Here is a 144,179-nt window from a genome sequence, read left to right as displayed (position 1 = left end):
AGGTGGAACTGAATAAAACTCAAGTTTCTGGGCAGACTAAACTCAAATTATCCACCTGGATGTTTCCTGAGTCTCTAGCTCTGATCTCAGAATGCCATCTGTAGTTTATCAGAAGTAAAGATTAGCAGGCTGAAACAATGTTAGAACAGCATTAATGAGAACAGAACCATGATTAATATGTATGTAGGGTCTTTGGAGAAGACGGTGAGCAATACACAATTCACTCTGATATGGAGCATTTAAAAAATATTTATCTATTTGAGAGAGAGAAAGAGCACAAGCAGGGGGAGGGGCAGAGGAACAAGCAGGCTCCCTGCTGAGTGAGGAGCTGAACACCTGGGCTCCATCCCAGGACCCTGAGATCATGACCTGAGCTGAGGTCAGATGCTTAACCAACAGCCACCCATGTGCCCCTCTAATATCAAGCTTTAACGAGAAATGATAAAGAGAAGTATAAATTAGTCATGACTCATTTTGTAATCTGGTACAGGCCGCACCCTCTTACGTGAAATACAGCAAGCCCTGTCCCTCTTTTCCGTACACAACTGGTGAGAACAGATGGCTTTGGAGAAATCTGTTTTGTAAGATGAGCTTCTGAACTGTCTAATGTACTTTTTTTACACAAGCCTTACCTCTCTAAACACAAGGCCTTCAAATCCTTTATTTATCACACTGTTAGGAGATGCCAACTCCTCTCATTCTACGCTGACAAATCTCATGCCCTGGCCCTGGTCCATTTCTGCCTAAATTAACAAATGAAAAATGCTAAAACTGGAGCAGGAGTTTGAAGGGAAAAAAAAAAAAGCTCTTGATTGAGAGGTAGGAGATCTGAGTTTATTTTCTTTTTTGGCATTAACTGATGGTGGTTTTGTTTTTGTTTTTTTTTTTTAAAGTAACTTGGCCTCACTGACCTCAGCTTTCTTAGGAAAATAAGTGGGTTTGGCTCAAAGGCTTCCTAGGGATTCTTCCCACCAAACTAGTTATTCAATCACTCAGATCCCTGATAACATTCAGCAGCACCTCTGTTGGGGTTAAAAAGGGTGTGTTGTAGAAAGCAGGTTTGATTTTCACAGCTCAGTTTTTCCCTTGCCTGGTTCTATTTTCTCCCTCTCCTCCACTGATTTCCAATTGTCTTCTCACCACACACATTATCAGCTAACTTTGCTTCAGCTAGTATCCTTAGGCTTTCTGCCCCTTTTACCTTTCATTAGTTCTAAATTCTAATGTCCTCTCCTCATTTCCTCACTGTCTTCTCTCTCTCAGCCCTCAATCTTGTATCCAGGTTATTAGCAATCACTAGAACTGTTGCTTATGTCTTCAGCCTGCCACTTAACTGTTTCTGTTCCTGTACAAGACTTTGAAATATTGTACCTTCATGATTGATTCTAACATCTGCTGAAAATTGACCCTCACTTGTTCTCACTTTAATGAGGGTTGTTTACTAAAATAAATAGAGAAGTATTAATCAAGAAGGTCAAGAACATGAATTAAGATCATTTGGGGACCATTTGCAAAGTTTTGATAGGTAAACTGATGATGTATTTCCTTAGGTCTCTGGGTCAGTAATTTCATTAGGACTTGTTTACATACATAGGGAGTTTTCATCTGCAGATCAATGCTCCTCCTCATCTGCTTTTCTGCTATAAATTTCCTTATTCCCTGCCACTCAGCTTATTTCCTAGGAACAAGCAATAACAATGTAAAAACTCATAGAGCTCCTTGGATTCTGTGGTTCCTGTTTCATTCTATTTATTCTTCTGCTCTGGTGTCATTCACAAGGTATCACTACTTCCTGATAAATACTTTTCCTACAGTAAACATGTTCTAAGGTGTGCACCCAGCAGCTAAGGCATGTCAAGCAACTCTGGCAATAATTCATGAGGAAATGCACGCTTCAGACTTTTGAGATTGCTTCTGGAAGTTTCTGTGATACATGAAGATAGTTCAAGACAATTGATATACATGAAAACTCTCATCTCCCATTACTGCATTCTCCTTATTTTTCTCCTACAACTATATATTTTTTCTTAGAATTGTACCCTTTTCTTTCAAGTCCTGACATCCCTGGTTATTTTTCCAAATGGAAACTACTTTGGTAAATTTTTTTCTCTACTCTCCTCTGAAAATTTCTCTGTGCTTCCTAGGCCATGGCAATTGTCACCTCACCACTGCTCCGTCTCTCAAGCTCTCTAGTGTGCCTTCCAGAATGAGTTTCATTGTTTATAAAACCTGTATCATTTTGACATCTCTTCACCTCATTCAGTTACTCCAAGGATGGCACACATCTGTTGCTTCTTTGTAAACAATCCTCATTCTATCACTTCCTAGGAATGGAGAAAGCAGGGGTTAGTTTCCGTAAGTTTCCCGCTGACGTTCACATGCTTTATTCTTCTACATGCTGCAAGAATGTCTTTTGCCTTGTAATCAGGCAGATCCCCAAACTACTTCTCTGTATTCACATAGGATTTAGCACACATTTCACAGGCTTTCCTCTTTCAAACCCTAATTTTGGCATCATCCCACATGATTACAATGTTCATGTCATCTGATAGAAAACCTTAGCTTTTTTCTCAGTTTCTGGACATTCAGTTGCATTTATCCTCTCTTCTTATGCCATTTCCAGAAATAACTTTAATCTTGACCTGTTTCCATCACTCTAAAATTCCTTGACTTTGAAAAATTTAAAAGTGTTTTGATTTCTTACTTATTTTATAAAAATAATGTTCACTTTGGAAATTCTGAGAAATCACAAATATATAAAGAAAATACAAATTACCAGTAAGTTCATGATATTGGTAATTTGTATATTATATATGGACCTCTCTATCTATCTATCTATCTATCTATCTATCTATCTCCATCATCATCATCATCATCATCATCTATTTCTCTCTCTATCCATCTATCGTCATCTATTTATCATCTATCATATGTATGACATCTGGCTATTTAGCTATCATCTAGCGATCTAGCTATCTAATTATCTATAATTCTTCCTCTTCACACCACAGCCACACACTAGCACATGTATACTAATATATAGGTATATATACATAATTTTGTCTTTGTCTATGTGAAGTGGCATAGAACCCATTCTGACCCAACCTGCCAGGAATAAGCATGTGCTCTGGAAAATGACTGTGTAGATGAATTTTCAAAATTGTAATGATATGATCCAAGCCAATTTGAGCAAAAAGCACAAAACTTTAGACATATTGCTCTCATAGTCTAAATGGAAGACCTCTTTATCTATAGCTCTTGAATAATTGCCACCAGTGAGACCAGCAGCGGTGCAGCAACTGTCCTGCAGGACATCCGAACTACACTGCGTTCTGTGTATCTCCAGGGGACTTGGAGTGTCTGGAGCAGAAAGATTAGGTCCTTAGGCTCACATTGCCATCTTACACATTTGTCTCATTAGGCAGCTCTCTTTGAATGTTTAAGTGTGGTTCCTTCTTATGCCTTTCTCTTCCTGCTATCCAGACATTTTAAAGAAATACATTTTGGAGGGCAACAGATGCCTCCTAAATTGTTTTATATACCTTCCATAAAACTATTTTAACATTCATGCTTTTTTATTAAATTTGAGAGTAATGTTCCATTGCCTTAATTCTGCACATATTTTCATCAATTCCTAGTTGGTTATTTTATCTATATTCAGCTTGGATGGAAAGATATCCTTCCAATTCTGGTGTTTCCTAATATGCATGTTGATGGAACTGCACTGCAGATTGACGGATCCCAACAACCAACATGTTCCTCAAGTCCCTCACCTAGAGCAGGTTACTTTGCTGTTTTTTTCTTGGAGAAGATCCTTTTCATAATGTGTGTATTTATTTACTAGCTGCCAATATTTTTTAGACGTTTCTTTTTTAAAATTATTTTTATTTTTATTAATTAGTTAATTAGTTAATTTATTTAGAGAGTGGAAGAAGGAGCAGAGGGAGAAGGAGAGAGAATCTCAAGCAGACACTGTGCTGAGTGTGGAGCTTGATGTGGGGCTTGATCTCATGACTCTGAGATCACAACCTGAACTGAAATCAGGAGACTGACACCTAACCAACTGAGCCACCCAGGGACCCCTCTTTAGATGTTTCCATACGTGTAACCCCTTATAATCAGTAATTCCAGTGTAATCCACTTATAAATCCTCACATAAGTGGTCAACTACTATTTGGCAAAGGAATCAAGAATACTCATTGGGGAAAGCTTATCTTCTTCAATAACGAGTGTTGTGAAAACTCGATAATTACATGCAGAAGAATGAAGTTGGACCCTTATCTTATACCAGAAACAAAAAAGTTAACTCAAAAAGGATTAAAGACATGTATAAGACCTGAAACCATTAAACTCCTAGAAGAAAACATAGGGAGCAAGCTCATTAACATTGGTCCTGGTGATGACTTTTTGGATGTGACACCAAAAGCACCTTCAACAAAAGCAAAAATAAATAAGTTGGACTACAGCAAACTAAAAAAAAAAAACCTTCTGCATAGCAAAATAAACAATCAACATTGTTGGTTTGTAACCTCCTCAGGAGCTTCCTGGGTCTAATCAGAAAACTGGCCCCCTGGGGCGCCTGGGTGGCACAGCGGTTAAGCGTCTGCCTTCGGCTCAGGGCGTGATCCCGGCGTTATGGGATCGAGCCCCACATCAGGCTCCTCCGCTATGAGCCTGCTTCTTCCTCTCCCACTCCCCCTGCTTGTGTTCCCTCTCTCACTGGCTGTCTCTATCTCTGTCAAATAAATAAATAAAATCTTTAAAAAAAAAAAAAAGAAAGAAAACTGGCCCCTGAACATGGAGGGCAGGGAGAGATCAAAGAAAGAGGCAGGCCTGTCCATGTGGGTAGGTGGTGGCAGTTTTAAGAAGTAAAGGAAACTTGCATGCAAGACTTGTCTGGGGCAGCAGGTAGACAAATGGATCCTTGCACCAGTCCCCTCCAAATCTTAAAAGTCACCTTTCCAATGACCTCCCCCAACATTCCACCTCTTGCGACCAGCTCCTACAATCTCACATGCTCCCCTCATCCTCAATGGGCCCTGCGTGGTCAGCAATGGGTTTCACTAGCACGGAAGTGGCTCTTTTGATGGCCACCTGGTTGCACTGGAGGCAGCTGCTACAGCCACAAATCAGGCACATATAAAAGAAAACATAGATTAGACCGTGATTCCCAAAATCAGTGACAACTTTTTCCATTCAGAGCCCCATGATCTGAACCACTGATTTATCAAGTCCCCCAAACTGAAGGTCAGGTCATTCAGGGTGTTTACTTGTGTCCTCATGTGATTTAATAAAAAGATACATTAGCAGATTCGTCAGGCATGAACACATAACATTCTGTCTGGATAATGGCACAGATGCCTCTTTGAGAGGGAATAATAAAGTCTTAGGCTCTTATGGAAGATAGCTTTTCTCGTGAGAGGCATTTTGTTGTTCTTTAAGGATCGGTTTTATTGGCTATCAGCTAAGGCTTGTTCAGTGAATTTAGTAAAGGCTTCCACGTGTGCTATAATGTCCTCCAGGCCAATCGAGGAGACAAAGATGGCTGCCAAATGATTGTACTAGTGGAGAGTAGTATCCACCTGGCCTGGAAAAGAGGGAGGGAGGTAGTTTTAGGAACCTGACCTGGTTTTACATACCATACATGTTAGCTGGGGGAGGCACCATTTTCAGGCATAAAGAGATCAATCGGCCGGGGGGTAGGCTATGCCAGACCAGGGCCCCCACCTTCCCCCCCCTCTTACAATGGTGCGTGCTCCATTTCAAGTATAACACATTTTAACAGGTCCATCTTGAAGAAGGACAATGGGATCCTAGTGGAGATTGAGTAGTTCCCCTTCAGCCAGAGATGTGAAGTAACTCACCTGTCTCACCAGGACATCCCATTGTAAATTCCAGTGCGCTCTCAGTAGCATAATATGTTGATCTATGGTGAGAATAAGGGGAATGGCTGTTTCCCACAACTTCCATACTTTCACAGTATTGGGTGCCTTGGCAGGGGTCCCCTGTCTGTCATACGGGGAAACAGGATCTACTAGTTGATCATTCAAATGTATTAAAACTTGGGACAATACTTCAGTCTATCTGGCCAAGGTGGTTTTACGTGTTAATAATTTAATCTACTGCTTTAATTTTCCATTTTTCTTTTCTACCAACCCTTTAGTTCGTGGGCTAATAGGGGAGATGAAACCAACATTCAATGTCATGTTCTTTTGCTCAGACTTGCATGCCATGGCTTTTGAAATGTGTTCCCTAAGGACTGTCTTGTCAGTGACGGTATCCATAGATTTTATTTCATTTTTTTAACCACCTAATGGTAGCAGTCTGGTTTGCACAGTAATAAGGAAAGCTTAGGTTAGTCCAGATGCAGTGTCCACACAAACCAAGGCATATTTAGAAACCTTACTCAGAGGGAGGGGGCCAATATAATCAATTTGCCAACCCCTCATTGGTTGGGAATTCGAGATTCTTTTGGTAGTTTCTTTGGGCACTGTTTAAAACACACAAGACATGCTGCTACTGCATTAACCAAGGGCAACTGGCATCCTTGGCAATATGCCATCTTATTTAGACACCATGGTAGTTGCTCCTTTTATGTACCTAATCTACTGTATCTACTGAAGGGTCAATAGCTAGGGCTCATACCCATGTGAAGCATCCGCTTCCTGATTACCAGAGGCTGTCAGTGTCTTATGAGCTGGGACATGAGGAATATTGAGGTCTGGCTGCCTTAGGCTCTTACAGATGGACACCAATGTTTTTCCACATATCTGGCCCCCACAAGGGCTTATTTATGATCATCCACTCCCATTTTCTATTGTCCAAGCCATAAATAGGGTTAATCCCTTTAGAATAGCCCAACTACCAGTGCAAAGGATAAAGGGCTCATGAGTGATCAGTCTCCAGCCAGACAGCTCTGAGCTCAGCCCACTGACTGCTGTGTGAAAGCTTTTAGCTGGGGGAGTTCCACATATACTGCCAAGGTTTCTTCCCCCTTCTAGAGCTTGGACCACAATTCTAGGGACATTTTTCCCTTATAATGTCTACCACAGGGTCTGACCCATACCTTCTAAATTCATAGACACAATTCACTCAAATAGTGGCCCACACTTAGGAAATGTCCAGAACTTTAATCTACTTTACTAGTATTTTTTGCCTTCTCAAAGGCAGCTTGTTGCTCTGATCCTCAGTCCCACACATGCCCTTTCTTTATCAGGCAGCACAAGGGATGGGGGCACTGTGCCAGGTAGGGATTAAAAGTCTTCTGAAACCCCCAAATCCCTACAGAGGCTTGCACCTCTTTCACATTCTTAAGGGTTGGATGGGCTTGTACCTGATCAATCACAACTTCTGGGACAACACCCATCTTATCTGACCAGATGACTCCCAAAACTTTACAGTGGTGCCTGGGCCTTGAATTTTTCACAGGTTTATTGCCTGGCTTCTCCCTCACAGATGTTCCAGTAAAGCCTTCAGGGTGTCCTGCAACAGAGGCAAGTCTTCACTTGTTAACTTTATACTATCAATGTAATGCGCCCATTTTACTGATGTGGGAAAGGAGAACAAGGATGGGCCGCTAGCTGCCATCCCATGACATATTGTGGAGCTCTGCAGGTAGCCTTGAGGGAGCACTTGAAAGATTTATCACTGTCTCTCCCACATGAAGGCAAATTGATCTTAGTTATCAGAAACCTGTACTTGTCAAAGTTGTTTTCATGAATGTCTGAAGATGAAGCACTGTTGGAGGAACACATTTTTTTGCCAAAGCACCAGAGTAAAACCATAGTTGTCTGCAAATGACCAAAGACTCAAAAATGGCCACAATTGAAGATATGGTGTGAGTTTGTTATAATACAATTGACAAACGAATTTGATTATTTCTGCGACATACATACATACATTTTAAAATTATGACTGACATTATACTAGGAAAAATGAAATGGAATGGGTCCAGCTCGAGGGTCAATTTGTGGTCATGTCTTCTCAATGACCTCTTCCAGCACTCGCTAAAAAACAAAAGGATTAAAAACACAGCTTCTAGCCATCCAAGTCTCTTTTGGACCACGTATGTGCATTTGGTATTTAGTTAGCTGTTGTAGCAGAGTGCATTACAATGAATTGGCAAAGGCACTTCTATAAGCAGTCTGTATTGTAAGAGGCCTCTCTCCCCCCTTCGTTTTCTTAAATCTCTGTGGGCAATGTTTTTGTTATATTCTGGGGTGTTTACATTTCAAAGACAAGAAAAGATTTACAACCTTAAAAGACAGAGAAAGAATGCAAGTTTTCTCTTATGAATTTGGGGGTAATTACTATTTTAATGTTTTCCTTTGTATGAGGGTTCAGAAAGCCTGGGCCATTTCAGCTGTTTCCTCATCAATTACAATACCCTCTTCTTCATTTTCTTCACTTTCTCAGAGGGTCCACCTTTTAGCATTTTAATCCAGCATCATCACAAGTGCCTGGAATTTAAATCCAGGCATTTGGGCCCCTCCTAGCTTTACAAAACAGTACGTTAAGAGCTCTAATTCATTATCCTGCCCTCCCACCTTGTCTGTCAGCCTCCAAACTGGCAGGCTTGTGGACACTTATACATCCTTCTCTAACATTAGCTCATCTTCTAACTTTCTGACCTGAGCTTCAGCCCTCAGTTGGGCATTGGTGGCCGGCTGAACTGCCCACAGTTGAGGTCAACCCACTGCAGCTACCATGTGCTTCCCTCTCCTGCCGCAGTGTGCTATGTACGTGTAGTTCCTCCAACAAATGCACGAGGCCAGCTGGTGTTTGGGGAAGTGCCCCTGTACTCATATGGTAATCCACAAGCATCTAATGTACAGGTCACCCCTCCCCACATAGAGATCAATGGCCAATTTGGGATTGCCCCTGAGGATGCCTTATTCCCATTTCTTTCGTCTCCTGGCAGTCTCGGCAGTTGTTGGTTCATAATCTCTTTGGGAGCTTCTGGTAGAATCTGAAACTGGATCCCAAATGAAGAGGGCAGGGAGAGGCCAGAGAAAGAGGCAGGCCACTCTGTGTTGGTTGGTGGCAGTTTTAAGAAGCATAGGAGGTTTGTCTTGGGTGACAGCAAGACAAAAGGATGCACCTGCCTACCAAATCTTAAGGTTCATGAAGAGGCCTTAACTGGGTTCAGTCATGTGTACCATGCAGGTGTTTTCCACACCATATCACTATCTCAAGGCTATATGTCCTTGGATCAGTCTATGGGATCAGGAAAGGCAAGTGTAACCCATATTCCAAGGACAAGGGAGGGGGTTAGGAGCCTCCAAGAGCCTGGGTTCAGTTCACAGATCAAGTGGCCACAATGATGAGGGAAACAAAGGCAAGAGAAATATAGCTTAAATTAAGTCTCCCTATAACTTATAGTCCACAGATAGATAGCTGAAACATGCAGAATGTGACTTTCCTCAAGGAACTTATGGCTGCCTTAGTGCCTTAAAGTTTATGTTTTATTAAAGATTAAAAGTAACCATATCTTAGCAGCTAGGCCCTCGAGGTCCTGAAAGCATTGCTTCCAAATTCCTTAGAGACTTGCTATCCCTAACCCCCACTAATTAAAATGTCTGTAATCAGTCACTCCTCACAATCCAGTGCAGCTCTTTCTGCCCACAGGTCCTATACCTGTGGTATAATAAAATCACCTTTTTGCACCAAAAACGTCTCAAGAATTCTTTCTTAGCCATTCTCTCACAAACCCAAAACTTCCAACTTTCATCAGCATCATTTTGATGACTCCCCTCAACAAAAACAAAAAGGCAACCTATAGGAGGCATCCGGGTGGCTCAGTTGATCAAGCATCTGACTTGATTTTTGGCTCAGGTCATAATCCCAGGTTTGTGAGATTAAGCCCCAGTTGGGCTTCACGCTGGGCATGGAGTCTGCTTAAGATTCTCCCCCTCTGCCCCTCCATTCTCTCTCTCTCTCTACCTCTCTTAAAAAAAAAAAAAGACAACTTAAGAATGGGAGAAAATAATTACAAATCATATAAGGGGTAATAGCCAAAACATAAGGAACTCATACAACTCAGTAGCAAAACCCACACAATATAATTAAAATGGGCAAAGGACCTGAACAGACATTTTTCAAAGAATACAAATGGCCAAAAAGTACATGAAAATGTACTCTGCATCACTAATCATCAGGGAAATGTAAATCAAAAGGACAAGAAGGTATCACCTCACATTTGTTAGAATGACTATCATCAAAAAACAAGAGATAATAAGTACTGGTGAAAACGTGGAGAAAAGGGAGCCCTTGTACAACAGTCGTGGAAATGTGAATTGGTGTAGCCACTAAGGAAAACAGTATGGAGGTTCCTCAGAAAATTAAAAATAGAACTCTTAGGCCATCCTAGCAATCCTACTTCTAGGTATTTATCCAAAGGAATCAAAATCAGAATCTTGAGACACCTGCACTCCCGTGTTTATTGAAACCTTATTCACAATAGCCAATGTGTGGAAACAACCTAAATGTCCCCGATGGATGAATGGACAAAGAAAATTTTGTATATTCATACGATATAGTAATTTTCAGCCTTAAAAAAGAAGGAAATCCTGCTATTTATGACAACATGGATGGACCTGGAGAAGGTTAAGTAAAATAAGTTAGACACAGAAATACAAATACAGTATAATCTCATTTACATGTAGAATCTAAAATAGTCAAACTTATAGAAGCAGAGAGTAGAATGTTGGTACTGGGGTGGGAGGGAGGGGAAACAGGGAGTTGATAGTCAAAGGGTACAAAATTTCAATTATATAAGGTAAATAAATTATAAAATTATACAAGGTAAATAAATTATAAAAAATCTATAAAGACCAGTGCCCACAACCAACAATACAGTATTATATACTTAAAATTTACTAAGAGAATAGATCTTAAGTCTTCTTACATAAAATAATAATAACAATAATGATGCTAATAATAAAAGGGGGACCTTTCGTGGGTGGTGGTGAGAGTGGAGAGTGAGCCCTGAAGGCCTGGAACACACTGCAAGAGTACAAAGTGGTGGGGTGCTGCCTGCCCACCCCCAGATATGGCACTCCGTCCTCTATTGCAGGCGAATCTTTGTACCTCGTCATGTTGTCACCAAGTCCTGGTTCTGGTACTTTGTGTCTCTGCTGAAGAAGATGAAGTCTGCAGGGGGAATTGTCTACTGTGGACAGGTTTTCAAGAAGTCCCCCTTGCGGGTGAAGAACTTCACGTGGCTACGCTCTGACTCCCCCAGGGGCACCCACACATCTACTGGGAGAGCCCGGACCTGACCACTGCAGGCGCTGTCACCTGGTGCTACTGAAACATGGGCATCCTGCACCGCACCAGGGACCCACTAGATCCAGATCATCAAGGTGGAGGCGATTGCAGACACCAAGTGCCGCAGATCAGCCGTCAAGAGGTTCCACGACTCCGAGATCAAGTTCCTCTGCGCCCCTGAATCCCACATTGTCAGCACCAGCCACGCTTCACCACCACGAGTCCCAACACCTTCTTTTACATGAGCCTCCTTGTTCAAATAAACTCCTCGGGGGAAAAACCAAACCAAACCAAAAAACAGTAGTAATAATAATAAAGAGGGTGGGAGGAAATTTTAGGAGGAGTTAGGTATGTCTAGGGCCTGGATAGTGGTGATGATTTCACAGGTGTATACTTATATCCAAATTCATCAACTTGTGTACATTAAATATGTATATCTTTTCTCAAGTCAATCATGCCTCAATTAAGTGCTTTTAAAAAAAGTCTGCTGATTTAGAGGCGCCTGGGTGGCTCCGTTGGTTAAGTGTCTGCCTTCAGCTCAGGTCATGATCTGCGGGTCCCGGGATCGAGAGGCCCACATCAAGCTTTCTGCTCAGTGGGGAGCCTGATTCTCCCTCTCCCTCTGCCTGAAGCTCTGCCTACTTGTGCTCTCTTTCTCTCTCTGTCAAATAAATAAATAAAATTAAAAAGTCTGCTGATTTAAATGTAAGCCTCATCAAATCACCTTCATAGAAACATCCAGAATATTTGACCAAATATGTGGGCATTATGGCAGCCAAGGTGACACAAAAAATTAACCAACAACATACATGTTATATTCTAAATTTTACTTTCTTCAAACACTTTTCTCTCAGTTCCTTGACATTTAGTTACATTTACTTTCTCTCTTCTTAAGCCACTCTCAGATATGGTTTCGTTCTTGACCTGTTAAGCAGATCTCCATCTACTCAATCCAAAATTAATTGAATATATGAATAATTAGATGGTTTTCATTCATATATGTAGTGTATAACTGAGCACATATTGATAAGAGCATGGGTTAACAACTTTGCTTGGTTAAGTTGTGACAGAAATCAGTAAGATTGCCAAGCTTGTCCTATTTTTTAATCCTATCAACCATACTGAGCACTTCTTATAAACCCGGAGGCATGTGACACAGAACAGAATTTGTAAAATGACTTAGTTATACATAGTAAGTTGGTTAAATGTTACTCTTGTCAAACAATGTTCTTCCATCTAGTTTGTCTGAAAGTAAGAACACAACCATTAGCCTCAGGGTTTTTGTTCCTCCTGGCTTACGTGATCCCACCTGGTGAAAAGATGAAAATATGGGTCTGAGAGACTACCCAAAAAGCATTGACTCAGGAATTGCAATCAGCATTTTGATTTTAATTCTAGGTGTTTATAGTTCATTTTTATTACCCTGCCACATCTTCAGGCATTATTGCCCTTTGTAGAATGGGTTCAGGATTTCTAATCCAGAGAAACTGTTCCTCTTTGTCCTACAAAGGATCACTTGGGGGGTCCTTCTTTGGTATGCAAATGCAGGGCACACATTTTTCTAGTATTAGCGGATTCATATATAACAAGGTCTTTTTTTCTCTCTCTCTTTTTTTGATGGTCAAAAAGTTGCAATACTCATTTGGTATGCAGTAGATCTCTATGGAGAAAGTGATAATTTAAATAAAGAGCCCTGGATTTCCTAGGAAGAAAGAGTCAAATCCCAATCTATATGTCCTGTGATGATTAATTGTATGTGTCAACCTGGCTAGGCCATAGTACCCAGATATTGGTCAAACAATATTCTGTTTCTGTGAAGACATTAAATATTTAGATGAGATTAACACTTAAATCAATAGACTTTAGTAAAGCAGATTACTCACCATAATATGTGTGGCCCTCGTCCAATTTGTTAAAGGCCTTCCTAGAAAAAAAAAAAAAAGAACAACAGAGGGCTGAGAGAGAGGGCATTTTACCAGTAGACTGCTTTCAGACTTTCAGACTTGAGCTAACATCAGCTTTTCTGGATCTCCAGCTGGCTGGCATACCCTGAAGATTGTGGACTTGCCAGCCTCTACAATTGGGTGAGGCAACTTCGGGAAGGTTCCAGGCCTCTGAATGAAATAACAAATGGGAAAAGAAAATTTAAGCTGGACTACTGGGCTTTAGACAAAGATATAAGTTTGATTGAAAAGACTAGGTATAAAGCAGTAGAGAGCTGTTATCCCTTTAGATCTAAGCCTCTCTGGAATAAATGAGCCAGTGTGAACAGCAGCAAAGTCAACATGATTTAAGAACCTTAGTACCCTATTTGGGATACCATCATAGCCTAGGGAGGGTGCAAGGCCTCTAAAAGTACTTCCACAGTATGGACCAGTTTCAGTTCAGTAACAATAAAATTGCAATAACAGACCAATCAGAATCCAATCCTCATTCTATGCCTAATATTTTGGAAGGGTATGCCATTCTTTCAACTGTGTAAAACTGTAAGAGTTATTGAATGATTTTTAGGATATGAGAGGAATATGATGGATTTCCTGCTAATAGTGTGTAATGAGGCTCAAATGAATTACTGAAAACTTTTCTAAAGTTAAAAATATATATCAGAATTCTATGTTAATAAATGAAAAAATTCTTACTACAAAAACTTTTTAAAATCCTTAATCTAAATGTACTCATTTAACAAAAATTCACAAATATTTACACAGTTATAAGTGCTCGGGCTAACTTTCTGAACAATTGCATGCCCTTATGGAACTTAAGGTTCAAGTGGGCGAGAGACAGACTGTAAAAATGAATAAATAATTAAACAAATGCATACTGTAGAATGCTAGTGTTTGATAATTGCAATGGAAGAAAATAAAACAGCAAGGGGATAGGTTGTGCTAAAGAAGAGAAAAATGGAAATTACGGTCAGGTTACCTTTCACTGAGAAGGCGACATTAGACCAAATATTTGAACTAGGTGATCATTCAGGCAGATATCTGAGGGAAGCACATTTTAGGAAAAAGTGACAGTCAAAGTAAATGCTGAGGTAGGCATATTCAAGGAATATTCTGACATATTCAAGGAATATGAAATAATCCAGTGTGGCTAGATTAGAACAAGCAAGAAGATAAGGTCAAAGATCAGAAGGGACAGAAGAATGAATGCAGAGCATCGGACTCCGGATCCTACTCAGTCTGAAAGTCATTGCAATGGATGGAGTTGAGTTTAATAGAGATGGTGAAGATTTTTTAATCACTCTGGATTTTCATGTGTAGGCAGACCACGAGTAAACATAAGAAACCTCCTCTATCCCTGATTATAAATAAGAGGAATGAATAAGATTTCCCTAAGGGAGTTTAACTGTAAAATAAAAACATAATTAATCAAAGCAGATATAAACAGAATACTTCTCAAGGCCGAGGACACGTAAATGTTACTGGAGGTATCTGTGTTGGGGTGCTTAATGCTTACTATTTACCCCACCCACGAAGGAGCAATTCCTGCCCTAGTTACGGGGCTGGCTGAACACACATCCCCCTACGCCAGACAGATGAGATCAGCAACAGTTTGTATCACATATACTCACAGCCCAGGGTTGGTTGATGCCCATGCCATGCATGTTACACCCAAACATCTGAGGATTGCAACTGGGAACAGAGTGAACCAGGGACTGTGAGAGGTAGGCCTGTAGTATCAAGGAGATGAGGTACTCCTCGGTTCCCATGGAAACATGTCGATGGCTTGAGTAATTCTTGTGAGTTGTCAAGGAATTGAAGCCTGCTATTCAGGAGGTAAGCAGGAACTGGGCCTGGGCCTGTAATTAAGACTGGTATTTAACTAGGGGCCCTGGTCCATGGAAACATGGAAAGGGAAACTCGTGTTTAGACTAATCTAGGCCCTCTTGTTTTTTCCCAGATGTCAAGGAATACATAATATTGGATCTTAATTTTATTTTCTTATACTAGATGGAGGGTTGGGGAGAGTGTGGGTCAGCAATGGAACACAGAAATTAAAGGATTAGACATAAAGATGGACAATGTCTGTCCTTGTTCTCTCTGGATGATGAAGTGCTCTTCTAAGTCCTTTGTACTGAGTAAGCCCTTGTCTGCTTGTTAAGTAAGTTGATTATGCAAATGGTGAATCAGTTTGTTTGGACCTAATAAATCTCTGCTGATTACCTACTGCCTTTTGATTTAGATTTTGCATGATGAGAGGAAAGACCACTTTGTATTGTAAGCATACCTTGGAGATATTGTGGGTTCAGTTCCAGAATATTGCAATGCAGTGAATATTGCACTAAAAATGAGTCAAATAAATTTGTTGGTTTTTCAGTGAATACAAAAATGATGTTTACGCCGTACTGTAGTCTATTAAGTGTGCAATAGCTGTATGTCTAAAAAAACAAGGTACAGACTTTCATTTAAAAATACTTTATTGCTAAAAAATGCTAACCATCATTTGAGCTTTCAGCCAGGCATAATCACTGATCACAGATCACCATAACAAATATAATAATAATGAAGAAGTTTGAAATACTGAATGAATTACCAAAATGTAACAGAGACAAGAGAAGCAGGTGGTGTTGGAAAAATGGCATCAATAGGTCTGCTGGATGCAAGGTTGGCACAAACCTTCAATTTGTGAAGTGCAATAAATGTGAATAAACATATCTGCAAAAGGAGATACGCCTGTACAAAGAACCTAATGGAATGTAGCAACCCTTAAACACATAGCTAATAATTCAGTGCCATTGGGTTATTGGCTGATTATAATACTAAGATCTAAGCAAGAAACTAGACTCTTAGGTAAATACAGAACCTGAAAGGTGATAACAAAATCTCTTGGCTTTCTTATGTAAAAATGTATTTACTAAGCTTAAAAGCAAATAGCTTTCTTTCATTTGTGTCAGACTATCTACTTACCACAGGTAGGAATATGATAAGTTAGAATAGGGAAACCTAAGGCTTTAGAGTGGTTTTCGTTTTAAAAGACTAATAGCTATTTCTCTCCCTTTTATTCTAAAATTCAGCTGTTCATGGCTTGTGGTTGAGAGACTCCACTTGATTTTTCATGAGTGATCCCTTCCAACCATTAATTCAGCATGCAAACCCATATTTAGTAGCTACTATTTTCAAAGCACTATTTGGGGTCTTGGGGATACAATTCTGACTAAAACATATCCTAAAGGACAGCTCAGTTTAAGGGAGGGAAGGTCTGTCAATAATTTTGGAAAATATTTTTATTTTTTGCTATTTATTACATAATGTTTAAGTTATAAAAAATTATAGTAACCACTACTTAAAAATCAAGAAATGTAGAAAGAAAAGAGATAAAAACCCTCAACTTCCCAGCACATACAGAAAATCTTCTCCAAATATTTGATTTTTTTCTGTTTTTTTGGTTTTCATTCTGAATAGGTTTATGTTTTATTTAGCTATTGCTTTCCTTTTGCTCTAATATTATAATGTAGAGATTTCCCATAATATTAAAATTCATTGCACAGATAATTTTAAACAACGGTTTAATATTTCATTCAATAAGTATGTAATTGATCTCAGAGTCATCTCCTTTTTTTTCTTTCTTATATATTAATGTATTTTACAATGAGCATGTATTATTTAATATGGTGGGAAAATCCATCATAGAGGAAATTAAAAGACATGCAATAAATTGGCTTTTAAGAACATTTTAAAGGATTAAAATCCTCATTAAAAATGGGCAGTGAATATAAGCAATTTTTAGAGGAAATACGAGTTACCAATAAACAACAGATACTCAGCTTCCCAGCTTATTGAATAGTGCAATTTAAAACAATACCGAATTGGGGTGCCTGGGTGGCTCAGTTGAGCATCTGCCTTCCGCTCAGATCATGATCCCAGGGTCCCGAGATCAATCCCTGTGTCTCGCTCCCTACTCAGTGGGGAGCCTGCTTCTCTCCCTCTCCCTCTGCTCCTCCCCCACTCACTTTCACTCTAAAATAAATTTTTTTTATTTTTTAAATTAAAAAAATTTTTTAAATTATATTATGTTAGTCACCATACAGTACATCCCTGGTTTCTGATGTAAAGTTCAATGATTCATAGCAGCATTGTCCACAATAGCTAAATTGTGGAAGGAACTGAGATGCCCTTCAACAGATGACTGGATTAAGAAGTTGTGGTCCATATATAGGTATTGCATGGTGCACTGGGTGTTATAGCTTTTTCCTTTATAAATAATGTAATTAACATCTTGATGTATAAAACCCATTTTATATTTTAGACAATTTTCATAGAGTAATTCTCAGTGGTGGAATTCTTCTTTTAAAATATAAGCAAATATTCAAAAATGTTGAATTTGACAACTAGTCTGTCTTCTCTTGGAGATTATTTTCAAACTCTAAATTTGTGTTTTTGTTTGCTCTGTTACCGTAAGTAAAGGTAGAGATGTGATTAGATAAAATGTCAATGTGTGTACAATGTGTGTACAGAGCAGAGAGAAGGAATGTATCCAGCCATGTTAAACCTGAGCTCCTCTCATGCTCTTCCGCACACCCTTTAATCACTGGAAGCACTGACTCAGTGCCAACTCTGCAGTTCATTTCTGGGTTCAGGGTAAACAGTAGAGGCAGTGCCTCATTATTTAGTCACCTTATAGTCTATCTTTGTGTTGAAGGAGTGGTATGTCTGTGTCTGTTCCAGAAGCAATTGTAACAGCACAGCGGCTTAAAAATGTTTTAATTAAATCAAAATTTATATTAAAGATCCTATCCTCAATGGTACCAAGATTTGTCACACATGCTTAGAAAAGATCAACTGTTTTTGATATTTCAATGCTGCTTCTTTCTCAAGGTGGTAGTAGAGACGGGTCCCTGCTCATGTAAAAAGAGCCTGGCACATTCTAATCACCCTGTAAGGCTTTGCTCCCTTCTTTCTTCCTCTTAAGAAGACTTTGCATCCTTGGCCTAAGTGGGACCAAGTAGGTGGTAACTGAATTATCTTTTTCTCTCAGTTCCAGTACTAACACCATTTGTTCTTTCTACATGACAGTCTTTGAAATAATTAAATAATTAAATTGGAAAGCAGAAAGACAGTGAGGGGTGAAAAGTGAGGAAAGATATAATCTTCCACATGTGCAATTCCTTTTCTGCCCTTAGTAAATAGAATAAATGGGATTAGAGTCATTATTGTCCTGGGGGTGAAAGAGTTACAGTGAGGTCTTCCTGGTGCTTCAGTAATAACCCACCTTGGATAGAATGATCTCTCATTCATAGAATTTGGTGGTTCTAAGTAATTATTTCTGAAGATATTTTGAAGACCTTGAATGAAATATATTTACAGAGAACAGAGCAAAATAATTATGTTTGCTTATTTAATCAGATCCCATCTATGAGTCTCAGGAAACTATCCATAATTGGGTCCTTTTTTCTAATCCTCCTACTCCCAAGTTTTAGGCCCATCCCTCCTGAGAGGCCATCTACCATAAGATAAGGTGTTTTAAACCTTGAACACCTTCCCTCTCCATTTATCTGTATTTGTTTTTTCCAGCACTTTCTTGAGATATGCACCAGAAAGGAGATAGGAGAAGGTATGATATAGGTATCTATATTATACCTTGATGTAGATACTCCGCTCTAAAAATCACCTCACAAAGAACCAATAAAAAGGCAGTGCTCAAGACCAGATCCTCTTTGAGACAGTAATCCTCATTACGTTTTCTGCTTGGTGCTGGAAGATTCCTTTACTATCAGTCTCTCCCCAGTCAGCACCCTTGAAGGATTTTCTCTTTCTAACAATCATTACCCAGTGAGCTGTATCCCCTGAGGGATGGAGCTAGGATCTGGGCAAACCCTGTTGGTGAATGCCACTACCAAACAATCATCAAAAACTACACACTGCTGGTGTCCCTGAGACAACTGCCTAATACATCTGGGCCTCAGTTTCTTCAGATGGAACTTGGAGTTGATGATATTACATTGAAAAGTTTTTATAAGAATTAGGGACACTGAGTACTGATACTTCAAATGGTATCAGACATATATTAAAGGAAAGGGGCTTTCCTGAGATCCATAAAATACAATATAAAGGAACTACACAATTTGGAACACTGGTACAAAGCAGTAATGCTCTTACTGAATCAAAATCAGATTTCATAGCCCATTATTTTTAATCAGATGGTTAAAAGTGGATCACCTTGTTGGGGTGCCTGGGTGGCTCAGTCAGTCAGGTCTTTGGCTCTTGGTTTCAGCTCAGGTCATGATCACAGGGTCATGAGATCCAGCCCCAAGTGGGCTTCACACTCAACTGGGAGTCTGTTCTCCTTCTGCTCCCCCCCTCCCTGCTCGTGCATGCTATAAATAAGTAAATAAGTAAGTAAGTAAGTAAATCTTAAAAAAAATGGATCACCTTGCTAGAATCCTCTTTTTTAGGTGATATTTAACTAAAAGAAGTTTGTGTGGAATAGGAAACAAAATAGACATTTTACAGATGTGTTGGAAAGCAGGGACATAATGCATCCTTCAAAAGACCAAAAAAATGAAGCAGGAGACTTCATACAGTTTATAGAGAGTTTTATTCATATAACTTATTGACGACAGGGGGGATTGGGTGAATTTCACACCATTCTTCCATGATGACCCTACAGCCAGGTACTGGGAGGTGCTTGCATCCTTATGCCAAAGCAGCAATATAAACATCAACATGAGATTATTGTACATATAAGACAAAAGAAAATACTTTGAGCAAGAGTTCTCCCAATGACCTGGTTAAGAGATGAGCTACCTAGTGAAGGCATCAGCAAAAGAGATCTTTTCTACATGATTAATAAGCTTCTGCATATGAAGCATTCAGTTTAGCTTTCTGCAGATGCAGCAGTGGAGAAATTGTGAATTTCAGCACAGGTGGTGACCCATGACAGAGAAAAGTCTTCCTGAGGCAGCAGAGAGGGACATCAGTTGTGTGAAGCTGAAGGAAACTGGATCAGGATTGGAGTAGTGAAACTGCCTTGCATCCAACTGCAGATACTCTCTAGCACTAGGTTGAGCCCTCATCCTTCATAGAGCCATTATTTTGGAACTCTCATGTACAGATATAGAAACCTCTTACTCCATATTTTATCACAAGGTAAGTTAGGTCAGTTCAATTCAATAGTCTTCTCATGTCAGGAGGTGGTCCATCCACGTCTTTGCAAATGGCAAGATTTCATTCTTTTTGATGGCTGAGTAATATTCCATTGTATAAATATACCACCACTTATTTACCCATTCATCAGTCGGTGGATATTTGGGCTTGTTCCATGTTTGGCATTGTCAATAATGCTGCTATTACATTGGGATGCATATACCCCTTTGAATCTGTATTTTTATATACTTCATGTAAATACTTAATAGGGCAATTGCTGGATTGTAGGATAGTTCTATTTTTAACTTTTGGAGGAAGCTCCATACTGTTTTCCAGAGTGGCTTCACCAGTTTGCATTCCCACCAACAGTGCAAGAGGGTTCCACTTTCTCTACATCCTTACCAACATCTGTTGCTTTTTGTGTTACTTTTAGCCACCTGACAGGTGTGAAATGGTATCTCACTGTGTTTTGATTTGTATTTCCCTGATGATGAGTGATGTTGAGCATCTTTTCATGTGTCTCTTAGCCATCTGGATATCTTCTTTGGAAAGTGTCTATTCATGTCTTCTGCCCATCTCTTAACTGGATTATTTGTTTTTTGGGTATTGAGTTTGGTAAGCTCTTTATAGATTTTGGATACTAATCTTTTATGAAATATGTCATTTGCAAATATCTTCTCCCATTGCAAATATCTTCTCCCATTCTGTGGTGCCTTTTAGTTTTGTTGATTGTTTCCTTCGCAGTGCAAAAGCTTTTTATCTTGATGAAGTCCCAATAGTTAATTTTTGCTTGTGTTTCCCTTGCCTCCAGAGATATGTCTAGTAAAAAGTTGCTACAGCTGACATCGAGGAGGTTGCTGCCTGAGTTTACCTCTAGGATTTTGATTGTTTCCTGTCTCACATTTAGGTCTTTCATCCCATTTGAGTTTATCTTTGTGTATGGTGTAAGAGAATGGTCCAGTTTCATTCTTCCACATGTTGCTGTCCAGTTTTCCCAATACCATTTTTTGAAGAGACTTTTTTTTTCCATTGGATATTCTTTCCTGCTTTGTCAAAGATTATTTGACCATATGGTTGTGGGTCCATTTCTGGGTTTTCTATTCTGTTCCATTAATCTATGTGTCTGTTTTTATCCCAGTACCATACTGTCTTGATGACTACAGCTTTATAATATAGGTTGATGTCTGAAATTGTGATGCCTCCCACACTGCTTTTCTTTTTCAAGATTGCTTTGGCTAGGGGAGCCTGGGTGGCTCAGTTTGTTAAGCATCTGCCTTCAGCTCAGGTCATGATCCCGGAGTCTCAGGATTGAGCTCTGCATTGGGCTCCCTGCTCAGTAGGGAGTCCACTTATCTCTCTGACTCTCCCCCTATCTCATGCTCTCTGTCTCTCAAATAAATAAATAAAATCTTAAAAAAAAAGATTGCTTTGGCTATTTGGGGTCTTTTATGGTTCCATACCAATTTTAGGATTGTTTGTTCTAGCTCTGAAAAATACTGGTGGCAATTTGATAAGGATTGCATTAAATGTGTAGATTGTTTTGGATAGTATAGACATTTTAACAATGTTTGTTCTTCTAATCCATGAGCATGGAATGTTTTTACATTTCTGATTTTATATCCTGCAACTTTGCTGGATTTGTGTATTAGTCCTATAATTTTTTAGTGGAGTCTGCCAGGTTTTCTACATAGAGTATCATGTCGACTGCAAATAGTAAAAGCTTGATTTCTTCCTTGCTAATTTGGATGCCATTTATTTCTTTTTATTGTCTGACTGCTGAGGTTAGTACTTCTAGTATTATTTTAAATAACAATGGTGAGAGTGGACATCCTTGTCTTATATTTGACCTGTTTTTTTTTCCCATTGAGAATGGTATTAGCTGTGGGTCTTTCCTATATAGCCTTTATATATAGTGTTGAGGTATGTTCCATCTATCTCTAATTTTTTGAGGGTTTTTATCAAGAATGGATGCTGTATTTTGCCAAATGCTTTTTCTGCATCTATTGAGAAGATCATATGGTTCTTATCCTTTCTTTCATTAATGTGGTGTATCAGTTGACTGATTTGCAAATATTGAATGAGCCCTGTAGCCCAGTAATAAATCCCACTTGACTGTGGTGAATATTTCTCTAAATGTACTGTTGGATTCGATTTGCTAGTATTTAGTTGAGAATTTTGCATCCATGTTCATCAGGGACATTGACCTGTAATTCTTTTTAGCAGGGTATTTGGTTTTGGAATCAAGGTAGTGCTGACCTCGTAGAATGAGTTTGGAAGTTTTCCTTTTTTTTAACAGTTTGAGAAGAATAGGTATTAGCTCTCATTTAAACAATTTATTTTAAAGATTTTATTTATTTATGAGAGAGAGAGAGCATGCGAGTGAGAGAGTGAGAAAGAGCATGAGTAGGGAGGAGGAGCAGACAGAGAAACAGACTCGCCCCAGAGCAGGGAGCCTGACCCAGATGTGGGGCTCAATCCCAGGACACCAGGACCATGACCTGAGTTGAAAGCAGATGCTTAACTGACTGAGCTACCCAGGTGCCATGGTATTAGCTCTTATTTAAATGTCTGGTAGAATTCCCCTGGGAAGCCATCTGGCCCTGGACTTCTGTTTTTTGGGAGATTTTTGATTACTGATTCAATTTCTTTGCTCATTATTGGGTCTGTTTAATATTCTATTTCTTCCTATTTCAGTTTTGGCAGTTTGTATGTTTCTAGGAATTTACCCATTTCTTCCAGATTACCCATCGTGTCAGCATGTAATTTTTCATAATGTTCTCTCATAATTTTTTGTGTTTCTCTGGTTTTGGTTATGATCTCTTCTCTTTCATCCTTTATTTTATTTATTTGGATTGTTTTTCTTTTCTTTTTGATAAGTCTGACCAGGGGTGTATCAGTTTTATTTATTCTTTTAAAGAACCAGCTCTTAGTTTCATTGATCTATTCTACTGTTTTTTGGTTTGTTTATTTGTTTGTTTCTATATCATTTAATTTTGCTGTAATCCCCTTTTCTACTGGCTTCAGACTTTATACTTTATACCCTTTTAGGACCGTCTTTGCTATATCCCAAAGATTTTGGACTGTTGTGTTTTCATTTTCATTTGCTTCCATGTATTTTTTTCCCTCTTGCTTCTTTAATTTCCTGGTTAGTCCATACATTCTTTAATAGGATGTTCTTTAACCTCCATGTATTTGTGGTCTTTCCAAATTTGTTCTTGTGGTTGACTCCAAGTTTCATAGTGTTGTGGTCTGAAAATTCACATGGTATGAACGCAATCTTTTTGTACCTCTTGAGGGCTGATTTGCGAACCAGTATGTGATCTATTCTGGAGAATGTTCCATGTGCACTTGAAAAGAATAACTATTCTGCTTTAGGATGAAATGTTCTGCATTTATCTGTAAGTCAATGCAGTCCAGTGCGTCATTCAAAGCCATTGTTTCCTTGTTGGTTTTCTGCTTAGATGATCTGTCCATTGCTGTAAATGGGGTGTTAAAGTCCCCTACTATTACTGTATTATTATCAATGAGTTTCTTTATGTTTGTTATTAATTGATTTATATATTTGGGTGCTCCCAAGTTGGGGGCATAAATATTTAAAATTGTTAGATATTCTTGTTGGATAGGCCCCTTAATTATGATATAGTGCCCTTGTTCATCTCTTTTTACAGTCTGTGGTTTAAAATCTAGTTTGTCAAGGCTACTCCAGCTTTCTTTTGACATCCATTAACATGATAAATGGCTCTGTAACCCCCTTACTTTCAATCTGCAGGTGTCTTTAGGTCTAAAATGAGTCTTTTGTAGGCTGCATATAAATGTTTTTTTTTTTAATCCATTGTAATCCTATGTCTTTGATTGGTGCATTTAGTCCATTTACATTCAGAGTGATTATTGATAGATATGAATTTGGTGCCATTGTGTTACCTGTAAAGTTGGTGTTTCTGGAGACTTTTTTCTCTTCCTTTCTAGTCTTTGTTGCTTTTGGTCTTTCTTTCCCACTCCAAGAGTCTGTAATATTTCTCATAGGGCTAGTTTAGTGGTCATGACTCCTTTAGTTTTTGTTTGTCTGGGAAACCCTTTATCTTTCCTTCTATTCTGAATGACAGACTTTCTGGATAAAGTATTCTTGGCTGCATATTTTTCCCATTCAGCACACTGAATTTATCATGCCACTTTCTTCTCACCTGCCAGATTTTTGTAGATAGATCTGCTGCAAACCTTCTTTGTCTTCCCTTGCAGGCTGAAGACTTTTTTCCTGTGTTGCTTTTAGAATTCTTTCCTTGTCTGTGTATTTTGCAAATTTGACTATGATATGTCTTGGTGTTTATGGACTTTTGTTGATTTTGGTGGGAATTCTCTGTGACTCTTGGTTTCGATGTCTGTTTCCTTCTGCAGATTAAGGAAGTTTTCAGCTATAATTTGTTCAAATAAATCTTCTGCCCTTTTTTCCCTCTCTTCTCCTTCTGGGATTTCTATAATACAATGTTATTACATCAAGGCAAAGGTCTAAGCCAAGTACTTGTCATCGGATTTGCTTGCAGTACCTATAGATTTGGGTTACTTTGTCTTTTTTTTTGTGGTCCCCAAAATATCTTGAGATTCCTAAGCCTGTCACAAAGTGACCTTCAGTACTTGGTTGTGAAGTCTCCCAGGGATGCTGTTTTAAAGGTACCAGGCCAATTTTTCCAAGGGGCTTCATTGGCTGCATGAAGTCAACCTTAGTTCGTTAATGCTGTTGGGTCACATCTGAGTCTATGTGTGTCTTTCTCAAATATGACATTCCACTTAAAGCCTTGGTAATATAACCAGAGTTTCCTATGGTGTCCTGTTAAAAGAAGAACAGATTCTTGTTGAACTTTCACAACAACTGTAATTGTCATGAAAGAAAGAATAGTCACTGAGAGTTTCTGAATTCTGGAGGGATCAGGTAGGGAGAAAATGATAATTTTTTTTTAAATCTGGTAGAGCAAATATAAGAGTCGGCAATTTTTTTTAAAGATTTTATTTATTTATCTGTTAGAGAAAGAGAGAGAGCACAAGCAGGGGGATTGACAGGCAGAAGCAGAGAGAGAAGCAGGCTCCCCACTGAGCAGGGAGGCGGATGCAGGACTCAATCCCAGGACCCTGGGATCATGACTTCAGCCAAAGGCAGACGGCTAACCCATTGAGCCACCCAGGCAAACTGAGTCAGCAATGTTTTAAACAGGAGTCAGAAAAACTATAATTATCTTCTTTGATTCATTCAGTTCCATGTTAGTAATTCTTGTTCTGTTTGAATGGAGTTTTTCCTTTAGTTCTGGAAATTCTTATTCAGCTCAGTTTTGTGATCTTAAGGGTAGAGAAACCTTTGTTCAGCAAAAGTCCTCCCCATAAATCTTTTTGAAGATAAAACACACTTGTAAGAACATTAGAACAATAGCTGTAAACAACAAGACTCAAAAATGACCATGGTTAAAGATCTGATGAGAGTTCAGTAGCAATAATTAGAATATTACATGTAACGAAGTTATAAGTAAGAAATGTATACATAGACATATGAAACTTCAGAAATTTCATTAATTTCTAGAACAATTGTAGCATTCACTCAGGCAATAGAACCTAAAAAGGTTTATCCTCCCTTTTCTGGCAATGCTTCCGATATAATTTAACATACAAAATAAATAAGCCTAATTAGTCAAAAAGACTTCATTTAGAATTTGAACTTTGAGAATTTTGTTAAAAATATCAGAAGGTTTTAAAGCACATGCCTAAATAGGAAAGGTCATTACAATGACAATACGTCATTACAAAACTTAGAACTTAATTATCTATTTAACCAAGGTGGCAATTAGAGATACTAAAGGCAAATACAGACGTTTACATAGTTGTCAGAATAATTTGGCTCTTTTAATGTTGAGAAAATTTAGCTTTCCTAAGTAATTAAAGACCCAATAAAGACAAAACATAGGAAACTTTTTTTTTCTGAGAAGATAAACACTTTTATTTATAATTTTCTACCAAGAGCAGACCAACAATAAAATAAGAAACAGAAAACAAAACAAAACAAAAAACCTTTGTCACCTTACAGAGAGAAAAAAATAAATTTCAATCTTATGCCATTGTACTTCTGATATTAAAACACATTCATTCCAATCTTAGTTCTGATTATGCATAAAATTCTTTTCCAAAGAGTCTCTTCTCATAAACTTTGTACAACTTTCTTTTTCATTAAGATTTTGTCCTGCTTTCTTTATCTAAATAAGCAATCTCATTTTAGGACAAATTACTTTCTTTTCCCTCAACAAAAATGTATTCCCATTCCTCATACATTTCTTAACAAAACACATACCTTTCTGTCCTTGCATACAGAGTTGTTTTTCTTATTGTTTCCAGTAGTCTTAATGATATTTATTATAATTCTTCATGTTTAGAAAAGTCACATTTGAATGAATACTAAGCAAGTGTGAATTTTCCATTTCATCAGAATTCTCTGGATTGGCAATTTAATGAATACATTTCATAAACTTTAGAAATGTGTTTTTCGGGAGGAGTTAAGATGGCGGAGGAGTGGGGACCCCTTTTTCAGCCGGTCCCCTGAGTCGAGTTGGATAGGTACCAGACCATCCTGAAAATCAGCAAGAGACACAGGAAGATACATCTGGGTCTCTACAAATGAACATCTCCAGCGCTGAGTATTGAGGTACAAAGTGGTGAGCCGTGAAACTGTGCATAGATATCGGAAGATAAATGGAAGGGGGAGGGAGCTGCCGCGTTTGGGTGCCGGGAAGCGGTAGCCACCTGCACGGGGGAGCGGGCGGATCGCAGACCAGCACCTGCAAGAGAGCAGACTGAGACCGTGAGCCAGGGAACGCGCACGACCAGACTGAAATGGAGCTTCCGTGTGCTCATTGGAACCAGACTGAGACCGGGAGCTACAGAGTGCGCGGGGGCGGCTGGTGGCTGGCGGTGTTAGAAACACAAAGGACAGAGATGCGCCAGCCCTGTAGTGAGAGCTGGGATGCCGGTGTGGGGCGCACATCCCAGGACACTGAAGGGTTGAGCAGCACCAACAGAAACAGAGTTAAAGTGGCCAGAACATCAGTGGAGAGTGGTCCACGATCCTTCTGTTCTGAGACAGAGGCTGAGATTTGGCCACTGCTGCTCTGACTCTCAGAAGAGGCACAGCAAACTGCCAGGGAAAGCCGCCAGAGAACAAAAGCCTGGAAATACCAGCTCACAGTGTGCCCATCCCCATCCCCCCTCTCAGGGGACATGGAGACTCTACCCAAACAGGGTTGCCTGAGTATCGGAGCGGCAGGCCCCTCCCCCAGAAGGCAGGATGAAAAATCAAGAAGCCCACATCCCTAAGATCCCTATAAAACAAGGGTGCACGGCCTGGATCCTGGTCAATAATTTGGGCTCTGGACAACCCCGCAAGCTCTTCTCATCAGAATGATGAGAAGAAGAAATCCCCCCCAGCAAAGAAAAGACAATGAGTCTGTGGCCTCTGCCACAGAACTAATGGATATGGATGTAACCAAATTATCAGAAATGGAATTCAGAGTAACAAAGGTCAAGATGATGTGTAGACTTGAAAAAAGTATTAACAAAAATGTTAATGAGAATATAGAATCTCTAAGGGCGGAAATGAGAGCGAATCCGGCAGAAATTAAAAATTCTATGAGCCAAATGCAGTCAAAACTAGAGGCTCTGATGGCCAGGGTGAATGAGGCAGAGGAACGTATCAGTGAATTGGAGAATGGGTTAGTAGAAGAGAAAGCTAAAATAGAAGCTGGACTTAAAAAAGTCCACGCCCACAAATGTAGGTTACGGGAGATTACTGACTCAATGAAACGTTCCAATGTCAGAATCATCGGCATCCCCGATGGGGTGGAGAAAAACAGAGGTCTAGAAGAGATATTTGAACAAATTGTAGCTGAAAACTTCCCTAATCTAGCAAGGGAAACAAAAATTCATGTCCAAGAGGCAGAGAGGACCCCTCCCAAGCTCAACCACGACAAACCTACACCACGTCACGTCATAGTGCTGTTCGCAAATATTAGATCCAAGGATACAGTATTGAAAGCGGTCAGGGCAAAGAAATTTCTCACGTACCAAGGCAAAGGTATCAGAATTACGTCAGACCTATCTACACAGACCTGGAATGAGAGAAAGGGTTGGAGGTGCATTTTTAAAGCTTTTTCAGAGAAAAACATGCAGCCAAGGATCCTTTATCCAGCAAGGCTGTCATTCAGAATTGATGGAGAAATAAAGATCTTCCAGAATTGCCAGTCATTAGCCAATTTCATAACCATGAAACCAGCCCTACAGGAGATATTAAGGGGGGTTCTACAAAAGTAAAAAGGCCCCAAGAGTGATACAGAACAGAAAGTCACAATCTATAGAAACAAAGACTTTACTGGCAACATGGCATCATTAAAATCATATCTCTCAGTACTCAGTCTTAATGTGAATGGTTTGAACCTTCCCATAAATGACACAGGGTTGCAGATTGGATAAAAAGAAATGACCCATCCATTTGCTGTCTACAAGAGACTCATTTTGAACCTAAAGATACATTCAAACTGAAAATAAAGGGATGGAATAGCATCTTTCATGCCAATGGACCTCAAAAGAAAGCTGGGGTAGCAATTCTCATATCACACAGATTGGATTTTAAACTAAAGATTATAGAGACACAGAAGGGCACTATATTATTCTTAAAGGATGTATCCATCAAGTGATAGGACAATTATAAATATATATGCCCCCAAAAGGGGAGCAGCAAGATACACAAGCCAACTCTTAACCAGAATAAAGAGACATATAGATAAAAATATGTTAATAGTAGGGGACCTCAACACTCCACTATCAGTAATAGAGCACCAGAGCAGAAAACCAACATAGAAACAAGAGCTTTGAATGCCATACTCGACGAGTTGGACCTCATAGATATATATAGAACACTACACCCCAGAACCAAAGAATACTCATTCTATTCTAATGCCCATGGAACATTCTCAAGAATAGACCATGTTCTGGGTCATAAAACAGGTCTCAACTGATACCAAAAGACTGAAATTATTCCCTGCATATTCTCAGATCACAAGGCTTTGAAATTGGAACTCAACCACAAGGTAAAATTTGGAAGAAACTCAAACACTTGGAGACTAAGAACCATCCTGCTCAGGAATGATTTGATAAACCAGGAAATCAAAAATCAATTTAAACAATTTATGGAGACCAACGAGAATGAAAACACAACGGTCCAAAACCTATGAGATACTGCAAAGGCAGTCCTAAGGGGGAAATACATAGCCATCCAAGCCTCACTCAAAAGAATAGTAAAATCTAAACCACAGTTTTTATATTCTCACCTCAAGAAGCTGGAACAGCAACAGAGGGACAGACCTAATCCATACACGAGGAAGCAGTTGACCAAGATGAGAGCAGAAACCAATGAATTAGAAACCAGGAGTACGGTAGAGCAGATCAATAGAACTAGAAACTGATTCTTTGAGAGAATCAATAAAGTGGACAGACCGCTGGCAAGGCTTATCTAAAAGAATAGAGAAAGGACCCAAATTAATAAAATTATGAATGAAAAAGGAGAGGTCACAACCAACACCAATGAAATTGGAAAAATTATTAGAAACTTTATCAACAGCTATATGCCAATAAATTAAGCAATCTGGAAGAGATGGAGGCCTTCCTGGAAACCTATAAACTACCAAGACTGAAACAGGAAGAAATTGATTTTTTAAACAGGCCAATTAATTATGAAGAGATTGAGTCAGTGATAAACAATCTTCCAAATAACAAAACTCCAGACCCAGACGGTTTTCCTGGGGAATTCTACCAAACATTCAAAGAAGAAATAATACCTATTCTCCTAAAGCTATTTCAAAAAATAGAAACATAAGGAAAGCTACCAAATTCATTCTATGAGGTCAATATTACCTTGATCCCCAAACCAGGCAAAGACCCCATCAAAAAGGAGAATTACAGACTGATTTCCCTAATGAATATGGGTGCCAAAATCCTCAACAAGATCCTGGCTAATAGAATCCAACAGTACATCAAAAGGATTATCCATCATGACCAAGTGGGATTCATCCCTGGGATGCAAAGGTGGTTCAACATTTGCAAATCAGTCAGTGTCATAGATTTTATCCAGAAGGAAATATTCCAAAATCATATGATTCTCTCAATAGATGCAGAAAAAGCATTTGACAAAATACAGCATCCTTTCCTGATTAAAACCCTTCAGAGTGTAGGGATAGAGGCTACATTCCTCAATCTCATAAAAATCATCTATGAAAAGCCTACAGCAAATATCATTCTCAATGGGGGAAAAGCTGGAAGCCTTTCCCTTAAGATCAGGAACACGACAAGGATGCCCACTCTCGCCACTATTATTCAACATAGTACTAGAAGTCCTTGCAACAGCAATCAGACAACAGAAAGAGATAAAAGGTATCCAAATCGGCAAAGAATTCAAACTGTCTCTCTTCACAGATGACATAATACTCTATATGGAAAACCCAAAAGAATCCACACCCAAACTATTAGAAGTTATAGAGCAATTCAGTAATGTGGCAAGATACAAAATCAATGCTCAGAGATCAGTTACATTTCTATACACGAATAATGAGACTGAAGAAAGAGAAATTAGGGAATCCATCCCATTTACAATGGCACCAAAAACCATACATTACCTTGGAATTAACTTCACCGGAGACGTAAAGGACCTATATTCTAGAAACTATAAATCACTCTTGAAAGACATTAAGGAAGACACAAAAAGATGGAAAAATATTCCATACTCATGGATTGGAAGAATTAACATAGTTAAAATATCCATGCTACCCAGAGCAATCTACACTTTCAATGCCATCCCGATCAAAATACCAATGATATTTTTCAAAGAACTGGAACAAATAGTCCTTAAATTTGTATGGAACCAGAAAAGGCCCCAAATCTCCAAGGAACTGTTGAAAAGGAATAAAAAAGCTGGGGGCATCACAATGCCGGATTTCGAGCTGTACTACGAAGCTGTGATCACAAAGACAGCATGGTACTGGCACAAAAACAGACACATAGACCAATGGAACAGAATAGAGAACCCAGAAACGGACCCTTGGCTCTTTGGGCAACTAATCTTTGATAAAGCAGGAAAAAACATCCAGTGGAAAAGAGAAAGTCTCTTCAATAAATGGTGCTGGGAAAATTGTACAGCTACATGCAAAAGAATGAAACTTGACCACTCTCTCACACCATACACAAAGATAAACTCCAAATGGATGAAAGACCTCAATGTGAGACAGGAATCCATCAAAATCCTAGAGGAGAACATAGGCAGCAACCTCTACGATATTGGCCAAAGCAATCTTTTTCATGACACATCTCCAAAGGCAAGAGAGACAAAAGATAAAATGAACTTGTGGGGCTTCATCAAGATAAAAAGCTTCTGCACAGCCAAGGAAACAGTAAAAAAAACTAACAGGCAGCCCATGGAATGGGATAATATATTTGCAAATGAACTACAGATAAAAAAGTGGTATCCAAGATCTACAAGGAACTTCTCAAACTCAATACACGAGAAACAAATAAACAACTCATAAAATGGGCAGAAGATATGAACAGACACTTTTCCAATGATGACATACAAATGGCTAACAGACACATGAAAAATGTTCAAAACCATTAGCCATCAGGGAAATTCAAATCAAAACCACACTAAGATACCACCTTATTCCAGTTAGAATGGCTAAAATCGACAAGGTAAGGAACAACAATTCCTGGGAGGATGTGGAGAAAGGGGATCCCTCCTACATTGTGGTGGGAATGCAAGTTGGTACAGCCACTCTGGAAAACAGTGTGGAGGTCCCTTAAAAAGTTAAAAATTGAACTACCCTATGACCCAGCCATTGCACTACTGGGTATTTACCCCAAAGATACAGACGTAGTGAGGAGAAGGGCCATATGCACCCCAATGTTCATAGCAGCATTGTCCACAATAGCTAAATCGTGGAAGGAGCCGAGATGCCCTTCAACAGATGACTGGGTTAAGAAGCTGTGGTCCATATATACAGTAGAATATTACTCATATATCAGTAAGAACGAGTTCTCAACATTTGCTTCAACATGGATGGCACTGGAGGAGATAATGCTAAGTGAAATAAATCAAGCAGAGAAAGACAATTATCATATGATTTCTCTCATCTATGGAACATAAGAACTAGGAAGATCGGTAGGGGAAGAAAGGGATAAAGAAAGGGGGGTAATCAGAAGGGGGAGTGAAGCATGGGAGACTATGGACTCTGAGAAACAAACTGAGGACTTCAGAGGGGAGGGGGGTGGGGGAATAGGATAGACTGGTGATGGGTAGTAAGGAGGGCACATATCGCATGGTGCACTGGGTGTTATACGCAACTAATGAATCATCGAAACTTGTATCAGAAACCAGGGATGTACTGTATGGTGACTAACATAATGCAATAAAAAAACATTAAAAAAAAAGAAAGTATATAAAACAGATATTGGTGAAAACAAAAAAAAAGTTGATTATCTGTATTGTACTTGATGCTTATAACTCTAAAAAGCATACCTATATTAATTAAACCAACAAACTTAAACTAGCTTTAATACTGAATATTTTTCACATGATCACATGAACATGAAAAACATTTGACTTAATATTTTGAGTTTTAGAATACCTAATTTTTACAAGTGCTTGCCTTTTAATGAAATTAATTTTAGCAATACCATCTGGAGGGAGAAAATATCACATATAGACAGACTCAATGAAAAACCTTATAGTGAAGATTTGTAATTCTCCTTGGTAATTAACCTTATGGAGGCTGTGGCTAGATTTTGAAGTATTTTTGTTAAAAGACTTCTCTTTCCCCTTTTAAAAATTTTCAGTCTTAGGACTGGAGAATGATCTAAATAAGAGTTCCCAGAAATGTTGAAAAGCCTTGGCTTGTTTCTGGGGCCTCATTTCTAGTTTTTGCAAAGATTTGCAAGATAAGGACAGTTGCTTTCAATCCCTCAAGGAATTGGGTTGCAACCCAAATGACATTATAGGTTGGTCTACCCATCTGGCTCCATTTTATCCTGTCAGTGTTTTTAGAAGCTTCCAAGTTCCAGTCAAAGTATGCATCTCACTCAGCTTGTTTAGTCTACTAGCTGGCTTTCTCAAGTTGGGTGTACATTAGATATTTTTTAGAAGAACCTCATTTAGGCCATTTGAGTGTTAAAATCATCCTTGGTGTAATATTAAATTTTTCTTTTGATCTCCTTCATCTGGGAATTTCTAGGCTCTACGTGAACAGAAGTATTCAGTCTGCCAGTGCATTTACCAAGGGGGCTCTCTTTCTCTCTCTCTTTTTTCAAAGGGGGCTATCTCTTAAAATACTTCTCCAGACAGTTCGTTTTTTCTGCTGCTTGAGATATGGGCAAAGCCCTAAAGTTGATTTGTAGAGTAATTGTCACTCACCTCTCTGAAGGGACTCTCTGATTAAATATCCAGAGTGGCCACTGAGCCTGTTCAACTAGTTGAGGTGCGCAGACCCGATAAGGTGCCAGGAGGGATTCTCCTATGCACCTCTACCATAGGTTCTCCAGCAACACAGATGAGCTGGATCAGGTGAGCTGCTTCTGTCCACTGCATCGCCTGCTAGGAGCTGGGAGAACTTAAAAGGGTCAGGCCAGAGGTCCCACCTGAGTCTCTAAATCTGTAACCGAACTCAAAAGATTCACTGCTTGGAGTGCATTAAATTGAACATTACCTGAGGGAGTGTTGAAAGCAAAGAACCTTATACTACATGTTACAAGCAAAGAGATAGGGAGATAGCTCTCAAAGTGCTCTTTAAAAAAAAAAAAGATTTATTTATTTATTTATTTGAGAGAGAGAGAGAGAGAGAAAGAGTGTAAAGGGAGAGTGAGAAGGAGAAGCAGACTCCCTGTTGAGCAGAGAGCCTACTCTGGGACTTGATTCCAGGACCCTGAGATCATGACCTGAGTCAAAGGCAGACTCTTAACCAACTGAGCCACCCAGGCACCCCTCAAAGTGCTGTCTCTTATGATCCCATTTCCGTGGTGTCTTGTAATGCACAGAACAATGGCCGAACTACTTCTGAAATAGTTTGTTCACTTTCCCTCTTCCATTTCCTTTCCCCCACCATTTCTGATAGGATATCTAATAATACCTTGGGCATTTTTTTTTCCAAGGAATCCTTGTACTCATGTGCTTGTCTAAGGTGCTCAAAAAACCTGGCCAAGTCTCCCCACATAGAGGTGGTTGGCCAGCTTGGGGTTTCTTCCATAGACAATGAGCTTTCCCGAGCAGGACCCCTTCACCCATGCTTGTTTTATTTTTCCATCTCCTGGCTGGCTTGCCAATTGTGAGAAGATGGAGGAGGGGCAGTAGAGTATTCTCCAAACTGATAAGACATTTGGAGACCAAAAACAAAGCAGGACACTCCATACAGTTTACAGAGTTCTATTCAGAGTAACTTACTGATGGGGAAATCTTGTGGTCAACAATCCAGACAGAGACACAGCTATTTCCCACAAAGTCCAAACCTTTGTCTACAGATTTTATAAAGTGAGGAGATATGCAGAAGACATGTGGTGAGGTCAATAAGTCTACATGCACTTACTTGATCGCTAACACTTAACAGACCTTGTGGTGCCATTTGTGCAAAGGAGTAGGGGGGGAAAGATATTATCTCTACTGGTTATCTAAACAACTTTAGGGAAGACCAGAACAAGCCTTCACGAATTTCAGTCAGGGAACACATTAACCTCCAAGGGGCCTGGAACATGTAGCACGGGGGGAGGTCATCTCATGAACATGAACAAGATGGAGGGCTAAATATGGAGTCACTATTGTCAGCACTTACACAGGGGCAAAACCAGACATAAAATCTCTTCCCATTCCTCCAGACTCTTTTCGCTCCGACAGTACTGAAGTATTACCATAAACTAGTATGTTATTACATAAAGTCCTCACTTTTTCTCATAGTTAATTTTTCATTGACCTCATTGTTCCTGCCTCCAGGAAGCCTTCCTTGCCCTCCTAGGGGTAGCCTCTGACCTCCGTGCCTAAATCTTTCCTAGACCTATGCACAGTGTCTCCTAATATACAGGCAACACTCACTTTGCCCATCTTCATGGTAACTGCTCTTGCCCATATCCCTTACCAGCCTGTAAGCATCTCAAAGGGAATGACTACATTTTCAACTGTGATCTCAGTGTCTTACACGTAATAGGTACTAATGAACATGCATAGAGCTAAGGGGAGAAAATCATGTGGCAAAAAGTGGGCATAAGCTTTCTGTTCTCTGAAAAAGACAAAGTGGTAGAATTTGGATTGAAAGAAAAGAAACCTGTGATATTCCTAATCCTGTGGCTGAGATGTTCAGTAACTAGATTTAAACATTCCCTTGTGGTGGTTTAGTTGATGCCTGTATGACATTTTGAGAAACCCCTTTTCATCAAAATCACTCTATTACAAAAATATGCTTCAGAATCCATAGAATAACACATAATTTTAATGGACCAAGAATTGGTGTTGTAGTCATAACCTCAGGATTATCTCATAGAATTTGTATTTTGTAGGAATATATATGTAATTTCTCAGTAGAAATAAGACTGGGTGTATAAATCAGCTATTAGAATGTGTGACTAAGAGCTCAGACAACACTGAGTTTAAACTCCACTCCTGTCACTTACTAGATAAATGACCTTGGGCAAACTGCTTAACCTTACTTACTATAGAAAAGGAAGACAACTGAGTCTTAATCTTTTGAATACTTTATCTTTTATATCTCAGTTTTTTAATCCACAAAATAGGGGTAAGATGGCATTTATCATACAGAAGTGTTGTAAGAATTAATACGATAATAGGTATAAAGGACCTGGAACTTAGTAAAGCAACTCAACCTTAGCTATTTAATTCATTGCACAGTGTGATATCTGGACATGCCGGCTTAGCCTCATTACCACCAATGACAGCTCCTAAAGTTTTTCTGGAAATTACACGTTTGGGTCTTGAAGGCTTTCCCCAACTCCTGGTTGTTAGTGATGATACAAATGCCCTTGGAAATCTGAAAAACCTTGAGCTTGTATTGTTATATATTTTTTCAGGATACTTCAAGCTCCCTGGAGCACCAGCATGTGAGAATAGAATACGAGATAACTGGAAAAAATAATTTTATGTAATAATTGGATTGGATTAGAAATTGCTTCACTGACGTGTATGTGAGGGAAGAATAACATTCACAACAACTTGTTGAGAACATAGCAAATACATATATATTTATATATGTTTATAATATACATAATAAATACACACACTTGCCAAGGTTCATCAAAGCCAGTTATGCCAAGGTAGCTTACTGAGTCATAGTAACATACTGAAAACGTACTCCTTCTGAGTGGGGAATATGGGAAAGCAGGAAAGAGAAACAATGGCTTATGTTAAAGGAGTCCTAGAGCCAGGAGGCGGTCAGAACTTCCGCCCGCTGTGCCATTGTCACAGCACCACAGCTCCAAGGTTGTGCAACACCTTTAGTAAACACTTCCTGAAGCAGAGACAAGAATGAAGCCGGGAGTTTCATTCTGTCTCGCTTGAGAGGAGGAAGGGACAGACCAGCAGTGCTCTCCAAGCGCGAAGGGCAGGCGCTGCGCCCCTGGGCTCCTCCAGCATGTTGCAGGGGCTTCTTCTGACAGCCGCTTTCCTCATTTCGCCAGTTCCAGCAGGTCGGTGTCTAATTCCTTTTCAGGTTCTGGTAACTATGTCAGTGAACTGTGTGCCTTTCATCTTCTCTCCATAGGGTTTTTTTGTTTGTTTGTTTGTTTTTGTTTTTTTTTTAACCAATTTTACTAACCAGTTGGGCTGGTTTTGATCTGTTGTTTTGGGGAGACTGTGACTGATGTAAACTCTCAATGTAAAGGGAAGGCAAGGAGACGTCTTGAATTGATATGTCCGATCTGAGAAAATACAGAAATCAAAGGGAAAACGTCATACAGCTTAATTTAAATAGTGAATATGATCTTCGAGTCAAAAAGTGAAAATCATCAAATCCCACCCTATTTTTAGAGCAGTAAAGATGCAGCGGATTTGACTAGCTATCGCTGTGGAGAAGGCTTTCAAAAGTATCTGCTGTTATTACCCGGACCAGTTTGGCTGGTCCTATTCCTTTTGAGCGCACATTTTTATGTTTAGCCCTTCCATAACTGGTGATAATAAATGTGTCTAATTAGAAATAAACAGTTGACTGATTCCATACTTATAAAGCATTGTTGTATTACTTGGTTAAAACAATTTTGCTGCTAAGCTTAAACTGATAATTCACTTCCATTTTGAATTCAAGAATTCAAAAGTAGAGGAATTTTATTTCTCAATAATAAATCACTTCTAGAATGTCTCTCCGTTTCTGAGAAATTTACTAATTAGATTTTGGTTAAATTAGATTGGGTAACATATTTCCTTAGCTTATTTCTATTTCTAGAATTTATTTAAGTCACCACATTAGCTTTAGTGCCTGGAAATAGCAAACCTTTTCTTGGGTTTTAGGATGCTTGCCGGGACCTAGTAATGGGAACAGATTATCAACAAGAAGTATAAGGTTAGGGAAGGAAAGATTCTCCTCCCCCTGCACTCACTCAGCACTTTGTCATCAAAAGAGATTTCCCCACCCCTGGTTTCTGATTTGTTTTCCAGACCTGTGAAAGTTTACTTAATATCATTAAATATATAACTGTACTAGGTGTTTAAGTTATTGACTCAAAATTTCTACTTTGTGAGTCAAACTTAAAAGAAATCTTTCTCTACACTCTCCAAAAGTGCTATCCCTAAAAATTCTTTGGGATCCTTTATTTAGTCGGTACATAGAATTGCTTGGGAACTAGTTTTATCCAACAGCATAAAGATAAAGCAGGATCAGTAACAGAATCACATAGCTAACCCTGGAGTTCACCCACATGACAGCCTTTTCAGTAAAATTGGGCATATGATGGGGCGCTTGGGTGGCTCAGTTGGTTAAGCATCTGCCTTCAGCTCAGGTCATGATCTAAGGATCTTGGGATCGAATCCTGCATTGGGCTCCCTGCTTGGCAGGGAGCCTGCTTCTCCTTCTCCCTCTCCCACTCCCCCTGCTTGGGCTCTTGTGCACTCTCTCTCTGTCAAAAAATAAAGAAAATCTTAAAAAGAATTTGGGCATATGAGCTGATTGTTCCCCTGTCTTTGCATTCACAACATGGCACCAAGAGACAACTTCCTTAGAAATCATGCCTCAAACCGTAGATCTTCAAGTACTTGGTGGATGGGACAGAGGTTCTGCAGTGTCTTTTGTGAGAACAGAGGGACATACAGACAGGTGTCCCTTATCTTCCATCTTGAACAGACAGCCACTCCTTCTCTTTACCTTCCATCTTGTATTTTCAAATATCTCCTTGGTATTATTCCCACTGATATTATTACCACATGGATTTATTTCCCAGCCAGAATGTAAACAATAAAGCAATTTGCATTTTCCCATCTCTTCCTTTTTGCTTATCTGTCCCCATCATCTAAAGAAAAAAATATTCACCTCAGACTAATGACTTGTGCTCAGTTTCCATATACATGAAATGAAAGAATGAAACATAATTAGGCCAGCTGTTTGCATGCCCTTCGCCATCCCCTGAGAGAAATAACTTATAGGATTTCATCATAGAAAAAAAAAACCCAAATACTTAAAAGAACGTGACAGTTGCTTGGGGTGAGAATGTAAGCGCAATGACAAAAGAGAAAAGTCTTTAATATATTCTAGCAGGATGTCTAAGGGGTACAGTACTTTTTAATTATTTTATTTCAAATTAGCAATTCTTTCTTGTCTTCATAAGGTGACTAGAGACCCTCAAACGTATTTATAATTTAATCTTAATAGCCAAAATGATAGACTTAATGAGGATGTGTTTTCCCTCAATGTTTGTACTCACTTTTACTACACTATATTTAAAATCACCAGATAGTTGAGGGGGGGCAGAGAAGCCCAGATCTGAAGTCAGTATTGAATAAACTCTAATCCAGGTCTTAATGTCATGTGTTTAGTTTGGAAAGACATTCTTTAAACAATTTGGAACAGATCTGAACAAAAATGAAAATGCCAATATTATGTATTATGGGCTAACCTCCAAAATTGCCCCAAACTCATTAAAAAATAAAGTAGCAACCCAGACCAGGGCCTGTTATACTAACCTTGTCAATGAGTTTTAACTTTTCTAAAACTTATAAATAGTAAAATAATTATCTAACCCAATCCAAAATAATAGTTTTATTTTTTCTTGATCTAGTTTTGCTTGTCAGAAGTAATCCAACATGTGAGTTCTGTGGGAGAGAGAAAGCAAGTATTAAAATGAATTAGTAGAAACGTATTGTGTTACATCTCAGATTTGTATAATCCCTGGATGGCAGTTAGTTGTGTTTATTCCACAGGCTTCAAAATAATTAGCCTGATATTCAGCTGGGACGAGGCTGCGTCATTTCCATCAACCTTAAGGATGAATGAGCCAAACAATATTTAGGTCTGTTGCGTTTCTCTAACTGCTGTCTAATTTGTTATAATTCAAGTCTCATTCTTTCAGGGTCCTTCTTGGTTTCATAAAAATAAGAGCCATTAAAAGAAATTCTATCTGTTTCTTTTAGAGAATGTACTCTGTTGCAAGAGTTTGGGAAGAGCTGAAAACCTGATGATTTCAAACTGAAGAAAATGAGAGGGTGCTGGAGGCTTTTTAAAAAAATACTCTGGTTCATTTGTTGATTTATTTTGTTTGTCATTCGGAAGCGCTCAGCTATCAAAGACTTGGGAATAAATTTCTCCACTAATTTATGTATTTGACTCCATATTTAAGTCAATTGGTAATTTCTGATTTCATGAAACATTAAGATTTAGATACTAACTAGAAGGGTGGAGATGAGTGTGTATATTAAGAAAACTTGCTGTGGTTGTATTGGCCTGTTTCCTTCAACACTTCTGAATGGGAAATGTGTGTGGGCTATCATTTTTTGCTTTTATAAAAGAATCAGTTATGATTAGCTATTATTATATGACCCCAGGACAACTTGGACTAATATTTACTCCCAGAATAATGTGTGTAAGATGAAACCATTTTTCATAGAACATTTTTAGAAGAATTACTCTGGTTGCAACATTGGTGAATATATGGCTTCATGAACTCCATATTAATGGGACTAATTGCATTGATTAGACACAATCCACTAAACAGCATGTGGTTGCCTTATGGTATGATTGTTTGGTTTATGGGTTTACAAGAAGCTGCAGGGAATTGTGTCAATACCATCAGTTCTTTTTTGGCAAGAGTAATTTTCTTACCTTGCGGCATCTTATTATTTTGAAATAATTATGGTAATTATAAAAATCTCAATGCAATGTAAAGAAAATAATTGATAATATTCCTCTAGGCTTTTGAATTTCTGTTATAATTTTTTATAAAGCAATGTTATTATTTTCCTTTACCAAAAATTAATTAAATAGAAGTAAAAATGCCCAGTGATTATCTCTGTAATAGCAAGAAGTCATTGAGGTACCTTATGTAGTTCTTGAAGTCTTGACTATGTAATGAGACTTATTTTATCACAACCAATTAAAACCTTAGCCAAATGATCATCACCTCTTCAAAGAGATTATGGGGAGGTCTGTATTTATTTGCATAAAATTATAGACTACTTTAACTGTCCTTAAAGATCATTTAATCTGCCCTGTCTGTTCAAACAATTAAAAAATTAGAACCAAACCCAAAGTTCAAGTATTCTAGGGTTGACTCCATAGTTTTAAAGGGGTTTGAAATGTTTTTAAGAGTAAATCTTGAGGCACATGCACCCCCAGCGTTTATAGCAACAATGTCCACAATAGCCAAAATGTGGAAAGAGCTCAGATGTCCATCAACAGATGAATGAATAAGGAGGATGTGGTATATATACACAATGGAATATTACTCAGCCATCAAAAAAGTGTGAAATCTTGCCATTTGCAGCCACATGGATGGAACTAGAGGGTATTCTGCTAAGTGAAATAAGGCAATCAGAGAAAGACAAATATCATATGATTTCAGTCATATGTGGAATTTAAGAAACAAAACATGAACATAGGGGAAGTAAAGGAAAAATAAGATGAAAACAGAGAGGGAGACAAACCATAAAAACCTATTTATTTATTTATTTATTTATTTATTTGAGAGAGAGAGAACACAAGCAAGGGGAATGGCAGGCAGAGGGAGAAGCAGGCTCCCTGCTGAGCAGGGAGCCCAATGCAGGACTTGATCCCAGGTTCCTGGGATCATGACCTGAGCCAAAGGCAGATGCTTAACTGACTGAGCCACCCAGGTATCACAACCATAAAAGACTCTTACTATAGGAAACAAACTGAGCGTTGCTGGAGGGGGGAGTGGGGGATGGGGTAACTGGGTGATGGGCATTAAGGAGGGCACTTGATGAAGTGAGCACTGGGTATTATATGCACCTGATGAATCACTAAATTCTACCTCTGAACCTAAAAATGCAGTATATGTTAATTAAATTGAATTAAAATGTAAAAAAAAAAAAGAGTAAATCTCAAGCCAGTGAGAGTTATAGCATCCCTTTAATTGTTCATTTTTGACCTAATGAGTTTTTAACCAATTTAATTACTTTTCCTATTCTTCAAATTAGAAGTAAATGGCTCTTGAGTGGTTAAGTCAGCCATCCTAAAATGATATAAAAAAAATTGACATAACTAGGAATTTTTTAAAGATTCTGTTTCAGTTTCTAAAGAAAATTTTTAAAACTAAATATTCTCTGGAGTATCATTGGGATAAGTGTACAAGTCATCCAAGATGGCTAATAACAAAATAGTCATTTTTATTTGTTAAAAGATCAGAGTAATAACATAAATTTATATTACCATAGAATTTAGCTTTGAGTAATTTAATGAGCTGGGATTATCTTTAGAGATCACTCTAGTCATGACACAGAGAACTAAAGACTTTCCAGTCCATAGTGTTAGTAAACTGCTAGGCTGAGCCCATACTTTGGTTCCTACTGCGTCTATATTGTGGGTAGACCAGTAGCCCCCTGAAAAACCAAAGAGCTGGTCTATTGACGTTTCCTTAAACACTGCTCTACCCAGAGGAAGGACTCCATCAAGTGCGCAAATAAAAGAGAAAATAAAAAATCCAGTGTTAGCTTTGCAGAGACTCTGAATTCCTCTTAAAAATAATTTGTAGGGGTGCCTGGGTGGCACAGTGGTTAAGCGTCTGCCTTCAGCTCAGGGTGTGATCCCGGCGTTATGGGATCGAGCCCCACATCAGGCTCCTCCGCTATGAGCCTGCTTCTTCCTCCCCCACTCCCCCTGCTTGTGTTCCCTCTCTCGCTGGCTGTCTCTATCTCTGTCGAATAAATAAATAAAATCTTTAAAAAAAATAATAATTTGTAGGGGGGCACCTGGGTGGTTTAGTCGGTTAAGCATCTGACTCTTGATTTTGGCTCGGGACATGACCTCAGGGTCTTGAGATGGATCCCTGAGTTGGGTTTGCACTGGGCATGGAGTCTGTTTGGGATTCTCTATCCCCTTCTCCTTCTGCCCCTCCTTGTTTGCTCATGCATGCATGCATGTGCTCTCTCTCTCTCTTAAAAAATAAAAGAAAATTAAAACAATAACTTGTAGAAACAATGTTTGTTTTTTTTTTTAATAATGATTTTTTATTATATTATGTTAGTCACTATACAGTACATCCCCGGTTTTCGATGTAAGGCTCGATGATTCATTAGTTGTGTATAACACCCAGTGCACCATGCAATATGTGCCCTCCTTACTACCCATCACCGGACTATCCCATTCCCCCACCCCCCTCCCCTCTGTAGCCCTCAGTTTGTTTCTCATAGTCCATAGTCTCTCATGTTTCATTCCCCCTTCTGATTACCCCCCCTTTCTTTATCCCTTTCTTCCCCTACTGATCATTCTAGTTCTTATGTTCCATAGATGAGAGAAATCATATGATAGTTGTCTTTCTCTGCTTGACTTATTTCACTAAGCATTATCTCCTCCAGTGCCGTCCATGTTGTAGCAAATGTTGAGAACTCATTCTTTCTGATTGCTGAGTAATATTCCATTGTATATATGGACCACAACTTCTTAATCCAGTCATCTGTTGCAGGGCATCTCGGCTCCTTCCACGATTTAGCTATTGTGGACATTGCTGCTATGAACATTGGGGTGCATATGGCCCTTCTCTTCATGTAGAAACAATGTTGACGTGAGAATTCAAAATACATATAGAAGGTTGGAATGAGATAACTATTCAATTCTCTTTCAATATGACTGCAGGCTCAAAAATTTTCCTTCCATACCAGTAAAAGTGTTCTAATTGTTTGCTTCTCTAATTTTCATTATTTTCATGCTTCATATGCAAAAATGAAAGTTTATCTGCATTGCAAAAGCCAATGGAGCCGATATTGGAGCTTTTCTTACTGTGTCTTAGTTTTATTCATTACAATTGGAAAATATAAGAAAAAAATATTACAGTCAGAAGTGGCATACATTAGTTATTTCATTTTTGTAACACTGTAGTTTTCAGACTACTTCTACTCAATTATGCTGACATTGATTAGCATCTTAGAAGATTAGTTTGGCTTTTGCCTTCCTGTACTAGCTTTTGCCTGTACTGCTTGCTACATTCCTCTATAGAGGATTCAAGGTAGCAAAGGAGATAGAAAAATCCAAAAGAAATATTTTCACCAAATAGAGAAACACTTATAAACTTTCATTGGGGAACTGTTTGAAGATATAGGTTCAAGATTTGGGAGGAAGTGTGGACTTCTGATTTTGTCTATCTCTACACTTAAATAAATAACTCTGTGACATAACTCAGTTAAGCTTCTGTGTGTAGCATTATCCATTATTCATCAGAAGTGCAATAAGGCTGATTATTACCAACCAGCTTGCTTATTTGTTCTGCTCCACTAAATCTTCTCCTACCTTTTTTTATTAATAATAATATTTATTATATTATTTTAGTCACCATACAGTACATCCCTAGTTTTTGATGTAAAGTTCTATGATTCATTACTTGCGTATAACACCCAGTGCACTATGCAATACGTGCCCTCCTTAATACCCATCACCAGCCTATCCCATTCCCCCACCCCTGAAGCCCTCAGTTTGTTTCCCAGAGTCCATAGTCTCTCTTGGTTCATTCCCCCTTCTGTTTACCCCCCCTTTCTTCTTCCCCTTCTTCTCCCACCAATCTTCCTACTTCTTATGTTCCATATATGAGTGAAACCATATGATAATTGTCTTTCTCTGCTTGACTTATTTCACTTAGCATTATCTCCTCCAGTCCCATCCATGTTGCCATAAATGTTGAGAAATCATTCTTTTTGATGGCTGAGTAATATTCCATTGTATGTATGGACCACATCTTCTTAATCCAGTCATCTGTTGAAGGGCATCTCGGCTCCTTCCACGATTTAGCTATTGTGGACAATGCTGCTATGAACATTGGGGTGCATAAGTCCCTTCTCTTCACTATGTCTGTATCTTTGGGGTAAATACCCAGTAGTGCAATGGTTGGGTCATAGGGTAGCTCAATTTTTAACTTTTTAAGGGACCTCCACACTGTTTTCCAAAGTGGCTGTACAAACTTGCATTCCCACCAACAATGTAAGAGGGATCCCCTTTCTCCACATCCTCTCCAACCTTTGTTGTTTCCTGCCTTGTCAATTTTTGCCATTCTAACTGGCGAAAGGTGGTATCTCAATGTGGTTTTGATTTGAATTTCCCTGATGGCTAATGATTTTGAACATTTTTTCATGTGTCTCTTAGCCATTTGTATGTCTTCATTGGAAAAGTGTCTGTTCATATCTTCTGCCCATTTTTTGATTTGTTTATTTGTTTCTTGTGTATTGAGTTTGAGAAGTTCTTTGTAGATCTTGGACACCAGTCTTTTATCTGTAGTATCATTCACAAATATCTTCTCCCATTCCGTGGGCTGCCTCTTAGTTTTTTTTTTACTATTTCCTTTGCTGTGCAGAAGCTTTTTATCTTGATGAAGTCCCACAAGTTCATTTTTTCTTTTGTTTCTCTTGCCTTTGGAGATGTGTCATGAAAAAGGTTGCTTTGGCCAATGTCGTAGAGGTTGCTGCCTATGTTCTCCTCTAGGATTTTGATGGATTCCTGTCTCACATTGAGGTCTTTCATCCATTTGGAGTTTATCTTTGTGTATGGTGTGAGAGAGTGATCAAGTTTCATTCTTTTGCATGTAGCTGTCCAATTTTCCCAGCACCATTTATTGAAGAGACTGTCTTTTTTTCTACCGGATGTTTTTTCCTGATTTGTCAAAAATTATTTGCCCAAAGAGCCAAGGGTCCATTTCTGGGTTCTCTATTCTGTTCCATTGGTCTATGTGTCTGTTTTTGTGCCAGTACCATGCTGTCTTTGTGATCACAGCTTTGTAGAATTGCTTGAAATCCGGCATTGTGATGCCCCCAGCTTTTTTATTCCTTTTCGACAATTCCTTGGCGATTCAGGGCCTTTTCTGGTTCCACACAAACTGAAGGGCTGTTTGTTCCATTTCTTTGAAAAATGTCATTGGTATTTTGATCGGGATGGCATTGAAAGTGCAGATTTCTCTGGGTAGCATAGACATTTTAACTATGTTAATTCTTCCGATCCATGAGTATGGAATATTTTTCCATCTTTTTGTGTCTTCTTCAATGTCTTTCAAGAGTGATTTGTAGTTTCTAGAATATAGATCCTTTACGTCTCTGGTTAAGTTAATCTCAGAATTAACTTCTCCTGCCTTTTTCCCCCCTCAGTAAATGCTATCAAAGAATTCCCTGGAGTAAAGAACTATGAAGTGGTTTATCCCAGAAGACTTTATCCACTACATAAAAGAGAGGTCAAGGAGCCAGAGCAACAGGTACAGCTTTTGACTTAACAAAGTATCTTGAAAAAATATGCATAGATATATTTACATATGATATATGTATAGATATAAAACATATATATACATATTTATATATAGACATTTGCATGTTTTTGTTTGACCTATCATATTTTTATTAACTATTATCAACCTCATTTTGAAGATAAAGATTCTGACAGTTGAAATAAACTGCCCAAGGTCACACAGAAAGTAAACTTTAATACTTCTATGGTAATTTATAATACTGTATACTTCCAAAGACATTCAATACAACTTATTTTATTTATTATCTATCGATCAACTATGTATCTATGTACACACATACAAACAAAACCATGAACATTAAAACTGAAGTAGAAAATAAAATATTGTGGGTGAATATCAAGTTAGAATGAATTACTATAGTAAAACATGAAATTTACCTTTGTCTTTTCTAAAGAGAAAGTTATTAAACTTTGTATAGTTCTTATTACTTAATGAAAAAACATTCTCAGCCAAAAGATAAAAGCTAAAACATGATGGTTCATTCAATAATTTTCTAAGAACCTGCACCCAGAAATCTTCTGCTGGGAGCCAGGAAAATATAGATAAATGAGACATAAATAATAACTTGCAGAAATATTGTAAGATGCCACTCCCTGGGAGTACCTACTCCCGCACTGGATAAGGTTCCTGACAGATGATTTCTTCTAAGTCAAATGTTTATGATAGCAGAACCCATAGTAGACCCTGTTTGTCAAAATAATTCTCTTTCAACAAAACATTTCTGTTAAATTTAAAAGAGACCTGCATGCATTGGATTCCTCATCAGTATGGATTCCTTAAATGTTTTCTAGCATTCTCTTAAAAATGCCAGATATCAGGACACCTGGGTGGCTCAGTTGGTTAAGTGTCTGCCTTCGGCTCAGTCATGATCTCAGGGTCCTGGAATGGAGCCCCATGGTGGATTCCTTGCTCAGCAGGGAGCCTGCTTCTCCCTCTCCCTCTGCTGGTAGCTTCCCCTGCTTGTGTTCTCTCTCTCTGACAAATAAGTAAATAAAAAAAAATTTTTAAATACCAGATTCATTTTGTTGCTGAATATTCTGAGGAAAATTTGAATACACATCCAGTATCTTTTATAGTAGTTATAAAGTGATTTCCTTAGAAAACAAATGTAAGCTTTTGAACAATTTATTTTGATGAAAAGCTGTGGAGTAGTTACTGGTACCTGATAGATGATCAATCTTAATTTTTGGAATAGTTGAGTAGATGGATGTAGTTGATGCAATGTGCTTGATATTTATTGCAAATACATTGTTTATCTAGTCCACAACTTGATTAACTGGTTGTATGAACCTTATATTTTCCTAATCCATAGTGAAAGGGTAAAGGATCTGAAATGAAAGGCTTGTTTATATTCACGTCTTAAGTTTGTTAATTTTCTCTGTATAAATTTATATACAAATGAACTTCAAATTCTGCATCTTTAAATTGAGATAATAATAGTAATACTTGTCTTATATGGCTATTTTGAGAAAACTTATGTGAAAAGCAAAGCAGCATGCAATTATTAAGTCCCTGCTCAAGATTATGTTACAACACTGTCCTATGTAACTCATCACCTTCCACTTCTTATGACTAATCATCATGGCTCTTTTGCTTGATGCTATGGTTTACTAAGCCATTTTTCTTCTTTCTGCTTCTTGACACAACCTCCTTCTTAGTCAGCTTTGTTATTCTCAAGGCCTTTCTTAATAATACACTTGTTTCCACCTCTCTGCCCTTTCTTAAGGATTTTTTTCCTACCTAACATGTTCTCCATAGATGTATTGCCCAGTCCATTTTATATCCTTTGTGAAATCACCATGGAATAGTTCATGCTTCAAGAATAGTCAGTATTACACCATTTGGCTCTTGATTTTCTTTTAATATTGATTTTACTATAGCTATGGTGTGTGTGTGTGTGTGTGTGTGTGTGTGTGTGTGTGTGTGTCCACATGTCTGTGAGAGTAAGTTTAATCTTCTCTTCTGGTTTAAAATGGCCCAGGTCAATTTAAAAAAAAAAAGTATTTTCTACATCTTTAACATGCTTCTTCCCCTCCTTCATTTTGGTCTCTCAACACCTGTCCTATGAAAAGGGACATTCCACAAATGCCCATTGGTTCCAAGAAATCCTATAAAACATGTCAATTTTATCTTTTGAAGGAAATAAAAACATTACACCAAATTCCATAGAGAATGGAAGGAAAATATATCTAAATGACTCAAATGCTTTAATTTTATTTTTCTTTTGGAGTTTTGTGTAGTTTTCTCCTTGTTGCCTTCATTTTAGGCAGTAGAAGGTAATATGTTAGCCATGAATAACTTAAGGGGGGGAGTACTGAATGTTTCCAGCCATCTCACAGATATGTGTTACTCAGACATGTTTACCTTTTAGTATTCAAGTGGCAATGATGTTCTCAGGTGCTGCTTGATGCCTTTGAAGTACCCCACAGCAAGAATGTGATCGAACCATTAAAAGTAATTCCTGGTTAAAGAAACATTACAAGTGCATTAATCTGCTTTTCCAAGCCAGTGTTTTCCATGTTCTGGTGTTTCAGAATTTTATCTCCTTACCCTGGTCACAAATGTCTAGTTTCCATTCTTACAGCTCTTGCTGTAGATTCTACTCTGTATAGAATCACCAGATTTAGCAAATAAAAATACAAGATACCTAGTTAAATTTGAATGTCAGATCAATAATGAATGCTTTTTTTTTTTTTAGTGTAAGTAATCTCAAATATTGTATGGGACATGATTATATTTAGGAAATTGTTCACTTTATGTGGAATTCAGATTTAACTGATGTCCTGCATTTAAGGCGACAGTCATACCATGTAGCTTTTGTCACTTCCCTTTGAACATCTAGGGCTAAGCCCTAGCAGTCTCTCTGGGATACCAGCCATTGTTCTGTTATGAATGTAAGGTCCCATGCTGCTGCATGTCTGATATTTCAGTCCTGCCTTGTCAGGGTTACTGAGTTCTGCCACCTCACACCTGTCTCACAAGCATAGACTAGAGAAGCCTGGACACCCTTGTCTGCCACACTGCAGGCACATTCTTTTGGCACAGAATCTTCTCTTTTTGTTCAGGTACAGCTTGTAAGCAATGAGAACACTGTCTTATAGATAGAAGCCAAGTTCTTAGAAGTTATCTTCATGGCGTTAGGGTCGAGACTATCAGTCTTCCTTGTGCAAAGAATTGATTAGCAATTACTTGAAACACCCAGAATTTGGAATGCATGTGACTGAAGAGATCTCTGTATCCCATAGATGTTACATAGATCTCAGTCTAGATTACTCATTCATCAAGGCAGTGAAGAAGAGAACTTGTGTACTTCTTATTAAGCAAACGTGCCCTCTACTGGTCCAGAGAACTGAGGCACTGGCTTTACCTGTCAGCTGTGCCAAGAGCATGGCCCCATCCTTCTGACTTCATCACACCTGGCTCAGTTACTTAAGATTTGAGCTAGAATTAATTATCCTTTGAAAAATTTTCTGGAGGGGTCACTCAAGGCCAGAGTATAAACTTGAAAGCTATATTCATTATTGCATTTTTAATTATGTTTTATATGCATGGCATAAGGAAAACTAAGTATTTGTTGAATAAATAAGCAAATGAACAAACGAGCAAATTAATGAATTAGTACGTTGTCCATATAACTGTATAGATATAACTGGAGTACATTGTCCATACATCTGCATAGATAAATATTTGACAAGTTCTTAATCAAGGTCCCTGATGTTGGGAACTTAACATTCAAAGCTAATCCCTATCTTCCCATGATTTTGCCTCCAGAGCACACACTTTTCCTTGGAGGTCAAAACTGCCATGCTGTTGGCTCATGCCCCAAAATAGAATATCTGGCAGCACAACACCTCCCTTATATTGGGAACAACTTCAGGCCTTAGGTAGGTCTGCCATGGTTTCTGGAGGCCTCAACTTACTCTATGTTATGACAACAGTTGTACTACTGGCATTAAACCTCCCTGGGACTTCTACGGTGAACTCTGCTGTTTGCTGTGTGCCCGTGGGTATCATCTTCACTTTACACTCTTGCTCCCATCCCAGGAACATCCAGGATGGTGGCCTTCCCAGTCCACCCATTCAAACTTATTCATGGCATTTTTCCTGGAGGAAGTGTTTATTTATATGTCCCTGTGACCAGCTAACCTTAATCTTTGGGCTCTAAATCATTTCCTTCTAGTGGATACTCTCCAAATCAAGATGTATATTTCCTCCCCTAACCCATAGTTCAGGACCCAGGTTGCATACAAGTAGGATAGATTTTTTATTAGCAGGCATTTCTCTCCACCACATACTTTTACTTGGGACGTACAGTTATCACATCACCCAGTGCACCCTCTTTCATAAATATTTGTTTCCCTCCTTGTTGTTTCCTTTCATCTATAATCTCTGTGCCAGTATCGGCTAAAACTTTCAGTCCAAAAGCAATAATCTTTTCTAAAACAATCTCCAAATAATATTATAGGTGAAGATCCACTAAAATCCATTACTGACAGGAAATAGATATCTGGAAGGCTCTTCTGGGCAGAAGATTTATCTACTATCCTTCTAATATTTTAATTCTGTCTGGCCTTTCTTAAGTCTAAATGATAAGTCGTTACAATGATTCCCCATAACTTCTATTTTCAACCCCCAGGCTTCCCCCCCCACCTCCTGCTATTCATCAACATGAAGTGAATTACAGCAGCCTCTCCTCATCTAGACATACAGTATGGGATATTTATATACAGGAGTTTTTGACATCAGAGAGGACTCCAATAACTAATCATTTAAGGGGAATGCAGGCCATACCAACTGACCTTGGAGATGGCAAATCCCTGCACAATCCCCCTGACCTGACGTCCCTAACTCTCTATTGTCCCTTGCTGGCCTCAGGTACTGCTCTAGCCAGAAGAGGGGGGAGAGAAGAAAAGCTTGGCCTTGGGTGAGGCCCAGCAGAGGAAACAGCACTCAGTCATATTTTGTCTGCCCTATTGAGATCTCTTTAATAATAATGCCATGGCACTCCCCAGTGAATTTTTAGATATTGAGTGTAACCATGGTTAATAACTCTGTTCTATAGAACAAAATCAGAATTCAGTACCCAATTTCATCTTCTTTAATGAACAGTCCTTTGTGTCTCTTTTTGTGTATATAAATCCCAAAACTGTTCTTTTCCACATGAGGTTTGCTTGAGGTGATATGTTCTCATTCTGAACTCCTGAGACTTTATTTTCTTCCTGATGACTTCTCTGCTTTTGAGTACATATTTCTGTTGTTTTGTCCATATTCTGACCTCCGGTTAGCCGTGAGAAGACCTCCAGACCAAAAATCATCAGTAGGAGTCTTTGAGGTCTTTTGGTTTGTGGGCATATTATTCCTTCTTCTCAAATAAATTCCCCACCCTGCTTCACCTGGCTAATTCGTATCTCAGCTTACATGTTACTTCCTCAAGAAAGCCTTTCCTGACCTTATGTTAGACATCCTACATTGCACTCATATTTATGTCCCTTATCATATAACATAAATCACTTTTATTGTCTGTCTTTCCACAGGATTATAAGCTTTCTGACAGTAGGTATCAATTTTTCTGGCTTAGAGTTGAATTTCCAGAACTGAGTAGAATCATGCATATAATTAACACTCAAATAATATTTGTAAAATCCATGGGTGGGTGGGCGGATGGGTAGATGGATGGATAGAAAGGTCTCAGATAATTTGTCTATTCAGTTGGCAGAGTCTGATTTGTTAAAAGAGGCTGGAAGCAGACATTTGCTATATGAACTATATAGACAACCATTAAAGAAAGCAGGCATTGTTTGCTAATGATTAAAAAGATAAACACAGTCAAATGAATATTTGCGTGTGTTTGCAATCGCCAGTAAATGTTTGTGCATTTTTGCAGGAAAAATTTGAAACTGAATTGAAGTATAAAATGACAGTTAATGGGAAAATTGCAGTGCTTTATTTGAAAAAAAACAAGTAAGTGTTTTTACTTCTGATATCATCCTTACCAACAACAAGTTAGCATGTGGAAAGTGTACTAATTGAGGCTCTCAAAAACCTCTGCTAAATTTTTTCTCTCAACCGGCCCAAGGAGTTTGGTGAATGTTTGTTCCTATCGAAATAGTGGAAACACACTCAATAAAATAACAGTTTACTAGTGTTTGGATCCTTCTAGAATAAAGCACAATGCATGAGATATAAGCAGATATACATTTTATCAAATTCTGTGAAAAAAGCAGATAGATTTTTAAATCTCCCCCTATATTATTGTAGTTTATTATTATAATACTGAAAGATTAGATTTTAAAACAAATTGTAACCATTCCCAACAGGAAAAACAAGAGACATATATAATTAAATAAACTCTAGGACCAAAGAACAAGTCAGTGGTAAAACTGGAATTGGGTTCTCCTGATGCCCACGCCAGTGCTCCTTCCACCCAGCTAACACTAACCCACCCACTTTCTCATGCATTACATTGTCCTCTTGTACCTTCATTCTCTGCATTCAGGTCAGCTACATTCAACATTTCTTTCAAGTTTCACTTCCTCAGCTCTGGCTTAAATCTTGATGATCCTATATCTTGACTATTTCAAAAGTAGTTTTTGCCCCTAATTCTGTGCTTTCAAGCTCTTTCAATCCCTAAGCCATTCTATATAGTACAGCAAGATTTTTTTCCCTCAAATGGACTATTGCCTTTTGCAACAAATCACAACTGCCTGGACGTTAGAAATGGTGGGGTAGGATGGAAATAGTACAGGTGTGAATTTTAGGCAGACCTAGATATGATCCCTTGCTACTCGAACTGTGTAATCTCATCTGAAAAATGAAGCAAGTCGTATTTACCTTATCAGATTTCAGAAAGGATTAAATGAATGATCCATGGAAAGTGTCTAACTCAGTGGCTGGCATAGAGATGGCATTTAACATATACTAGTTACTTCCTTTTCTCCTTGCCCTGCCTCTTTAAAAATATATCCAGACTCCTATGTGCTGCTGGGTAATTGAAAGAATTCTGAGAAGCTCAGTGAAAATGCCAGAAGGGCCCTAACTACAAAAAGCAAGTCAATTCCCAATACACTTTCCACTGCTACAGTTGTTAGCAGTAACTAGGAACTGAAAAGGACTGGGTGAAAATGTAGTTATCATAAACTGGTGAGGAGTGCTCTGAGGGGTCAGAGAAGTATCAAAGTCTGGTGAGATAGCAGACACAGTTCCATACTACTCAGGAACGTCCACACTACTCAGGAACGTCAAAGACTCAGCTCCCTCAGTCTTTGCATTGTAAGCATCTTCTTCATGCTTGGACTCATCTTGAGGGCTTAGGAGAAGGAGCTCAGGAGTTAAAACTTTCCTGCACATCCAGTGGAAGCTTTCACTTTGATCACTGCACTTTTCAATCAGAGTGAGTAAACATGAATTTTTTCCCTTTTTTCTCTAGGGGTCTCCTTGCACCAGGTTACGTGGAAACACATTATAATTCCACTGGAGAGGAGGTCACCACAAGCCCACAAATCATGGTAAAAGAACATCCTAGAATCATTGTCAGTTGGGGTGTGACCCCATACCCAAAGGCAGTGTCATTGCCAAATAGTGAAAGTGAAACAGCATTTAACAACATTGGTGCTTCTTCTAGCAGTGGTAATTTCTCATTAGATCCTCTAATATTTGTGCAGTTTGACAAGAACAAAGGCATTCCTTGACAACCATGGTAACCCTTTCCAGACTTCAGGCGCTCCCTATGAGAGAATGGGCAGGAACTTCTCATTTTCATTAGAAGAGTGAAAATTAAATACATCTTGTGTTCTTAGTCAATGCTGATCACCTCTCTAGATCATATAATGTCTCCAACTCAAGACTATTTCCTCAATGACAGAATTATAGAATTCTGTTTTCCTTAAATATTTTTTTTACTCTTGACTCTTATTTAGAGAAGATGGCTGTGGGAAGTAGTGCGAGGAGTATTTTATCATTGCCATCTTTTTTGAGCTCCATTTTTCTATTGGAAGGCTTTCAGGTATTCTCTTCATAGCTATGGCACAGACATTTATGTGGGCCAATACATCACCTGTCTCAAAGCAGAAAGGTATGCTTGATTAAAGTACATCCACATGGAAAAGTGCTAGAATTGGACATTTTGCTTCAGATGGAGAAGGGGATGTCACACTAACTCAGTCTGCTGAAACTCTGAATAAATCAAGAAATAACAATATAATCCTGGTAATCTATTCTTTGGAAAAAGCTTGTAGGTGTTAGGAAAAAAAATAAGCAATTAGCCAAGGGAAAGAATGAATGTCTGATGTTTTGGGAACTCGGATTTTAAACCTCTATCTATAAGTTTGTTTCTTCCAGACTGCATCCACCCCTGTTATCCTTTTTCTGCAATACCAGTATTTATTTAGTAAATGTTCTTTAAGCAATGGATTAATTAACTAAATATTACAGATTTTAATCATAAAGAGCTTCTTAACCATTTTTTTTACATCTCTAAGTTGACTGTTGCTCAGCATAAAATTATTTGAAAACACTATAGATCTTGTTTCAAGCTTTCAAATTCAAATTTAGCAGTGGATCTAAGAAACACGCACTTTCCTTTACAAAAAAAAAAAACCCTTTTTTGTTTCTTTAGGATGACTGTTATTACCAAGGACACATCATTAATGAAAAAGTTTCAGATGCTAGCATCAGCACATGCAGGGGTCTAAGGTAAGCCTTCATGAATGGTTTATGTATACCTGTGGTATTGGCGTTGAGGGTGTGTGTTTTTAAAAACCTGAAGAATCTCAAATAGAATGAATTATACTGCAGTTAAATATGAATCCTAGGAAACAGGGCTTCTCTTAATGGTCATTTGTACATTTACACATTTGAATTGCTTGCAGAGGTGGGTTTGTTTGTCTGCTTGTTTTCAAAATACAGGTTTTTGTGTCTGACTCTTTAGGGAATGGAAGCCCTTCTCCACCTTTCCTCTTTAAACTCTCTCTTCAGCTTGTCCTATTCATGCTCATGACATTCTTTTCTTCTGTATATTAATGACTCCCTAGACATCTTTTTACAGTGAGATATTTCTTCTGATGCCCAGACTTGATTATCTGATTTTGTCTTCCATATAGCCATATCTCTTCCATATCTGGATAGATTAATGAACTCTCAATCTTAATAAACCCCAAATCAAACTAACGTTTTTCTCCCAAATCCGGTGTTTTTCCAGTGTTCCTCGTCTCAGTGAATGATATAATCAACCAACTACTTGCCCAATCCAGAAACCTAGGTTCCTTGATGATTTCTAGCCTCTCAACTACCCATTTTTTAAAAAAGATTTTATTTATTTATTTGACAGAGAGAGACAGCCAGCGAGAGAGGGAACACAAGCAGGGGGAGTGGGAGAGGAAGAAGCAGACTCTCAGCAGAGGAGCCTGATGCAGGGTTTGATCCCAGAATGCCAGGATCACGCCCTGAGCCGAAGGCAGACGCTTAATGACTGAGCCACCCAGACACCCCTCAATTACCCATTTCAATCCATTATCAAGCCCTATTGATTAGATATTCTAAATATTCGCTGAGATTATTCACTACATTCTCTCTCTACTGCCACATCCTAGTCCAAACTACTGTGATCTTTTATGTAGACCATTGCAACAAACCACCTACTTATCTCTTTGTCTTCTAGTCTTCTAGTTCCGTGTACACTTAATCCAATCTCCTATTATATATTCTTATACATTTTTGTCCTAGCAGTTATATGAATATTTCATATGTCATATAATTATATTATTTGTGGGTCAAATGTATTATTTGATCCACATCCATCTTCCTCACTTGACTATAAGCTCCATGAGAGGAGAAATCGTGACTCTTTTTTCTTATTGTCTGCCCTTAATCCAATGACTAATGAATAATGGGTGCTCCCTAAATATTGGTTAAATGAATCTTAGCCTGCGGCTTCAGCAGAGATAATAGAGAAGAAATTGGTAATATTTGTTGATCTTGTGCTTTACATATTATGTCCTTCAATCTTTATAATCATTCTATTAGGTAGGTATTATTCTCATATTATAGATGGAGAAACTGAGACCGTATGAGATTAGGTAACTTTTCCATGGTATCACATCTAAGAAGTTATAGACCCAGAATCTTAACTCTTATTTATAAGACTTCAAAGTCTTCATTTTCAGTGCACCTTTAGAGCAGACAAAGTATTAGATTAGAAGAGTATTGGGTGCCAATCAGGAAATTTCCATTCTAGTGTCAGCACTGACATAAATTAGCTATGTGGCATTACAGTAGTCATTTCTTCCCAACAGGTCCCATTTCCTCATAGAAAAAATAAGTTTAGGCCATCTGTAAGTGTATCTTCAGCTGCAATGTTACACTATTTTCTACTGCCATGAGCTTAAAATTAGGTGGTATTGGAAATTTTTTGGAGTCTATAAGTCTATAGCACCCAAAAGCAGGAATATTTTTTAAACCTGGATTTTCATGTTTTTCAGGGGTTACTTCAGTCAGGGAGATCAAAAGTACTTCATTGAACCTTTAAGCCCCACAAATCAGGATGGACAGGAACATGCACTCTTCAAGTATGATCCCGATGAAAAGACTAACAGCACCTGTGGGATGGATGACATATTATGGGCACATGGATCTCAGCAGAGTGTGGTTCTACCTGCCACCAGTCTGGTGGTATGCATACTGTCATTTTTTATTTGCAGTGCTTTCATGTTTCCTGTCCTAGCTGCCCCGGATTCCAGTCTTAGTAGTTGCAATTAACAGAAACTTTATAGTCTTTGTTGAACTACTGGTACTAACTAGCATGTAAAGGCACTAAAACCTCATTGTCTATTGATGATTTATTTAATAAGTATCTGTGGATTAACCATTATTAACAACAACGTGCCAGGGCTAAAAAGAAGTATAAATATAATGCTTGCCCTCTAGGAACAGGCAACTTTGACAATACTATAACATACAACAAAGGTATGAAGTATTATTACTTTGACATAAAATATCCTGCTGTCTTTATGAATGAACTCATTTAATAGTTTTCCTTCTTAAAGTACTGCCATTGGTTCTGGCGATGTAGCAGTGAGCAAAAATAAATATAGGATATGCCCAGAGGAACTTAGAATATACTTATATATATATGAATTCAGCTTCCAGTCACAGAAGAAAAATGAATATGGCTCATTTGAAACCATAGGGAGTATATAAAAAGTCATTGCCATAATTACTTTAATTTCCTTCAGGGGATGCTTTATATACAATCATCTCTTCTAAATGTTCTCAGAATCCATAAGCACGGTGGCAGAATTGGTCTTAACAGAAGAAAATCTCTTTGGGGTTCAATCTGCTGCAGGTTTAAATTCTACCAGTGATATGATACTAGGAATCCAGAAGAACTACCCCTAGAGATGAAGGATAAAAGAATCAAGGATAATTTCTAGATTTGGACCTAAGCAAATGATGAATGGTGGTACTGTTAACTGAGCTGGGGAGAATGAGGTAGAAGCAGGTTTTGTTTAAGGTTTGGGAATCAGTTTTATTTTGACCACGTTAGATTTGTGGTATTGCACATTTGAATGGATGCATGAAATAGGTAATTATAACAGTCTGGCCTTTAGAGGAGAGGCCAAGGCTGGAGATACACATTTGATAGTAATTAGTGCAGAGTTTCTATTTATAGAAGGCATAACACAGGATGGGATTACCTAGGAAGATGTGTAGATAAAGAATGGGACCCAGGGTTGAGCTTTTACGAGGGCCTCTAATATATAGAGATCAAACGGAGGAGAGATGAGAGTGAGTTACAAATCCCTGTATGCTTAGGGCCCCACTTCCTACTGTAATCTCGCTACCTTGTAGTTCCCGCCCACTGACAACCTCCTCCATTCCGTTCTGAAAAACACATTTTTTTTTCTGTGCTTTAAACATGCCAATATCAATTCATTCAGAGTCTTTTTGTTCATTTTTTTTTTCTCTGCTGGAATTATCTTCCAATTTATCTTCCCTTGCCTGGTTTCTTATTTTCATTAATATGTCTGCTGCATGACCAGCTCTTTAGAGCTTTCCCTAACATCTCTTCTTGAAAGAACTACCTGGCACACAGTATCACGTGACTCCATTTAATCCTCCGGATAGCACTAATCACCACCTGATTTACCTATGCCTGTTTGCCTAGTGGGAGCTCTGTAAGCCCACAGACCACGTATGTTTCACTGCTTTACTCCTAGTGCCCACAGCACCAGTGGTGCAGAGTGAAAGTGCTAATGAATACCTGCTCCTTTGGAGGCTGGGACGGAAGTGTGTAGCTCATTGGATTACACATAAAAGTCTACTTTCAGTAATGTGTTCTTGCTAATCGAAGCTCATTTGCCTGTTAAAAGACAAACACTTCTGGGGCACCTGGGTGGCTCAGTCTGTTAAGCGTCGGATTCTTGGTTTCGGCTGAGGTTATGATCTCAGGGTCGTGCGGTCCAGCGGCGAGTCAGACTCCATGCTTAGGACGGAGTCTGCTTGACATTCTCTCTCCCTCTCCCTCTGCCCTTCCCACCACCTGTGCTCCATTAATCTCTCTCTCAAATAAATAAATAAAATCTTTAAAAAAAAGACAAGCACTTCCAGAAATGCAACATAATAAACTTTGAGAGTTTATTATTTAGTATGAATAATGTATCTGCTACTATTCAAAAGAACAATCCATTATGAAATGTATCTTTTGTTGTTGTTTTGTTTTGTTTTGTGGAGAAAAGGGAACAGAAAATAGGGAAGCTTGGAACGTGGGAAAGAGATCCAGCTCTATCTGAGGAGAAGGGAGCAGACTAGATGCCATGGTGTGCTGGCTCTGGGCATTGTACCATAGCTAAGGAAGGGGGTGCTCGCTGGGAGACAGAGAAAAGGCTACTTAAAACCAACAACAATAACTAGAAACACTAGGAGGATGCTGAAGTCACTGTTTCTCTATTTCAGGACATGATAGTAGAGAAAACCCATTGTTCAAAAACTCCAAAGACACTGGTTTTACTTCCAGCACACGTATTAGTTAGATGCGCAATCATTTAAATTCTGGCAAAATGAAGGGGTCAGACTAGAATGTCACTGATGTCCCTTCTAGCTCTGATATTCTGAGTCTTGTCTATAGATAATTGTGCTTGGTTAGTTAGAGTTAAAATGGTAATGTTGTTTTCCTTTGTTGCCAGATATCAACCAATCTTTTCTAAAATTACACATTTCAAATAAAAGAATGACTCTTGCAGAGAATGATATTGTCTCAGTAATTTTTGTTTTTATATTTATTACAGAAATCAAAAGACCAGAAGGGGCCAGAACATAAGAAATACATAGAATATTATTTGGTCCTGGATAATGGTGAGGTAATTGTAACAGATAAAAATGTGTCTTTCAAAAATCCTCTTCTATATAAATTTATTATGGGAAATATTAAATATATAGATCGGTTTTGAAGAATCATGACTATGAGCTATTCTTTTTTATGAATTGTTCTGATCCTAGGAAATTTGACATATAATTAGACTGATATGATTTTTCCTTCTCAGGAATGTGCACCTGATATGATATGCACAAAGTGGACTTTTTGCATTTTATCTTTTATTATTGTCTCCAAACTTAGTTTTCAATTAAATTCTTTTGACATTTTGTCTTTCATTAAGCAGTTAAATCACTGGTAAGTTAGAATTTATCCTCATCAGGGAGTGGCAAATGTACAAGACTGATGAATGGAATCTTCTGAAAAAGGCATTTTTGGGTAATATTCATTGTTTATATTATTTTAAAAGAACACATTATCAAATATTGGAAACCTAAGGTTCACATAATGAATGAATGAAGATTCACATAATCTCAAAAGGGAAATCTTTGCACTATGATAATATGAGTAAGTTAGTTTGTTCATGCCCTAAAGCTTGGCCTCTCATTATACTACATTCATTTACCATTTATCATATATATATATATATATATATATATATATATATATATATATATATATATATATATATGAATAAGTATATAATACCATGGTTTCATAAGCTGTGCAGAATTGTTGCAAGGAATAGATTATTTGTATACACACACACACACACACACAAATAATCTATTCCTTGCACCAATTCTGCACAGTTTATGAAACCATGGTATTTAAATGGAAAAACATTTGGAGTAATTCCTTAGAACTTTACACTAAGCTACTACTTCAGGGGTAATACATCATCTCTACTCTGAAAGTACTTTAACTTAGCTAAAGAAATAAGGAAACATTATGCTTCTATCTATTAACTGTTAACTTTTATAACTGATTGTTAATTATAACCACTGATAAGTAAAATAAACTGAAGTTGCCTTTTTTTTTTTTTTTTGCCTTTTAATTATATTCATTTCTGTCAGTGCCCGTATTTTGTCATGGTTGGTTTTTTGTTGTTGTTGTTGTTTGTGTTTTTTTTTTTTTCAGTTTAAAAAGTACAATCAAGACCCAGAGGAAATAAGAAAGAGGGTGTTTGAAATGGCCAATTATGTCAACATGGTATGGTATATTTCAAGTGCAATTTTAACAATTTGTGAGGCAGTGTCATTGGGTGTATCTATGAATGCTTGTGAAGCAGGGAAAGAAAGTCAATACTCCTGAGATTAATACTGCTGATTAATTCTTGAAATTTTGCTACTTAATTGAATATCAATATTACATGATAGAGATGTTCCTCACCTACATGCCACACTATTCTCAGGTTGATGAAGGTATAAGAGATGATTTTGTTTGAATTGCTTTTTTGTTTTTCTAAAGCCTGGGAAGACATCACTGACCAGCAAATCCCAACAGAAAGCCAATCTATGGGAGAACATGAGAAAACAAGCAAAATCAGCCAAACTCTGGCACAGTAGTATTTTTTAATACATCATCTCATTGAATCTTCGAAATTTTGAGATATTCCTAAACCTAATATATAGCTAAAGAATTAGATTCTGGGAAGCAAAGCTACTTGCCTAAAATCACAAAGTTAGGAAATGGTAGAGATAAGATTTGAACTTGGATTGGTTGGATTTCAAAGCCCATTTCAATTGGGAAAGATGTTGATTTTGGTTTGTAAACAGGATTTTATCATCTAATTAACAAAATCTTTTAAAAATGATTTCTGTATGCCCCCTGCTTAAATCTTAATTGTTAGTGTCTTGTTAGTTGAACATACAGTGAGTCTGCCTACTTACATGGGTGAGTCACTTTGGGGTAGCCTGCAAATTCTCTAAGGATAGAGAGAAAATGAAGGTGGATTCAATGACCAACATCATCCATATCTTGTCTTCTCACCGCAAAGATCATGCTGACTCCTCTTAAGGAACCCCAAGAACTGGCCCTATTTATTGAACATCTCCTTTGTGACAGGAACTTTTCTAGATGACAGAAATAAAGTGGGGAACAAAACTGACAAATATCCCTTCAAGGAGTTTACATATTTGTTCAAGATGAGCATAAATACACCAAATAAAGAGTATGTAGGATGGTGATTATAAGTGCTATAAAAAAAAGTGTATAAAAAAGAGTGATAGAGAGGTTCATCTTGGGTGCTATGTTAAATAGGGAAGCCCAAGTCCAAGGTGTCCAAAGTGACATTTGGGCAGGGAAAGGAAGGGAGATAAGTGTCTGACCCTAGGGGAGGGTGTGCAAGGCAGAGTGAAGTTCTGAGGACAGAAGCTAGATTGTCATATTTGAGGAACAGTGGGACGGCCATTGTGGCTGGCATGCAGTAAGCCAGGGCAAGGGTGGAAGCAGATGACATCTGATGGGTAGCCATGGCCTGAACCTGCAGCTCCTCGTAGGCCTGGGTAAGGACTTTTTGGTATTCTTCACAGGCAAGGAAGACTGGAGAGCCGGAGCTGAGGTGTAACATGTTCAGATGTGTGTTCTTAAAAGATTATCTTGGCCATTATGTTGGAAATAAACTGAAGTAAAGCAATTGGCAGAAATAAGACCGGATAGGGGAATTATTCCCTAATTTGGCTCACAAGATGATGGTGGCTTGAGAAAAAGCAATGGTAGTGGAGCAATTGAGAATAGCTGATCTCTGGAGAGAGTCCACAGGGTAGATGAGGTAGATGAGAGATGAGAAGTATAAGGAAAGGAGAAGAGTCAAGTGACATCAAGGGTTGGACCTGAGCAACTTTAAGAATGGGTAACATGGAGGGGGATAGTGACTCAGAAGACAGATGAGGATTTCCATTTAGAACACATTCGCTTTGAGATATCTTTTTGTATAAAGATTTCCAGGTGCACATCATTATGTTGCATACTAAAACTAATATAATGTTCTATGTCAATTATATCTCAACAAAAATATTGTTTCTTAGTGGGGGTGGCAATGGCAGTGGATTGCTAATTTTTAGTAAAGTGTTCTATGACTAAGTAATTTTTCTGAATGTGTACATGTTTCATGTTACATTTTTATATTTAAGAAATGAAAATATTAGAGACTTTACATTTCAAAAATTAGAGTAATAATACTAGGAAATTTCCCTGAGATGAAGGGTAGACATGTCCATATTGACAATGCCCTCCACATGTCCAGCACCTAGTAACATGTGTCAGGTTATATCATTGTAAAATTTTGAATCATTAAAGATTAAAGAGAAGATTCATGGATGCATAAAAAAAAGATTCTGAGGTGAAACTGCTGGATATACAAGACTGATTGGAGCTCAGGAGCAAGGTCTGGGTGGAGATATAAATCCATAAGTCTTTAACACATACAGATGGCATAAGACATGGATCAGCAAACTGTAACCTGTGGGCCAGATCTGGCCTGCTGCATTTTTAAAAGCAGTTTTAATGAAACATAGCCACACCCATTTGTTCACACATTGTTTATGGCTGTTTTCCTGTTATAGTGCCAGTGGTGGTGAGTAGTTACCGCAGAGACCACACAGCCTCAAAGTCTGAAGCATTTTCTGTGGACCTTTACAGAAGAAGCTTACCAACCCTGGTATAAGATAACCAAAGGAGTGGGTGTAGATAAGTAGAAAAGAGACTGAGAACAGATCCTTGAAGTGCTTCTTTGAGGAGAGATCAGTGTGCAGGAGAAACTGACAGAGATCAATAGAGTAGACAATGAGCTTTGAGGAAAACCAGGGATAGTGTTGTTCTGGAAGCTACTTGAAACAAAAATCTATCAAAGGAAGAAATGATCAATGATGTTAGATGCTTCTGAGGACTGAGGATTGGCCACTGGATTTAACAAAATAGAAGTTATTGGTCACCTGGATGATGCAAGTTTCTTTGGAGTGTAAGAGTACAGGCATGATTAGAGTGATTCCAATGAGAATAGAAAGTAGAATTAGAGACAACAGATACAGAAAATTCTCTTCAGAAGTTTTGCTATAAGTGGGAACAGAGAAATGGGGAATAAGTGATAAGGAGAGGGGTTATAAAAATTGTCCCCCTGCCATGATGGGTCATCCTTTTTATGCTGATGGGAATGATTCTGTGGAAGGCTAAGTACAGAATTGCAAGGAAGATGGAAGAATTGCTGGAATAATCTCCTTGACCTGGGAAGAGGTGGGCGATCTAGTGCATGAGTGGAGAAATTGGGCTTAGGGGCACAGCATTCATTCATATAGTAAAGAAGGGGAGGCATAGGTTGTTTGAAGTAAGCCAGGAGGTAGACAGTGGTGGGAACTTGTGGAAGTTCTCTTCTGGTTGCTTCTATACACTGAGTAAATTTGGAAGCAGGAGTATCTGCTCAAAGTGAGGTTTTAATAGAAAGTGTCACAATTACTAAAAGATAAGAGTGAACACGAAAAAATGTGCAGAAGCCTCTGGGAATAAATGGATTTTGGAAATGCAGCAGGTTTGCTGAGACTGGTGAAGACCACTTGAGGTTAGTAGTTGTAGCTTCCAGGTGAAAGCGATCGGCATAGTGTGCTCTCTTCCGTGTTCTGGGGCATGGTGCAGGAGAGACATAGGGAGGAATTGTTTTAACCAGGTGGGTCAAATAAAGCAAGAATGGAAGTGGGAAGTTGAGGGAATCATCAAGGGGAGGGTTTTAATCTGGTTAGATTTTGACTTTTCTTTTGATGATAATTGCATTCCTCAATGCTTGTGTTGTTTTCCAAACTACTTAAAATGATTTCTTCAGGTTTCTCAGCAGGAAGTTGCCCCACAAGAAAACCTGTAACTGTGCAGGTTTTTTTTTTTTCCAGCTTTATTGCGATATAATTGGCATGTAACATTGCGTGAATTCAAGGAGTCCAGTGTGTTGATTTGATATACTTACTTGCAAAATGATTTTTGCCACCTCCATCGCATCACATAGTTGCCGTTGCTTTTTTTGGGGTGATTTTAAAAATTACTCTCACCGGTGTTAAAGTAATTAAGATGATATTATTAACTATCACTACCAAACTGCACATTAGAGCCCCAGAACTCATTCATCTAATAAGTGGATTTATCTGACCAACACTGTGCAGTTTTGTGAACTATAGTAGCAATTTAAACCTTGTTTTTAAAGTAAACATATTCTTATAAGATTAACTCATTATTTCTAAAGATTATCCTATGTTCATTATAGATTATTTGGTTCAGTCCAGGTTTAAGAATTAGAGGATCACTTTCTTTATTGTGACTCACAGATGCAGGACTTTTTCATATAGCATGTTCCTCTCCCAGTGTCCAAACCAGCACTGGGTCAACCTTGCTAATTCTGAAATGTTATGACTCTGAGAACATCGCAAAGCATTTGAGTAAAGACACTTAAGTTGAAGTCATAGTAATGAACTATTAACAGAAAGTTATAATGTTTCTTGAGGTTGCAAGCAAGAAAAGTTTGTTTCAATAGGACCTTTTCTCGAAAAAAAAAAAAAAAAGGAGTTTTCAGACCTGAAATATCTAAGTGTGTCTGCCTTGCCCAAGTAGAGATGCTAGCATCTGTGAAAAGAGGTAGTAACTTCTATCTCACAAGTATGTTTGGAAAGGAAGTTTGGAAAGGAAGTTTTTACAGTGCTGCTATTAATAAGTTCGAAAATCTAAATTACATTGAAAATATTGAAAGATAATATCCCCATTATGTTGTTCTTTTGACATGTATTCTTTTTGGACAGCTTTATAAAAAGCTCAACACTCACGTGGTCTTAGTCGGTATGGAAATCTGGAATGATGAGGATAAAATAAAGATAACCCCAAATGCAAGCTTCACCTTGGAAAATTTTTCTAAATGGAGGGGAAGTATCCTCCGAAGAAGAAAACGTCATGATATCGCTCAGTTAATCACGTATGTATAGATTTTCCCCTTTGTATGTTAAATGGTATTTAGCATAGAAACTTTCCAAAGCCTTGGCAAAGCAAGTGGTATCTCAGGGGATAGGGTAAGAGGAAGTGGTTTACGCAAGGGGGTTAAAAGTTTAAAAAGTATTCATTTGAATCTTGTGAATATGCTCTTACCTTTGTTACATGTATTTCTTTTTCTTTTGCTTTTGAAGAAAAGCTAACAATTTAGCAATGGTTCATCAGAATTTTGTCTGTTTTGATTAGGCATACAGAAAGGAAAGACAGGTTTAGATAATGGCAAGAGAAATTTCGATTCAATGTTTTAAAAGACTTGATTAGCCTTAAGCACTAGTCAGGACAAATTTCAAGGATTGAAAGAAAATTGCATATTATATTCTAATCCCACACCTTTACCATCCTGCTGAAATGACTAATTAAAAAGAAACAGGAAGTAAATCTGATGACTATAAATTAGACAAGACTGCTGAGCACATGCCTCAAAAGAAATCAAGAAAATTCTGCTGGATACTGTGCAGCTGGAATCAGAAAGAATCAGCAAGAAGTGGCTTAAAATTATTCAAGTTTTACTTCTTAAGAAAACAGGAGTTGTTATAGGAAATAAGAATTAATTAATATTGTGTTGGTTATCTACCACACGTAACATATCAGCCCACAACTTCCTGACTTAAATAAGTCTTCTTATCTTAAGTGTCTGGTTCCTTGCCAGGTATGGCTGGAGCATGGGCACTGGTTGGTCATCTCTGCATATACGGCTTTCATGTGGCTAACTTGGACTGCCTCCAGCATGGCAGTCTCAGGGTTCTGGAGATCTTGCAAGGTGACTAGTTTTCCCCCAGAAGAAGCATTCTAAGAGGACCAAGAGAAACCTTCAAGACTTCCATGACTGAAGCTTAGAAATTGCACAGTGTCTACTAGGTATTTATCCACGGGATACAAAAATAGTGATTCAGTGGGGCATTTGCACCCGAATGGTTATACCAGCAAGGTCCACAACAGCCAAAATATTGAAAGAGTCCAGATGTCCATCGACAAATGAATGGATAAAGAAGATGTAGTATATATATACACAATGGAATATTACTCGGCCATTGAAAAGAATGAAATCTTGCCATTTGCAATGACGTGGATAGAATTAGAGTGTATTATGCTAAGTGAAATAAGTCATTTAGAGAAAGACAAATACCATATGATTTCAGTCATATGTGGAATTTAAGAAACAAAATAGATGAACATAGGGGAAGGGAAAGAAAAGTAAAATAAGATGAAAACAGAGAGGGAGGCACACCATAAGAGACTCTTAAGTATAGGGAACAAACTGAGGGTTGCTGGAGGGGAGGTAGGTGGGGGATAGGGTAATTGGGTGATGGTCATTAAAGAGGGCACAAAATGGCAATCCAACGCCAAGAGTAGATTTCTTGACTAGACTAGAATAAACAAGATAAAAGTACTAAAAAGATATGATGGAAGGAAATAACTGTTCTTTCACTTGTAAACAAAAGCCATGGCCTTTACCTGACAAATTAACAAAAGGTATATGTCTATACCTAGGCATAACCAGATAAGAACCTTGTAGTACAACTATACTCTACCCACTGAAAACAGGAGCCAAAATAGCTAACTCCATAATGGGAGAAGCTTTTATTTATTATAAATGAACTGGTAGTGAGTATTAAACCCACACATATGTGGACTTAAGTATAAGTAATTTTATAATATAATTTTTAAAGAGGATATAAATGCCATGTATCTTTGAAATATCATGTATAATACAAAATACCATTTCAAAATAACAGATATCTGAAAATTTTCCAAGGGAAATATAAAGTGGGAAAAAGTTCTCTAATTTTCCTTATTTTTCATGGCAAAAATGAGGATGATAACTGGGAAACTAGAAGTTCAACTTTTTATTTATTCTTTGCAAATTACTAAAGACAAACCAGGGCTAGGATCTCGAACAGATAGCAGAATAATAGCAAAGGTAGCACATGGAGTCATTACAAATTGAAAGAAAAACAAAATGAATAAAATGAAAAAATAAAATTAAAATTATGAAAACCAAACCAATCATCTATGCAAATAAATGCAAGTGGTTCAAATTCCTTTTTAGTAACAAATACTTCAATAACATAAATGCTTCAGTAACACAAATATGTTCAGAATGGGCCCAAATTCCAAATCCCACTATCTAAAACAGTGCTAAAAGAGAACAAAAGTAAATGGTATAAAAATCTATGAGAGAAAAATATAAATTAAAACAAAGCATATGTAATAATACTAATATACAAATAAAATATATGTATAAAATATTAAAAATTATTATATCCAGGTGCTTTATACTTAGGTGATATGACAACCATTGCATATTTAAAAAAGCCTAATGCAAATTCAAAAACTGAAGGAAATATTTAAGTTATTATTCACAATATGAGTTTCTGAGTTCTGGATTATCTATAGAACATATAGTTGAGAATCATAGTTGTTATATTATTTTTTTTCTGTCTTGCAGAGCAACAGAACTTTCTGGAACAACCGTGGGCCTTGCTTTCATGTCTACAATGTGCTCTCCTTATCATTCTGTTGGCATTGTTCAGGTTTGTTTGAAGATAAATAGTTGGTTCTACAGTTCAAGTGTGTCAAAAGCTCTTTTTTTCTGAATCATGTAGTTTTTTTGCTGTTGGTGTTGATATGGTAAATAACATGGATTGAATTTCAAATGTTGAAACAATCTTGCATATCCAGTATAAACCCAGCATGGTCATAATGCATTATCTTTTTTATATCTTGCTGGATTCAATCCTTATCTTAAGGATTTCTATATTCTATATAATCGTGAGGGATATTAGTCTGTAATTGTCTTTTCCTGCGTTTTTCAGGTTTTGTTTTTAGGGTAAATCTGGCCACACAAAATGATATGTTCCCAACTCTTCAATTTTCTGGAATGTCTTAGTAAAATTGGCATTATTCCTCCCTAAAATATTTGGTACAATTCATCACTAAAACCGTATGCGTCTGGCAATGTCCTTATGGAAAGGTTTTTAACTACAAATACAGTTTCTTCCATAGATACAGGACTATTCAGGTTATTTATCTTTTTCTTCAGTGAGCTTTGGTAATTTGTGTCTTTGAGGAAAGTGTCCATTTCACTTACACTGACATAAATTTGTTGACAATATTCCTGTAATATCTTTTTTTAATATCTGTAGAATTTTTTATATTTGTAGTAATGTCCTCTCTCATTCATGATATTAGTAATTTACTTCTTTTTCTTGTGATCAGTTTCACTAAGAATTTATTAATTTCATTCATTTCTAAGAAACCACTTTTGCTTTATTGATGCTTTGTGGTTTTCCTGCTTTCGGTTTCATTGATTTCTGTTCTTGCCTTGATTATTTTTATATTAATCATTTATTAATATTTTAATTAAAAACTGAAAGCAGATTTTCATTATCTGTGTCTACCAAATGTGTCCTATTTATTATTATTTTCAATATTTCAAATATTAAGGGAATAATATAAACACACAATAATTAATGTTGGTGTAGACTCGTGGGTATACTAATCTTAAACCAGGTAATGACATTTGATATACTTATAATGAAGAAAGAAAAATTAAGAAGTTATGTATTTGTATAAATATATCTATTTTGCTTCATATTTATTGTTTTCATAACTTCTAAGTTTCAATCATTTTTTTCGTTATCGTGCTTTCTTTTTTTAGCTTTAGTTTTGGAACTATTTTTCTTTTTTTTTAATTATGTTTTGATGTAGTGTTCAGTGATTCATTAGATATGTATAACACCCAGTGCTCATCACAACACATGCCCTCCTTAATACCCATTACCCTGTTACCCCTCCCCCTCCCCCCTCCCCTCTGAAACCCTCAGTTTGTTTCCTGGGGGTCCATAGTTGCTCATGGTTTGTCTCCCTCTCTGATTTCTCCCACTTCAGATTTCCCTCCCTTCCCCTATGGTCCTTTGTGCTATTACTTATGTTCCATACATGAGTGAAACCATATGATAATTGTCTTTCTCTGCTTGACTTACTTCACTTAACATAATCCCCTCCAGTTCCATCCATGTTGATGCAAATGGTGATTTCCTGATTTGTCAAAGATTAGTTGCCCATAGAGTTGAGGGTCCATTTCTGGAGTCTCTATTCTGTTCCATTGGTCTATGTGTCTGTTTTTGTGCCAGTACCATGCTGTCTTGGTGATCACAGTTTTGTAATATAGCTTGAAGTCAGGCAACATGATGCCTCCAGCTTTGTTTCTCTTTTTCATCATTTCCTTGGTGATTTGGGGTCTTTTCATCCCTTCTGATGGCTGAATAATATTCCATTGTATATATAGACCACATCTTCTTTATCTATTCATCTGTTGAAGGGCCTCTCGCCTCCTTCCACAGTTTGGCTATTGTGGACATTGTTGCTATGAACATTGGGGTTCATGTGCCCCTTCTTTTCACTACATCTATATCTTTGGGATAAATACCTAGTAGTGTGATTGCTGGGTTGTAGGGTAGCTCTATTTTTAAATCTTGAGGAACCTCCATATTGTTTTCCAGAGTGTCTATACCAGCTTGCATCCCCACAAACAGTGTAAGAGGGTTCCCCTTTCTCCACATCCTCTCCAACATTTGTTATTTCCTGTTTTGTTAATTTTTGCCATTCTAACTGGTGTAAAGTGGTATCTCATTTTGGTTTTGATTTGTATTTCCCTGATGGCTAGTGATGTTGCATTTTTTCATGTGTCTGTTAGCCATTTGTATGTCTTCTTTGGAGAAGTGTCTATTCATGTCTTCTGCCCATTTTTTGACTGGGTAATTTGTTTTTTGAGTGTTGAGTTTGAGAAGTTCTTTATAGATCTTGGATATCAGCCCTTTATCTGTAATGTCATTTGCAAATATCTTCTCCCATTCCCTGGGTTGTCTCTTAGCTTTGTTGACTGTTTCCTTTGTTGTGCAGAAGCTTTTTATCTTGATGAAGTCCCAAAAGTTCATTTTCGCTTTTGTTTCCCTTGCCTTTGAAGACATGTCTTGAAAGAGGTTGCTGTGGCCGATGTCAAAGAGGTTATTGCCTATGTTCTCCTCTGGATTTTGATGGATTCCTATCTCACATTGAGGTTTTTCATCCATTTTGAGTTTATCTTTGTGTATGGTGTAAGGGAATGGTCCATTTTCGTTCTTTATATGTAAGCTGTCCAATTTTCTTGGCACCACTTATTGAAGAGACTGTTTTTTCTCCATTGGATATTTTTTCCTGATTTGTCAAAGATTAGGTGTCCATAGAGTTGAGGGTCCATTTCTGGAGTCTCTATTCTGTTCTATTGGTCTATGTGTCTGTTTTTGCGCCAGTACCATGCTGTCTTGGTGATCACAGTTTTGTAATATAGCTTGAAGTGAGGCAACATGATGTCTCCAGCTTTGTTTCTCTTTTTCATCATTCCCTTGGTGATTCAGGGTTGTTTCTGGTTCCATACAAATTTTAGGATTGTTTGTTCTAGCTCCTTGAAAAACGTCAATAGTATTTTAATAGGGATGGCATTGAAAGTGTAAATTGCTCTGTGCAAGATAGACATTTGAACAATGTTTATTCTTCTAATCCACGAGCATGGAATGTTTTTACATCTTTTTGTGTCTTCAATTTCTTTCATAAGTGTTCTAAAGTATAGATCCTTTACCTCTTTGGTTAGGTTTATTCCTAGGTATCTTATGGGTTTTGTTGCTATTGTGAATGGAATCAATTCCTTAATTTCTCTTTCTACAGTTACACTGTTAGTGTATAGGAAAGCAACTGATTTCTGTGCATTGATTTTGTATTCTACCCATTGCTGAATTGCTCTATGAGTTCTAGTAATTTGGGAGTGGTCTTTTGGGTTTTCCACATAAAGTATCCTGTCGTCCGCGAAGAGAGAGAGCTTGACTTCTTTGCCAATTTGGATGCTTTTTATTTCTTTTTGTTGTCTGATTGCTGAGGCTAGGACTTCAAGCACTATGTTGAACAATAGTGGTGAGAGTGGGCATCCCTGTCATGCACCTGACCTTCAGGGAAAAGCTCTCAGCTTTTCTCCATTGATAATGATATTCACTGTGGGCTTTTCATAGATGGTTTTTATGATATTGAGGAATGTTCCCTCTATCCCTATACTCTGAAGAATTTTAATCAGGAATGGATGTTGTATTTTGTCAAATCTTTTTCTGCATCAATTTAGAGGATCATATGGCTCTTGTCTTTTCTTTTATTAATGTGCTCTATCACACTGATTGATTTGCAAATGTTGAACCACACTTGCATCCCAGGAGTAAATCCTATTTGGTCGTGGTGAATAATCCTTTTAATGTACTATTGGATCCTATTGGCTAGGATCTTGTTGAGAATTTTTGCATACATATTCATCAGGGATATTGGTCCGTAATTCTTTTTGATGGGGTCTTTGCCTGTTTTGGGGATCAGGGTAATGCTGGCCTCATAGAAAGTGTTTGGAAGTTTTCCTTCTGTTTCTATTTTTTGAAACAGCTTCAGTAGAATAGGTATTATTTCTTCTTTAAATGTTTGGTAGAATTCCCGTGGGAAGCCATCTGGCCCTGGACTTTTGGTTTTTGGGAGGTTTTTGATTACTGCTTAAATTTTGTTACTGGCTATTGGTCTATTCAGATTGTCTATTTCTTCCTGTTTCAGTCTTGATAGCTTATAAGTTTCCAAGAAGGCATCCATTTCTTCCAGGTTGCTTAATTTCTTGGCATATGGTTGCTGGTAATAATTTCTAATAATTGTTTCTGTTTCCTTGTTGTTAGTCACGATCTCTCCCCTTTCATTCATGATTTTATTAATTTGGGTCCTTTCTCTTCTTATTCATTCTTTCAAGGAGCCAGCTTCTAGTTTTCTTCAACTGTTCTACTGTTTTTCTGGTTTCTATTTCATCGATCACTGCCCTAATCTATAATATTTCTCTTCTCCTGCTTGGTTTAAACTGGTTTTATTTGCTGTTTTTTCTCCAGCTCCTTTAGGAGTAAGGTTAGCTTGTGCATTTCGGATTTTTCTAATTTTCTGAGAGAGGCTTGGATGGCTATGTATTTCCCTTTTAGGACCGCCTTTGCAGTATCCCATAGGTTTTGGACTGATGTGTTTTCCTTCTCATTGGTTTCCATGAATGTTCAAGTTCTTCTTTGATTTCCTGGTTGACCCAATCATTCTTTAGCAGGATGCTCTTTAACTTCCAAGTGTTTGAATTACTTCCAATTTTTTTCTTGCGATTGAGTTCCAGTTTCAAGGTGTTGTGGTCTGATAATATGCAGGGAATAATTTCAGTCTTTTGGTATTAGCTGAGACCTGATTTGTGACCCAGTATGTGGTCTGTTTTGGAGAAAGTTCCATGTGCATTCAAGAAGAATGAGTATTCTGTTGTTTTAGTTTGGAATGTTCTGTATATATCTACGAAGTCCATCTGGCCCAATGTGTCATTCAAAGTTCTTATTTCTTTGTTGATCTTCTGCTTAGATGATCCGTCCAATGCTGAGAGTGGAGTGTTAAAATCTCCTACTATTAATGTATTATTGTCGATCTAATTCTTTATTTTGGTTAACAGCTGGCTTGTGTAGTTGGCTGCTCCCATGTTGGAGGCATTGATATTTACAATTGTTAGATTTTCTTGTTGGATAGACCCTTTAAGAATGATATAGTGTCCCTCTGAATCTCTTAATACAGTCTTTGGGTGTTCAGAATGGTTTGGTAGATATCCAGCTAATTGGACTGGTTGAAACAGAGTCCTCTACTCTTCTGCCATCTTGTCCCCCTCCTCTTGTCTTAATTATTCAATTTCTTTTGCTTTCTCTGCATTTAATTTATTCTTTTTTTCCTATTACTTAAGAAGAATTTAGATCATTTGAGACTTCTTCTTTTCAAATGTAAACATTTAATGCATAAATTTCCTGCCATGCATGCACTGCTTTAGCTGAACCCATCATATTTTGATATGTGTGTTTTCATTTTCATTCAGTTAAATTATTTTCTAATTTCTTTTTGATCTCCTTTTTGATTCATGTATTATTTAGACATATATTGTAATAATTTCTGTTGTGGATTTTTTTAGTTTCATTTTGTTATGATCTGTGTATTCATTTGCTAGGGCTTCCATAACAAAATACTCCAGAGTATATGGCTTAAACAACAGAAATGTATTTTCAGAGAGTTCTGGAGGTTAAAAATCCAAGATCCAGATGTTGGTAGGTTTGGTTTCTCCTGAGGTCTCTCCTGTTGGCTTGCAGATGGCCACCTTCTTGCTGTGTTCTCACATGGCTTTTCCTCTGTGAACACAACCCTTCCTCTTTAGTCCTGTTGGATTAGGGACCCAGGAGTATAGTCTCATTTAACCTTAATTACCTCCTTAGAAGCCCTATCTCCAAATACAGTCACATTGGTGGTTAAGGTTTCAACATATGCATTGGAGTGTGTGTGTGTGTATGTGGGGGGTGGGGGAGCAATTCCATCCATAGTAGTCTAGGAACATAGTAGAATTTTGATTTTTAAACTTTTTTAGGTTTGTTCTGGGTCCATACCACATATGAACTTGAAAAAGAATGTCTTCTGCTGTTATTGCCGTAATTGTCAATTATGTCAAGTTAATTTATAGTGCTGTTCCGTTCTTTTGAATCATTTATATAGAGTGCTTAAGTATCCAAGTATAATATTAAATTTACCTATTTTTTCAATCCTGTAAGTTTTCACTTCATATATTTTGAAGCTCTGTTATTAAGCAAATACACAAATAGAGTTGTCATGTCTTTTTGGAGAATTAATCCATATATTATTTTATGTTCCTCTTTTTTCCTTAAATATTCCTATTCTGAAGGCTACCTTGTCTGATATCATTATAGTTAGTCTGACATTTTGTGGCTAAAGTTTGCTTGATACAAACTTTTCCTTACCTTTATTTTTAGCATATATATTTCTCTACATTTAAAGGTTTCTGGTAGACAGTATATACTCTGGTTTTACTTTTTATCTAATCTGACAATCTCTCTCTTTTATTTGGCATATTTAAATCACTTATATGTAATGTAATTATTTATATTGTCAAACTAAAAGCTTCCATCTTGCTAGATGTTTGCTATTCCATCTATTCTATTTTTTTCTGCCCTCTTTAGGATTGAGGATTTTTGAAAATAATTTCATTTATTTAAATTATTAGCTTTTCATTGTTTTCTCTGTTTATTTTTAATGGATTCCCTGGTTTATTATACACCTCCCTTTGTCTGTTTTTACCTTGAAATACTCTTATCCTCAGGGTGCCCGAGTGGTGCAGTAGTCAATTAAGCATTGGACACTTGATTTCAGCACAGGTCGTGATCTAAGGGTTGTGAGATTGAGCTCCGCGTTGGGCTCCATGCTCAGCATGGAGTCTACTTAAGATTCTCTCTCCCTCTGCCCCTCCTCCCTGTACTCTCTCTCTCTAAAAAATTAAATAAATTCTTAAAAAAAAAGAAATATTCTTGAGCTGCTTCACATGTAGTATAAGGATGTTATACGAGTATACCTCTAATTACTCCCTTCCATTTTTTTGTGCTATTGTTATCATATGCTTAACTTGATTAAAAATACACAATATATTGTTACTAATTTTTCTTTGTCATCTCTCAGTGCAATTTAAGATAAGAAAAAAATAGTATTATGCTTATCTTCTCATTACCTACACTCACCTTTATCACATTCCCAACACTCTCCATTTCTTTGTATAGCTACAAGTTTCTATCTGGTATATATATTTCTTCCAGAAGATTTAAAAAATATATTTTCTATAATACAGAAATATTTGCCATCAATGAATTCTTTTAGTTGCTTCAGAAACTTTATCTCTCTTTCTTTTTTGCATGTATTTTCACTGGGCTTGTAATTCTAAGTTAATAATATTTTACTTTCAGCACTTCTAATGATTTTGCTTCACTGTCTACTTGATTGCAGAATTCCTGATGAGAAGTCTGCTGTAAACTTTATCGTTGTTGCTCTGAAATGTGTCTTTTTTTCTATTTCAAGATTTCCCTTTTCTTTTTAATTTTCTTCTGTTTGATTATAATTATGGTATAACTAAGTGGGGTTTTGGGGGGGGGAGAAATGGGTAATTTATCCCACTAAGTGTTCTCTGAACTTCTTGGGCCTGAGGCTTGTGTCTGTGATGAATTTGGAAAATTCTGGGCTATTATTTCTTCAAATATTTCTTCAAATATTTCTTCTATTTCATTCTTTTTTCATTCTTTTTTTTCTTCCAGTGATACCAATTACATATATCTGTGACCATTCTTTTGCCCCTCAAAACTTGTATGCTCTGTTCTGCTGTTTTTTTTCTCTTTTTTATTCTTTTTGCTCTTTGGTTTCCATTTGAGTAATTTTTGTTGAACTATTATGACCAGTGATTATTTCCTCAGCTATTCCAAATCTGTTAAGCCTGTTGAAGACATCATTCATCTCTGTTATTGCCTTTTTCATTTCTAGCATTTCCACTGGAGTCTTTCTTATGGTGTCCAGCTCTGCTGAAATTTCTCATCCAAATTTGTATGCTATTCATCTTTTCCACTGAAACTTTTAACATATTAATCATAGTTATTTTAAAGTGTCATCTGATAGTTCTAACATCTGTGTCAGATATGACTGTGGATCTGTTGATTGGCAAGGTATTGCTTTTCTTTCTTTTTTTCTTTTTCATTTTCTTGGATGCCTTATTATTTTTTGTTGAAAGTCAGACATTCTGTGAAACACATTAGTCTGAGGTGTGTGTGTGTGTGTGTATGTGTGTGTGTATATTTTGGCCTGGAAATGATCAGTTATTTCCTTCTGCTAGGCATCTTGTGTGAGGATTTGAATCAATATAGCAGGAATTGAGTTGGGTTTGGGATTTTGTTGGTGTTGCTATGACTGCCCTCAGTACATCACAGGTTTTAAATTCCTCTCACATTATTTTGTGTTTAGGATGAAGGCTGGTTTTCCAGAGGTTTTTTCTTAGTGCATGCTGCACACTCATCTTTAGGTCTTTACTGGATTCTCCAGAGTTTCTTCATGCTGTTGGCTCCCCCCCTCAATAGGTAGTTGTTACTTGTTACTAGATGATCATTAGACTTTTGGTGGGAGGAGAGCATTCTTTTTTGTTCTTATTAAGCCTCAGTTTGGTGTCCCTTAGTGTCTGGGGTAGGTCCTTATAGTGCTCCTTCTCAACTGCAAGGTGATGGAGATAATGACATAGCCCAGCATGTATCCTTGCCCTTCTTTCCCCTTCCTTCCAGGGGTAGAGGTTGTGTGTGTGTGTGTGTGTGTGTGTGTGTGTGTGTGTGTTATCTTCATGTTCCTCTTTTAGAGTTGCTTTGAGACTTCATCAGTGCTTCATTTGTTGTCCTTTCTCTCAGAAGCTTAAGCCCTTTAGCTAGGTTTAGTGCTAAGACTAGAGTAAGGCAAGGGAGACAATCATTTCACCCTGAACCTGGTTATGTTTGTCCTATAGCAGAGATAGAGGAGAATGATCCTGGAGGGGTTTCATGCCTTTTCTGCTGCTGTTACCCTCCTCCAGGCCCACACTATGGGGGAAACTTTCTCAGAGCTTTCACTTGGTGAGGTCCATGCAGAGAAAAACCCATGAGTAGGTGGGAATTCCCCTATGTTTGAAGCTCCCACGTTTTGTATATTATCTTGCTGTACCACACACACTCTGCTTTTATCAATTTTAAGTTTTTTTTTTTTTTTACATGAGTTATTGCTGGCATCTGGTGGTGTCTGGCATCCGGTAATGTAAACAAATATTCATGCCCCGACTTTCCCTGTAGATGTAAGCCTACCTTTCCTTAGATTTCAGGTTTGTTTGTTGTTTGTGACCTCAGCTCTGGTTGAGTTCTATAAATTATGAATCTTACTATGTCCAGTGCTTTATTTATTGTAAGTTTGGGAGTGACACTCTTTCCAGCCTTCTATAATCTGGTGGCAAGGAGCAGGGGTAGGGGTTTGTCTTTTGATTTATTCTGGTTTTAGTCTTAGGTAGGCTCTGGGTATTAGAGGTAAAGTTTTCTTAGGGATCCTGCTCATCCTTCCCATGGTAGCAAAGCTCTCCTTTCTATCTTTTGCAGGTCTTTTGAGGAAAAGTCTCCTGATTCTCCTTCAGTGGGAGAAAACCTCAATTAATACCAATATAGGATCCTGGGCTCAAGATTTTTGTCTTCCTGTTTCAGGAGTAGAGGGTGTGTGTGTGTGTGTGTGTGTGTGTGTGTGTGTGTGTGATTAAACCCATACCCTAGCTATATTGGGTCTTCAGTTCTGCCTTAGGTTGTCAGAGATTGCCATTTCTCTCTCCAGTGGCTTCAGGCTTCTGTTCCTTAAAGGATACGGATCTGGATATGGCTTATGCTCTTTTCCTGCAGCAACTTCTACTTCATTCCTTCTGGCCCACACCACCAAGAGAAGTTCTTTCTCTTGTACTACCTGGCCCCCAATGTTTACCATGAGCTCCTAGAGGAGGTTTCTGGAGAAATATCTGTAAGTGTGTGCAAAGCACCCTTGTTTCTGAGGTCCTGCAGATTCTATACTCTTGCATCGGCCCATGCTAGGCCTTTAGCAATTCATTTAAGAACTCAAATGAATTACTTCCCCACTTGCCAGTACCTGGCATCTCCTCTCCCAAGCCTTGCTGAAGACAAACCAGCTCTTATGTCCAATCTTTACTTGGGAGGGCCTGTCTCTTCTTAGTTTCTAGGATCTGTGGATGTTATGCAACCACAATTGACTGATAGATTCAAGGAAAATTATAATTAAATTTATCTGCCTAGTCCTTGTTGTTAGTGCAAGAATAATGTTCTTTACAACTTTCTGCATCCTAGGCGAAAGTATGATCTCTCTCTATAGATAGATAGATAGATAGATAGATAGATAGATAGATAGATAGATATAGATAGATAGATGATAGATAGATAGATAGATGATAGATAGATAGATAGATAGATAGATAGATAGATATGTATCTCCAATATTTCCTATGAGTCTGGGTTTGTGATAAGCTTCATAAGGTGAACAGATGAAGTAAAACATATATTTTCTAAATTGAAAGAGCTTACCATAAAATTGGAAGAGAAATTAGACTACTTAAAGCAATACTTAATAATATATGATAATAGAATTGAAAACTGCAGTAGGAATCCAGAGAAGAGGATTATTGATGAAGATTAATGTGGTCAGGAAAGTTGCTTTAAAATAAACTTCAAAGGGTAGGTATGGTTTAGAGAGGGGAAAGACAGAATGGAGTTCATTCCAAAGGAAAGAAACACTTAAGTTATGAAAATAATTATTTAAAGGAAGATACTGTAAATTTAAGGAACCTCAAATAAGGCAATGTGGAAAGTCTAAACATATTTCCATTTTTCTTATTTTTTTTTGTTTGCTTTTGTCCCCATTTGAGTAACTCCATCTTACTAAATAGCAAGGTTTACCAGGTTCATCTTGACACAATGATAAAATACCATGAATTGTAAATATTAACTTCCTATCTTACACAGGTGTTCTTTATTTACCATTCTTGTACCATGTTGTGTGGATCTCTTTATTTAATTCTTTGGAATGAAGTAGATAAGGAAATCATGTTTCTGTGGGTGTGTGTAATTGGCAGATTCCTGTCTCCCCACTGGGAAATTATAGCCTGAAGTGTTTCTCTAGGGATGTTTTATTGCTCCTGAAAAACCTGGATCCCCCACTTCAACGCTTCTAAGCAGAAATAATCTGGTAATGAAGTTGGCTATTAGCTGGACGTCATGCAATGGGGCAAGTCTGGAAGTGACTGATGTCTAGTCTTGGTGGTAACAGAATTGAAAAAGATACTAATGGTACTAAGGTCCTGGGTTAACAAACACTTTCAGATCCCCACTAGCTAAACATATCAAAGGGCTTCAGTCAAATTAGAAGGTATTAAAAGCAAGCCAGGGAAGGTGGGAGGTAGATTAGTTTTGAAAAATTCTGATTCCGTATCACTGTTGAAGATATTTTGCCACTGTGTCTCATGACAGGAAACCACAGAAACATTTCTCAGTATAAATATTCCCCATTTACAGGAGTAAAGAACAAGCACTGTGCCCTGTGATGTGCATTCAGTACAAAAGTTGTGTGTGTGTGTGTGTGTGTGTGTGTGTGTGTGTGTGTGTGTGAGAGGAGAGGGAGAGAGAGAGAGAGACAGATAGAGACAGGAAGAGAGGAAAGGAGAGAGGGAGAAGGGGAGGGAGACAAAGACAGATGGTGAGTAGTAAGAAAGCTGAAGGTAAAATCACTCTTTCTGCCCTGGTTAGTAAATTATACCCTGAGTGATAATTTAGTTTGAAAACCAGAGGCTCTGTTTCCTTATTCTCGCCCTTAGGACCACAGTGACAACATGCTTAGAGTAGCAGGGACCATGGCCCATGAAATGGGTCATAACTTTGGAATGTTTCATGACTCCTATGTTTGCAAGTGCCCTTCTACAATATGTGTGATGGACAGAGCACTAAGGTGAGGCTCTCTGGGAAGATGCTCTCTGTCCCTGTTTTTGGTTCACTCTGGGCTGTGCTATATCTTTCATGTCATCTTTGGTAACACATGCAAGCTTTTAAATATTAAATACTATAATTATGAATGCATATATATACCAAATCACTTTATCCCTCATCTATATGCAGTAGTTTTCATTAACTAAGACACATTTAAACATATTGTGTCTTTGCTGTTGGCATGATTGACTTTTTTAACTTCATCTTATCTATACAAGACCTGGTTTCAGAAAATCATTAGTATTTATCAATGAATTCAGATTGGGTAGTTCTAGGAGAAAAATCTAATTAAAGAAGAATGTCCTCACAGGAGGATAACGAGACTATACATTCTGGCCTTGCCTAAGCAAAGTGCCAGGGAATTTTCTTTAAAAATCCCACAATCCTTTTTTATATATGTATTTCCTCTCTTCTATTTCCGTGTCCCAGCTCACTCAATCTAAGGTAAGTCTCCCAGGCCCTTTCCCAAAATACTGTTATGGTGGCATGCCAGTCACATACCTTTGTTATCTCTCCCAGACACTACTGCATTTTTAAACCTCATCTTTATTTGTGAAGTGAAGAAATTCTGTCAAAAGTAATTCTCTGAAGGAGAGTGAGTTCTTAGACACATAAATAAATATGACTTTACTACCTTTAGGACTTCACAACCAAAATGACCTAAGGCTGAAGAAGATTACCTGGATAAGTCAGATGAGTCTTTGCTTTTTTTTAAACAGCAGCCCAGATGCTACACTTTAAGCTCCGACGTGTCCACCCAGGAGGGCTAATTCAGGCACACAAATGAGTTCATGATTTAGCAGTTGGGTAGTGGATTGGGTTTAATCTTTTAGGGCAGGTTTTGGGTGTATCATCCCCAATGTGTGATATTGCTCCCTTCATACTCAGCATGACTGTGTTCCATTTTCTCTTTCCTTATCTTCATAGCTTCTATATACCTACAGACTTCAGTTCCTGCAGCCGCATCAGCTATGACAAGTTCTTTGAAGATAAATTATCAAATTGCCTTTTCAATGTTCCATTGCCTACAGATATCATATCCATCCCAATCTGTGGGAACCAGTTGGTAGAAATGGGAGAGGACTGTGATTGTGGGACTCCCGAGGTACCACCAAATACTTTCTAAAATGGTCTAATTTGTTTTTCAATTGCTAAGAAGATAAACTATAAAACTACATTATTACTCTGAAATTGTGCATTTCTTGTAATTTTGCATATGTTCATGTGTAGACATTTGTCAGGCCAGCCTTTCTAACAATGACTACTGCATTGCTTAACAGACCTTCTTCACTTCCTTCTTGGGGTTCTTTCCCCATTTCCTGATTTTTAAGAACCACTCAACAATGGGCTTTGTATTCTTGTCCCTCTCTTTCAGGGAGCTATAGCTTCAGTTTTCTTATGTGCCTACGACCTACTGAGTAGTTACTTTAGGCACAGCACCTCAATAGCGCTCAGAGAGTTTAAATAGCTTGCCCAAGGTCACAGAGCTGGTAGAGGGAGAGGCCAAGATGTAGACTCAGGTGTTTGTTTTGGCAGTCCCAGAACCACCTTGCACTGAGATTTAGTTCTTCTCTTTGTGACTTTAAGAGTTTTTACCATCAGGAGTCCTAGCCCGATCCCACCCTACTGACAGGGATGCAAGGGTTCTGAATGGGACCTTTGTCCCCATTTTATCAACACTTACATGAGTGACATGTCAAGGCCTCAAGGGGTCAGCTCTTCAGGAATTTCAAAATATTACCACAAATGTATTCATTCTATGAGAAAGAGGAATCTTTCCAGGATGATGTTTATATTTGAAATAAGGGCAAGAGTTTTAACCCTAAAAAGTTGTAACTCTCTTAGGGAACCTGAACAGCTATAAGAGGAAGTTTCTGAGGTAGGAGCTTCTCCAAAGCTTCATGCAGATGCCTTTCTCAGAAACAAGGTGGGAGAGCAAGACAAAGTCTATTTGTTGATTTATGCAGAGTTGAATTAAATGTGAAAATTGCATAAAGAACTATACTTTTAGATTTTTAGTACATGTCCTAGAGATTAAATTTACTGATGGATAGGTACAAAACTGATGAGCTCAACTAATCATGTATTTAACTATTTAGATAAATTTTATTTTTAAAAAACTATCCTTTTTCCTTTTGTTTTCTTTTATATTTTACCAAAAATAGATCATTTTCAGTACTGCCATGAGAGACTGAGTGAACTAGAGGAGACACTCAAATTTTAAAAGATGTCTGTAGAATTCAGATATGTGACAAATCAGCAGTGGCTCCAAAATCTGTTTTTCTAATGTTGAACTTTGTTCTATCTTTTATTTTCCTGAAAATTATTTTCAAACTATATCACAGTAGGGTCTGTGTGATGAAAAAATTATATTATGAATTGCGGTGAAACAGGAGCAAAAAATTGAGACCCAATCTGGCATTTGCTTTTGTTTCTGGTATTTCTTAGGAATGTACCAACATTTGCTGTGACGCTAAAACTTGTAAAATCAAAGCAAGTTTTCAATGTGCATTAGGAGAATGCTGTGAAAAATGCCAGGTAAGATTATTATTTTGTTCTATTTTAATAATTATGATTACTGTTTATTATTCTATATTAAAAATCTCAGCGATTATGTTAAATGAAATAGCAAAACACTAGATTTCTGTCTATAAAATAATGTTGCCTACCATTTATATATGAGTGTTTACAAACATGGGCTATTTGATCCCCCAACAAATCTTTGACTTAGATATTATGATCTCATTTTGCTCTTGAAGGAACAGAAGCTCAGAATAGAAAATGTGCAAAATAATAGAGCCACTGAATGGCAAACTCCACATATGACCTGTTCCAAAGCCAATGCTGGGGACTCCTACCTGCTGCTGCTTCAGATGCCACAGAGCCTTCTTGCACCAAACCTCATAATTGTTGCATATTCCTTCAATAATGGGTTCGGTGGAAAAGCTTTTGTTTTAAATAATGTGGACTCTCCCTTGTCTTCAAACTTTGAAGTCACTTCAGGGTGAAATTCTTAGAAAACAGATGTAAAGTGAGGATTCTCTGTCATTTTCTTTGTGGGGCTTGTTGACTTTCCTTTCAGGTTCAAGTTTAGGATTTTACATTCTATCGTTGCATAGAATTCTCTATTATGATTATTTGTTTATATGTCTGTTTCCTTAGTTAGACTAACTTCTGAGGGCACCTAGCACAAAGTTTCATACATTTTAAATGTTCAAGAACTGTTTGCAGAAGGAATGTGTAGATATACGGCATACCAGGTTATAGGTAGTATTTGGGAATTTTTTTTTTTAATGTCAGAGGGAGAAGAAAGAAATAAAAGAGGCCAAAAGGAAGAAAATTTGAGAACTTAAGTGAGTTAAAAAGAAATATTTGAGCATACAATAAAAGGAATTAAGGATTAGGAAACACAATGCCTGGGAAAGTTTCAGAGCATGCTGATCTGGTGCTTGTAAACTTACCTTCCTTAATATGGAAGATTCACTTCGCCAATAAATCTCTAAAGTTGCAGATGTAAATCTCCTTGAAAATCTTGACAAAGATGCATTCAACAAAGGAAAAAATAAATCCCTTCTTTGCATCTAAGATGAGGCTTGGTTTTCTTCTGTACTTTTCTCATTGATATTTCTATAGTGCTTGCACTATAAATTCAGAAATATTGATACTTAAAGACTCAGGCCATTGGCATAAGTCAATAGAAGTGATGTAATAGTAGATGTCTTTAGTTTATGCAATGCAGTTGTAAGTTGGAATAGAATGATGTCTCTAACTACCTTTCCAAAAAAAGACCAAGGGGAAAATATTATTTGCATTAATTTGAGATATTAGAGTAAGTCAGGTGGGAAAAAGCTTTCTCTTCACTTTTATTTCTCTGCAGTTTAAAAAGGCTGGTGCAGTGTGCAGACGAGCAAAAGATGAGTGTGACCTGCCAGAAATGTGTGATGGTAAATCTGGTATTTGCCCTGATGATAGATTCCGAGTCAATGGCTTTCCCTGCCAAAACGGGAAGGGCTACTGCTTGATGGGGATGTGCCCCACGCTGCAGCAGCAGTGCACCGAGCTGTGGGGACCAGGTAGGAGGACAAGCCCCAATGTTGTGGGCATTTCTGCCTCTCTCTATGAACATGCAAGGAAAAACCATGTTATAACAGGTGACAGTGTTTAATCATAGCCAAAGTAATAATCTGTTCCAGTCTTCTTTCTTGGAAACTGTGCTACAGCTCAAAATCCTGGGTAAGTGCATTTTATGACATAGGTCAATTTAGGGATTGCTAGATTCAACAAATAAAAATAAGGATGGCCCAGTTAATTTGAATTTGAATTCCAGATTAGCAATTTTTTAAAAATATCAGTATGTCTCATGAAATATTTGAGGTAAGCTTATACTAAGAAAACTTTGTTTACTTGAAATTCAAATTTAACTGGGTAAATCAGGGAAGAATATCCAATAGGAAAAATTCTCTTCAACAAATAATGTTGGGAAAACTGGACAGCAACATGCAGAAGAATGAAACTGGACCACTTTCTTACACCATATGCAAAAATAAATTCAGTATGGATTAAAGACCTAAATGTGAGACTTGAAACCATAAAAATCCCAGAGAAGAATGAGGGCAGTAACCTCTTTGACATCAGCCAGAGAAACTTCTTTCTAAACATACCTCCGGAGACAAGGGAAACAAAAGCAAAGATAAACTATTGGAATTTCATTCCACACAGTGAGGGAAACAATCAACAAAACTAAAAGGCAACCTATGGAATGGGAGAAGATATTTGCAAATGATATATCTGATAAAGGGTTAATATCCAAAATATATAAAGAATTTATAAAACTTAACATCTCAAAAACAAATCATCCAGTTGTAAAATAAGCAGAAGACATGAACAGACATTTTTTCAAAGAAAACATCCATGTGGCCAACAGACACATGAAAAGATGCTCAACATCAGTCATCATCAGGGAAGTACAAATCAAAACTACAATTAGATATTACGTCACACCTGTCAGAATGGCTAAACTTAACAACATAAGAAAGGACAAGTGCTGGCGAAGATATAGAGAAAGGGGAAGCCTCTTGCACTATTGGTGGGAACGCAAACTGGTGCAGCCACTGTGGAAAACAGTATGGAGGTTCCTCAAAAAGTAACAAATAGAACTACCCTGTGATCCAACAGTTGCACTACTAGGTATTTACCCATAGAATACAAAAATACTAATTCAAAAAGGGATACATGCACTCTAATGTTTATAGTGCTATTATTTACAATAGCCAAGTTTTGAAAGTAGCCCAGCTGTCTGTCCATCGACTGATGAATGGGTGAAGAAGATATGATATAAATATAAATATATATATATATATATATAATGAAATATTACTCAGCCATAAAAAGAATGAATCTTGTTATTTACAATGACATGGATGGTGCTAGAGTGTATTACGCTAAGCGAAATAAGTCAGTCAGAGAAAGACATATCACATGATTTCACTTATATATGGAATTTAAGAAACAAAACAAACAAACAAAAGGGGAAGAAAAGAGAGAGGCAAGCCAAAAAACAGACTCTTAACTATCGAGAACAAACTGATGGTTACCAGGGAAGGTGGGTAGGGGCATGGGTGAAGTAGGGGATGGGGGTTAATGAGTACACTTGTTGTGATGAGCACCGGGTGTTGTATGGAGGTGTTGAATCACTATATTGAACACCTGAAACTAATATTACACTGTATGTTAACTACTGAAATTTAAATAAAAACTTACAAAAGAACAAATTTAACTGGGTGTCCCCATATAACTACACCTTTAGAAGTCTGTGTGTGTGTGTGTGTGTGTGTGTGTGTGTGTGTGTGTGTATGTCCATGTGTGGGTGTGTAGGGGTGGCAGGAGTGGTGGGAGATGGGCAGAGCATAAAGGAAGGGGGAGGAAAAAAAGGACTGTAGGAATGCAGACGAGTAATTTGGAAAAGTGAAATCTCTTAAATGCTCATTTTGCTCCTAATACTAGAATTTTAGAAGTCATATTCTCTGATTACACCATAAAAAAGAAATTAAAAACAAAACTTAACAACCTCCAAAACTGTAAACTAAAACTTAAATTGTACTGAAAAACCTTGATTGGAAAGGCAACTTATTTATTTATTTTTAATGTTTTTTTTATTATATTATGTTAGTCACCATACAGTACATCCCTGGTTTTTGATGTAAAGTTCGATGATTCATTAGTTGCGTATTTAAAAAATACCAGTTCTCTGGACTTTCTGGATATGATTTCCATTGTGCACATATCTTTAATTTTCACACCCTCCTCCGCTACACTTCCAGATTCTTCCTTAAATGACTGAAGGAATGTTTTAATAGGGAAAATACATATTCCTAAAAATACTTGAAGAGGGTTATCACATGCCAGCAAGTTTTCATAATTCCTGAAAATATACATACAACAAGATAAAGGAAAGAACAAAAATCAGTTTCACAAGATACCCAGTAAAAAGGAAACCTGAGAAATACATGGATTAGAACTTAGAAAAATTTCTAAAATAAAAAAAAATCTTTCGTATCAGGCAATGGTGGGCTGAGACACAAGTTGAGGAGTAAAGCTTGATACCATTGGTGCTTGGGAAGGTGCACTGGTGTGCTGGAATCTGGCCTCAGCAACCCTCCCTCTAAAGGTCATGCAGACTCACATGTAAGTTACAGGTGGAAACAAAGATGGTTTTGTGGGTTAAAGAAAGACTCTGTGCTTCCTTGACTAACTTCGGTATATAGCAGAAATCTAGGGAAAGAAAATCTTCTGCACAGAGTTGAAGCTCTGAGTATCCCCTTTATTATCTAGTAATAAATCACTGCAGTAAATACTACTACCTTCTCCTTTTGCCTGACCCTTCACTATCTGCCTCCCCTGCAAATCTGTAAATTTCCCAGTACCTAGACACTGTATTTTGTTCACTAATGCATTCCCTGTGTGTCCCAGCACATTGCCTGACTTTCGTACATGTTCAAAATTATTGAATTAATGTTGAACATATTTATCTGATACTGGAATAGGGAAGATCTTTTAAAAAACACATTTAAAGGTAGTGCATATAAAAGATCAGAGAAGCAGATTGGTCTAAATAAAAGTCTAAATTTTGTAATTCCTAAGGGATCACAAATTTATTTCAAATTAATTTTCAAAGTTTGAAAAGTCTAATAACATATATAAGGAGGAAGATCACCCTCTCCGATATCAAATCATTTCTGTGAATCACTTGCAGTTCCAAATATTGAAAATGTGACAAAGGCATTAACAGACAATTTGTCACAAAGAAGTACAAATGTCTAAAAGACATTAAAATCATTTTAACTCACTAGCAAGAAGTATGAAGTACTGACACTGATGTGTCAGGAAATGCAAATATAGTAAGAAATACAAATGAAAAGTTGATTCCTTCAGCATTTGTCAAATTGGCAACACTTTATTAAAATTAATGCTCACTGTTGGTGAAGATGTAGCAAAACACCTATTTTTTTTAAAGATTTTATCCATTTATTTAACAGAGAGAGAGAGACAGCCAGCGAGAGAGGGAACACAAGCAGGGGGAGTGGGAGAGGAAGAAGCAGGCTCCCAGCGGAGAAGCCTGATGCGGGGCTTGATCCCAGAACGCCGGGATCACGCCCTGAGCCAAAGGCAGACGCTTAACGACTGAGCCACCCAGGTGCCCCCAAAACACCTATTTTTACACGTTCTGGTAAAAGCATGAATTAGCACAGTCTTTCCAGGACGAACTGGGAAAACGTATGTAAAACCTAAAAAGAAAATGTACTGCTTTCCCCAGCAAGTGTATTCCGGAATACTTTTTCACAAAGTCTTTTCAACCAACACTTTTAAAATTAATAATGGATAATTGGGAAACATCTCAAAGTCAAAGAATAAGCATTAGTCAAATAAATGATAGAGTATTTATCCAATGCAATTTTTACAACTATGATACTGCTGAATATTTAGGGCCTAGCGAAAGGACAAGTATACTTGTTATTTGGGAAATAACATGGTACTGGGTGTATGAATGATACTTTCCACAATACTAACAGCAATAACTGAAGTTTGGGATTAGGAATATGCTTTTTCCTTATTATTCATGACTAACTATTTAATTTTTTCAGTGTAGATCTTTTATTATAATAGTAAGGGGACTATAAAAGTTACTAAGGTCAAATAATTAAGAAAATATGATAATAAAACTTATTTTATCATCTTGGCCATCAGAACGTGAAATTCATTTAAAATGATTCAACTTTACAGATAAACCAAGAGGTGAAGGCATGTCTTAGCTCCTGAGCTCTTAACCACTGTGTTCCTTTGCTCATCTGTTGGGGATCTAAGGAAGATTGCATGAGAAATTAAATATGTGATGCTTATTGGTGTGCCTGAACAAAGCAAAGTTTTACTAAGCATAGCAAGTAATTTTGACAGTAGCAAGTATTAGCAGAAGAGCTTCCCAATGTCTGCCTATGGGCTATTTATATAATGATTGTGGCTCTCCTAGTTAAGTCTTCATATTTAGATGGATTTGTTTTTAATCTTCAGCCAATCAACCACATTTCCAAATATTTAGATAGCCATTATTCAAAAGTTAAATATTTAAAGGATTATTTTATTTTATTCATTTTTTAAAAGATTTTATTTATTTAGAGAGAAAGTGTGTGAGGAGGAGAGGGGCAGAGAGAGAGGGAAAGAATCTTACGCAGACTCCAAGGTGAGTGGGGAGCCTGTTGGAGGGCTTGATCTCACTACCCTGAAATCATGACCTGAACAGAAATCAAAATCCCATGCTTAACTGACTGAGCCACCCAGGCGCCCCTAAAGGATTATTCTAAGTTCTAGCCAGCTTTCTAATTAACAAACTATTGCAGCCTATATTTCTTTTTTTAATAATAATATTTTTTATTATATTATGTTAGCCACCATACAGTACATCCCCAGTTTTTTATATAAAGTTCCATGATTCATTACTTGCGTATAACACCCAGTGCACCATGCAATACATGCCCTCCTTAATACCCATCACCAGCCTATCCCATTCCCCCACCCGCCTCCCCTCTGAAGCCCTCAGTTTGTTTCCCAGAGTCCATAGTCTCTCATGGTTCATTCTCCCTTCTGTTTACCCTCCCATTCTTCTTCCCTTTTTTCTCCTACCGATCTCTCTACTTCTTATATTCCATAAATGAGTGAAACCATATGGTAATTGTCTTTCTCTGCTTGACTTATTTCGCTTAGCATTATCTCCTCCAGTCCCATCCATGTTGCAGCAAATGTTGAGAAATCGTTCTTTCTGATAGCTGAGTAATATTCCATTGTATATATGGACCACATCTTCTTAATCTAGTCATCTGTTGAAGGGTATCTCGGCTCCTTCCATGACTTAGCTATTAGTGGACAATGCTGCTATGAACATTGGGGTGCATATGGCCCTTTTCTTCACTACATCTGTATCTTTGGGGTAAATACCCAGTAGTGCAATAGCTGGATCATAGGTTAGCTCAATTTTTACTTTTTAAGGGACCTCCACACTGTTTTCCAGAGTGGCTGTACCAACTTGCATTCCCACCAACCATGTAGGAGGGATCCCTTTTCTCCACATCCTCTCTAACAATTGTTGTTTCCTGCCTTGTCTATTTTTGCTATTCTAACTGGTGAAAGGTGGAATCTCAGTTTGGTTTTGATTTGAATTTCCCTGATGGCTAATGATTTTGAACATTTTATCATGTGTCTGTTAGCCATTTGTATATCTTCATTGGAAAAGTGTCTGTTCATATCTTCTGCCCATTTTTTGATTTGTTTATTTGTTTCTTGTGTATTGAGTTTGAGAAGTTCTTTGTAGATCTTGGATACCAGTCTTTTATCTGTAGTGTCGTTTGCAAATATCTTCTCCCATTCTGTGTGCAGCCTATATTTCTAACAATGATCAATGAGATTATGCCAGAATAGTACTTCTCATGCTATATATTTCATTAATTTTATATTTCATTAATCCTTTGTAGCATTGAATATCTTATCTCTTTTCTTTTCTAATTTGCCCCTACTGACCATGCCTGATTCCAGGGACCAAGGTTGCAGACAAATCATGTTACAGCAGGAATGAAGGTGGGTCAAAGTATGGGTATTGTCGCAAAGTGGACGACACGCGGATTCCCTGCAAAGCAACGTAAGTGGCCTTGTTGTTTGAACCTTCCTGCTCCACAGACTAGAGAAATCATTTGCTTCCAGAAACATGTTCTGATTTATTCCAATTAAAGCAAAAGTTAATTTGGACATCATTCATTTGATAAGTATTCTCAATGAATGAGTCTTATGTGCTGTGTTTTAGGCTAGGCACTAAGTGAAAAGACAAATAAGAAATAAATTCTCTTTTCCCATCCCTTGTGGTGGGTACTTCGAATGACATCAAGTACAGTCATTGTAAAATAGAGTGAATGTGTGGCTGGAACATGCAGGAGTGAATGGGCCTGGCTCAAAGTCTCTCCATGGATTTTTCAATATAACTTAGGTGCTTTTCCATCTAGGTGTTTCTTTATGATTCTAGGAGTAGAAATGGAGGAATAACTAATGCAATGCTTATATAGTTTTGTTTAAGCTTGCCATGGCATTACAGAAAGAAAAAATACAGTAAGAGAAAAGATTGGCAATTCACCTGGATAATTTGCTTTACTTTTTGTATTAAGAGTCCAGAAATTTTTATTCCAAAATATCATGAGGAATGGACTTGAGATTTTTGTAAAGATTTTTTTGATTCTACAAATTTACAGTGACTTTTAAAATTCAAATTATAATAGATTAAACTTAGTATCTTCTCCAGATTTCACACATACTAAGTCATATATAACAAGAGACTGAACAAGGTTAACATGTCTCAAAATTTTTCTATTAAGCAGTGATTTTTCCAGATGATAAATATTACCAAACTACATTTTGGACATAGTGCCATCCCTTGGAGAGTCTGAGCCTAAAGGATAATAATATTCCATGGTCTCCTCTTCATAAGAATCAGGGCAGATTTGAAAGGGAAAACAATTATGTAAAAAGCAATGCATGTGTTTCTGGGAGCCAATATGTAGTTTGAGAGGTAGCAAGAGGGGAAGAGAGTAAGGTGGTTCCACTTCCCTCTGTAGCATGCACACACATCATCCTGAATGATTGTTTGTATGATCACTGTATCATTTCCGCAACTAGAGGCACAAACATGTCATTTTTTCCACAGGGTGACCTCCTAGACACTTCTGAATAGTCATTGGCTGTAGTGGAGAGTAGGCCTGGAATTCTCTGTGCTCTAGAGAGAATTATAAAACTCTACCTAAGTGAATCAAGAAAAACGCCTCTTCAAGTTTGGAGAGAATGTGTGCCTTTCTTCACTCCTCATTAGTATTTGCTAACAGCCACCAGAAACATCAGGAGAATCTAATTCTGTTCCTCTCAGAGTAGTTTTTCACAGCCCTCCTCTGCATTCTGCATATAGCAATTGACTCCCATTTTACTGGCCCTGACTTTATTCACCTTGGCAGTGAGTGAATGGCTTTACAGAGTGCTGACCTGTTTCATCTTTATTTGCAGGGAGACAGTTCTTTCAGTAAGCCCACACAATGTCTTGGACTGTCACCAAAGTTTCAGCCTTACGTAGACACAGCTATAGTTGGGAGAATTATTCTGCTGCAATTCATGAAAATAAAAAAGTAACTTTAGCTGAAACAAAATAGAAACTGACTGTCTATGTGCCCTCCATGATATTAGAAGTCCATCTTCCTTATATCTTGAGCATGACCTTCATCCCCAGGTATTTCTCTTGGTCTATCATGGCTTCTGCAGCTACAGCCATTGCATTCCAATAAGCCAGAAAGAGAAAAAATGAGGAGTAAGACATACTCCTTCATGTAATGTCCCCTTCAAGAGTTTACATATAAGATTCTGCATCCTTTTCATTGGCCAGATCTTAGGCAATTGGCCAAAATTAGCCGCCTAGGAATCTGGGAAATGTGGGCTTTGTTTTTGAGCAACAATGTGCCTTGCACATTCGGTGGTTCCGGTACTGAAGAATAAGGGGGAATTTGACATAAAGGGAGAACTAGGAGTCTCTGCTATAGGGAGAAATACGATTAGTTAAATATTGATAGGGAACTGATTTAGAACTGCATAAAACTTCAGTTTGGATCCTGGTATTTCAACTGCAAAATTTGGCTTTTCCTCAGTGATGCCTTATGTGGGAAGTTGTTCTGTCAAGGTGGGTCAGATAATTTGCCCTGGAGAGGACATATAGTAACTTTCCTGACATGTAAAACATTTGATCCTGAAGACAGCAGTGACGAAATAGGCATGGTAACCAATGGAACTAAGTGTGGCAACAAGAAGGTAAGTTGAAAACGTAGCTTTTAATCAAAATGTTCTTTTGCCTTGTTTTCTTTGTTTGTTTGTTTTGTTTGTTTGTTTCTCAAGGACTCCTTATATTTTCAAAGCAATACTTACACCATTCATTTATGCATGCATGCACTCATCCCTTGAATACTATTTAATAAGTAACTATAATGTACTTAGTACTAGGTTATTAAATCCTGGTAAATTTTATTGTCCCCAAATCAGTAGGTTCGCAATAAATAACAGCCACCCCGATAATACTAAAGAGAATAACAACATTACTATTTATTTTTACATAAATGACAGGTATTGTAATATTGCAGATGATGTGATATTAACATGTTTTCCATAGTATTTTTGTTTGGAATGGATGCCTTGTGTCATGTGAAATGCTTAACTCAGTGCTAAGTATTACTCTCAGGAGTGGACTGAAGAGGTGGATTAAGGGAATGACCCATGAGGAATAAAGTGAAGTAAGGAAATATCCTTTAGAGTATTTTCCAAAAAAATTTTTTATGAAAATTATCTAGCTTCATCTTCTTATTTTCAAAAGAATGCTGCGACTTCCCTAATAAAAAGGTAAGTTTAGTAACAATAATCTTGGCTAATAATAGAAGACTAAATTCCAAAGAGTCAGCAATTTGCAGAGCTGAAACCATTGGATATCGATGTCAACCTGATAGTTTTTCACATCACTTTCAGGTTTGCATTAACGCAGAATGTGTGGATATCGAAAGAGCCTACAAATCAACCAATTGCTCCTCCAAGTGCAAAGGTCATGCTGTAAGTTTTGAAGATGTTTCCCCAAGCTTGCTGAATCTTTTGTAATTTTAGGTCAATCTTGATGATGCTAAAGTAATGTTTCAGCATTAAGTGATTACAATGATTAAGTTTGCCTTAACAGCTCAGTTGTTTGGTTCAATGAAAAAAATTTCTTCCTGGTATTAAAATTCCTACAGTGGATTCATACATTATGTAGATAGCTGAAAGGCTGCAGAGCAGGGGTTAGTTCTTTTTCTGAATGGATGAATAGGGCCCTTGGGTTGATGGTCAGCCTAGTGTGGAAACTAACAGGATCACTCTTTTCTAGGTGTGTGACCATGAGCTCCAGTGTCAGTGTAAAGAAGGATGGGCCCCTCCTGATTGTGATGACTCCTCAGTGGTCTTCCGTAGGTAACATTATACATCTAACTTGAAAAACTTGCTCTTCTAAGCTTTTATTTCATATTACATAAGACTTCATTGCCATTTTTCTTTCCTCTTGAAATTCTTATTCATTCCATAAATATTGAATCTACAATATTAATCTTCAAGGTCTCTAACAGCTTTTTAATCATACTTTCTACATCCTTATGCTTTTATTCTACATACAAAAAACTTTCCTCAAATTTTATATTTGTAATCTTAATTTTAATTTCCCAAATTTTCTTGCTTTATGATTGTTCTATTTTTGTAGCGGCTTTGACTTAATGTATAGATATAATATCCTCATAAAACTCTCTAAGAATATGGCTTAGATTATTTTTGTAGGTTCAGTTCTCTTCTTTGAATCATCTCTATTTCTTTTGAGTTTGATTTGTTTTTCACCCTGTCTCTTATTGTGCTGTTTTTCTTCAGGATGTGGGACCCTTAGTTGAAGGTGAGATAGGTTGACTTGAATTAGATTTCATGGGTTTTCTTTGCATGTTTGTATGCTTGTTGTACCTACCAATACTTCTCCAGATGGGAGATCTGGCTGTGAGCTCTATCGGTAGATAGAGAGACTTCCTTTCAGGCCATCAAGGTGGGAAGCAGCCAGAGTGGGGATCCTCGCCTCCAGTTGCCATGGTGATGATTACTTTGCCCAGGAAAGAGCTCCTCATTGCATTTACTTCCTGAGAGAACTGCTTTCCCTCAGCACTCTTTCCTTGATCCTCCCTTCTCTGTCTCATCTACTGTGGGTATCGGCAGTTAGCCTCCGTTCTGCTTCTCAGGCCCTTCATCCTCCATTGCTTCTAGAGAGCAGTTCTTGGGTCTTTGTCCTCACTATTGTTCTGTATACACAAGGGATGGGGATGGGGATGGAGATGGAGATAGGGGATGCAGATGGGGATGGACCTGAACAAACCATCTGTCTCAAGTTCAGATTCTCTGTTGTCTTCCCAAGAAAGAATAGCATCTACTTCTGATGTTTGGACTATTTTTTTTTAAGATTTATTTTTATTTATTATTTTTTAGTGTGGGGGGGGCAGGTGGAGAGGGAGAGAGAGAATCTCAAGCAGACTCCTTGTTGAGTACAGAGCCTGAGGCAGGGCTCGATTTTACAACCCTGAGATCATGACCTGAGCCGAAATCAAGAGTCTGACGCCTAACTGACTGAGCCACTCAGATACCCCTGGGCTATTTAAAAAAATTTTTTTTGGTTCTTTTCTAGACTTCCCAAGAAAGAACAGCATTTACTTCTGATGCTTGGACTATAATTTACTCTGTTTCTGTCTACCTAAATCCCTCTACTTTCTTTCGGAAATTTCTAAAAGTTCTTTACTATTTTTCTAGTGCTCTATGATTTTATTACATATATTCTTAAATATTAAATGTATTATTACATGTATATAGACATGCAAACACATGCACATATGCTACTTAGAATGTGTCATCTGGTATTTGGGTATGGTAGGGGAATAGACGCATAAACATCAATCAAATACTTTAATTAGAAAATTCTTTAAGGGTTTCCACACTCACTAAAATTCCTTTAAAACTATGACTTCCCTCTTTTTCAACTCTATTTTGTTTAATCTCTTGATTTGCTAAGTCACTTCCATTAGTCATTTCTTCTTTCTTCTTGGATGAAACTTTCTATGTTGCATTTATAAGAATTTATTTCCATTGCTAAATAGAAAACATGAATAGGTTGAATTGGATTAGATTTCTTGACTCACAGTTTTAATTTCATGATTTTCTCAAGAAGTAGATACTGATATTTAGCGTTCAAAACTGAGGCTACCCTGATTTTGCTTGTTGTTGTTGTAAAATAACCATTTAAAAATCATTGGTTTATTTTCCCTTACGTGTTTTTAGAGTTGCTACTAAATGAAACTAATCATCATATCATGCCTGGGTGTTGTTTTCTTTAAATTATTTTGATTGTTAGCCAGTGAGGTCTTTCAAACTGAGGGTTTGATTCTTCAGTACAAGGAATGTTCCTATTATTACAGATTTTAAAATTGATTCTGTTCCACTTCTCTCATTTCTAATTCAGAAATATAAATCATCTGTATCAAGTATCTTGACTGTGTGGCCTTCTTGTTATCTTTTTTTGTCACTATCTCCTGTTATTTTGGGGAAAGTTTTTCAAAATTATTTTCTGTATCATAGAATGAATTTTTGACAATGTTACTAGTCCTATTTATTAGTTATAATGACATTCTAAAATGGTCAGTAACATTTTTGTGTTTCTTTAAACCTGTTTCATACCACTCTATTGTCTTCTGTTATTTTGTATCTTCTTTAACAATCTATTTTCATTTTATTGAGAGTACCAAGCAGATTCCACCCTAAATTTACTTTGATTCTTTATAAATTTTTTTCTGAAAGTATATATTCTATATCTATTCTATTTCCACATTTTATTTTAAGCCTAACCTTTTTATATTTTTATGCTTTTTCCCCCTTAATTACTTATCAATTCCAAAACACATTGTTAAAGTATTTCTTTAAATAGAAGGACTGGTGATGCAAATATGCATTATGTGACACCAGATTTATGTTTTAAGGGGATCAAGAAGGCAATTGGAGTGGTTCAGTATACAGATAAGGGATGTTTTTATCTGAATCACTTATTCTACTTGTTAAAAACCAGTGTCAGGATTCAACTGCATCCATCAGGCTTTCTTTTTGTTTTGGGACACTGTTGGTGAGTTTGATTCCATTCTGGCACTACTTCTACAAAAACATCAAGTAAAGCCTCCATCAGACTGGGGAAGGTCCTCTAACGCAGGAAAGTGTCCCATCACCAAAAGGACAGATTGCAACGGATATTTTTCATGAAATCAGGCTTCTCATCAAAATTTGAAAGAAAAATTATATTTCTATTTTCATTAAACTCTAACTAATACAATTACAGGGATGTGAGGAAACAAACCACAGTGGTATTAATTCTCCTGTGTCACCAATGGAAATTACACACTTTTACATCACATTGCAGTTGCTACATAAATCCTTAAATATCCTGTATGTGTGTTTATCCTATATATGTGTTTCCAGTTTGAAATTCTGATGGCTATTAATCCACTGTTAGGTCTTATAATTTAGGGATTAAAAAAGAAACATATATGTAACTATATCACAAATTCCTTTATAATATTTTGACAACTGTATTCCAACATAATTAGCTTCCTTTTTAGTCCTGTGCATTTTATTAATGAATTTAAAAGCCTTCAGAAAAGAGTTTATAGGCTCTATCAGATTTCTAGAATGATCTGTGGCACATAAAAGGTTAAGATCGCTGCTCTCTAGTACTGCATACATCACCCTGGGCTTTCAAGCTTCCTTAATTAAAACCATTTTTGGTAAAATTTATACAGAAAAACATATAAATATATTACATGTATTATTTGTATACATTTATAATATAACATATATACCCATATACATATCCATATATATATATAATATGAATTATAAAATGAGCATTCATATGCTACAGTCTGGGCCAAGAAACAGAGCATTGCTATCAGCCCAGGCATCTTATCCCTTGGCTCCATCCCTGTCCTAATGTCCTCTCTCTCTAAGGGTTAATCATTAATGTGTCTTATATTATAAACAGTTTGTTACTTTTCTTCATGGTCTTCCTTTCCAAATACACATTCCTAAGGAGTATGTTCTGTTTAGTTTTATATATATATATATATATATATATATATATACTATTGGTACTCATAGTTTTCTTTCCTCTATATTATGTTTTCAAGATCATCCATGTTCTTATATGTAGCTGGAATTAGTTTATTTTTGCTATTGTGCATAATATCACAATTTTGCCATTTATTGGTGTGATATTGTATATATATATGACAGTTTCCTTTTTTACTGCTTGTTAGGATATTTCAGGACTATGTTGAGAAAACGTTTCTATAAATATTGTCATTCAAGTCTAACTTCACTAGATCATACTCAACTGTTTCTAGAGTGGCTGTACAAATTCACACTCCTAGTAGCAGTGAATACAAGTTCCTATTGTTATACAACCTTTAAGCCATTTGACACTAGCAGATAGCAAATTTTATTCCTCTGGTGGTTTAGTAGTGATAGCACATTGGGGTTTTAATTTTCTTACTACTACTACTACTACTACTACTACTACTACTACTAATAATAATAGCAAGAATCTTTCCTTATTTGGGAGCCACTTGGATTTTCTTTTCTGAGAAGTATTTGTTCAAGCCTTTTTGTATGAATTTCTATTGAGTTGTCTCCCCTCCCCCCTTTATTAACTTATATATGTTTTAATAGATTTTTGATATAAGCTATTTTCAGTTACAATGTTGAAAGAATTTCCCTCCTGTGTTTTGTCACTCTTTTTGTGGTGTCCTGTGATTAATGGAAGATTTTAATTTCAATGTAGTCAATTCTCTTGATCATTTTCTTGGTGGTTAGTTTTTTTTTTCTTTGTGTGTCCTTTTCTAAGGAAATATTCTCTACCCTGAAGTTATGAATATATATCTGTATATTGTCTTCTAAAAAGCACTATTGTATTATCTTTTCAAATTTAAGTCTGTAATCTATCTGAAAGTCTTTTGTGTATGATGGAAATGTTTAATTTCATTTTCATCCCAGATAGATGCCCAGTTGTCACATTATCATTCATATGATAGATGATCCTTCCCAAATGCTCTACAGGGACACTTATCTAATAAAGCAAGTGTTCACCCATGTGTCTTTCTGGGATATCTATTCTTTTCTGGTGGTCCTATTTGACTGTCCTTTGTGCCAGTATGACACTCTTTTATAACTATGTCTTTAAAGTAATTTTGATATAGGCTGTCCTTTAACTTTGTTCTTCTTTAAGAACGACTTGGTTATTAGCTTTTTGTACTTTCACATATATTTTATAATCAGATTCGCAATTTATACACACAATTCCTATTGGGATTTACATTTAACATAAACCACATCTATGATTTACTTGGAAAAATGAGCATATATAAAAAATATTGAATTGCTCGTATTTGTAAATATTTGTAAATATTCGGTCTGTGCACACAAAAATATGTATTCTACAGTTGTTATGTGCATGTTTTCTACGCTTTTTTATGCCATGTTTGTTTGTTGTGTATACATCTATTAATCCCTACTGATATCTTGTTTGTTTGTGCTATCAATTACTGAGCCGGGGTCAGTAAATTAATTCAGTAAATTAAAATCCCTCACTGTAACTGTGAATTTGGCAATTCCTTCTGGTTCTACTGGTGCTTATATATTTTATGGCTGTGCTATTACTACATAAAAGTTTAGAATTGTTTTGTCTTTGCAGTGACTTAACACTTTAATCATTATGCAGTTGTATGTAGCTCCAGTCTTCTTGCTTTTTTTCCAATTTTATAATTATATTTTGTTAGTCACCATACAGTACATCCCTAGTTTTTGATGTAAAGTTCCATGATTCATTACTTGTGTACAACACCCAGTGCACCATGCAATATGTGCCCTCCTTAATATCCATCACCAGCCTATCCCATTCCCCCACCCCTCTCCCCTCTGAAGCCCTCAGTTTGTTTCCCAGAGTCCATAGTCTCTCATGGTTCATTCCCCCTTCTGTTTACCCCCCCTTTCTTTTTCCCTTTCTTCTCCTACCGATCTTCCTACTACTTATGTTCCACAAATGAGTGAAGCCTTATGATAATTGTCTTTCTCTGCTTGACTTATTTCACTTAGCATTATCTCCTCCAGTCCTGTCCATGTTGCAGCAAATGTTGAGAAATCATTCTTTTTGATGGCTGAGTAATATTCCATTGTATATATGGACCACATCTCCTTAATCCAGTCATCTGTTGAAGGGCATCTCAGCTCCTTCCACAATTTAGCTGTTGTGGACAATGCTGCTATGAACACTGGGGTGCATATGGCCCTTTTCTTCACTATGTCTGTATCTTTGGGGTAAATACCCAGTAGTGCAATGGCTGGGTCATAGTTTAGCTCAATTATTAACTTTTTAAGGGACCTCCATGCTGTTTTCCAAAGTGGCTATACAAACTTGCATTCCCACCAACAGTGTAGGAGGGATCCCTTTTCTCCACATCCTCTCCAACATTTGTTGTTTCCTGCCTTGTCAATTTTTGCTATTCTAACTGGCGTAAGGTGGTATCTTAACGTGGTTTTGATTTGAATTTCCCTGATGGCTAATGATTTTGAACATTTTTTCATGTGTCTGTTAGCCATTTGTATGTCTTCATTGGAAAAGTGTCTGTTCATATCTTCTGCCCATTTTATGATTTGTTTATTTGTTTCTCGCGTATTGAGTTTGAGAAGTTCTTTGTAGATCTTGGATACCAGTCTTTTATCTGTAGTGTCATTTGCAAATATCTTCTCCCATTCCATTGGCTGCCTCTTAGTTTTTTTGACTGTTCCCTTGGCTGTGCAGAAGCTTTTTATCTTGATGAAATTGCATAAGTTCATTTTTTCTTTCTATAGATCCTGGAGATGAATATAGCTGTGCCAAATTTCTGTTGGTCTCCTTTGCATCAGTATAACATTTTCCCATACTTTTACTTTCATGAAGCCTCATGTTTTATATATGTTTCTTATTTTTAAAAAGCATGGAAACATATATATTCTTTTTTTGAAATGTATATATTCTTAAAATTTTAGTCTTTTTTTTAAATCAGGGTATTTAGTCTATTTAAATTAAAGGTAATTACAGGTATACTTGGCTGTAATCTACAATCATATTATATGGTTTTATTTGTTCTGCCTATTCTTTTTTTTTTTTAATTTTATTTATTTGACAGAAAGAGAATGAGAGAGCCTGAGCAGGGGGAGCAGCAGAGTGAGAGGGAAAAGAGTGGTACATTGTCACCAATGATGAACCTACATTGACACATGATTATCACCGAAAGGCCATAGTTTACATTAGGGTTCTTACTTGGTTTATTTATTTTTCATTCCTTCTTGCATTTCTGAACTTCCATCCAGGATCATTTTCCTTTCTGTGTTTCTGGGTTCCTGTCCTCTCACTAATCTTTCCAAATTAGTTTTCCCTTATCTTTTTTTTTTTTTTTCAAAAATGACTTATTTGTTTTTAGTGGGAGAGTTGATCTGAATTTCCCAGACCACCATTACGAGAAACAGAAAAGCATACTTTCTTTTCAATTATTTCCATGTTCAATTGCATACCTCCTTTCTATTATAATGTTCTCCATCTGTCTTATACCCCAACTTCTCTGCAGACCTTGTCCTTTCAAAGTAGGGGTGTTTGTTAAGTCCCGTCAATTTCCTCTTTATTTCTTCTGATACCATATCACTCTTCTGAAAATAGTTACAATTCTGAGGTTAGTGTCAGGACATTTTTTTTTTTCATTCTGAATCTATCTATGCTATATGCAACCGAAATGCCGCAGAATTTTATTTCCTTTGGCTTTTGGATAGGAATTGTTATGGAGTGGTGGAAAGTTTATATATTTGTTATTATCGTGGAATTCTACTTCTGACATATCTGCCTCTATCTGCATGTATGCATTTTCATGGTTGGGAACTTTTCTTGCATTTATACCAAAATTAATCTTATTATTGCCTGGTTGATCTCTAATGAGAAAGTTTCAGATTATTATAAAAGAAATTAATATTTGAGATAGCAAAAGATTGAAGTTCCACTCATTACTGTAATTAGCAGTTAAAAGAGAAAACACCATATAGACCCAGGAAATTTGTTCAAACAGGTCTGCAATTTCCAGGGTCACATAATTTCTTTTCTATCCATAATAATTCCAAGATGGAGCAAGCATCAGTAAGATGCTCACCTGTGCCTCTATCAATTCTATTCTTCACATCTCCACTCCTCATTTGCTGCTGCTATTATCTTAAGACTTCAGTTTCTTCAAGAGTGATTTATAGTTTCTAGAATATAGATCCTTTACGTCTCTGGTTAAGTTAATTCCAAGGTAATGTATGGTTATTGGTGCTATTGTAAATGGGATGGATTCCCTAATTTCTCTTTCTTTAGTTTAATTGTTCGTGTATAGAAATGCAACTGATCTCTGAGCATTGATTTTGTATCCTGCCACATTACTGAATTGCTCTATTACTTCTAATATTTTGGGTGTGGATTCTTCTGGGTTTTCCATATAGAGTATCATGTCATCTGCAAAGGGAGACATTCTGACTTCTTTGCCAATTTGGATACGTTTTATCTCTTTTTGTTGTCTGATTGCTGTTGCAAGGACTTCTAGTACTATGTTGAATAATAGTGGCGAGAGTGGGCATCCTTGTTGTGTTCCTGATCTTAAGGGAAAGTTCCAGCTTTTCCCCATTGAGAATGATATTTGCTGTAGGCTTTTCATAGATGATTTTTATGAGATTGAGGAATGTAGCCTCTATCCCTACACTCTGAAGGGTTTTAATCAGGAAAGGATGCTGTATTTTGTCAAATGCTTTTTCTGCATCTATTGACAGAATCATGTGATTTTTGAATTTTTCTTTCTGGATAAAATCTATGACACTGATTGATTTGCAAATGTTGAACCACCCTTGCATCCCAGGGATGAATCCCACTTGGTCATGATGGATAATCCTTTTAATGTACTGTTGGATTCTATTAGCCAGGACCTTGTTGAGGATTTTGGCGTCCATATTCATTAGGGAAATCGGTCTGTAATTCTCCTTTTTGATGGGGTCTTTGCCTGCTTTGGGGATCAAGGTAATATCGGCCTCATAGAATGAGTTTGTTAGCTTTCCTTCTGTTTCTTTTTTGAAATAGCTTTAGGAGAATAGGTATTATTTCTTCTTTGAATGTTTGGTAGAATTCCCCAGGAAAACCATCCGGGCCTGGAGTTTTGTTATTTGGAAGGTTGTTTATCGCTGTTTCAATCTCTTCATAATTAATTGGCCTGTTTAAAAAATCAATTTCTTCCTGTTTCAGTCTTGGTAGTTTATAGGTTTCCAGGAAGGCCTCCATCTCTTCCAGATTGCTTAATTTATTGGCATATACCTGTTGATAAAAGTTTCTAATAATTTTTCCAATTTCATTGGTGTTGGTTGTGACCTCTCCTTTTTCATTCATAATTTTATTAATTTGGGTCCTTTCTCTATTCTTTTGGATAAGTCTTGCCAGTGGTCTGTCAATTTTATTAATTCTCTCAAAGAACCAGCTTCTAGTTCTGTTGATCTGCTCTACTGTACTCCTGGTTTCTAATTCATTGATTTCTGCTCTAATCTTGGTCAACTGCTTCCTCGTGTGCGGATTAGGCCTGTCCTCTTAATCACTCTTGAAGGACATTGAAAAAGACACAAAAAGACGGAAAAATATTCCATGCTCATGGATCGGAAGAATTAACATAGTTAAAATGTCCATGCTACCCAGAGCAATCTACACTTTCAATGCTATCCCGATCAAAATACCAATGACATTTTTCAAAGAACTGGAACAAATAGTCCTTAAATTTGTATGGAAACAGAAAAGGCCCTGAATCACCAAGGAACTGTTGAAAAGGAAAAAGAAAGCCGAGGGCATCACAATGCCGGATTTTGAGCTGTACTACAAAGCTGTGATCACAAAGACAGCATGGTACTGGCACAAAAACAGACACATAGACCAATGGAACAGAATAGAGAACCCAGAAATGGACCCTCGGCTCTTTGGGCAACTAATCTTTGATAAAGCAGGAAAGAACATCCGGTGGGAAAAAGACAGTCTCTTCAATAAATGGTGCTGGGAAAATTGGACACCTACATGCAAAAGAATGAAACTTGACCACTATCTCACACCATACACAAAGATAAACTCCAAATGGATGAAAGACCTCGATGTGAGACAGGAATCCATCAAAATCCTAGAGGAGAACATAGGCAGCAACCTCTATGACATTGGCCAAAGCAACCTTTTTCATGACACATCTCCAAAGGCAAGAGAAACAAAAGAAAAAATGAACTTGTGGGACTTCATCAAGATAAAAAGCTTCTGCACAGCCAAGGAAACAGTCAAAAAAACTGAGAGGCAACCAATGGAATGGTAGAATATATTTGCAAATGATACCACAGATAAAACACTGGTATTCAAGATCTACAAAGAACTTCTCAAACTCAATACACAAGAAACAAATAAACAAATCAGAAAATGGGCAGAAGATATGAACAGACACTTTTCCAATGAAGACATACAAATGGCTAACAGACACATGAAAAAATGTTCAAAATCATTAGCCATCAGGGAAATTCAAATCAAAACCACATTGAGATACCACCTTACGCCAGTTAGAATGGCAAAAATTGACGAGGAAAGAAACTACAATTGCTGGAGAGGATGTGGAGAAAGGGGATCCCTCCTACATTGTTGGTGGGAATGCAAGTTTGTATAGCCACTCTGGAAAACAGTGTGGAGGTCCCTTAAAAAGTTAAAAATTGAACTACCCTATGACCCAGCCTTTGCACTACTGGGTGTTTACCCCAAAGATACAGACGTAGTGAAGAGAAGGGCCATCACATCCCAGTGTTCATAGCAGCATTGTCCACAATAGCTAAATTGTGGAAGGAGCCGAGATGCCCTTCAACAGATGACTGGATTAAGAAGATGTGGTCCATATATACAATGGAATATTACTCAGCTATCAGAAAGAACGAGTTCTCAACATTTGCTGCAACATGGACGGCACTGGAGGACATAATGCTAAGTGAAATAAGTCAAGCAGAGAAAGACAATTATCATATGATTTTTCTCATCTATGGAACATAAGAACTAGGCAGATTGGTAGGGGAAGAAAGGATAAAGAAAGGGGGGGTAATCAAAAGGGGGAATGAAGCATGAGAGACTATGGACTCTGAGAAACAAACTGAGGGCTTCAGAGGGAATGGGATAGGCTGGTGATGGGTAGTAAGGAGGGCATGTATTGCATGGTGCAGTGGGTGTTATATGCAACTAATGAAACATCGAACTTTACATCAAAAACCAGGGATGTACTGTATGGTGACCAACATAATATAATAAAAAAAATTTTAGAAAGACTTCAGTTTCTTTTTCTTTGTTTGATGCCAAGGTCGAATTTTAAAAATGTTTCACTCCTTTTCTTCCATCCTCCTCACTTCCTATTCTCTCTAATCTCTGAGCCCAACACTTCCAGTTGTTACAAACATCATCCCTTCTAAGGATTCACAGTAGCATGATGCTTTATCTACTTCATATGTAATGTTTTATATGGATTTCCCCTTTACTTCCTCTATTTACATAATACTACCACACTCACGATCAAAATGCATTTTCATTTTACTGACTATAAGAGATTTTCCAGAGAATATGTGTTCTTCGAAGGAAAGGGTTTGTGATAAATGAAGAAATAAGGACCAGAGTGATGCATATTTGTGAATTTCTCATACCCTCATCAGGTCTGGGTTCTCTTTTTTGCAGACTTCTCCATTGTGGTTGGGGTGCTGTTCCCTGTGGCTGTCATATCTGTGGTGGTTGCTGTAGTAATCTGGCACCAAAGTACCAGAAGAAAGCAGAAGGAAGTCCAGAGGTAGTTTTCTATGTTGTTTTGGGGACTTTTTGACCTCTAATTTATTTTAAATTCAAGGATATGACCCAAATTCTCAAATTTAAGTGGTTTACTTCAAATACTCAGAAATAAGTACAGATACATTTTTCTTGGACCAGAGGCTGGGTATCAATTTTACTGGGAAAACCTTCACAGCAATATGCATATTTTTTATGTTAATCACTGTATTTATAATTAATAAAAAGTTATAATAACTCTCATTAGTAAAGATTTTACATCATTTTAAGAATACACTATGTAACATTTATTGGCCACTATCTTTATGAGAATTGCTATGCTGAGTCTTTTTACATTCATTATCCCTAATCTTCACAAGAATGTTGTGAGGTAGTAACTATTATTTCCATTTTATACATGAAAAGGTACTGTATATTAATCCTTACAACAGTCTTGCAAAATCAGGTACTTCACACTTTTTCCTAAGTGGAAACAAAGGCTCAGAGAGGTTAGCAAATATGTTCAAAGTCTCACAGCCTAAATTGATGGAATCTTGATTTGCACCTACATTGGTTAGTCTTTCAAACATGGTCTTGACACTACAGTATCTTTCTAGCCTTTTTAAACGACTGACTTATCCTCATCTAATGGGTTTCCTAAAAATTGAATGAATAAAATAAATAATTAATCAAATGACATTAATAGTTTAGAGAAACACTGATTCAAGACCATCATTATTAGGATTCAAGGCTCTGTAGAGAATCTAGAAGAAAATTAGTGGTGGAGATTATGAATTCCAAGACAAGGAGGCTTTAAGAATGTCCTAGAGAGCAGAAGAAATCCCAGTCAATGACCAAAGATGACACAATGGGCAAAGAAAATTGGCAAACTTTTTTGAGTGTCCTCATCGTGGTGAAGGAACTGTTAAGTCCATTTATGTGATATGCTTTCATATACAGGTCACTGTCTACTACTGGCAGCAGGCCTTGCAGAAAGAAGAGGAACCCACAGACAGCGAAGGCTGTTCAGCCCCAAGAGGTGAACCATAGTTTATAGTGTGTTTGCCTTGGGCGCCAGTTTGTGATTCTTTCATTGTCTTGTCCTGATCACCTACCTATCTGTCATTCTTACTCAGCAGTGTTTTACAAATCCAGTCGACTAGTTAGTATGTGGTAAGAATTTGGGGCTCTGTAACTACACATTTGGAAAATTCTCCTTTGCCTTTTTTTAGTGCAATAGAGTCTTCCTAAAATGCAGAGGCTGCTTTGTTGAGGTTCACAAATGCAAAGAAAATAAAGAACAAGGAGAACAGACTCCAGATGTCTCTCTCTCTCTTTCTTTCTCTCTCTCTCTCTCCCCTGCCCTTCCTCCCTTCCCCCTCTGTCCCCACCTTCTCTCTCTCTTCCTCTTTCTCTCACTTTCTTTCTCTCTGAGTTTAAGTTTATTCCTTTTTCCTTTTGCAAATGTCCCAATAAAGATAATAATATGTATATTTGTATGACAATACATGTAATAGGTATAACCCTTAAAACCCTGGCTGTGTCCTGCAAATTTAGAAATTTTAGCAGAGGTTGGTTAATGGTAATATCATTGGCAATAATGTTTTTGGTGGAAATGTACCTTTCTCTGACAGCTCCAGATAGAGCAGAATACAGCAACTGGACCATTATGACGTCCCATTCTGTCCCTTGGTGTCATCTCAGTTCTGATCTCCCATGTCTTGAAAGGACTGCTTATTTGGAAGTTGAACTTAGGAAGCTGAACATTTCACTTAAAAATATTATTTTATGTATGTATGTATGTATGTATGTATGTATTTATTTATAGATGAGTCAGATGAAGCTCCATGCACCTGATCTGCCAGTAGAGGGCAATGAGCCCCCGGCTTCTTTTGTGAGTTAGAAACTTCTCTTAAATATCACTTCCAATCTAATCTCAAGGAAATACTAGTAAGAGACATAACCCACAATACCCAATTATTTCCTCAGAAGAATGTTAAAATCATTATGAATATTAATATATAGATTTTCCTGCAAAATTTTTTGAAAATGCAAAATGTGAGAAGGTTATATTCCTATATTTAACCCCTTAATCTGAATTACTGGGTCTGAAAAGGTGGTAACTTATTACAAGAAGAGTACCAATCTGCTTCATAGAGTGTATCTTCATCATCTGTCTATTGGTACTGGTCGTATTTCTGAATTGTATATACATATACCTAATGGAAAACACTTGAACTTACAGATTTAAACTATTTTCATGGGTAGGATCATGAGTTCTCGATTTCTGAAAATGATTTAACAATTTCCATTAAGTACATCTGTTTTCAAGACTCCACTTTGAATGAATTTTTTTTTTACCTTTTCATTAGCTAATTACAAAGCCAGATTTTCCACCACCACCGATTCCTACATCTGTGTCATCTTCTTTCCTTGTAAGTATCAGGTAGTCACTAATGATTTTTTAAATGTCTTTTGTGCCCCATGTGGATAGTGTTTCTGAATCTATAGATTCTGTCTCAGGATACACGCTCCCTAGGCCAAACAGATATTGTAGCACATAGGTATACCTGAGAAAGAAGGCCTACCTACTATCTATAAATTAGTATGGGTATTAAATTTTTATTATTAAAAATAGGTCTACTGTTACATAGTCGCCAAGAAATGATAAATAGTTTTGCTCTAGGAAGTAAACAGTCTCGTTTCTAGATACTTATTTTGGAGAATATAAATTTTTATTATATATTTTACTTTTTAATTTAATATAGATAGAATAAGGCCTATATTAGCTACAGTTTTCTATAGAAGGTAGGGTATGAAAAACAGACCGTATGTAGGCAAACCTGGAATAAAAATTAGACATTTGAGAAGTAAAAGGTAGAATTCATTCACTCAAGTAATTACAGAACATGTTTCTTCATACCTGGTAGTCTGTTGTAGGTAAATGAGAAAGAACTAAAATTAAAGTCATTTTTTTCAAGAATGTTTACATTTTTAGTGTGAAAACAAGTCATATGTGTATAGAGCTCTTAATCCCTTACATATTTTTTGTGCCAAAGCATGTAATACTAATGAAAAGTAAGTGGTAAAGGGGAAAATGAATGGACTAAGAGTAGTTAAAATAGGAGAAATATCCATTGACTAAGTGGTTGAAATTTGAACTAGAGTGATGGGGAAGTAAAGGATGATTTAAATAAGGAAATAAATATGCTTAGGATTGGGAAAGAATAGCGTTTCTAATGACCCACTGTATTTTTGTCTCTAATATAGCATAATGCCACAAAAGTACTTCCCTCTACTGTTTTTAAGGATAAAATAATGTCAACACCAAAGGTAAGAGATCCATAGGCAAACAACTGTAATTTTGTCACACGCCTACTGTCAAGGAGAGAAGTTCTAATTGTGTCTTCCTAGAAGATGTTCATTAAGAACAGTATCTGTATTATAGGATGGGAGCTAAAGTATGTCTTCCTTCCCAGAGTGGTCAAAACCAAGAGGAAGAAGATGGATGGGTTTTAGCTAGAAAGTGATGATTCCAATATTCTTTATTTTCTCAGAAATATTCCCCAGGGAAGTGAGATAGAGGACATCTCCCATAGGATAATCACCCAGGGTCTCATAACTCTTCTCTTAATCCCTCACCTTCTCCATATTACACCAATTAGTCAGATGGATATTTGGATCCCAGTGTGGTGTTTTTCTCACATTCTTTCCCTGCCTTCCCATTTTTGCACTCCTTCACTGTGGTATATCAAATGCTCTATAAAATAGGAAGGTGACTACACATAATTTATTTTAACTTCTTAATAGTTCAAAGTTATAAAATATATAAGTTTTTAGAATTAAGTTGATCATTTAAGAACTTTGTCTTTTTCAGGGTTCCAATCCAAAAGTCTGAAGCAGCAGCTAAGCAAGGAAGGGTGGGGTAATGACCAACTTGGAAGATTGGATAATCCGGATGGAAGAGAAATATACTTACTTTCTTCTTCTTATTTGCTCTTGATACTCAAGGATGTTAACATTTCTTGATTTATATTGTACTTTGAGGAGATTAAACAAAAATTTTCAAGAGAGACATACTCTTGAGAGTTTTTGTATGAATTTACAATTTCTATCCTCCATATTCAGGGAAAGGAAGAGGACTCTAAACAAATAGCTATGAGTCTGAAATCTCTAATTAGGTGACTTTCTTAGACACTTCCCCCCCTTTTCTTATTGTGATGTTGACTAATATTTCCTCAAATATTTCGAACATCTTGATTTTCTCATTTAGTAAGAAATATTTACCGTTTAATTAAAACAAACAAACAACCCCCCCCCAGGAAACCACAGGAAACTAGGAGGGATAGAAGAAAATTGTATATTCATCATCAGATGACTTAGCAGCATCTTGACTGTTTAAACCTGTCAAATTAGAACCATACAAAATTATATAAACAATTTCCGATTTATATAACAACTTTTTCCTACATTATCTTTTGCAATCCTTATTAGCTATGTCATTTGAAGTTTGCTACAAGTGAGTAAAACTTTATTAATTAATTTTTTTCACAGAAATTTGTATAATTCAGTTACTAGCAAGCTTAAAGTGAACTTCACTTTCTAAGCAGAGAAAATTTTAATTACAAAAATTAATAGCATAAACCAGACACTGTCAACTGGTAGCTTGCAGGACATATCTGGACTACAGATTTATTTTATTTGGCCGGGATGATTTTGGTCATAAAGTATTTTAAAATGTTTTGAATTTCTTGTCAATATTTAAAAATTGGGAGATCTTGCATAAACATCCAGATTTCCAGTTTTGTAAAAGTAATCAAATGATTTGGCAGCACTGAAATCACATTGCCCATAGCAACCAGTAGCTTAGTTGACTGATGTTGGAATAAACATTGTTGGTTGCCTTCCAAATAATCTTCTTTCTCCTTGTTTTCAGAACACCAGTTTTATTCAGTTGTCCATATTTTAGAAAAGGCAATCCTAATTCCATCTCCAGGATAAATCTCTATCATTCTAAATCAGTCATAATAATCTTATTTCCCTTACTGGTGCTTGATTTAGTAAGCGTATGACTCCCCCCAACTTTTTTGCCGATAGACAAGAGAAGAGCTATGTTGGGAAATTTTCACAAAAGATATCCTTTCCCTTCTTCTGGATGTTGGGATCTGAATAGCCTATCTGGTAGTGTTGCAACCATGTTGTGATTATGAGGTCAAGGCTGATATACTGAATAAAATAGAGCAGAAAGACAAAAAGAATAAATCCTGGTCTTTTAATGATGTCACTGAATTGGTAGAGTAATAACTGCTGGAGTTACCCTAAAGTTTTCTGGGATTTCCTATTATGCTATCAATAAAATTTCCTTATTGTTTAAGCCATTTCAAGTTGCATTTTCTTATTTGCTACAGAAATCATCCTAACTAATAAAGTTGCTGCTTCCATTATTAGGGCACATGCTTTCCATGTGCACAGTTAGGGCTCCTTCATCATCACCATGATTTTTGTTTTTTATACTTGGCCTGCTTAACCTGGTCCCATACTCCTTTTCCATGGGGAACTTTATCCTCAAGAAGTTCATTTCCCCTTGCAGTGTGAGTTTCTATATAAACTCAATCCCCAGCACACCCAGAGTCCATCTGTCAAATCTCTCCTATTATAGCAGCCTTACTTTCCATGTGGGAATTTACTCAAGAACACATTTAAAACTATAGCTTTATCTGTGGAGTTAGGTTTCAGAGGACCTTGCTGTAACCCAGAAATAAATCCCTATTTTCCATGAGGCCACTATCTCACTTATGACAAACCTATAGATCTTTGCCATATTGTTTGTTTTCTTTCTTTGTTTTTTGGCTTTTAATTCCTGTCCCTGTCTCATTCTTAATATTGATAAAATGGAAATCTTTTAACCTATGAATCTTCACCTAACCACCACATGACCAGAACTAGAAATAAAACATATATCAAGAAGAACCTTCCTGTAAATTCTGAAATGATGGCACTAGGTCTCTGATGTGGAAGCCCCACAGCTCCTTATGAAGACAGATAACTGAAGGACAATGATAGGAAAATGATTCTATTATCCTAAGACTTTGAACCCAAACCCTACAGAGTTTCCTACTGAGCTGAACTGTAGAACAATTTAGACAATTTGAAGCAAACACTTTGATTTCCCAGTCCTGTTTCCAAATTAGATCTGCCACTTACCAGCTTTGAAGGAATTCCACAATATGACAATTTAACCACTTCAGGTATGCCACCAAGCTTGCTTTTATAATTAGTTAATTTTAATTTCTCTGCTTTAAAATAATAGATTAAATTGTGGCCTTTTTTCAGGTACTCTATGGCTGGTATACCATATGGTTTCTCTAAACATTCCCTAGCACCTCACCAAGTTATTGCTTTTTATAATATCTGAAAATGCTTTTAACTTTGCATGAAATGACAAAGTTGTGTGAAGTATGAGTGAAAAAGAAAGCAAGTTTTAGCTGTCATGAGAAATTATGCAAAGAGTGGAGCTATATTATTTAGGCGAGTAATAATGACACCTAAGGAATCCAGGGTGGTCTCTGAGTGACAGCCAGCAGGGAACTGAGCCTGTCAGTCCAACAACAGTCAAGGGACGAATTCTGCCAAAAACCACTGAACGAGCATGAGAGCAGCTTCCAACCCAGTTGGGCCTCAACTGCTACCTCATGAGAGACACTGAAGCAGAAGTTTCAGCTAAGATTTGCCCAGATTCTACAAAAACAGAAAGTATGAGAAAATAAATATGTGTTGTTTTAAGTTGCTATGGTTTGGGGAAATTTTTTATGCAGCAATTGATTACTACAAAGGAGCAGATATCAAATGTTTTGAATATTCCAGACAGGTTTAGGTAGAATTAACCACTATCTTTAACAGGAATTCCATCATCTTAAAACTTTTTTCCTTTCTTTCTCTCTTTATATTATCTATCATTTATACTCTCTTTTTAAAAAGTATCAGTTATCCATTTGAGATTTCTGATATCCAGTCTTCTCATATATCATATTTTCTCTCACATCCGTTTGCCTGGTTCCTTGGTCTTTTTGAAGAATTCCTGAAGTTTATCTTTTAAACTTCTTATTTTATCTTTTATACTGTAAATGCTTTTTGCTAATTTTAAGGCATTTTATAATTATTTCTCATATTTGCTTAAGAACTATCTCTTCTTTCTTATCTCCCTTCAATTTTATAAAGTTCCTGCTAATGCACTATTTTTGCCTTTTGTTTCCAGAATTTTACTTTTAAAATTCAATTAGCAAAGCAACTTCTGTCTAAACTTTATTAGTGCTTTCAAAGTAACTATTTTTCAAAAATGTATCCTTCCTCAGTCACTTGAGTACTACGCTCCTCATCTTTCACAGACACAATTATTTTCATACGTGATGCATTGCTATTTTCCAGTTGGCTCACACTCCTGTTTTAAAAGTTCTATCCTGAACTGTAGTATTCTTACATTTTACATCTTTGATGATAGAATCTATCTCTTCAGCTAAAGAACTTCAGTACAGCTAACATTCTGAGTGTAATTTGAAAGTATCTGGGGCTATGAGTAAATCTTGCATGTTCTCCTTTGCCCAAGATTCTCTTCTTTTTAGCTAAAGCTATCTACCAGGGCCACAGCAGGAGTGGCACATCTTGTTGGTGATACTGAGATCTACCTCATCAGGCCTTCCTGACTCATTATGGAAAGGCCTCCACCAACAAAATCTGCAACCATCTTGGCATATCTGCTCTTGAATTTGCCTCATCTTTTCTGCTGCTACCAGAAAAAGACCTTCCCTTGCCAACGACAACTTTAGACATTGCTTAGCAACTAGCCCCGGGCTGTCTGCTCTGCTGCTCATGAGTAGTATAATATTACTATTATTATCACGCTAAGTAAGTAAGATCGTTATAGAAGCTAATCCCTAAGCAGAAGAAAATTATGGTATGTAATTTATTCTGAAAGCATCTTCTTGGTAAAATTTAACTCTTTTCTCTCTCACACCTAGTGTTGAAATCCAAACTCTTTTTTAAAATAAATGTTAAAAAATATTGTGATGAGAACACTTGATATGAAATGAACCCTCCTAACAGATTTTTAAGTATGCAATGCAACATTGTTATCTATAAGCACAACATTATACAGCAGATCTCTAGAGTTTGTTTATCTTGCATGATTGAAATTTTATGTCCATTGATTAGCAACTCCCCACTTCTTCCTCCTAGCCCCTGGAAACCACAATTCTATGCTTTGCTTCTATGATTTGACTACTTTAAATGCTTCATGTAAATGGATTCATGCAATATTTGTCCTGCTGTGACTGGCTTATTTCATTTAGCATAATGTCCTCCAAGTTCACCTATGTTGCTACATATGACAGGATATTCTTCCTTCTTTAAGATTGAATAGTACTTCATTATATGTATATATCACATTTTTAAAAATCCGTCATCCAGGGGTGCCTGGATGGCTCAGTCAGTTAAGTGTCTGATCCTTGATTTTGGTTCAGGTCACCATCCCAAGGTCTTGAGATCAGCCCCATGTAGTGCTCTGTGCTCAGTAGAGAGCCTGCTTGAAGATTCTCTCCTTCTGCCCACCCCCCACAGTTGCACGCACACGCACACACACACACTCTCTCTCTCACAATCTTTCTCTAAAATAAATAAGTAAATCTTAAAAAAATCTGTCATCCACTAATAGACATTTATATTGTTTCTACATTTTTGGTATTGTGAATAGTGCTGCAATGTACGTGGGATTACAGGTAGTTCTTCCAGATTCTGATTTCAATTATTTTGGGTAAATATCCAGAAGTGGAATTGCTGGGTCAGATGGTAATTCAATATTTAATTTTTTGAAGAATGTCCATGCTGTTTTCCATAGAATCATTTAAAATTGTTACCAACAGCGCACAAGTGTTCCCTTTCTCAACAACCTCCCTAAACTCTTGTTATCTCTTGTCTTTTTGATAATAACCATCTTAACAAGTGTGAAGTGATATTTCATTGTGGTTTTGATTTGTGTTTCCCTGATGATTGGTGAAGTTGAGTGCTTTTTCATATACCAACAGGTATAGGCATTTATATATGGAAAATATGTCTATTCAGGCCCTTTGCCTATTTTTAAAATCTGGTTAGGATGTCTGAGTGGTTCAGGCATCTGCCTTCGACTCAGGTCATGATCCCAGGGTCCTGGGACCACGTCCCACATCAGGGTCCCTGCTCAGCAAAGTCGCTGCTTCTCCCTCTGCCTGCCATTCCCTCTGCTTGTGCTCTCTCTCCCTGACAAATAAATAAAATCTTTAAAAAAAAATCTGTTTATTTGTGTGTGTGTGTGTGTGTGCATGTGTTTTTAAATAAACATAACAAAAAAACCACCATCTTAACCATTTTCAAGTTTAAAGTTCAGTGGCATTAAGTACATTCATAATGCTGTACAACCATCATTACTATTCATTTTCAGAACTTGTTTATCACCCTAACCAGAAACTTTGTCCCCATTAAATATCTTCTCATTACTCCTTGCCCCAGCCCCTGAAAACATCTATACAAATTTGCCTATTCTTGGTACTTGATGTGAGATCATGCAATATTTTTTTCTTTTGGGTAATTGGTTTATTTCATATATGAAATACTGTGTCAAGCTTCATTCATGTTGTAGAATGGATCAGGATTTCACTCTTTTTAGGGTTGAATAGCCTATTATCATTTTACTATATTTATTTTCTGTTTGAAGCAGCTGGGGATAATTTCTGGGGCTCCACACATTCATTCACATTGATTACTTTTATCCTTGCTCATTTTCCAGACAAATAATGCTTTTGACATTTTGTTTTACTGTACTTCTTTGATGGTGAACATATTTTTAAGTTGATAATTTTATCTACTTTATTCCCAGCATTTTAGAACCTTGTTTTAAATCAGGGTTATTTTTATCCTTGTCTTAGCAAAGAACCATATCTTAGCCTTATCAACCCTCTGCATCAGTTCACTGTTGAAGTCCATGGTGTAAAACCCTGGCAGGGGAAGTAACAAGCAAGTTCAGGAATATATCTAAGTGAAAAACGTGGTAATGACACTATGACTGTAGATAATGGTCTCCTCTTGATGTCCTAGGAACTTCTGAGGAAAAAGAGTCTCAGCCTCTAAACTGCAAAAATTACTATATTTCTCACAGCAAAGACCCCTGAATCACAGGCCAACTGTTGTGACTCAGCACATAGCCTTTTCCCTTGTAAGTCAATGGGTATCACCAATTTGGCTTTCTAAACTTTGTGAAATAGCTCACAGAGATTTGTGTGTCTTTTGGGACATGTCGTAACTATAATTGGAATGCAGTCTACAGAAGTCATTTCTAGGCAGAGACTCCTTTAGCTCTACTTGCCAATGAGGGAGCCCAGCAGATCCAGGGGGGAGCTGAGCAGATCCAGCGGAGAGCTGAAGTATGAGATGGGAAAACGGGGAAAGTCAAGAGAAAACTCAGTAGAAATGTATAGGAAAGAATAAGATTTTTTTTTCTAAAATAATGTTATATGAGGGAAGTAGAAAACATACAGGAATAAAAGCAGAGACAGACCCCTAACTCTACCAATACCTGGCTTTTTAGACTTAGCAAATAATTTCAACTATTTGGGCATCTTCAAATTTCCTCATCCATGAAATGGAATTAACAATTCATGACTTACCAATTTCCAAAGAGAGTTTTCTAAGAAATATGTAAAGGCAGTATGAAAATATAAAATAAAAAAGAAAAGAGATGTCCATTGTCTAAAAGGATGACTCTGTCCTTGGATTTGTCAGAGGTGAGGCCCTCTTTGTGTGGGCTACAGTTTCACACAGCTTTGAGAAGGAATCTGAGCAAACTTACTAATTATTTGTACATATTTCATTGATGAGACTGCATTTTTCTTGGTGTTTTATTCTTCCTCTGAAATGTGTCAGGGAGCAAGAACTCCTGTCCCATTCAAGGGTTCTTCAAGCTGGACTAAGAATCAAATTGATATGAGACAGATTAACATGAGAAATAATCAAATTTAATAACGTGTGCACGGGGAATCCAACACACAGGGAAACTGCAAAGACAGGCAAAATGAGGTACAAATGTCAGTCTGAAACAAGGAGAAGGTATCTGGAACTTCAGAGAAAAGGAATGCACTTCACAGGGCATTAAGAAAAAGAGCAGATGTTTGCTAACTAGATGTTTGCCCTGCCATACAGATGGGTGACTCAGATAAAATTTACCTCTGCTAATAACCCTTATTCTGGGAAAGTCCCCCAATTTAAATTTTTCAGTGTAGTTAAGGGAGAAACTAAAGTTTCTCTCAAGCTTCATGGGGCTGTCAATTGCCTTCAGCACAGAATAAACTTCATGCTGAAGTGGCCCATCTTGGGGTGGCCTTCCCTCAGTCCCTGCAAATGTTTTCAGAATGTGTCTCCATATTTCCATTCAGATTTCTCCTGTTACATTAAGTCTAAATCTCAAGCAGAACTTCTGGGTTGGATCACACACTGTCTTCGATCTGAGGCTGCCCTGTGCAATGAGCCTGAATTAATGATTTAGGGAAATCAATAGGTACTGAATCCACAAAGCTCTTAGAAAATATGAAATTACAAAAACAAAACAAAACAATAAAAAAAGAAACATGCCAGAAAAAAAAGAAACTATGAAATTACAGCTGACTGTCCATTTGGTGATTTTTAAAATGAGAATATCATAGGATAAGAATAGAAGTTTACATCTGTAGCGCTCAGTATGATTTATACAGGTATGTGTGTATGTGTGTATACATGACTTCACTTTCACTTAATCCTTATAACAAATCCATGTGAAAAATCATTTTCCTCATTTAACAGATGAAAAACCAAGATAAAAATGAAAATAGGTGATTTTTCTCTACTTCATACAGCTAGTAAGTGTTGGAATAGAGACTCACTCAACTATTCTGAATCCAATTTTTAATTCTTTCTACACAACCACACTGCTTGCAGCAAAACTATTTTGCACAAAAAGGTATATTTAAGATTATAGTACAAGTATAGAAATTCCATTTTATTTCCAGCTACAATTAATTTTTTGTTTGTTTTTAGTTTACTGTTTATTTTTATAATAATTTGTTTGAGTATAATTGACAATTTCTTTTATTTTTTTAATTTTTTAATAGTATTTATTTTGTTATATTAGTCACCATATAGTACATCCCCAGTTCTTGATGCAATGTTCCATGATTCATTACTTGCATATAACACCCAGTGCACCATGCAATATGTGTCCTCCTTAATACCCATCACTGGCCGACAATTTCTTTTATACAGTTTCTAGTGAAAATTTATCTGATGTTGTAGTCACAGAACTAGGCCCCCTGACTGCCCACTCCTTCTGAAAATCAGTTTGGATTTTTGTCCCCATTCTTGTGACTAGTGATCGCCATAAAGCCTAGAAAGTGGAAGTCCTCAAAAAGTCTTTGTTTAACTAAGGCCTTCCATCAAAATTCTGGATTTATGCATTGTACAGTCTACACTTACCTGGCTATTTTCTTCTGTTCTTTAATTCAAACATTTACGAAACCCTCATTTACTATGTCGCCACTGGGAATGGAAAGATCAAACTCTTTCCCTGCTGTCCAAGGCCTCACAGCCTCCTCTTAAAGACTGACATCAATAAATACAGAAATAAAATAATTGCTAAAATAGAGGTACATTGCTAAAATGCCAGCACAAGGGAGAAGAGGAAATGTTTATCAAGGGAGGGCATGAGAAGTTTCTCAAGAATGTGCCATTTAAATCTTAAATTATAGGTGGTTTATCAAGACTATAAAAGAAAAAGGGGACAAGAGCATTGTAGGGAGAGAATGAAGTTCAACAACAGCATTTATGAAGTCATGATTCATCAGGTTTATCAAGGCTAGACTGATAATGAGCCCATTTATATGTTTATATGTAGCACCCTTCATTAAACATGCACACACATGTGTGCATACACAAATTAAGGAGATTTAGAAACGTATGACAGGGGCACCTGGGTGGCGCAGCGGTTAAAGCGTCTGCCTTCGGCTCAGGGCGTGATCCCGGCGTTATGGGATCGAGCCCCACATCGGGCTCCTCTGCTATGAGCCTGTTTCTTCCTCTCCCACTCCCCCTGCTTGTGTTCTCTCTCTCTCTGGCTGTCTCTATCTCTGTCAAATAAATAAATAAAATCTTTAAAAAAAAAAAAGAAACGTATGACAAAAGAAAAAGAAACGGTTAAGAACAAAAAACACAAAAGCAAGCAAGTTCTAAAGTTGTAAAGCCATGGGTCAGATGAGACCAGTGAGTTATAAACGTATGATAAGTATGAACTCCAAGTTTCATTCCAAACTACAAACAACCAAAAAAGTAAACAAATGAGAAGTAAACAGGATTGATCCTAGATTTGTAGTGTCCATAAAATAAGAACACACATACCATCAAGAAGGATAATAAAACCACATAAACAGAGCAAAACCAACCAACCAACCAAATAAATAAAAGTCAGTGGCTCAGAAGGAGTACAGCTCTTCTGCCTCTGAGGTCTTGAAAGAAGTTTTCATGATGGTATTGCTCTCAGATTAAATCTGGGAATGTGTCTCTGCCTTTTTCCTGGGCTCTCATGCTGCTAGGCCCTAGGTATTTCACATATACAGACTCTTGGCTCCTTGGCCTAATCCACACTTTGGTCACACCCAGTAAGAAATGAACCCCAGCAGAGAACAATGCATAGGTTCAAATCAGGGCATCTATCCAACCTTTTTGTTAGTAACTTTTATCACGTGTCACGGTAATGGAGCAGTTATTTTTAAGTTAGCTGCCCATCACGATTTGAGAAACCAAGTAATAGCTCCTTCTCAAGCTATGATCTCATATCAACACTGAACAAACAAAATAGGTATTTTCACCTGTTTTAAGAGTACTTAAAGGATTTTTTTTTTAAAATGTACATCATAGCATATTTAAATTTTCTACCAAGGGAATTTAAATCTGAAAACAACGATGCTTTTACACTAAGTGATATTGCTTACATTTTATATCACGGCAGATCCATTATTTATAAATGTTTCTATCTCAATTGATTATTTGAGAATCTGAATCTATTTTTTCCCCTATAGAATCATTCCTAGGCTCATTGAATTGATCTTTTATGTTCACTATGGTATATAGAGAGTATCACAATGTTTGCTCTCTTACCCCTATAATGATTTTATTTGTAATCAAGTCCGCTTGGAGTAAAATAAATAACAACAAAGTTATATATAACATTTTTTCATTTCCTAAATATCAATAATGAGAGTGTTTTTCACGTATAATGTTCTCAAATGAATTATAATTGACATGTAATATTAGTTTCAGGGATACAACATAGTGATACAAAATTTTTATACATTATGATATGATCACCTTGATAAGGTCTAGTTACCACTTGTCACAATACAAAGTGATTATTATTGACTATACTCCCTATGCTGTCCATCAATTCCCATGACTTATTTATTTTATAAGTAGGAGCTTGTACCTCTTAATCTCCTTTACCTATTTCCCCCATCCCCCAACCTCGTCTCTCCTGCGGCAACTGCCAGTTCATCCTCTGTTATCTATGAGTCTGTTTGTGTTTTATTTTTTGTTCTGTTTGTTCATTTGTTGTGTTTTTTAGATTCCACGTATAAGTGAAACCAGTATTTGTCTGTCTGACTTACCCTTCAGGTCATCCATGTTGACACAAATGGTTAGATTGCATTCTTCTTTTTTTTCTAATGGCTAAGTAACATTTATATATACCACATCTTCTTTATTTACCCATTTATGGGTGAACATTTAGGTTTCTTCCGTATCTTGGCAGTGGTAAAGAATCCTGTAATGAACATAAGGATGCACATTTATTTTCAAATTTGTGTTTTCATTTCATCAGAGAAATATCCCAAAGTGGAATTGCTGAGTCATTGGGTAGTTCTATTTTTAATTTTTTGAGGATGCTCCATACTGTTTCCATAGCAGCTGCACCAGGTTGCATTCCCAGAAACAGTGCACTATTCTCCACATCCTTGCAGACACTTGTTATTTCTTTTCTTTTTGATAATAGGCATTCTGACAGCTGTGAGGTTTTGTCTCATTGTTATTTTGATTTGCATTTCCCTGAAGATCAGTGATGTTTAGCATCTTTTTAGATGTCTGTTGGTCATCTGTATGTTTTCTTTGAATAAATGTCTATTCAGATCCTCTGCCCATTTTTTAATGGAGCGGTTTGTTTTTTCTTGAGTTGTATGAATTCTTTAATTTTGGATATTAATTCCTTATCATTACATCATTGGCAAATATCTTCTATTCAGTAGATTGCCTTTCCATTTTGTTGATGGTTTCCTTCACTGTGCAAAATCTTTTTAGCTTAATATTGTCTCATTTGTTTATTTTTGTTACCATTGCAGGAGGAGACATATCCAAAAAAATGTTGCTAAGACTGATGTCAAAGAGCTTACTGCCTATGTTTTTTTCCTAGCAATTTTATGGTTTCAGGTCTTACCTTTAAGTCTTTAATACATTTAGAGTGTGTGTGTGTGTGTGTGTATGTGTGTGTGTGTGCATGCACAGGTGCACATGTGTATGGTGTAACAAAGAAGTCCAGTTTCATTTTTTTTGCATATATCTGTCCAGTTTTCCCAACACCATGTAATAATGATTCTTGACCAAAAGTGAGCTATGAAATCATCTATATTGCTTTGAAAAATACTCCTGTGTGCTCCTGGTTAAAAAGCAGAGGTTTAATGGGAATATTTTAGCCACTCTTTGCTACCTGTATCTTATTACTATTATTGATCTTGATTACTCATGCAAATTAGTGTCAAGAATAGTAAAAGTAATTGGATTAAAAACCTTTATAAATATGTTTTTCAGTAATCTCAACTTCTTATCCAAAGTATTATAATTAAATTCTAAACATAGGATATTTCATCGGTGCTAAAACTTCAGGGCTTTAACTGGACTAGAAGGAAAACAAAGTATTAGAAACTAAAGTTATAGACAATATTGAAAAATCAGCTTGTAAAAAATAAAGAACAAGCAATATTTAGACTTGAGACTATCTTTTTCTCAGTCGTTGATAAAAAAAACCAAAAAACATTGTATAAAGATATCAAGCAGACACAAGAAAATACATGAAATTAGAGGGGTAGCCAAAGGATTTTGGGATAATCTGATCAGCTTCAATGAACACCCGTCATTCACTTGGTCCTTTGTGGCCCACTCCCATGGTCAAACAGAAAAAACATAACTTTTTTTTTATAGTTTGTATTACCTATAGCAGTTTTAGGTTCACAGAGAATTTGAGTTCAGAAGGTACAGAGATTTCCCATATATGCCCTACCCCTCACATGCACAGTCTCCCCACTCTCAACATCCTCCACCAGAGTGGTGCATTTGTATACTCCGTGAACCTACATTTTTGCATCATTATCACTCAAAGTCCATAGTTCATCTTAGGGTTCATGCTTAGTGTTACCCGTTCTCTAGGTTGGACAAATGTATCATGGCATGTACCCACCATTATAGTACTGTACAGTGTATTTCATTGCCCTAAGAATCCTCTTTGCACCATGGATTCAGTCCCTGGCAATCAGTGATCCTTTTACTGTCTCCAAAGTTTTCCCCTTCCCAGAATGTCATTTAGTTAGAATCTTATAGTATATAACATTTCTCATATAGGCTTTTTTCACTTGATAATATGCATTTAAGGGTCTTCCATGTCTTTTCATGCTTGATAGTGTATTTCTTTTTAGCACTAAATAAAATTCCATTTTCTGAATGTACCACAGTTTATTTATCCATCCACTCACTAAAGTATTTCTTGGTTGAGTTGAAGTTTTGGCAATTATGAATAAAATTGCCATAAACACCCATATTCAGGTTTTTGTGTGAACATAAGTTTTCACTCCTTTGGGTAAATATCAAGTAATACAATTGCTGGATCATATGTTAGCAGTATGTTATGTCAAACTTCCTTTCAAAGTGGCTATACCATTTTGCTTTCCCACCAGCAATGAATGACAATTTCTGTTGTTCCACATCCTTGCCAATATTTTGGTGTTGTCAGCATTCTGGCTATTCTCACTGTTTTAATCTGCAGTTCCTAATGATATATGATAAACATTTTTATATGGTTATTTGGCAGACATAGCTTTTGAACTGATCCAGGCACCCTTTTCTTTTGTTACTACTGGAGGTAATACCACAGTAGAACTTACATTTGAGTCCCCTAAGTTCATATGGCAAATTTCCCACCCTTTGTCTCAGCTGACTTCAGATAACCCCTCCATCAGCAACTTCGTGCAACAGTGTCTCACAAATAAAAGCACTTGGTTTACACCTCTGCTTTCTTCTTAAAACACGAAATGGAAAAGCAAAGAGGAAGAAATGAAGCTAGGATGATACAAATAGTTTTTATACTAAAAAGAGGTTTTAAAGGACCCACTCAACTAAATGATCTAATTCCAAGTAAATTTAATGAGAAAAGAATACATATATGTATCTTAATTACATTAAAACAAAATCCGGTGATTTCAAGCAAATTGCTGATGCGGCACAGCTGTGTTTTTCCTTAGTCCCAGAAGAACTTCAGAGAACTGGCAGGATCCCCTGAAGAATGTACAAGTGGGGGTGGGTTCACTTCCACACTTCTGTGTAGGGCTCTTGTTTGGAACAGAGAGTAGGCAGTTTGGTTAGTCTGTGAGAGGGTGAAAGAAATGTGGAATGTGTTATTTTGCTTCTCTGGCTGCTCATCTCTCGAACACACAGTGCTGTCGGTGTACCTGCAGGAAGGGGGACCAGTCCTGGTGGACTCGGCAATAAAATCAGGACAGGAGAGAACTCCTGGACAGTGTAAAGCCAAGGGAAATGAGACTAATCTCTGGCTGTGGTTGTCTCATGCTATCCCCTTGAAACCCAGAAGGGAAGTAGCATCTAAGGAGTTTATCTTTCTAATACAACTTCTCTGGGGACAAAAGGTGAAGGTCTGACCCGAGAGCTGTCTGTGGGTGAGAAGTAATTGACTGGTTTTCTGGTATCTTCCATTTCCCACCTGGTGGAAGAGATTCGTCAACTCCCCACCCCCTAACTTTTTCCAGCTGACAACATAGCACTGTCTTTCTCCATATGCATTGTTTAATAGAATAAGAAATTTTGTCATGTAAAAATGAGACCAAAAACAACACACTAGGGAACACAAACATTTCCAAACAAAACCAATATGTTGGATTACAGATTCCAACCTAAGCAGAAATATTAGAAAAGAGGAGCTAAACACAATAATATTAATAGGTATAAATAAACTAATAGGTATAAGGGAAGATATTCCAAATATGAAACCAGAACAAGAAAACGTTTAAAAATAGGAACCAAGAAAATATATTAAGTGTAAAAAATGTGATAGTTGAAATACAGAATAAAATACAATGAATAGTATTGAGGAACAAATTTTTTTTAAAGATTTTATTTATTTACTTGACAGAGAAAGAGTGAGCACAAGCATGAGGAGCAGCAGGCAGGAGAGGGAGAAGCAGACTCCCCGCTGAACAGGGAGCCCAATGTGGGGCTCGATCCCAGGACCCTGGGATCATGACCTAACCAGACGCTTAATTGACTGAGCCACCTACGTGCCCCATGAAGAATGAACTGAAAAACAAATTCATAATTTGCTAAGATCATATAGGGAAAACTCCAGAAAGATTCTGAAAAGTCCAGTTTATATCTTTAGAAACATATGTTAAATGTTACTATAGAGACAAAATTGAATGTAAAAAGACATACCACACAAATACTTTTTATTTAAAAAGTTAGTATGGCTTTATAAATATCAGAGAAAAGTAGTTTTTTACAGCTGGAAATTCAGCTGGAAATAAAGAGGGATATTCCTAGTGAAGACATAATCATCTCAGGTGTTATGCACCTAATAATAAAACTTGAAACAGAAACTGATAAACATTAAGGGAGACATAGGTAAATCCACAATCATTGATAGAATAACCAAGAAAAATGTTAACAGTGCAGTTACAGAAGATTTAACACTATCAACAAGGCAGCTAGTATGGTCTAATTAATAAAGAATACTATGTTCATAACCACAGAAGAGATATAATTTTTAAGAGTACTTAGATCTTTCACTAAGGTAGATAATATGCTGATCAATGTATTTCATATATTGCAAAAGGTTGAAATATTACAAAGTATTTACACAACAGAAATATGTTAAAATTGCATTGAAATGTGATATGTTGGGGCACCTGGGTGACTCAGACAGTTAAGCATCTGCCTTCAGCCCAGGTCATGATCTCAGGATCCTGGAATGGAATCCCGCATGCAGCTCCATGCTCAGCGGGGAGTCTGCTTTTCCCTTTCTGTCTTCCCCTGTTTCTGCTCCTCTCTCTCTCTCAAATAAATAAATGAAATCTTTTTAAAAAATGTGACATCTTGGAAAGCTACAAATATTTGGAAATTAAGTAGCAAAATTCAAAATCTCATGAATTAATGAAGAAAAACCCTGAAATTTTGGAGATATCTTTAGCTGAAGGGTAAATAAATATGAGATAAAAATTTGTTGGACAGGGCTAGGAAATGTATAGTAAGAAGTTTAGAATCAATGACTTATTTGAGTAATAAAAAATTAATGATTTAAATAAAAAATTAAAGAAAATTAAATTTAAATTTGTAAAAATAAGGAAAAATGAAGTGACACACAGAAAACCAATAACATAATTAACAAATCCATAATTTGATTATTTGAAAGGAAAAATTAAATTGACAAAAGTTCACCAAAACACATCAAGTAAAAAAAGAAAGTAGAAACTGACAATATTAGGAATGAGAGAAATGACATCACAAAAGATTCTTTAGCTATTAAAAGGATAACAGAGAAGTAGTATCAAAACATTATTTCAAAAAATTCAGCAGCTTTCCCAGGTCCTGGGATGGAGCCCTGCATGGGTCTCCCTGCTCATGGGGGAGCCTGCTTCTCCCTCTCCTTCTGCTTGCTGCTCCCCCTGCTGTGCTCTCTCTCTGTGTCAAATAAATAAATAAAATCTTAAAAAAATATATATCAACAGCTTAGATAAAAGAAAAAATCTTTTAAAAACATTTAATCAGGAAGATAGAATAGATGTACTTTTCCCAATTTCCCTCATGAAATACAACTAAAAACTCCATATGGAATATATATAATAAATATAATAAAAGTCTGAAAGGTGGAAAGAAAACAGAACTTCTAGGACCTCAGGATGCAAGAAAAGATATAGTGGTGAGTTCCCTAGGTTTTCTATTTTGCCCAGATGGGATCTATAGAAGCCATTAACCTGGAAATGTCAGTGGATACAGATTAGAAGAACACCCCACCCCCACCCCAATCTCTTTATTTTAGCCAGAGGACCAGGAACAAGACAAGCTAGCAACACATAAAATTCTAAACAATAAATACTCTGCTCCATTCACACACCAGAGAAATATTTGTGGCTGCACTCCTATTATACCAGCACAGGCTGACTGGTGAGTCTACACGTACTTGCTAGGCTGCCCCCGACCCCCTGAACCCAATACCAGGGTGATGTCAGACAGGGCTTAGTGGAAGCCTGGGCTTTTCATTCTCACTGGACAGCAACGAGCATGACAGCCCCCTCTCCTTGGTGTCAGTGGGGATGAGGTAGAGAGCCTAGATTCTACTCCTACCTGCCAGTAATGAGGCACTCCCTCCCTACTCACTGTAGGGGGGTTGACAGAGGACACTTAGTGGTGAGGCAAGTCTTTTACTGCCTCTCAGGTACAACAAGGCCACCTTCCCCAACCAACATGTCAATTGAGGCCATGCACTAACAAGGTGCTCCTACCCCTCCAAAGAAGGAAGTGTCAGTGAGAGCTAGTGGAAAGCTAGAACCCCACTTACCACCCAACAGTAATGAGAAACATGCCCACCTTTAGGTGTCAATGAAGACCAAGTAGAGAATGTGGATTTCTACCTGCCCTGAGAGGTAATGAGGCAATGCCCCCTTTCTCCTGTGAGGGTGGTGTCAGAAGAAGCCAGCTAATACAGAAAGCTTAAGTAATACCTAGTTTCAAAACATGATATCCTAAAGCCCATGTTCTAATAAGAAATCACCTATCATACCAAGAATGGGGGATATCTGGGGCTGAATAAATGAACAAAAAACCCCCAAAAAACAAAAAACCAAAAAAAAACAAAAAACAAAAAACAAACCACAATATTGATGACAGCATTGAGATAACAGAGATTATATCTGATAAATCAGATATATATCAGATATGTCTGATAAAAGTCTTAAAACAGTCATTATAAAGATGCATAAACAAGCAATACTAACAAGCTTGAAACAAAAGAAAAAAAATAGAGATTCCCAGCAATAAAAACAAGTCCCAGTAAAGAAATAGAAGACAGAAAGAATCAAATGGCAATTTTAGAACTGAAAAATATAGTAACTGAAAAAAAAAAACCCTCAAAAGATGAATGGAAGAGCAGAATGAAGAAAACAGAGGCAAGAGCCCATACATTTGAATATAAACCATTGGAATTATTCAGGCAAAATAATCCTGAGAAAATAGACTAACACACAGAACCTCAGCCCTTGTAGGGATGTAACAAAATAATAATAATAATAATAATAATAATAATAATAATAACAACATCCATTTCAATGGAGTTCCAGAAAGTGAGGAGAGAGAGGACAGAGGTGAAAAAGTAACAAATAAAGAGAAAATGAAAAAAAATTCATTACAATACCATCCAAAAGCCAGATATTAAAAATATGTTTAATGTTGCTGAAACAACTGCATAAACATATACAAAAACAAAGCAAGAAATATTGAGAGAAGTAACTAAAATACTTAAAATAGGGTACTTTACAATAGTGCCAAGCGACTAACAATAAATCCGAAAGAGGTGAGAAATATCTACAGAAAAAAAGTATAATTTTTAGATATAATAAAATAATTACTAAACAAATTAAGAGATAGATCAAACGTTAGGTAGGAAAACAATATTTTAACTATATCAGTTATCCAAAAATTGATCTATAAACTTGCAATAAAATCCCCAGAATTTTTTTTTAATTTCAAAATAATTCTAAAATGTGTGTGGAAATGTACAGCAAAGAAAAGTGATACAAAAATTTGTACACTCTTCTGATCAAGAGGTAGGCCTGTTTCCCTTTCTCTTGTATGTTGGTGACCTGGCCAAAGGACTTTGTTGTTAAGCCATTTGTAGGCCTAGCCTTTAAGAACTCACAGCTTTTGGGTTGTCCCTGGAGTTCTGAGCCACCATGATAGAAGTCTGTGTACTCTAAGTCTCCCATGCTGTGAAGAAGGCAAAACTAACTAGAGAGACAGACAGATGTTACTCGATTACTTCTGGTCAGCCCCTAACCACTTGAATTAGCTCAGCAGAAACCCCACAGACATTGGCATAGAGGCAAAATGTACCCTGTCTAAATTTCTGACTTCCAGAGTAGTGAGAAATAATTAATAACAATAACAATAATAATAATAATTGCTGTTTTAAACCACTAAGATTTTGGGGTAGTTTGCTATATAGCAACAGGTACGTAGAACCATATGAAGATACAGTAAGATTATTACAAAAAGAAAAGATAAGTAATGATGAATGCAGAATTCAAGACAGTGCTCAATTCAGACAGGGCAGCAAGGCAGATGTGTCAATTAGATGGTTACTAGTGAGATGTACGTTATTGTCAAAGGTTGTAGATTTTGTTTTGGGTGGTGGTTTTTTGGATACTGACAAATTATTAAAAATGAATAATTAACTAAATCTTAATCTTCATTTATTTTAATTGTGTTATGTGTAGACAGATAAGTGTGTTATAAACTAATTATTGTAATTAATCTAATTTTCATTCCATGATATCCAATAAAAAAATCACTATCTATGGAAATAGTATAGTAGAGTCTACAAAATTTCAAGTCTCAAATATTATTGGGAGCAACTAGAATTTCTAGTCTTTTTTTTTTCCTACTCTTTGTCTTGTCTTTTATTGCCTTGCTTCAAGGTTAAAAGTGCTTTTCCAAGAAAAAAAAATACACATTTAACTTCCTTATATTGCAATTGCAGAATGATTTATAGGAATTTCAAGAGATGGAAAATGTTGGCAGAATTTAATATAACTCTTTCTTGTAATTATTATTTGTTTTATAGAGATGTTAATCTTAAGGACAGGTTAAATGATTATGTTCCTTTCAGGAATAAATCTAGACAAAGTATACAAATTTGCAATGGCATATACTTATAATAATTTGCTGTAGCAAAAGCCTTTATAATAACAGTCTAAACTGTGTAGTGGCTCCTAGAAATGCTTTTTTTTAAAGAATGCAGATTTCATAACAGCTAATTTTAAAAATGCAGCTTTTATTGCATAAATAAGACTGTAGCAGTTACAGTTTAAAAAAATTTTAAGAAAGCTCCCAAAAAACCAACTGTTTTAAATTGTTGATATTTTAATGTATTTTTAAAATACGAACTTTAAAAGTTTTATAGGGGTATAATATGTTTACGCATATTCAGAAAAGTACACAAAATTTATAATGGTGCAGCTCAATGAATTTTCACAAGGCATATATCCCATATAATATCATCTCCATTAAAAATGTAACACTAACATTATCCTGGAAGACTCAGTCATACATCTTTGCAGTCATCAAATTTCCTCCTTCCCAAAGGAAACCATTATATAATATCTAAAAGCATAGCGGAGTTTTGACTGTTTGGGAATGCGTTTCAGTAGAATCATAGAGCCTGACTTTTTTCAAAATATGTGGGAGATATTTGTCCATGATTCTGCATGTGGCAGATGGCACACTTTCATTGCCATCTAGTATTTCACTGAGTGGATATATCAAACTGTACTTTCCTTCTGGCAGTCAGTTAGCATCAAGGTAGGTCACCTAAGTACAATCTGGGACTAATTTGATCAGAAGGTAGTTTTCAATCTCTGTTAAGGCTGAAGTATTTTTTGTTTGCCTCTACTAACACAGTGCATTTTTTCACAGATCCCGACTAATCCTGGGGAGTTTATTAGACTCCTCTCCTTCTTGGGGGACACTTAATTCCAATTTTTGCCTTTATAGTACTTGTGAAACTACTGAGAACTCTGCTCAGCTTCCTAATGTCTTAGTTGAAACCTAAGAATTGACAAGTGCCTGGAGGAGAATGTTAAGGGGAATGTCAAGCTCACCTCTGTGTACTTCCTTTCTCTCTGGGATGTTGGACCTCTACTTTAGCTCTTGTTGCCTCAGCTTTTCTCAAATCCCTTTAACAGATCACATATATTTACATAGATAGATAGATAGATAGATAGATAGATAGATAGATAGATAGATGATAGATAGATAGATAGATGATAGATAGATGATAAATAAATAGATAGATGATAGATGATAGATAGATGATAGGTGATAGATAGATATAGATAATAGATGATAGATAGGTAGATATAGATTGATATGATGAAAATAGAACAGCATGTATTATATATACCCAACTCTATATTCTCCCCTTTTGCATTGATCCACTTAATGTTCAGAGCAATTTTCTCCATAATTCTACTATTCATTCTCACATCCCCAGAAAACTTGTACAAAGCCTGGAGCATAAACAATTCTAAATATTTGTTGAATAAATGGCAAAATCTACTGAACTCTCTCTCACTCCCTTTACTGAAATATCTAGAGACCTTTGTTCACTACAAACTTACCCTGCATCTTCAATCCCTTAACCATCCGTAGTATCTGAAATCTCACTCTCCATGCAATGACCTTGTTACCTTCCACCTATTTCAGGGATATGTTTCATATACTCCACATATTTCACACATAAGCAGGAAAACTACTAGTTCACCAAAGGTGGTTTTAAAACTATTGCTTTTTTCACTTCTATTTCTTTTGAGTTCCTTGTAGCTCAGCTACCACCTTTTAGTCTTACTCATCTTTGATATCTAATGACTTTTAATCTAACAAACACACATCAAAACTGTGAGGCATAGTTCTTCATCACATCCATTTTCCTTTTCTCTGGGGCATATAGCTAGACTGTTTTCCCAGCCTCCCTTACTGCTACATGTGACCATGTGACTGAATTTGACCAATGGAGTTCCAAGGATGTGATGTTCTCATTTCCAGTTTGGCTTCATAAATGCTCTACTCTTTCTCTTTCTCCCTCTTTCAGCTGGATGTTTCCCTAGTAACACTGAAACTTACATGTGGAAAATGGCAGCCCCCTTCATCTTGTGTCTTTGAATGGCTGTGTGGAGGACAGCCCCTTGCAGCTGATTGGATTTCAAATAAACTATGTTATGTGTATAACCACTGAGATTTGAAATTGACATGTTACTACCCTTAGAATTACCTTTGGTAATTCACCATGCTACTTCTCCATATTGATAAATTCTGCTATAATTCTAGAACTTTTTGGATTTAATGCCAAAAAATATACTAGCATCATAGTTCTTGGACTTTACCATGAGACAGCATGGTAATGGTAACAAACTTTACTTCCATTTCAGAAAAGTAGAAAACCTAACACATTCTCTAATATGAAGCTCTTGTACATCTAATTATTTCTGTGATTTGTAATCTTAGTTATTTTATCAATACTAACCAATCTCTTAACCTGTCCTTAGCTCTCCTTTCATTGTTCTCAGTAATTATTCTGAGTCCTCCCTTCTCATCTCAAAACTTTCCTCTCGTATTCTTAGAATAGGCTTTTTTTTCCCTCTGTCTCTCTAGCTCACTAAGATATCACTAGTGGAGGACTGGTCTGAAACATGCTTATCCACCAAAGCTGGAAGCATCCCTTTGTTGGTACCTAATTCTTATCCTCTCATATTCTTAGAATAGGCTTCTTCTTTGAGGCAATTGAAGCCATCATAGATTTCTCCCACAATAAAATAAATGAATTACTTTAGTTCTCATGCCAACCCTCTTCTACCTTGTGACTTAGGGAATATAATGCAGACCCCGCAGATCATTTGAAATAAGTCATTTAATCTCTTTGAGTCATCTGCAAAGAATTGAAATCTTTGAACTGAAACTTAGATCTATTATGATGACCAAATAAGGTCATATATATATATATATATATATATATATATATATATATATATATATATATATATATATATATATGACAATCTTTACTTCTTAAGGGATTATTGCAATTTTTATCCATGATGCTGTACTGTTTTCATTTCTAGTTAGACAGTGTTTAAACATGCATCCCCAATCATCAAATATGTTTTATTATGAAAAATTCCAGAATGTTAAGTTGTAAGTTTTATGGGAACAAAATTCTCTGTGGTCAGGATGTTGGTTATGATTTCTTAGTTTTAGGATCATAAATTAAATCCTATGTTTAGTCATTCCTTGAATATTGCATTCATAAGGGTACACATATATGTCATTCTTCATTGCCTCCAGATGCAGCAAATAAACAATCTCTTCACTGTTATTTCCACAGCTTTAATTTACAGGCTGATATTCAACTACCTAATAAATATCATTCATAGCCCAACCAGATAGTTCAGTTTAAAACTTCTTTCATGGTGTGTCTGTTTGACAAACATGTTTGAACATCCATTATCTTCAAGGAGCTGTGCTTGTGAAGGATATATCAGGAGACAAATCTCCTGATTTTAGGAGGTATAACTAAAATGCAACCCATCAACTGACCGTATTGGAAGATGCCATCTATAAGATTCATACAGTTGCTCCAGCTGCACCTTAGAACTCATTCCAGATTCCTCTAACGCCCTCAGTTGCTACATCCAATCCAATTAGCAAGTCTGACATTTTATGAGCTAAATATTTCTCAAATGTGTGCCTTCTTCTTTAAGGTCTTTAGCATTTGTCTCTCCGTAACTTGACCCTGCAGATATCACAAGTTTTGTGTAATATACCAATGACCTTTAATGTTATATTGAAGTCAGGGAGAACATATTACAGTTCTACAAACATATTATGATTTTCTACATGCCCATGGCTGTGCTTATGTAGTTTTCTCTCACCAGAATGTCCATTCTCTTGTTTTTCTTTTTCTTTTCCTTCCAAATTTTTATTTAAATTCTAGTTAGTTAACATATAATGTAATATTGGTTTCAGGAGTAGAATTTAGTGATTCATTACTTACATATAACACCCAGTGCTCATGATAACAACTGCCCTCCTTAATATCCATCACCCATCCCCCGCCCCCCACTCACTTCCCTCCATCAACCCTCAGTTTGTTCTCTATTGTTAAGTGTTTCTTGGCTTCTCTCTTTCTCCTTCTCTTTTTTGTCCTGTTCCCACACATTCATCTGTTTTGTTTCCTAAATTCCACATATGAGTGAAATCATTTGGTATCTGTCTTTCTCTGACTGACTAATTTCTCTTAGCATAATACATTCTAGCTCCATCTACATCATTGCAAATTGTAAGATTTCATTGTTTTGGATGGCTCAGTAATATTCCAAGGTATATCTATACCACTTCTTTATCCATTCATCAGTTGATGGACACCTGGGTTCTTTCCATAGTTTGACTATTGTTTATAACGCTGCTATAAACATCTGGGTGCATATACCCCTTCTAATCCATATTTTTGTATTATTTGGGTAAATACCTAGTAGTGCAATTGCTGGTCATAGGGTAGTTCTATTTTTAACTTTTTGAGGAAACTTTGTACTGTTTTCCATGGTGGCTGTACCAGTTTGCATTCGATCAACAGTGCAAGAGGGTTCCTCTTTCTCTCATCCTTGCCAAAATTAGTTGTTTCCTGTGTTGTTAATTTTAGCCTTTCTGACAGGTGTGTCTTGGTATCCCATCATGGTTTTGATTTGTATTTCTCTGATGATGAGTGATGTTGAGCATCTTTTCATATGTGTGTTAGCCATCTGGATCTCTTCTTTGGAAAAATGTCTTTTCATGTCTTCTGCCCATTTCTTAACTAGATTGTTTTTTGAGTGTTGAGTTTGATAAGTTCTTTATAGATTGTGAATACTAACCCTTCATCAGATATGTCATTTGCAAATATCTTCTCCCATTCTGTAGGCTGCCTTTTAGTTTTGTTGATTGTTTCCTTTTCTGTGCAGAATGTTTTTATCTTAATGAAGCCCTAATGATTCATTTTTGCTTATGTGATGTGTCTAGTAAGAAGTTGCTATGGCCAAGGTCAAAGAGCCTGTGTTCTCCTCTAGGATTTTGATGGTTTCCTGTCTCACATATAGGTCTTTCATCCATTTTGAGTTTATTTGTGCGTACAGTGTAAGAAAGTGATCCAGTTTCATTTTTCTGCATGTTGTTGTCCAGTTTTCCCAAGAACATTTGTTGAAGAGACTCTCTTTTTTCCATTGGATATTCTTTCCTGCTTTGTTGAAGATTAGTTGACCATATAGTTGTGGGTCCATTTCTGGGTTTTCTATTCTGTTCCATTGATCTATGTGTCTGTTTTTGTGGCATTACCATATTGTCTTGATTACTACAGCTTTGTAATATATCTTGAAGTCTGGAATTGTGATGTCTCCCACTTTGTTTTTCTTTTTCAAGATTGCTTTGGCTAGTCGCAGTCTTCTGTGGTTCCATAAAAATTTTAGGATTGTTTGTTCTAGCTCTGTGAAAAATGCTGTTGGTATTTTGATAATGATTGCATTAAGTATGTAGATTGCTTTGGGTATTATAGACATTTTAAAAATATTTGTTCTTCCAATCCATGAGCATAGAATTTTTTCGCATTTCTTTGTATCCTCTTCAGTTTCTTTCATAAGTTTTCTACAGTTTTCAGAGTATGGATCTTTTACCTCTTGGTTAAGTTTACTCCTAGGTATCTTATGGCTTTGGTGCAATTGTAAATGGGATTGATTCCTTGATTTCTCTTTCTGCTGGTTCATTATTGGTGAATAGAAATGTAACAGATTTCTGTACACTGATTTTATATCATGAAGCTTTGCTAAATTCATGTATGAGTCCTTAGTAATTTTTTGGTGGAGTCTTTTGGAATTTCTACATAGAGTATCATGTCATCTGCAAATAGAGAAAGTTTGACTTTTTCCTTGTCAATTTGAATGCCTTTTCTTTCTTTTTGTTGTCTGATTGCTGAGGCTAGGACTTCCAGTACTATTTTAAATAACAATGGTGATAGTGGACATCCCTATTTTATACCTCACCATAAGGGAAAGGCAGTTTTTTTTTTCCCATTGAGGATGATATTAGTTGTGGGTCTTTCATACATGGCATTTATGATGTTGAAGTAGGTTCCATCTATTCCTACTTTGTTGAGGGTTTTTAACAAGAATGGATGCTGTATTTTGTCAAATGTTTTTTTCTGCGTCTATTGAGAGGACTATATGGTTCTTATCCTTTCTTTTATTAATGTGGTGTATCATGTTGATTAATTTGTGAATGTTGAACCACCCCTGCAGCCCAGGAATGAATCCCATTTGATCATGGTGAATAATTCCTTTAATGTACTGTTGTATTTGATTTGCTATTATCTTCTTGAGAATTTTTGCATCCATGTTCATCAGGGATAATGGCTTCTAATTCTCCTTTTTAGTGGGGTTTTTGTCTGGTTTTGTGATAAGGTAATGCTGGCCTCACAGAATGAGTTTGGTAGTTTTCCTTCCATTTCTAATTTTTGTAACAGTTTGAAAAGAATAGGTATTAGCTCTTTTAATGTCTGGTAGAATTCCCCTGGGAAGCCATCTGGCCCTGGACTTCTATTTGTTGGAAGATTTTTGATTACCAATTCAATTTCTTTGCTGATTATGGGTCTGTTCAAATTTTCTATTTCTTCCTGTTTCATTTTTGGTAGTTTGCATGTTTTAGGAATTTATCCATTTCTTCCAGATTGCCTAGTTTGTTGACATAATTTTTCATAATATTCTCTTATAATTATTTGTATTTCTGTGATGTTGGTTGTGATCTCTCCTCTTTCATTTGTGATTTTACTTATTTGGTTCCTTTCTCTTTTCTTTTTGATAAGTCTGGCTAGGGGTTTATCAATTTTAGTAATCCTTTCATAAACCAGCTCTTTGTTTCATTGATCTGTTCTACTGGTTCTTTCTTGTTTCTGTGTCATTTATTTCTGCTCTAAACTTTATCATTTCCCTTCTTGTGCAGGCTTTAGGCTTTATTATGTGTTACTTTTTTAGCTCCTTATGGTGTAAGGTTAGGTTGTATATTTGAGACTTTTCTTTGTTCTTGAGGTAGGCCTGTATTGCAATATACTTTCCTTTTAGGACCACTTTTGCTGTATCTCAAAGATTTTGGACTGTCTTGTTTTCATTTTCATTTGCTTCCATGTAAATATATATGTCCCCAACTTGGGAGCATCCCAATATATAAACCAGTTAATAACAAGCATAAAAAAACACATTGATAATAATACAATAATGTTAAGGGACTTTAACACTCCACTTATAGCAATGGATAGATCATCTAAGCAGAAAATCGATAAGGAAAAAATGGCTCCAAATGACACACTAGACTGGATGGAATTAACAGATATATTCAGAACATGTCATCCTATAGCAGAGGAATACACATTCTTTTCAATATCTCTGTCCTACCCCAGGTTAGAGAAGTTTTCTGTATAATTTGCTCCTATAAACCTTCTGCTCCTCTTTCTTTCTCTTCTTCTGGGACTCCTTTCATACAAATGTTATTATGCTTTTTTGAGTTGCTGAGTTCCCCAAGTCTACATTCATGATCCAATAACTTTCTTAACCTCTTTTTCTTCAGCTTCATTATTTTCCATAATTTTATCTCCTATACCACTGATTTGTTCCTTTGCTTCATCTATCCTCATTGTCATTGCATCCATTTGGTTTTGCATCTTGGTTAAAGCATTTTTAATTTCAGCTTGACTAGTTTTTGGTTCTTTTATCTCTGCAGTAAGGGATTCTCTAGTGTCTTCTACGCTTTTCTCAAGTCAAACTAGTACCCTTATGATTATTGTTTTAAATTCTGGCTCAAACATCTTACTTGTATTTGTATTGATTAAATTCCTGGCCATGACTTCTTCCCATCCTTCTTTTGGGATGAATTCCCCTATCTTATTGTTTTGTCTGGGTCACTGTTTTTTGGTGTGTGGGACTGTTAGAAAATCCTGTTGTATTCCTGCTCCTGAGAGTAATGACTATGTTAAGAAGGGGTCCAAAACAAAATAAAACAAAACAAAAACAAACAAAAAAAGAAGCTAAATCTTAGGTGTGTTTTGGTCTGCTTGTTAAAAGAAGGTAAATCCAGAAAAAAAATTATAAATTTAAATTAAAAAAAAATTCCTTTAAAAAGGAAGCTAGATCTTAGGTGTGTGTTGGTCTGTTCATTAAAGGAAGCTAGATTCAAAAAAAAAAAAAAAAAAGGAGGGGGAAACTAGATCCGCTTTCCCCTAGAGTTGAAGCTTTGCGGCACTCTGTGATCAGTAGACTTGGTGTATGTGAGGAATTTGTGTTGGCCTTCTAGGAGAGGGACCTGCTGCTCTGATTCTCAGTTCTGGCCTCCACTAGGTAGTGATGTTTTGCTCCCTGAAGTCAATCAGTGCTGATGGGAGTGGAGAATGACATTGCCCCACTCTCTCATCCCTAGGGCAGGGAGCTCACTCCCACCACTCTTCAGGAATCCCTCTCAGAAGAGCAAACAATTACCTCTCTTGTGTCCCAGGCTTCTGCCAGATCCCTGCCTTCACCCTGTCTGTGTCCGACCTGTCCGCCTGCCAGGCAGCATAGCACTCCTGTGTTTTATCTCAGGCAAAGTGTCTGGGTTTTAAAACTTCAAATTTTAGAGACCCAGTCTGGACCCATGCTGATCCTCTGGGGGAGGGTCTTGCTGCGCTATTGCCAGTGACCACTTGTCCCAGAAATCAGTTGTGCAACCATGCAGCAATTCAGAGTTTATGGTAAAGTGTAGCTAAAAGCTGGCATGAAGGTCTGCTGCCCTCAGCTGGTGTCTTTGTTCCTATGCTAGGGCACAGGGCAACATGCTGGTGCTGGTTCTTTTGCCCCCGGAGAGGCTGGCACTACTCCCAAATGTACTCTAATCAGTTTCCCTGTGACCCAGGGGATCCTTAGACCATGATGACCACTCCTGGGTCTCCGCTGGTGTACCACCGATCCTGCCAGGCACAACCCTGGCGATGGTGCAGACATCCAAAACTTCAGACTCTGGGCTCTGTTTATAAAACTTACACCATTCAGGGGTGCTTGGTTGTTTCAGTCAGTTAGGCATGTCACTCTTGATTTTGGTTCAGGTCACGATCTCAGGGTCATGGAATCAAGCCCTGCCTTGGGCTCCACATTCAGTAGGGAGCCTGTTTGGAACTCTCTCCTTCTCCCTTTGTCCCTACTCCTACTCATGCTCTCCCTCACTCTAAAATAAACAAATAGATCTTAAAGAAACAACCACAACAACAACAACAACAACAACGAGCTCGCAGTATTCAGCCCCTCTCCCTTTCCCAGTCAATGGTTTTGGAAAGGTTTCTCTTGTGTCATTCTCTCCACGTGCTTTCACTCTCTCTCTCTCTCTTTCTCTCTCACTCTTCTTTCCGTGATCAAGTCTCCCTCCCCTTCATAGCACCTGCAACTTTTCTCTCCCCCAAATTAACTCTCCACTGATCCCATCTTCCAGGATGTGGCAGTTTTTTCTACCTCTAGTTGTGCAGTTTTGCTCTTTCCATCCTCACATCTTTTTTTGGGTGTTCAAAATGATTCAATATTTATCTAGCTGTGTTCAAGAGATGAGGGAAGCTTTGGGCCCCCTTTCTCCTCCACCATCTTAACTCCTCCTCCCTATTTGTTTTTCAGCTATTATCTAGTTCTCTCTACCCACCAAATGATGGGCTTCTAAAATCTACCCCAACCAATGCACAAACTTCAATCTTCATGTTTACCATTTATATAAATTGTATCTGTTTGTAGATTTATCTTAATTAGACTTTGTTGCAGGAATATCTCAATAGTAAGGATTATATCAGGGTCATCTTGGAATGCCCAGAAATGCAGTATTAACTTAGTATAAACTCAAACTTAACATGGCCTCCATAAATATTTAACTTATCTTGCAATACTGTTGGATAACTAATAAACAAAATGAAATTCCTCTTAATAGAGTGAAAGTAGAATTTTCAATGCAACAATAGTTGCCAAAAGGTAAAAAAACAAAACAAAACAAAACAAAAAACAGCTCCCAAATACTGAAAGACATCAATTATCATTCTAAAAGTGTATTTCCAGCTAAATTACCATTAAAGAATAAGGTAAATAAATGTACTCTCAGCAAAAATTAAATAAAAAAAAAGAAAGTGCTTCCCTAAGAATATTTTAATGAAGTGTTTATCAAAGAATACAGTTAACCTAGAACAACACAGGTTTAAACTTCACAGGTCCACTTATACCTGGATTTTTTTTTTTTTTGAGAAAATTATAGTACAATACTGTAAATCTATTTTCTCTTCCTTATGACTTTCTTAACAACATTTTCTTTTCTTTATCTTACTTTATTGTAGGTAGACAATGTATGTTATCGGTTGGCTTCTGGTCAACAATTGACTATTAGTTATGTTTTTGGTGGTCGAAAGTTATATGCAGATTTTCAACTGTGCAGGGGGTCAGCACCCCTAATCACCACGTTTGTTCAAGGGTCAACTATATGTTTCACTAGGAAATTTCTGTTTTTTAAAAAGGACTGATGTTAAAAGAATCTGTGAGCAAAGAAGGTGGTATATAGGTGAGTGATTTCAATTAGCATCATCTGTATACAACACACAAGTAATTATAATGACTATCTTGAGCACAAGAGTCATGATATAACTAAAATACTTGACAACATGTAAGGTGGCAAGCAGTGGGTTATGGATAAGAGTTAAACTGTGCCGAGGTCCTGTATTATTTGATAGTAGAGATGATAATTAAGATTATATTCTGTTAAATTTTAATGGCAACCACTATAGGATTTATGTAGAATGTTGATCTTCTGGATCAGCAAAATAAGAATAAAATTACAAAGAAAACTTAAATGACTCAAAAGAATATAAGAGGACAGAAAACAAGCTAGACATAGACAAGTAACTATAAAACTTACAATCACATCCTAGTAAGTCCCCAAATGTATTGGGAAAAGCAGCCTCAGCAGTTAAAGAGCACAGATTTCTAGATTGGGAAACTATAAATGGAAACGTAATTTGGTGATAATTCTCTGAGAAGTATCGTGTCAATGTATATGAAGAATCTCACATCAATTTTTTAACTAATAGCATTTCTAGTAACTAGTAATTTATCCACAAGAAGTAACTAGAAGTGGCAATTGAAGAAATAAGACACACACTGAGATACACATAAACACAAAAATGCTTCATGCTGTGCAAAAAAATAACAGGTTCCCAAAACCCTCTATACAATAAGAACTTAAATTTATAAATTTTAATTTTCTTTTATTTCTTTTCTTTTTTTCATTAGTAAATAGAAAAGATATAAAATGCCACAGTGTTAATGGAAGTCCTTTCCTGATGTTGGGTTGTTGGGTAATCAACTTTTTTTTCTTCAATATTCTCTTGATATTTATGACTGTGAAAATGCATTATTTTTGTAATCCAAAAAATTCTGTAATTTTTCAGCAGTAGTGTGCTTCAAATGTGCTTCATATGCAGGATAATTTGATTGAGGCTCATACTGCAGATAGAATTTACACTGCACATTTCTTTATAGTCTTACATATGTACGTGTCATGCATGTGTGTATATTACCTTATACAAATTTCGTAAGAAGCTTGAGGTAGAAATTGTTATTATCTATTTTTACAGATAAGGAGACTAAAGGTCAGACAGATTACAATATGCCAGTTTGTAAGACTTTACCTAGTACCTCCTTTATAGATTCTGTGTTCTCTGTGCCAATTTCTCAAAATATGCATGGACTACTAATATATTTTTTAAATTTGTAGATCAATTTCTATAAGGTAACTGAATGGCAATTGTGGTGGTTCAGTTTGGTGAGTATGCAAATACGCACATAGGCATCTCAGTCTCAGTTGATTCTTTCCCACCACTACAGGAACACCAGGGCCAAGCAGCTGTCCAGATATAAATTCCTTAACAAGCTGTAACCACAGACATAAACACCTCTCTTAAATGAGGAACATTCTCATGATCTTGACACTGCAATTTCTTGGCAATTTCCCAACACTATTAAGAAACATTCCCTAATTTCACAAAGAATGCTTGAGGTTTTCTGTTTTGGGGAGTTTTTTTTTTTTTTCCAATTCGTAAAGAGAAGTAGGGAAGATAAAACTGGACCACTGGGGAGACCAGTTTCATGCTGTGTGGGACTTCTCAGCTATCTGCAGTAGGCAACATGTCTTTGGCACTGCTTTCTGTCCTCTGGCTCATCATTCAAACTCAAGGTAAGCACTAAAATACTGACATTTTATACAAAAATCAAATTATTTAATGCATTTTTAAAGTATCCTTGAGAAAGTAACATTCTTATGTGACCCAAAGATCACTACTGTTTGCATTTTGGTATATTTACTCAATTTACATAAACTCCATGATCATAGTCAAGGTGTTGTAATTGGTGTAATAATTTAGTTAGGATGTACCTGAAATTTTACTTTTCATTCAATAATGCTACTAGATCTATAATTGTATTTTCTAAAACACACAGTCCAAATAACACCAGAGGATTAGCTTCCAGACCAGAAATCAAGAATTTTCTCACCATCTCCAATGTTATCTTGAATAACATTGGTATTTTCTACTCCATAAGGAGACAATCACCTATCAAGACACAATCCGACCAAAAACTGTGCTAGAATGGATGACAAGGAAGACATTTAAGTAAAATTAGCATTAAATAGGACATAATTGCAGTATTAAGCAAAATTAAAACTTAATTGACCAACTGAACACTGTAAGAATAAAATCTATTAAAATTTATTCTAACCTTAGGGCACCTGGGTGGCTCAGTCGGTTAAGCATCTGCCTTCAGCTCAGGTTGCGATCCCAGGGTCCTGCGATGGAGTCCCACACTGGGCTCCTTGCTCAGCAATGAACTATTTCTCCTTCTGCCTGCTGCCCCCACTGCTTGTGCTCTCTCTGACAAATACATAACATCTTTAAAAAAAAATTATTCTAACCTCAACTCCACAACTCTTTACATTAATTGGATTCATATTCTCCATTGATAAAAAAAACTTTTAGTAATATATTTATAAATTTCCTGTTTTCCTGTGTAATGAATCCTCCTTGGGATAACATCATAGCAGAACTCTGGGGGCTGAGTAGGAGAAAATTTTTGCTTGATTATTTTCCTTCAGGTTCTCCATATCAGCCAGGTATAAAACTACTTGTGTTCCCAGGATCACCCTGTCTTTCAGTGGAAAATCGTCTCTAAGCACAGACATTTATTTTAAAAAATATGACTGACCTTACATGAGTGATTGAACAATTAAAAGAAAAAATAGATAAAGTGCACCTGCCATCTTTCTAGACTGGTACTACATAACTTTACATATTTTATGTTATTCAATTTTTACACCAACCTCTAATTTAGATAAGTAAACTGATAGGAAAGCAAAATAACTTTTAGAAGGTCATTTAGCTAGGGCTTAAGACCACATCTTTTGGCTCTGATAAGTTCTTTTCCTACTATATGCAAGCAAATTACAAAATTGTCTATGTAATATTATACCAAGTGTATCAAGAAGGACATTTAGCCTACTTGCTACCTGATTTTCCTACTTGCTATTTGATGCTTTGAAATTGCTTCAATAGGGGATGACAAAAACTTTGCTTCCTATGAAATCTGAAGTCTTAAGGGCAAATGCTAATGAGAGGAAGAACATAATGGTTTATTGTTATAATTAGAAATAAAATAGTGGTTAGTAGAGTCTTCCCTAATAATGAGGTATTACCTGCTTATGAAAAATTTGATTTTTGGAAGGGGTAGCCAGGGGTTGCACCACAAAGAAAAAAAGACATAGAAAGGAAAAACAGAGATCTCTGAGAACACTGAGAGAAAAATCCACAATTTTGAAGAGGACTACAGAAGAAGAGGGATCTGGACTACAGGGCAGAATCCTGGCTCTGATAATCTCCCATGTACTGAGAAATCATCTGAAGAATTATTTCGTCATCTCCCTATCTTTCCAGAATTAACAGATAGAGCAAACGAAAATTTCTTTGTTATCAAAGCTGATAAGGAGAAGGAGGAAGGAGGACCTTTCTTTTCTTAATGCTTACTTTCCGGATGGGAATTCAGTCTTCTATGCCATTTCAACAAAGCCAACCAACCCAAACCAAAACAAAACCCAAGACTTTTAATTTGTGTTATGTTAATATTATCTCTTTTTCTCTAGCAATATCCTTAAAGCAAACACCTGAATTAGAGCTTTATGAAGTAGTTCATCCTAAAAAACTACACATTTTACACAAAAGGGAGATACAGAACAACCAGACAGAGAATGGCAAAGAGGTAAGTAATGTGAATGATAGCGGGATTTCACAACCAGAGAGCCAACAGAGAGACTTTTCACTAATAGAGGTGATGCTTAATAGTTGACTTTTGAAGCCCATATTCACAGCTCCTCTTTGTCCAGGAAAGAATACGGGATTCTCAGAATGCTTTTACATTTAAGCAGTAGGAAGAGAGTTAACGGCTTCACCTGTTCAGAAAGAATAAAGCTACTTAGACATTTCTCCAAGTTTGGAGGCTAGGGGAAAGCACAGGAAGGAAAGCCATTTTCTAGAAAGAAAGGTATCCTGCCAAGTTCACCAAACCATACCCTCACTTCCTGCCCCACAGAATTGCCTCCTCCTTGGCCATTTTGTCTATAATGGAGAATTCAACATTATTTCATTAATTAGCAAGATTTACAAAATTTATTAAAGATATTAACTCTTCATTACATTGTTGCTAATATTTATAATTTTCACTTAATTCTTAGTAGTTCTTAGTTTTCTTTAGTATATTTTGTTTGGTTTTAAGGTAATAAAAATATGTGCCTTATTATTATACCATTAGTGATCCATTAAGATATACAGGACAGGATACTGTACAGTAGAGAAATTAATAAGTTCTTATCTTACATAGTACAGTTAGTTTAATCTGAGTATTATTACTGCATTATTGTACTTTTTGGAAATCCATCTTAATGTATGATTTGTGTTTTATTTTATATATTTAAGTATATAAAAGAACTATTTTATATTTTAGGTACTTGTAATTTTTCTTCTATATATGCTACATGTATCATTGTATTATAATTATTTTAGATAGACTCAGAAATATAAATTGATAGCAGTATATCATTAAATATTTTTTAGGAAAGATATGAACCTGAACTTCAGTATCAGATTACGTTAAATGGAGAAGAAGTTGTTCTTCACCTGCAAAAAAGCAAGTAAGTTGTACTTCCTGAAAGTTTAATCACTAGAATATTAACAGAATATGGAAAAGTAAACCTTCTTGAGACTCTATTTAGTGTGATTTGAGATAGAAGACATGTAACATGTTGAGGTTTAGATGTTACTAGATTGTGCTAATGTTAGCTAAGAAGGTTGTTGCTTTCTAAGGAAATTATATGCAACGTATAAAGCAAAGAGAGCAACACAGATAAATGTTTTTCTTCCTTAATACTTCTCCCAATTTACTGAAAATCTTTTCTACCCATATGAACTCAAATTTTTGACGTGGCTTCCCATTATTTTTATAAGAACATATGTAAGGGTCATTCAGGGCACAGAGCCTTGAGACATCCCTGGAGATGGGGCTCCACCAAATTCTCCATCTGTTCGTAAACTTCTTCCTGATACATGGTCTTTTATGAATGTTTGTGACCCAGAACCCTTCAGAGACCCTCTAGAGGCTGGGTCTTTGATGCAAAGAGTCCCAAAATAACCCATTTGAGGATAGAGAATTTGTAGCTGAAAA

General features: G+C 36.9%; 2 protein-coding genes and 1 pseudogene across 2 annotated transcripts in view; all 3 read left to right on the top strand.

Annotated features, from left to right (window-relative positions):
• The first annotated feature begins 7,379 nt into the window (after positions 1 to 7,379).
• LOC113270049 (60S ribosomal protein L18a-like) lies at positions 7,380 to 13,526 on the top strand (annotated as a pseudogene).
• Positions 13,527 to 36,947: 23,421 nt separating this feature from the next.
• ADAM28 (ADAM metallopeptidase domain 28) lies at positions 36,948 to 109,639 on the top strand. The gene is made up of 24 exons (XM_057310201.1): positions 36,948 to 37,100; positions 46,195 to 46,298; positions 52,234 to 52,310; positions 53,776 to 53,854; positions 54,964 to 55,040; positions 56,825 to 57,014; positions 59,630 to 59,701; positions 60,796 to 60,867; positions 65,430 to 65,599; positions 68,123 to 68,207; positions 79,982 to 80,112; positions 81,078 to 81,255; positions 82,599 to 82,688; positions 84,028 to 84,223; positions 90,231 to 90,333; positions 92,369 to 92,528; positions 93,234 to 93,314; positions 93,622 to 93,700; positions 105,124 to 105,232; positions 106,168 to 106,246; positions 107,036 to 107,101; positions 107,580 to 107,642; positions 108,478 to 108,540; positions 109,085 to 109,639. The coding sequence occupies exons 1-24, from the start codon at positions 37,046 to 37,048 to the stop codon at positions 109,103 to 109,105; spliced, it is 2,400 nt and encodes a 799-aa protein (XP_057166184.1). The 5' UTR covers positions 36,948 to 37,045; the 3' UTR covers positions 109,106 to 109,639.
• A 30,886-nt stretch (positions 109,640 to 140,525) lies between these two features.
• The window catches only part of ADAMDEC1 (ADAM like decysin 1), a 16,614-nt gene continuing 12,960 nt past the window's right edge, over positions 140,526 to 144,179 (top strand). The window contains exons 1-3 of the mRNA XM_026518979.4: positions 140,526 to 140,649; positions 142,606 to 142,721; positions 143,573 to 143,649. Of these exons, the coding sequence (XP_026374764.1) occupies positions 140,562 to 140,649; positions 142,606 to 142,721; positions 143,573 to 143,649 (281 nt within the window). The 5' untranslated portion in view covers positions 140,526 to 140,561. The remainder of the gene's footprint in view (positions 140,650 to 142,605; positions 142,722 to 143,572; positions 143,650 to 144,179) is intronic.

The sequence above is a fragment of the Ursus arctos genome, unplaced genomic scaffold (assembly GCF_023065955.2).
Source record: "Ursus arctos isolate Adak ecotype North America unplaced genomic scaffold, UrsArc2.0 scaffold_11, whole genome shotgun sequence".
NCBI lineage: Eukaryota > Metazoa > Chordata > Mammalia > Carnivora > Ursidae > Ursus > Ursus arctos.
Note: the sequence above shows the minus strand (reverse complement) of the source record. Positions and strands in the feature narration are given on the sequence as shown.

Excerpts from the sequence above, each read along its gene's own strand:
- ADAM28 (XM_057310201.1), top strand. The coding sequence starts at position 37,046 with ATGTTGCAGGGGCTTCTTCTGACAGCCGCTTTCCTCATTTCGCCAGTT. Across the intron at positions 55,041-56,824 it reads AGCACATGCAGGGGTCTAAG|GGGTTACTTCAGTCAGGGAG; the intron begins GTAAGCCTTCAT and ends CATGTTTTTCAG. Across the intron at positions 57,015-59,629 it reads TACCTGCCACCAGTCTGGTG|AAATCAAAAGACCAGAAGGG; the intron begins GTATGCATACTG and ends TATTTATTACAG.